We start from the raw sequence: 144,179 nt of genomic DNA on the forward strand, positions 1-144,179 counted from the left end.
TCATTTTGGACCATGGGCTATAGCCCATATCGTACGGCATACTATAGCGCGCCGTTTTTCATCATTTTTGAAGATTTGAAAAAAATGACGAAATGACAAAAACGAAAGGTTATAGCCCATGTTTTTTGAAATTTTGAAAAAAAAAGTTAGCCTCGTTTCTCATCATTTTGGACCATGGGCTATAGCCCATATCGTACGGCATACTATAGCGCGCCGTTTTTCATCATTTTTGAAGATTTGAAAAAAATAACAAAATGACAAAAACGAAAGGTTATAGCCCATGTTTTTTGAAATTTCAAAAAAAAAAGTTAGCCTCGTTTCTCATCATTTTGGACCATGGGCTATAGCCCATATCGTACGGCATTCTATAGCGCGCCGTTTTTCATCATTTTTAAAGATTTGAAAAAATGACGAAATGACAAAAACGAAAGGTTATAGCCCATGTTTTTTGAAATTTTGAAAAAAAAGTTAGCCTCGTTTCTTATCATTTTGGACCATGGGCTATAGCCCATATCGTACGGCATACTATAGCGCGCCGTTTTTCATCATTTTTGAAGATTTGAAAAAAATGACGAAATGACAAAAACGAAAGGTTATAGCCCATGTTTTTTGAAATTTTGAAAAAAAAAGTTATGGGCTATTTTGGACCATGGGCTATAGCCCATATCGTACGGCATTCTATAGCGCGCCGTTTTTCATCATTTTTAAAGATTTGAAAAAATGACGAAATGACAAAAACGAAAGGTTATAGCCCATGTTTTTTGAAATTTTGAAAAAAAAAGTTAGCCTCGTTTCTTATCATTTTGGACCATGGGCTATAGCCCATATCGTACGGCATACTATAGCGCGCCGTTTTTCATCAATTTTGAAGATTTGAAAAAAATGACGAAATGACAAAAACGAAAGGTTATAGCCCATGTTTTTTGAAATTTTGAAAAAAAAAGTTAGCCTCGCTTCTCATCATTTTGGACCATGGGCTATAGCCCATATCGTACGGCATACTATAGCGCGCCGTTTTTCATCATTTTTGAAGATTTGAAAAAAATGACAAAATGACAAAAACGAAAGGTTATAGCCCATGTTTTTTGAAATTTTGAAAAAAAAAGTTAGCCTCGTTTCTCATTATTTTGGACCATGGGCTATAGCCCATATCGTACGGCATTCTATAGCGCGCGGTTTTTCATCATTTTTAAAGATTTGAAAAAAATTACGAAATGACAAAAACGAAAGGTTATAGCCCATGTTTTTTGAAATTTTGAAAAAAAAAGTTAGCCTCGTTTCTCATCATTTTGGACCATGGGCTATAGCCCATATCGTACGGCATACTATAGCGCGCCGTTTTTCATCATTTTTGAAGATTTGAAAAAATGACGAAATGACAAAAACGAAAGGTTATAGCCCATGTTTTTTGAAATTTTGAAAAAAAAAGTTAGCCTCGTTTCTCATCATTTTAGACCATGGGCTATAGCCCATATCGTACGGCATACTATAGCGCGCCGTTTTTCATCATTTTTGAAGATTTGAAAAAAATTACGAAATGACAAAAACGAAAGGTTATAGCCCATGTTTTTTGAAATTTTGAAAAAAAAAGTTAGCCTCGTTTCTCATCATTTTGGACCATGGGCTATAGCCCATATCGTACGGCATACTATAGCGCGCCGTTTTTCATCATTTTTAAAGATTTTAAAAAATTTACGAAATGACAAAAACGATGGGTTATAGCCCATGTTTTTTGAAATTTTGAAAAAAAAAGTTAGCCTCGTTTCTCATCATTTTGGACCATGGGCTATAGCCCATATCGTACGGCATACTATAGCGCGCCGTTTTTCATCATTTTTGAAGATTTGAAAAAAATGACGAAATGACAAAAACGAAAGGTTATAGCCCATGTTTTTTGAAATTTTGAAAAAAAGAGTTAGCCTCGTTTCTCATCATTTTGGACCATGGGCTATAGCCCATATCGTACGGCATACTATAGCGCGCCGTTTTTCATCATTTTTGAAGATTTGAAAAAAATGACAAAATGACAAAAACGAAAGGTTATAGCCCATGTTTTTTGAAATTTTGAAAAAAAAAGTTAGCCTCGTTTCTCATCATTTTGGACCATGGGCTATAGCCCATATCGTACGGCATTCTATAGCGCGCCGTTTTTCATCATTTTTAAAGATTTGAAAAAAATTACGAAATGACAAAAACGAAAGGTTATAGCCCATGTTTTTGGAAATTTTGAAAAAAAAAGTTAGCCTCGTTTCTCATCATTTTGGACCATGGGCTATAGCCCATATCGTACGGCATTCTATAGCGCGCCGTTTTTCGTCATTTTTAAAGATTTGAAAAAAATTACGAAATGACAAAAACGAAAGGTTATAGCCCATGTTTTTTGAAATTTTGAAAAAAAAAGGTTAGCCTCGTTTCTCATCATTTTGGACCATGGGCTATAGCCCATATCGTACGGCATACTATAGCGCGCCGTTTTTCATCATTTTTGAAGATTTGAAAAAATGACAAAATGACAAAAACGAAAGGTTATAGCCCATGTTTTTTGAAATTTTGAAAAAAAAAGTTAGCCTCGTTTCTCATCATTTTGGACCATGGGCTATAGCCCATATCGTACGGCATACTATAGCGCGCCGTTTTTCATCATTTTTGAAGATTTGAAAAAAATGACGAAATGACAAAAACGAAAGGTTATAGCCCATGTTTTTTGAAATTTTGAAAAAAAAAGTTAGCCTCGTTTCTCATCATTTTGGACCATGGGCTATAGCCCATATCGTACGGCATACTATAGCGCGCCGTTTTTCATCATTTTTGAAGATTTGAAAAAAATGACGAAATGACAAAAACGAAAGGTTATAGCCCATGTTTTTTGAAATTTTGAAAAAAAAAGTTAGCCTCGTTTCTCATCATTTTGGACCATGGGCTATAGCCCATATCGTACGGCATTCTATGGCGCGCCGTTTTTCATCATTTTTAAAGATTTGAAAAAATGACGAAATGACAAAAACGAAAGGTTATAGCCCATGTTTTTTGAAATTTTGAAAAAAAAAGTTAGCCTCGTTTCTTATCATTTTGGACCATGGGCTATAGCCCATATCGTACGGCATACTATAGCGCGCCGTTTTTCATCATTTTTGAAGATTTGAAAAAAATGACGAAATGACAAAAACGAAAGGTTATAGCCCATGTTTTTTGAAATTTTGAAAAAAAAAGTTATGGGCTATTTTGGACCATGGGCTATAGCCCATATCGTACGGCATTCTATAGCGCGCCGTTTTTCATCATTTTTAAAGATTTGAAAAAATGACGAAATGACAAAAACGAAAGGTTATAGCCCATGTTTTTTGAAATTTTGAAAAAAAAAGTTAGCCTCGTTTCTTATCATTTTGGACCATGGGCTATAGCCCATATCGTACGGCATACTATAGCGCGCCGTTTTTCATCATTTTTGAAGATTTGAAAAAAATTACGAAATGACAAAAACGAAAGGTTATAGCCCATGTTTTTTGAAATTTTGAAAAAAAAAGTTATGGGCTATTTTGGACCATGGGCTATAGCCCATATCGTACGGCATTCTATAGCGCGCCGTTTTTCATCATTTTTAAAGATTTGAAAAAATGACGAAATGACAAAAACGAAAGGTTATAGCCCATGTTTTTTGAAATTTTGAAAAAAAAAGTTAGCCTCGTTTCTTATCATTTTGGACCATGGGCTATAGCCCATATCGTACGGCATACTATAGCGCGCCGTTTTTCATCATTTTTGAAGATTTGAAAAAAATGACGAAATGACAAAAACGAAAGGTTATAGCCCATGTTTTTTGAAATTTTGAAAAAAAAAGTTATGGGCTATTTTGGACCATGGGCTATAGCCCATATCGTACGGCATTCTATAGCGCGCCGTTTTTCATCATTTTTAAAGATTTGAAAAAATGACGAAATGACAAAAACGAAAGGTTATAGTCCATGTTTTTTGAAATTTTGAAAAAAAAAGTTAGCCTCGTTTCTTATCATTTTGGACCATGGGCTATAGCCCATATCGTACGGCATACTATAGCGCGCCGTTTTTCATCATTTTTGAAGATTTGAAAAAAATGACGAAATGACAAAAACGAAAGGTTATAGCCCATGTTTTTTGAAATTTTGAAAAAAAAAGTTATGGGCTATTTTGGACCATGGGCTATAGCCCATATCGTACGGCATTCTATAGCGCGCCGTTTTTCATCATTTTTAAAGATTTGAAAAAATGACGAAATGACAAAAACGAAAGGTTATAGCCCATGTTTTTTGAAATTTTGAAAAAAAAAGTTAGCCTCGTTTCTTATCATTTTGGACCATGGGCTATAGCCCATATCGTACGGCATACTATAGCGCGCCGTTTTTCATCATTTTTGAAGATTTGAAAAAAATGACGAAATGACAAAAACGAAAGGTTATAGCCCATGTTTTTTGAAATTTTGAAAAAAAAAGTTAGCCTCGCTTCTCATCATTTTGGACCATGGGCTATAGCCCATATCGTACGGCATACTATAGCGCGCCGTTTTTCATCATTTTTGAAGATTTGAAAAAAATGACAAAATGACAAAAACGAAAGGTTATAGCCCATGTTTTTTGAAATTTTGAAAAAAAAAGTTAGCCTCGTTTCTCATCATTTTGGACCATGGGCTATAGCCCATATCGTACGGCATTCTATAGCGCGCGGTTTTTCATAATTTTTAAAGATTTGAAAAAAATTACGAAATGACAAAAACGAAAGGTTATAGCCCATGTTTTTTGAATTTTTTAAAAAAAAAGTTAGCCTCGTTTCTCATCATTTTGGACCAAGGGCTATAGCCCATATCGTACGGCATTCTATAGCGCGCCGTTTTTCGTCATTTTTAAAGATTTGAAAAAAATTACGAAATGACAAAAACGAAAGGTTATAGCCCATGTTTTTTGAAATTTTGAAAAAAAAAGGTTAGCCTCGTTTCTCATCATTTTGGACCATGGGCTATAGCCCATATCGTACGGCATACTATAGCGCGCCGTTTTTCATCATTTTTGAAGATTTGAAAAAATGACGAAATGACAAAAACGAAAGGTTATAGCCCATGTTTTTTGAAATTTTGAAAAAAAAAGTTAGCCTCGTTTCTCATCATTTTGGACCATGGGCTATAGCCCATATCGTACGGCATACTATAGCGCGCCGTTTTTCATCATTTTTGAAGATTTGAAAAAAATGACGAAATGACAAAAACGAAAGGTTATAGCCCATGTTTTTTGAAATTTTGAAAAAAAAAGTTAGCCTCGTTTCTCATCATTTTGGACCATGGGCTATAGCCCATATCGTACGGCATACTAAAGCGCGCCGTTTTTCATCATTTTTGAAGATTTGAAAAAAATGACGAAATGACAAAAACGAAAGGTTATAGCCCATGTTTTTTGAAATTTTGAAAAAAAAAGTTAGCCTCGTTTCTCATCATTTTGGACCATGGGCTATAGCCCATATCGTACGGCATACTATAGCGCGCCGTTTTTCATCATTTTTGAAGATTTGAAAAAAATGACGAAATGACAAAAACGAAAGGTTATAGCCCATGTTTTTTGAAATTTTGAAAAAAAAAGTTAGCCTCGTTTCTCATCATTTTGGACCATGGGCTATAGCCCATATCGTACGGCATACTATAGCGCGCCGTTTTTCATCATTTTTGAAGATTTGAAAAAAATGACGAAATGACAAAAACGAAAGGTTATAGCCCATGTTTTTTGAAATTTTGAAAAAAAAAGTTAGCCTCGTTTCTCATCATTTTGGACCATGGGCTATAGCCCATATCGTACGGCATTCTATAGCGCGCCGTTTTTCATTATTTTTAAAGATTTGAAAAAATGACGAAATGACAAAAACGAAAGGTTATAGCCCATGTTTTTTGAAATTTTGAAAAAAAAAGTTAGCCTCGTTTCTTATCATTTTGGACCATGGGCTATAGCCCATATCGTACGGCATACTATAGCGCGCCGTTTTTCATCATTTTTGAAGATTTGAAAAAAATGACGAAATGACAAAAACGAAAGGTTATAGCCCATGTTTTTTGAAATTTTGAAAAAAAAAGTTATGGGCTATTTTGGACCATGGGCTATAGCCCATATCGTACGGCATTCTATAGCGCGCCGTTTTTCATCATTTTTAAAGATTTGAAAAAATGACGAAATGACAAAAACGAAAGGTTATAGCCCATGTTTTTTGAAATTTTGAAAAAAAAAGTTAGCCTCGTTTCTCATCATTTTGGACCATGGGCTATAGCCCATATCGTACGGCATACTATAGCGCGCCGTTTTTCATCATTTTTGAAGATTTGAAAAAATGACGAAATGACAAAAACGAAAGGTTATAGCCCATGTTTTTTGAAATTTTGAAAAAAAAAGTTAACCTCGTTTCTCATCATTTTGGACCATGGGCTATAGCCCATATCGTACGGCATACTATAGCGCGCCGTTTTTCATCATTTTTGAAGATTTGAAAAAAATGACAAAATGACAAAAATGAAAGGTTATAGCCCATGTTTTTTGAAATTTTGAAAAAAAAAGTTAGCCTCGTTTCTCATCATTTTGGACCATGGGCTATAGCCCATATCGTACGGCATACTATAGCGCGCCGTTTTTCATCATTTTTGAAGATTTGAAAAAATTTACGAAATGACAAAAACGATGGGTTATAGCCCATGTTTTTTGAAATTTTGAAAAAAAAAGGTTAGCCTCGTTTCTCATCATTTTGGACCATGGGCTATAGCCCATATCGTACGGCATACTATAGCGCGCCGTTTTTCATCATTTTTGAAGATTTGAAAAAAATGACAAAATGACAAAAACGAAAGGTTATAGCCCATGTTTTTTGAAATTTTGAAAAAAAGAGTTAGCCTCGTTTCTCATCATTTTGGACCATGGGCTATAGCCCATATCGTACGGCATACTATAGCGCGCCGTTTTTCATCATTTTTGAAGATTTGAAAAAAATGACAAAATGACAAAAACGAAAGGTTATAGCCCATGTTTTTTGAAATTTTGAAAAAAAAAGTTAGCCTCGTTTCTCATCATTTTGGACCATGGGCTATAGCCCATATCGTACGGCATTCTATAGCGCGCCGTTTTCATCATTTTTAAAGATTTGAAAAAAATTACGAAATGACAAAAACGAAAGGTTATAGCCCATGTTTTTTGAAATTTTGAAAAAAAAAGGTTAGCCTCGTTTCTCATCATTTTGGACCATGGGCTTGGACCATATCGTACGGCATACTATAGCGCGCCGTTTTTCATCATTTTTGAAAAAAATGACGAAATGACAAAAACGATGGGTTATAGCCCATGTTTTTTGAAAAAAAAAAGAGTTAGCCTCGTTTCTCATCATTTTGGACCATGGGCTATAGCCCATATCGTACGGCATACTATAGCGCGCCGTTTTTCATCATTTTTGAAAAAAATGACGAAATGACAAAAACAATGGGTTATAGCCCATGTTTTTTGAAATTTTGGAAAAAAAAGTTAGCCTCGTTTCTCATCATTTTGGACCATGGGCTATAGCCCATATCGTACGGCATACTATAGCGCGCCGTTTTTCATTATTTTTGAAGATTTAAAAAAAAATGACGAAATGACAAAAACGATGGGTTATAGCCCATGTTTTTTGAAATTTTGGAAAAAAAAGTTAGCCTCGTTTCTCATCATTTTGGACCATGGGCTATAGCCCATATCGTACGGCATACTATAGCGCGCCGTTTTTCATCATTTTTGAAGATTTGAAAAAAATGACGAAATGACAAAAACGATGGGTTATAGCCCATGTTTTTTGAAATTTTGAAAAAAAAAGTTAGCCTCGTTTCTCATCATTTTGGACCATGGGCTATAGCCCATATCGTACGGCATACTATAGCGCGCCGTTTTTCATCATTTTTGAAAAAAATGACGAAATGACAAAAACGATGGGTTATAGCCCATGTTTTTTGAAAAAAAAAAGAGTTAGCCTCGTTTCTCATCATTTTGGACCATGGGCTATAGCCCATATCGTACGGCATACTATAGCGCGCCGTTTTTCATCATTTTTGAAAAAAATGACGAAATGACAAAAACGATGGGTTATAGCCCATGTTTTTTGAAAAAAAAAAGAGTTAGCCTCGTTTCTCATCATTTTGGACCATGGGCTATAGCCCATATCGTACGGCATACTATAGCGCGCCGTTTTTCATCATTTTTGAGGATTTGAAAAAAATGACGAAATGACAAAAACGAAAGGTTATAGCCCATGTTTTTTGAAATTTTGAAAAAAAAAGTTAGCCTCGTTTCTCATCATTTTGGACCATGGGCTATAGCCCATATCGTACGGCATACTATAGCGCGCCGTTTTTCATCATTTTTGAAGATTTGAAAAAAATGACGAAATGACAAAAACGAAAGGTTATAGCCCATGTTTTTTGAAATTTTGAAAAAAAAAGTTAGCCTCGTTTCTCATCATTTTGGACCATGGGCTATAGCCCATATCGTACGGCATTCTATAGCGCGCCGTTTTTCATCATTTTTAAAGATTTGAAAAAAATTACGAAATGACAAAAACGAAAGGTTATAGCCCATGTTTTTTGAAATTTTGAAAAAAAAAGTTAGCCTCGTTTCTCATCATTTTGGACCATTGGCTATAGCCCATATCGTACGGCATACTATAGCGCGCCGTTTTTCATCATTTTTGAAGATTTGAAAAAAATGACGAAATGACAAAAACGAAAGGTTATAGCCCATGTTTTTTGAAATTTTGAAAAAAAAAGTTAGCCTCGTTTCTCATCATTTTGGACCATGGGCTATAGCCCATATCGTACGGCATACTATAGCGCGCCGTTTTTCATCATTTTTGAAGATTTGAAAAAAATGACGAAATGACAAAAACGAAAGGTTATAGCCCATGTTTTTTGAAATTTCGAAAAAAAAAGTTAGCCTCGTTTCTCATCATTTTGGACCATGGGCTATAGCCCATATCGTACGGCATACTATAGCGCGCCGTTTTTCATCATTTTTGAAGATTTGAAAAAAATGACGAAATGACAAAAACGAAAGGTTATAGCCCATGTTTTTTGAAATTTTGAAAAAAAAAGTTAGCCTCGTTTCTCATCATTTTGGACCATGGGCTATAGCCCATATCGTACGGCATACTATAGCGCGCCGTTTTTCATCATTTTTGAAGATTTGAAAAAAATGACGAAATGACAAAAACGAAAGGTTATAGCCCATGTTTTTTGAAATTTTGAAAAAAAAAGTTAGCCTCGTTTCTCATCATTTTGGACCATGGGCTATAGCCCATATCGTACGGCATACTATAGCGCGCCGTTTTTCATCATTTTTGAAGATTTGAAAAAAATTGACGAAATGACAAAAACGAAAGGTTATAGCCCATGTTTTTTGAAATTTTGAAAAAAAAAGGTTAGCCTCGTTTCTCATCATTTTGGACCATGGGCTAAAGCCCATATCGTACGGCATACTATAGCGCGCCGTTTTTCATCATTTTTGAAGATTTGAAAAAATGACAAAATGACAAAAACGAAAGGTTATAGCCCATGTTTTTTGAAATTTTGAAAAAAAAAGTTAGCCTCGTTTCTCATCATTTTGGACCATGGGCTATAGCCCATATCGTACGGCATTCTATAGCGCGCCGTTTTTCATCATTTTTAAAGATTTGAAAAAAATTACGAAATGACAAAAACGAAAGGTTATAGCCCATGTTTTTTGAAATTTTGAAAAAAAAAGTTAGCCTCGTTTCTCATCATTTTGGACCATGGGCTATAGCCCATATCGTACGGCATACTATAGCGCGCCGTTTTTCATCATTTTTGAAGATTTGAAAAAAATGACGAAATGACAAAAACGAAAGGTTATAGCCCATGTTTTTTGAAATTTTGAAAAAAAAAGTTAGCCTCGTTTCTCATCATTTTGGACCATGGGCTATAGCCCATATCGTACGGCATACTATAGCGCGCCGTATTTCATCATTTTTGAAGATTTGAAAAAAATGACGAAATGACAAAAACGAAAGGTTATAGCCCATGTTTTTTGAAATTTTGAAAAAAAAAGGTTAGCCTCGTTTCTCATCATTTTGGACCATGGGCTAAAGCCCATATCGTACGGCATACTATAGCGCGCCGTTTTTCATCATTTTTGAAGATTTGAAAAAATGACAAAATGACAAAAACGAAAGGTTATAGCCCATGTTTTTTGAAATTTTGAAAAAAAAAGTTAGCCTCGTTTCTCATCATTTTGGACCATGGGCTATAGCCCATATCGTACGGCATTCTATAGCGCGCCGTTTTTCATCATTTTTAAAGATTTGAAAAAAATTACGAAATGACAAAAACGAAAGGTTATAGCCCATGTTTTTTGAAATTTTGAAAAAAAAAGTTAGCCTCGTTTCTCATCATTTTGGACCATGGGCTATAGCCCATATCGTACGGCATACTATAGCGCGCCGTTTTTCATCATTTTTGAAGATTTGAAAAAAATGACAAAATGACAAAAACGAAAGGTTATAGCCCATGTTTTTTGAAATTTTGAAAAAAAAGTTAGCCTCGTTTCTCATCATTTTGGACCATGGGCTATAGCCCATATCGTACGGCATACTATAGCGCGCCGTTTTTCATCATTTTTGAAGATTTGAAAAAAATGACGAAATGACAAAAACGAAAGGTTATAGCCCATGTTTTTTGAAATTTTGAAAAAAAAAGTTAGCCTCGTTTCTCATCATTTTGGACCATGGGCTATAGCCCATATCGTACGGCATACTATAGCGCGCCATTTTTCATCATTTTTGAAGATTTGAAAAAAATGACGAAATGACAAAAACGAAAGGTTATAGCCCATGTTTTTTGAAATTTTGAAAAAAAAAGTTAGCCTCGTTTCTCATCATTTTGGACCATGGGCTATAGCCCATATCGTACGGCATACTATAGCGCGCCGTTTTTCATCATTTTTGAAGATTTGAAAAAAATGACGAAATGACAAAAACGAAAGGTTATAGCCCATGTTTTTTGAAATTTTGAAAAAAAAAGTTAGCCTCGTTTCTCATCATTTTGGACCATGGGCTATAGCCCATATCGTACGGCATTCTATAGCGCGCCGTTTTTCATCATTTTTAAAGATTTGAAAAAAATTACGAAATGACAAAAACGAAAGGTTATAGCCCATGTTTTTTGAAATTTTTAAAAAAAAAGTTAGCCTCGTTTCTCATCATTTTGGACCATGGGCTATAGCCCATATCGTACGGCATACTATAGCGCGCCGTTTTTCATCATTTTCGAAGATTTGAAAAAAATGACGAAATGACAAAAACGAAAGGTTATAGCCCATGTTTTTTGAAATTTTGAAAAAAAAAGTTAGCCTCGTTTCTCATCATTTTGGACCATGGGCTATAGCCCATATCGTACGGCATACTATAGCGCGCCGTTTTTCATCATTTTTGAAGATTTGAAAAAAATGACGAAATGACAAAAACGAAAGGTTATAGCCCATGTTTTTTGAAATTTTGAAAAAAAAAGGTTAGCCTCGTTTCTCATCATTTTGGACCATGGGCTAAAGCCCATATCGTACGGCATACTATAGCGCGCCGTTTTTCATCATTTTTGAAGATTTGAAAAAATGACAAAATGACAAAAACGAAAGGTTATAGCCCATGTTTTTTGAAATTTTGAAAAAAAAAGTTAGCCTCGTTTCTCATCATTTTGGACCATGGGCTATAGCCCATATCGTACGGCATTCTATAGCGCGCCGTTTTTCATCATTTTTAAAGATTTGAAAAAAATTACGAAATGACAAAAACGAAAGGTTATAGCCCATGTTTTTTGAAATTTTGAAAAAAAAAGTTAGCCTCGTTTCTCATCATTTTGGACCATGGGCTATAGCCCATATCGTACGGCATACTATAGCGCGCCGTTTTTCATCATTTTTGAAGATTTGAAAAAATGACAAAATGACAAAAACGAAAGGTTATAGCCCATGTTTTTTGAAATTTTGAAAAAAAAGTTAGCCTCGTTTCTCATCATTTTGGACCATGGGCTATAGCCCATATCGTACGGCATACTATAGCGCGCCGTTTTTCATCATTTTTGAAGATTTGAAAAAAATGACGAAATGACAAAAACGAAAGGTTATAGCCCATGTTTTTTGAAATTTTGAAAAAAAAAGTTAGCCTCGTTTCTCATCATTTTGGACCATGGGCTATAGCCCATATCGTACGGCATACTATAGCGCGCCATTTTTCATCATTTTTGAAGATTTGAAAAAAATGACGAAATGACAAAAACGAAAGGTTATAGCCCATGTTTTTTGAAATTTTGAAAAAAAAAGTTAGCCTCGTTTCTCATCATTTTGGACCATGGGCTATAGCCCATATCGTACGGCATACTATAGCGCGCCGTTTTTCATCATTTTTGAAGATTTGAAAAAAATGACGAAATGACAAAAACGAAAGGTTATAGCCCATGTTTTTTGAAATTTTGAAAAAAAAAGTTAGCCTCGTTTCTCATCATTTTGGACCATGGGCTATAGCCCATATCGTACGGCATACTATAGCGCGCCGTTTTTCATCATTTTTGAAGATTTGAAAAAAATAACAAAATGACAAAAACGAAAGGTTATAGCCCATGTTTTTTTAAATTTCAAAAAAAAAAGTTAGCCTCGTTTCTCATCATTTTGGACCATGGGCTATAGCCCATATCGTACGGCATTCTATAGCGCGCCGTTTTTCATCATTTTTAAAGATTTGAAAAAATGACGAAATGACAAAAACGAAAGGTTATAGCCCATGTTTTTTGAAATTTTGAAAAAAAAGTTAGCCTCGTTTCTTATCATTTTGGACCATGGGCTATAGCCCATATCGTACGGCATACTATAGCGCGCCGTTTTTCATCATTTTTGAAGATTTGAAAAAAATGACGAAATGACAAAAACGAAAGGTTATAGCCCATGTTTTTTGAAATTTTGAAAAAAAAAGTTATGGGCTATTTTGGACCATGGGCTATAGCCCATATCGTACGGCATTCTATAGCGCGCCGTTTTTCATCATTTTTAAAGATTTGAAAAAATGACGAAATGACAAAAACGAAAGGTTATAGCCCATGTTTTTTGAAATTTTGAAAAAAAAAGTTTGCCTCGTTTCTTATCATTTTGGACCATGGGCTATAGCCCATATCGTACGGCATACTATAGCGCGCCGTTTTTCATCAATTTTGAAGATTTGAAAAAAATGACGAAATGACAAAAACGAAAGGTTATAGCCCATGTTTTTTGAAATTTTGAAAAAAAAAGTTAGCCTCGCTTCTCATCATTTTGGACCATGGGCTATAGCCCATATCGTACGGCATACTATAGCGCGCCGTTTTTCATCATTTTTGAAGATTTGAAAAAAATGACAAAATGACAAAAACGAAAGGTTATAGCCCATGTTTTTTGAAATTTTGAAAAAAAAAGTTAGCCTCGTTTCTCATCATTTTGGACCATGGGCTATAGCCCATATCGTACGGCATACTATAGCGCGCCGTTTTTCATCATTTTTGAAGATTTGAAAAAATGACGAAATGACAAAAACGAAAGGTTATAGCCCATGTTTTTTGAAATTTTGAAAAAAAAAGTTAGCCTCGTTTCTCATCATTTTGGACCATGGGCTATAGCCCATATCGTACGGCATACTATAGCGCGCCGTTTTTCATCATTTTTGAAGATTTGAAAAAAATGACAAAATGACAAAAACGAAAGGTTATAGCCCATGTTTTTTGAAATTTTGAAAAAAGAAGTTAGCCTCGTTTCTCATCATTTTGGACCATGGGCTATAGCCCATATCGTACGGCATACTATAGCGCGCCGTTTTTCATCATTTTTGAAGATTTGAAAAAAATGACGAAATGACAAAAACGAAAGGTTATAGCCCATGTTTTTTGAAATTTTGAAAAAAAGAGTTAGCCTCGTTTCTCATCATTTTGGACCATGGGCTATAGCCCATATCGTACGGCATACTATAGCGCGCCGTTTTTCATCATTTTTGAAGATTTGAAAAAAATGACGAAATGACAAAAACGAAAGGTTATAGCCCATGTTTTTGAAATTTTGAAAAAAAAAGTTAGCCTCGTTTCTCATCATTTTGGACCATGGGCTATAGCCCATATCGTACGGCATTCTATAGCGCGCCGTTTTTCATCATTTTTTAAGATTTGAAAAAATTACGAAATGACAAAAACGAAAGGTTATAGCCCATGTTTTTTGAAATTTTGAAAAAAAAAGTTAGCCTCGTTTCTCATCATTTTGGACCATGGGCTATAGCCCATATCGTACGGCATACTATAGCGCGCCGTTTTTCATCATTTTTGAAGATTTGAAAAAAATGACGAAATGACAAAAACGAAAGGTTATAGCCCATGTTTTTTTAAATTTTGAAAAAAAAAGTTAGCCTCGTTTCTCATCATTTTGGACCATGGGCTATAGCCCATATCGTACGGCATACTATAGCGCGCCGTTTTTCATCATTTTTGAAGATTTGAAAAAAATGACGAAATGAAAAAACGAAAGGTTATAGCCCATGTTTTTTGAAATTTTGAAAAAAAAAGTTAGCCTCGTTTCTCATCATTTTGGACCATGGGCTATAGCCCATATCGTACGGCATACTATAGCGCGCCGTTTTTCATCATTTTTAAAGATTTGAAAAAAATTACGAAATGACAAAAACGATGGGTTATAGCCCATGTTTTTTGAAATTTTGAAAAAAAAAGTTAGCCTCGTTTCTCATCATTTTGGACCATGGGCTATAGCCCATATCGTACGGCATACTATAGCGCGCCGTTTTCATCATTTTTAAAGATTTGAAAAAAATTACGAAATGACAAAAACGATGGGTTATAGCCCATGTTTTTTGAAATTTTGAAAAAAAAAGTTAGCCTCGTTTCTCATCATTTTGGACCATGGGCTATAGCCCATATCGTACGGCATACTATAGCGCGCCGTTTTTCATCATTTTTGAAGATTTGAAAAAAATGACGAAATGACAAAAACGAAAGGTTATAGCCCATGTTTTTTCAAATTTTGAAAAAAAAAGTTAGCCTCGTTTCTCATCATTTTGGACCATGGGCTATAGCCCATATCGTACGGCATACTATAGCGCGCCGTTTTTCATCATTTTTGAAGATTTGAAAAAAATGACGAAATGACAAAAACGAAAGGTTATAGCCCATGTTTTTTGAAATTTTGAAAAAAAAAGTTAGCCTCGTTTCTCATCATTTTGGACCATGGGCTATAGCCCATATCGTACGGCATACTATAGCGCGCCGTTTTTCATCATTTTTGAAGATTTGAAAAAAATGACGAAATGACAAAAACGAAAGGTTATAGCCCATGTTTTTTGAAATTTTGAAAAAAAAAGTTAGCCTCGTTTCTCATCATTTTGGACCATGGGCTATAGCCCATATCGTACGGCATACTATAGCGCGCCGTTTTTCATCATTTTTAAAGATTTGAAAAAAAATTACGAAATGACAAAAACGATGGGTTATAGCCCATGTTTTTTGAAATTTTGAAAAAAAAAGTTAGCCTCGTTTCTCATCATTTTGGACCATGGGCTATAGCCCATATCGTACGGCATACTATAGCGCAACGTTTTTCATCATTTTTAAAGATTTGAAAAAAATGACAAAATGACAAAAACGATGGGTTATAGCCCATGTTTTTTGAAATTTTGAAAAAAAAAGTTAGCCTCGTTTCTCATCATTTTGGACCATGGGCTATAGCCCATATCGTACGGCATACTATAGCGCGCCGTTTTTCATCATTTTTGAAGATTTGAAAAAAATGACGAAATGACAAAAACAATGGGTTATAGCCCATGTTTTTTGAAATTTTGAAAAAAAAAGTTAGCCTCGTTTCTCATCATTTTGGACCATGGGCTATAGCCCATATCGTACGGCATACTATAGCGCGCCGTTTTTCATCATTTTTGAAGATTTGAAAAAAATGACGAAATGACAAAAACGATGGGTTATAGCCCATGTTTTTTGAAATTTTGAAAAAAAAAGTTAGCCTCGTTTCTCATCATTTTGGACCATGGGCTATAGCCCATATCGTACGGCATACTATAGCGCGCCGTTTTTCATCATTTTTGAAGATTTGAAAAAAATGACGAAATGACAAAAACTAAAGGTTATAGCCCATGTTTTTTGAAATTTTGAAAAAAAAAGTTAGCCTCGTTTCTCATCATTTTGGACCATGGGCTATAGCCCATATCGTACGGCATACTATAGCGCGCCGTTTTTCATCATTTTTGAAGATTTGAAAAAAATGACGAAATGACAAAAACGATGGGTTATAGCCCATGTTTTTTGAAATTTTGAAAAAAAAAGTTAGCCTCGTTTCTCATCATTTTGGACCATGGGCTATAGCCCATATCGTACGGCATACTATAGCGCGCCGTTTTTCATCATTTTTGAAAAAAATGACGAAATGACAAAAACGATGGGTTATAGCCCATGTTTTTTGAAAAAAAAAAGAGTTAGCCTCGTTTCTCATCATTTTGGACCATGGGCTATAGCCCATATCGTACGGCATACTATAGCGCGCCGTTTTTCATCATTTTTGAAAAAAATGACGAAATGACAAAAACGATGGGTTATAGCCCATGTTTTTTGAAAAAAAAAAGAGTTAGCCTCGTTTCTCATCATTTTGGACCATGGGCTATAGCCCATATCGTACGGCATACTATAGCGCGCCGTTTTTCATCATTTTTGAGGATTTGAAAAAAATGACAAAATGACAAAAACGAAAGGTTATAGCCCATGTTTTTTGAAATTTTGAAAAAAAAAGTTAGCCTCGTTTCTCATCATTTTGGACCATGGGCTATAGCCCATATCGTACGGCATACTATAGCGCGCCGTTTTTCATCATTTTTGAAGATTTGAAAAAAATGACGAAATGACAAAAACGAAAGGTTATAGCCCATGTTTTTTGAAATTTTGAAAAAAAAGTTAGCCTCGTTTCTCATCATTTTGGACCATGGGCTATAGCCCATATCGTACGGCATACTATAGCGCGCCGTTTTTCATCATTTTTGAAGATTTAAAAAAAAATGACAAAATGACAAAAACGAAAGGTTATAGCCCATGTTTTTGAAATTTTGAAAAAAAAAGTTAGCCTCGTTTCTCATCATTTTGGACCATGGGCTATAGCCCATATCGTACGGCATACTATAGCGGGCCGTTTTACATCATTTTTGAAGATTTGAAAAAAATGACGAAATGACAAAAACGAAAGGTTATAGCCCATGTTTTTTGAAATTTTGAAAAAAAAAGTTAGCCTCGTTTCTCATCATTTTGGACCATGGGCTATAGCCCATATCGTACGGCATACTATAGCGCGCCGTTTTTCATCATTTTTGAAGATTTGAAAAAAATGACGAAATGACAAAAACGAAAGGTTATAGCCCATGTTTTTTGAAATTTCGAAAAAAAAAGTTAGCCTCGTTTCTCATCATTTTGGACCATGGGCTAAAGCCCATATCGTACGGCATACTATAGCGCGCCGTTTTTCATCATTTTTGAAGATTTGAAAAAATGACAAAATGACAAAAACGAAAGGTTATAGCCCATGTTTTTTGAAATTTAAAAAAAAAAAGTTAGCCTCGTTTCTCATCATTTTGGACCATGGGCTATAGCCCATATCGTACGGCATTCTATAGCGCGCCGTTTTTCATCATTTTTAAAGATTTGAAAAAAATTACGAAATGACAAAAACGAAAGGTTATAGCCCATGTTTTTTGAAATTTTGAAAAAAAAAGTTAGCCTCGTTTCTCATCATTTTGGACCATGGGCTATAGCCCATATCGTACGGCATACTATAGCGCGCCGTTTTTCATCATTTTTGAAGATTTGAAAAAAATGACGAAATGACAAAAACGAAAGGTTATAGCCCATGTTTTTTGAAATTTTGAAAAAAAAAGTTAGCCTCGTTTCTCATCATTTTGGACCATGGGCTATAGCCCATATCGTACGGCATACTATAGCGCGCCGTTTTTCATCATTTTTGAAGATTTGAAAAAAATGACGAAATGACAAAAACGAAAGGTTATAGCCCATGTTTTTTGAAATTTTGAAAAAAAAAGTTAGCCTCGTTTCTCATCATTTTGGACCATGGGCTATAGCCCATATCGTACGGCATACTATAGCGCGCCGTTTTTCATCATTTTTGAAGATTTGAAAAAAATGACGAAATGACAAAAACGAAAGGTTATAGCCCATGTTTTTTGAAATTTTGAAAAAAAAAGTTAGCCTCGTTTCTCATCATTTTGGACCATGGGCTATAGCCCATATCGTACGGCATACTATAGCGCGCCGTTTTTCATCATTTTTGAAGATTTGAAAAAAATTACGAAATGACAAAAACGAAAGGTTATAGCCCATGTTTTTTGAAATTTTGAAAAAAAAAGTTAGCCTCGTTTCTCATCATTTTGGACCATGGGCTATAGCCCATATCGTACGGCATACTATAGCGCGCCGTTTTTCATCATTTTTAAAGATTTTAAAAAATTTACGAAATGACAAAAACGATGGGTTATAGCCCATGTTTTTTGAAATTTTGAAAAAAAAAGTTAGCCTCGTTTCTCATCATTTTGGACCATGGGCTATAGCCCATATCGTACGGCATACTATAGCGCGCCGTTTTTCATCATTTTTGAAGATTTGAAAAAAATGACGAAATGACAAAAACGAAAGGTTATAGCCCATGTTTTTTGAAATTTTGAAAAAAAGAGTTAGCCTCGTTTCTCATCATTTTGGACCATGGGCTATAGCCCATATCGTACGGCATACTATAGCGCGCCGTTTTTCATCATTTTTGAAGATTTGAAAAAAATGACAAAATGACAAAAACGAAAGGTTATAGCCCATGTTTTTTGAAATTTTGAAAAAAAAAGTTAGCCTCGTTTCTCATCATTTTGGACCATGGGCTATAGCCCATATCGTACGGCATTCTATAGCGCGCCGTTTTTCATCATTTTTAAAGATTTGAAAAAAATTACGAAATGACAAAAACGAAAGGTTATAGCCCATGTTTTTTGAAATTTTGAAAAAAAAAGTTAGCCTCGTTTCTCATCATTTTGGACCATGGGCTATAGCCCATATCGTACGGCATTCTATAGCGCGCCGTTTTTCGTCATTTTTAAAGATTTGAAAAAAATTACGAAATGACAAAAACGAAAGGTTATAGCCCATGTTTTTTGAAATTTTGAAAAAAAAAGGTTAGCCTCGTTTCTCATCATTTTGGACCATGGGCTATAGCCCATATCGTACGGCATACTATAGCGCGCCGTTTTTCATCATTTTTGAAGATTTGAAAAAATGACGAAATGACAAAAACGAAAGGTTATAGCCCATGTTTTTTGAAATTTTGAAAAAAAAAGTTAGCCTCGTTTCTCATCATTTTGGACCATGGGCTATAGCCCATATCGTACGGCATACTATAGCGCGCCGTTTTTCATCATTTTTGAAGATTTGAAAAAAATGACGAAATGACAAAAACGAAAGGTTATAGCCCATGTTTTTTGAAATTTTGAAAAAAAAAGTTAGCCTCGTTTCCCATCATTTTGGACCATGGGCTATAGCCCATATCGTACGGCATACTAAAGCGCGCCGTTTTTCATCATTTTTGAAGATTTGAAAAAAATGACGAAATGACAAAAACGAAAGGTTATAGCCCATGTTTTTTGAAATTTTGAAAAAAAAAGTTAGCCTCGTTTCTCATCATTTTGGACCATGGGCTATAGCCCATATCGTACGGCATACTATAGCGCGCCGTTTTTCATCATTTTTGAAGATTTGAAAAAAATGACGAAATGACAAAAACGAAAGGTTATAGCCCATGTTTTTTGAAATTTTGAAAAAAAAAGTTAGCCTCGTTTCTCATCATTTTGGACCATGGGCTATAGCCCATATCGTACGGCATACTATAGCGCGCCGTTTTTCATCATTTTTGAAGATTTGAAAAAAATGACGAAATGACAAAAACGAAAGGTTATAGCCCATGTTTTTTGAAATTTTGAAAAAAAAAGTTAGCCTCGTTTCTCATCATTTTGGACCATGGGCTATAGCCCATATCGTACGGCATTCTATAGCGCGCCGTTTTTCATCATTTTTAAAGATTTGAAAAAATGACGAAATGACAAAAACGAAAGGTTATAGCCCATGTTTTTTGAAATTTTGAAAAAAAAAGTTAGCCTCGTTTCTTATCATTTTGGACCATGGGCTATAGCCCATATCGTACGGCATACTATAGCGCGCCGTTTTTCATCATTTTTGAAGATTTGAAAAAAATGACGAAATGACAAAAACGAAAGGTTATAGCCCATGTTTTTTGAAATTTTGAAAAAAAAAATTATGGGCTATTTTGGACCATGGGCTATAGCCCATATCGTACGGCATTCTATAGCGCGCCGTTTTTCATCATTTTTAAAGATTTGAAAAAATGACGAAATGACAAAAACGAAAGGTTATAGCCCATGTTTTTTGAAATTTTGAAAAAAAAAGTTAGCCTCGTTTCTTATCATTTTGGACCATGGGCTATAGCCCATATCGTACGGCATACTATAGCGCGCCGTTTTTCATCATTTTTGAAGATTTGAAAAAAATGACGAAATGACAAAAACGAAAGGTTATAGCCCATGTTTTTTGAAATTTTGAAAAAAAAAGTTAGCCTCGCTTCTCATCATTTTGGACCATGGGCTATAGCCCATATCGTACGGCATACTATAGCGCGCCGTTTTTCATCATTTTTGAAGATTTGAAAAAAATGACAAAATGACAAAAACGAAAGGTTATAGCCCATGTTTTTTGAAATTTTGAAAAAAAAAGTTAGCCTCGTTTCTCATCATTTTGGACCATGGGCTATAGCCCATATCGTACGGCATACTATAGCGCGCCGTTTTTCATCATTTTTGAAGATTTGAAAAAAATGACAAAATGACAAAAACGAAAGGTTATAGCCCATGTTTTTTGAAATTTTGAAAAAAAAAGTTAGCCTCGTTTCTCATCATTTTGGACCATGGGCTATAGCCCATATCGTACGGCATACTATAGCGCGCCGTTTTTCATCATTTTTGAAGATTTGAAAAAATGACGAAATGACAAAAACGAAAGGTTATAGCCCATGTTTTTTGAAATTTTGAAAAAAAAAGTTAACCTCGTTTCTCATCATTTTGGACCATGGGCTATAGCCCATATCGTACGGCATACTATAGCGCGCCGTTTTTCATCATTTTTGAAGATTTGAAAAAAATGACAAAATGACAAAAACGAAAGGTTATAGCCCATGTTTTTTGAAATTTTGAAAAAAAAAGTTAGCCTCGTTTCTCATCATTTTGGACCATGGGCTATAGCCCATATCGTACGGCATTCTATAGCGCGCCGTTTTTCATCATTTTTAAAGATTTGAAAAAATGACGAAATGACAAAAACGAAAGGTTATAGCCCATGTTTTTTGAAATTTTGAAAAAAAAAGTTAGCCTCGTTTCTTATCATTTTGGACCATGGGCTATAGCCCATATCGTACGGCATACTATAGCGCGCCGTTTTTCATCATTTTTGAAGATTTGAAAAAAATGACGAAATGACAAAAACGAAAGGTTATAGCCCATGTTTTTTGAAATTTTGAAAAAAAAAGTTATGGGCTATTTTGGACCATGGGCTATAGCCCATATCGTACGGCATTCTATAGCGCGCCGTTTTTCATCATTTTTAAAGATTTGAAAAAATGACGAAATGACAAAAACGAAAGGTTATAGCCCATGTTTTTTGAAATTTTGAAAAAAAAAGTTAGCCTCGTTTCTTATCATTTTGGACCATGGGCTATAGCCCATATCGTACGGCATACTATAGCGCGCCGTTTTTCATCATTTTTGAAGATTTGAAAAAAATGACGAAATGACAAAAACGAAAGGTTATAGCCCATGTTTTTTGAAATTTTGAAAAAAAAAGTTAGCCTCGCTTCTCATCATTTTGGACCATGGGCTATAGCCCATATCGTACGGCATACTATAGCGCGCCGTTTTTCATCATTTTTGAAGATTTGAAAAAAATGACAAAATGACAAAAACGAAAGGTTATAGCCCATGTTTTTTGAAATTTTGAAAAAAAAAGTTAGCCTCGTTTCTCATCATTTTGGACCATGGGCTATAGCCCATATCGTACGGCATACTATAGCGCGCCGTTTTTCATCATTTTTGAAGATTTGAAAAAAATGACAAAATGACAAAAACGAAAGGTTATAGCCCATGTTTTTTGAAATTTTGAAAAAAAAAGTTAGCCTCGTTTCTCATCATTTTGGACCATGGGCTATAGCCCATATCGTACGGCATACTATAGCGCGCCGTTTTTCATCATTTTTGAAGATTTGAAAAAAATGACAAAATGACAAAAACGAAAGGTTATAGCCCATGTTTTTTGAAATTTTGAAAAAAAAAGTTAGCCTCGTTTCTCATCATTTTGGACCATGGGCTATAGCCCATATCGTACGGCATTCTATAGCGCGCCGTTTTTCATCATTTTTAAAGATTTGAAAAAATGACGAAATGACAAAAACGAAAGGTTATAGCCCATGTTTTTTGAAATTTTGAAAAAAAAAGTTAGCCTCGTTTCTTATCATTTTGGACCATGGGCTATAGCCCATATCGTACGGCATACTATAGCGCGCCGTTTTTCATCATTTTTGAAGATTTGAAAAAAATGACGAAATGACAAAAACGAAAGGTTATAGCCCATGTTTTTTGAAATTTTGAAAAAAAAAGTTATGGGCTATTTTGGACCATGGGCTATAGCCCATATCGTACGGCATTCTATAGCGCGCCGTTTTTCATCATTTTTAAAGATTTGAAAAAATGACGAAATGACAAAAACGAAAGGTTATAGCCCATGTTTTTTGAAATTTTGAAAAAAAAAGTTAGCCTCGTTTCTTATCATTTTGGACCATGGGCTATAGCCCATATCGTACGGCATACTATAGCGCGCCGTTTTTCATCATTTTTGAAGATTTGAAAAAAATGACGAAATGACAAAAACGAAAGGTTATAGCCCATGTTTTTTGAAATTTTGAAAAAAAAAGTTAGCCTCGCTTCTCATCATTTTGGACCATGGGCTATAGCCCATATCGTACGGCATACTATAGCGCGCCGTTTTTCATCATTTTTGAAGATTTGAAAAAAATGACAAAATGACAAAAACGAAAGGTTATAGCCCATGTTTTTTGAAATTTTGAAAAAAAAAGTTAGCCTCGTTTCTCATCATTTTGGACCATGGGCTATAGCCCATATCGTACGGCATACTATAGCGCGCCGTTTTTCATCATTTTTGAAGATTTGAAAAAAATGACAAAATGACAAAAACGAGGTTATAGCCCATGTTTTTTGAAATTTTGAAAAAAAAAGTTAGCCTCGTTTCTCATCATTTTGGACCATGGGCTATAGCCCATATCGTACGGCATACTATAGCGCGCCGTTTTTCATCATTTTTGAAGATTTGAAAAAAATGACGAAATGACAAAAACGAAAGGTTATAGCCCATGTTTTTTGAAATTTTGAAAAAAAAAGTTAGCCTCGTTTCCCATCATTTTGGACCATGGGCTATAGCCCATATCGTACGGCATACTAAAGCGCGCCGTTTTTCATCATTTTTGAAGATTTGAAAAAAATGACGAAATGACAAAAACGAAAGGTTATAGCCCATGTTTTTTGAAATTTTGAAAAAAAAAGTTAGCCTCGTTTCTCATCATTTTGGACCATGGGCTATAGCCCATATCGTACGGCATACTATAGCGCGCCGTTTTTCATCATTTTTGAAGATTTGAAAAAAATGACGAAATGACAAAAACGAAAGGTTATAGCCCATGTTTTTTGAAATTTTGAAAAAAAAAGTTAGCCTCGTTTCTCATCATTTTGGACCATGGGCTATAGCCCATATCGTACGGCATACTATAGCGCGCCGTTTTTCATCATTTTTGAAGATTTGAAAAAAATGACGAAATGACAAAAACGAAAGGTTATAGCCCATGTTTTTTGAAATTTTGAAAAAAAAAGTTAGCCTCGTTTCTCATCATTTTGGACCATGGGCTATAGCCCATATCGTACGGCATTCTATAGCGCGCCGTTTTTCATCATTTTTAAAGATTTGAAAAAATGACGAAATGACAAAAACGAAAGGTTATAGCCCATGTTTTTTGAAATTTTGAAAAAAAAAGTTAGCCTCGTTTCTTATCATTTTGGACCATGGGCTATAGCCCATATCGTACGGCATACTATAGCGCGCCGTTTTTCATCATTTTTGAAGATTTGAAAAAAATGACGAAATGACAAAAACGAAAGGTTATAGCCCATGTTTTTTGAAATTTTGAAAAAAAAAGTTATGGGCTATTTTGGACCATGGGCTATAGCCCATATCGTACGGCATTCTATAGCGCGCCGTTTTTCATCATTTTTAAAGATTTGAAAAAATGATGAAATGACAAAAACGAAAGGTTATAGCCCATGTTTTTTGAAATTTTGAAAAAAAAAGTTAGCCTCGTTTCTTATCATTTTGGACCATGGGCTATAGCCCATATCGTACGGCATACTATAGCGCGCCGTTTTTCATCATTTTTGAAGATTTGAAAAAAATGACGAAATGACAAAAACGAAAGGTTATAGCCCATGTTTTTTGAAATTTTGAAAAAAAAAGTTAGCCTCGCTTCTCATCATTTTGGACCATGGGCTATAGCCCATATCGTACGGCATACTATAGCGCGCCGTTTTTCATCATTTTTGAAGATTTGAAAAAAATGACAAAATGACAAAAACGAAAGGTTATAGCCCATGTTTTTTGAAATTTTGAAAAAAAAAGTTAGCCTCGTTTCTCATCATTTTGGACCATGGGCTATAGCCCATATCGTACGGCATACTATAGCGCGCCGTTTTTCATCATTTTTGAAGATTTGAAAAAAATGACAAAATGACAAAAACGAAAGGTTATAGCCCATGTTTTTTGAAATTTTGAAAAAAAAAGTTAGCCTCGTTTCTCATCATTTTGGACCATGGGCTATAGCCCATATCGTACGGCATACTATAGCGCGCCGTTTTTCATCATTTTTGAAGATTTGAAAAAATGACGAAATGACAAAAACGAAAGGTTATAGCCCATGTTTTTTGAAATTTTGAAAAAAAAAGTTAACCTCGTTTCTCATCATTTTGGACCATGGGCTATAGCCCATATCGTACGGCATACTATAGCGCGCCGTTTTTCATCATTTTTGAAGATTTGAAAAAAATGACAAAATGACAAAAACGAAAGGTTATAGCCCATGTTTTTTGAAATTTTGAAAAAAAAAGTTAGCCTCGTTTCTCATCATTTTGGACCATGGGCTATAGCCCATATCGTACGGCATTCTATAGCGCGCCGTTTTTCATCATTTTTAAAGATTTGAAAAAATGACGAAATGACAAAAACGAAAGGTTATAGCCCATGTTTTTTGAAATTTTGAAAAAAAAAGTTAGCCTCGTTTCTTATCATTTTGGACCATGGGCTATAGCCCATATCGTACGGCATACTATAGCGCGCCGTTTTTCATCATTTTTGAAGATTTGAAAAAAATGACGAAATGACAAAAACGAAAGGTTATAGCCCATGTTTTTTGAAATTTTGAAAAAAAAAGTTAGCCTCGCTTCTCATCATTTTGGACCATGGGCTATAGCCCATATCGTACGGCATACTATAGCGCGCCGTTTTTCATCATTTTTGAAGATTTGAAAAAAATGACAAAAACGAAAGGTTATAGCCCATGTTTTTTGAAATTTTGAAAAAAAAAGTTAGCCTCGTTTCTCATCATTTTGGACCATGGGCTATAGCCCATATCGTACGGCATACTATAGCGCGCCGTTTTTCATCATTTTTGAAGATTTGAAAAAAATGACAAAATGACAAAAACGAAAGGTTATAGCCCATGTTTTTTGAAATTTTGGAAAAAAAAAGTTAGCCTCGTTTCTCATCATTTTGGACCATGGGCTATAGCCCATATCGTACGGCATACTATAGCGCGCCGTTTTTCATCATTTTTGAGGATTTGAAAAAAATGACGAAATGACAAAAACGATGGGTTATAGCCCATGTTTTTTGAAATTTTGAAAAAAAAAAGTTAGCCTCGTTTCTCATAATTTTGGACCGTGGGCTATAGCCCATATCGTACGGCATACTATAGCGCGCCGTTTTTCATCATTTTTGAAGATTTGAAAAAAATTACGAAATGACAAAAACGAAAGGTTATAGCCCATGTTTTTTGAAATTTTGAAAAAAAGAGTTAGCCTCGTTTCTCATCATTTTGGACCATGGGCTATAGCCCATATCGTACGGCATACTATAGCGCGCCGTTTTTCATCATTTTTGAAGATTTGAAAAAAATGACAAAATGACAAAAACGAAAGGTTATAGCCCATGTTTTTTGAAATTTTGAAAAAAAAAGTTAGCCTCGTTTCTCATAATTTTGGACCATGGGCTATAGCCCATATCGTACGGCATTCTATAGCGCGCCGTTTTTCATCATTTTTAAAGATTTGAAAAAAATTACGAAATGACAAAAACGAAAGGTTATAGCCCATGTTTTTTGAAATTTTGAAAAAAAAAAGTTAGCCTCGTTTCTCATCATTTTGGACCATGGGCTTGGACCATATCGTACGGCATACTATAGCGCGCCGTTTTTCATCATTTTTGAAAAAAATGACGAAATGACAAAAACGATGGGTTATAGCCCATGTTTTTTGAAAAAAAAAAGAGTTAGCCTCGTTTCTCATCATTTTGGACCATGGGCTATAGCCCATATCGTACGGCATACTATAGCGCGCCGTTTTTCATCATTTTTGAAAAAAATGACGAAATGACAAAAACAATGGGTTATAGCCCATGTTTTTTGAAATTTTGGAAAAAAAAGTTAGCCTCGTTTCTCATCATTTTGGACCATAGCCCATATCGTACGGCATACTATAGCGCGCCGTTTTTCATTATTTTTGAAGATTTAAAAAAAATGACGAAATGACAAAAACGATGGGTTATAGCCCATGTTTTTTGAAATTTTGGAAAAAAAAGTTAGCCTCGTTTCTCATCATTTTGGACCATGGGCTATAGCCCATATCGTACGGCATACTATAGCGCGCCGTTTTTCATCATTTTTGAAAAAAATGACGAAATGACAAAAACGATGGGTTATAGCCCATGTTTTTTGAAATTTTGAAAAAAAAAGTTAGCCTCGTTTCTCATCATTTTGGACCATGGGCTATAGCCCATATCGTACGGCATACTATAGCGCGCCGTTTTTCATCATTTTTGAGGATTTGAAAAAAATGGAAAAAAAAATCCGCAATTTCAATTTGCGCAATTTGACAAAAACGATGGGTTATAGCCCATGTTTTTTGAAAAAAAAAGTTAGCCTCGTTTCTCATCATTTTGGACCATGGGCTATAGCCCATATCGTACGGCATACTATAGCGCGCCGTTTTTCATCATTTTTGAAAAAAATTACGAAATGACAACGATGAGTTATAGCCCATGTTTTTTGAAATTTTGAAAAAAAAAGTTGGCCTCGTTTCTCATCATTTTGGACCATGGGCTATAGCCCATATCGTACAGCATACTATAGCGCGCACAATGAGCAGAAAATGAACCATGTAAATACAACAAATTGAGGGCACCGCAGGGAGTTGAACCCCATTCTGGTAAACCAGGAGTACCACACCAGTGCCATAGTTTTTTGTTTTATAATTTACAGGTCCAAAATCAGTCATTAGTTTAAATTTTGCTAAATATGTTTAACTTACTCTTGCCGACCTCCTGCGGCAAGATAATAAAAAGATAGCCTAAACACTCAATTTGAATGATAGCCATGATTATGTCTTTATACAATTGAAAGAAGACTCACACCACAAATACATTAAGGAAAACTCCTCAGACATAAACTAAGACATTTATTTTGTCATGCTCATAAAGTGCTGCAAAGTGCTACAAGTGAAAAGTGCAGCAGAAAACGTTTGGGTCATAGGCCCATCGTCGATGCCTCGCCTACTGACCGGCATGGATGATGAAGTTTTAGCTGTGCAAATGGAAGCATAAATAAATCACATCAATACACACCACATAATGTGATGTTAACTGACGCGATGAAGCTTCACTCGCACATTATAAAAGACATACATCACATCAACCAACATCACATACCTAGCCCTAACCCTACCCTATGTACATTATGTGATGTAGGAGGACATGATGAAGCCTTACTCACAAATGTGAAATGAGACAAGACATAAACACACATCACATACCGGGCCTGTGTTCATAGGTGATGTGGGCTTACATAATGAAGCTTTACTCACAAATTAGATCTGATAATATAGCACCAACAACGGTCTTATGACCTAGATGTTTGCTGCTGCACTTTTCACTTTAAGAACTTTGAGCACTTTATGAACATGAACAAAATAGATTTTCTTGGTCTCTGCCCAAGCAGTTGGCCTTAAGTTTCCGTGGCACAAGTTTGTCTATCTAGTTGTCCCATGTAGGAAACATGGGGCAAAATGTACAATTTATGCCATTTGTGGACGTTTGACATAAATTATACGAGGTAGCAGCATTCTTTGCGCCCCAGTATTTGTCAGCAATACTACGAACATTAGTACACAACATACAACAGCAATAAACACAATTCGTATGGCGCAATGCCAACAGACGTGAATAACAAGCTATCCGCAATTGCTGTGAAATATCACCTTTAAAAAACACATGAATGCACATCACATATCGGCCTGTGTTCATATCTGATGTGAACTGACGTGTTGACGCTTTACTGGTAAATTACATGAAACAGCTTCAAGTGAGAAACTGTACACGAGACATGACCCGAGTCACACATACACTAGTGAAGAACTAGTGTCATAGATAGGAAAGAAATAAATTAGAAATTACAATACAATAAAGCAAAATGCGATTAAAAACTCTGACCACAAAAAAATAACTTTATTAACCCATTCTGACCTGAGATCAGATTCATACGAGGTTTCCACTGGACACACACTGGTCTGATGAACCCATTCTGACCTGAGATCAGATTCTAAAAATGTCAGTCATTCTTCGATTTTTCAAAAATAGCAGACCTACAAGCTCGTAGCGCGCCACTCGTTGGCGCGCTATGAGCTTGTAGATCTGCTATTTTTCAATAGCTAAAGCATAACATGATGCTAACACCAAAATGGGTGCCCGGTCAGAATGGGTTAAAGCAAAGAATAGAAGAGAGAAAAGATGAAGGTTGGGTAGAAACCTTGTACATCCAAAACAGTTACTTTTCTGGACTAAAAAACTACTGTGATCCAATATTATTAATATAATAATCTGTGTTCCAATGTTATTATTTAGACACAAGCTCTTGCTGATACTTCACTGGTTCAATATATTAGAAAAACAGACTACATAATGTTAAATATTCAATAATGCATTTGCCTCGTGAGATTGGCCATTTGCTACTTGTGTGTGACACTGTAGCATGACCAAGTAAGGGAATTTATTTACTAAAGATTGAACTATGGCGATACAAGGTTTCTGCCCAACAGTCAAGGATAATAAACTACGCTCACTTACCTCCAATATCAGCACTAAACAAAACACACACACCAACCAAGGAAACAAATGACACAGCGGCCATCATTTGCTTCCTCTTGTTAGTTTGCACAGACCTACAGCATAGTAAGCTGTAAACACAGTGTTAAGGGGCTACATGCTACCATAATGACACAAGACATAAATCACATACCTCCACATCACATTTGTACACACATAACACACTAGTGAAGAACTAGGGCAATAGATAGGCAAGAAGAAAGAAATAACCTAAATAAAGCAAAATGCGATTAAAAACTATGACAACAAAAAATAAATAACTTTATTAAATCCAAAGAATAGAGAAGAAAAAGGAGACACAAGAGAACATACATATGTGATGTGGATGTGGACAGACTTTACCCGTAAATTATGTTAAACGATAAATAAATCACATGCCTCAACAAACATCACATAACGGTGATGTGGACTGGCATTATACACACAAATTAAGTGAAACTATACATGGCGCGAAAGACAACCTACGGTATGGTAGCATGTAGCCCACTTAAACAAGCAGCAGGAATCAGACGGTTAACTAACCTTCACTGCTAACAGCAGCCAGCAGTGGCAACAGCATAGAGTTCACCCAGCAGTGGCAACAGCATAGAGTTCACACCTCCAGTCAGCTTCACTTTCTGAAATGGCAGGGGGAAAGAAAATTAGTTGTCGGCCTACAGGATGACATTTTGGAAGTCATAAAAGTCACTGACAGGGCTGTGTCACCTTTATTACACACAGTCTAGAGCTATAATCTGCCTTGTGCAACCATTTATTTTATGAAGACAGCCCTAGTTTCTACTACAGCCACATGTAATCAAGGTACATACCATGTGGGGCCTTCCGTCGCTCGGTTGAAGATGGCCGGTATTAATAGAGCCGCGTAGGTTGTATGGCACAATACGTCCCGAGCACCGTACGCCTCGTAATCTCAGGGAGCGTTCGTTGACACCGTTATTCGTTTCAGCCCAGCCGAGTAGACACTCTATTACCAATACCAGCCATCTCCTGATGACTGCAGCCAAGGTCACCGCATGACACCAAGGTCACATGATCAACCTGTAAGACACAAACATACACCAACATTACTCTTTATCCAGATTTTATACATTGTAGAAAATACGTCTTTAGGAAATTCTTGCATTTTTCTTTTGCAACCAGATCTTATTTTAATGATGTTTGGGAGACAAAAAACACTTTCCTGGGGTTTTTATGCGTTTAGATATTTTAGTATTTCAAAGAGTCCATGATGTCATGGACACTGGGCTCACTTCCTTCCTGGACTGTTGTCTCAGCAAGACAGCCCTCCCCTATCCACAAGGAGGAGCAGTGGACCAAAGCATTGTGGGAATTGTAGTTCAGGAAGGAAGTGAGCCCGGTGTCCATGACATCATGGAGTCCATAGACACTTTGAAATACTAAAATAACTAAAAACACATAAAAACCCCAGGAAAGTGTTTGTCTCAAAAATCATTCAAATAAGATCTGGCTGCAAAAGGGGTGAAGTGGCCCTTTAAAGTTGCTCTGTATGGTAGAAATTGGCATGTAGATCTGCTACTTTTGTATGCATGTGTACGTTTGTACATTTGAGTTTTCCATCCAGCAGAGACATTTAGTTTAGCTTAATCTTATGAATGTGTCTGAGCCACAGTTACAACTTGTGTTACCATGATGTACTAAAGTAAAAGGGTATGGCATCAAAATGCACTAACAAAATGCCAAATGTAGCTCATTATGCAGATATGTCCCATTTCAAATGTTTGAAAGAAAACAAATCTGAAAATAGCAGATCTACAATCTCACAATGCATTGCATCACAATGCATTGTGAGCTTGTAGATAAGCTACTTTCAAATTTCAAAATGTGGTTGTAGCCATAGTGGTAAATAACTGCAATGTAGCTAGGCTGTTTATTTTAATAATCCAAATCGACAAAGTAACTAGCAATTAAAAGTTTCCAAATAATTGTAGTGTAGTATAAAAGTAGCCTACAACATATTTTCCACAGTAGCCCAACTTCAATAAAATGTAGTGATTAACTTCCCACTGGTTTAGTTTAGCTTGTTTGCTTCTCAAAAAGGATCAACTAATTCCTCATAATGTTGTCCATTTAGTGTCACAATAAACAACCAACAGTCCTTCTAACAACTCTAATGTTTACACAATAGAGTTAATGGTGGATAAAAACCTTACCTTGCAGCAGCTACGCCCCAAACACACTGCCACTGCACCGCATGCGTCCATTTTAAACCTAGAGTATCCGGATCTGTTGAAACACGTCATTGGAAAGTCCATCGGTCATTGGTTGGTTGGTTCCGTCAGAGTGAATGGACTCATCTCATCCGCTGCAGCTGTGTGTGGATTTACAAGCAGCACGCACACACACACACACACACACACACACACACACACCGGCGAGTGGAAGTAGGCAGCCTGCATGCACTCACAAACGTGTTATATTAAATTAAATGAACATCATGAATGTTGTGTTCTTATATCCATACTGAATTGAATCATATACATAAGATTGTCTTTCTGGTTTCTTTATTATCATGACCGCTCCTGTCGACTTGCCGGTCTCAATCATAACATCCTGTTACATCACCTTTGGTGTCCCTATACATTTATGTTACCTGTCGTTACCTGCTTGCTTCCTGGTCATGTGACTTCAGTAACCAATACACGACAATGAATATAAATTATAAACGGTTTATTGATTAAAGAACCCTGAAAGAAGAGATATATAAACATAGCCTACTCTGTTGTAAAGTATAGGAAGTAAAACAAGTATAGGAAGTATACATGAATAGATAAATAGACAGACAGACAGACAGACAGACAGACAGACAGACAGACAGATCTAGAATGGTTTGGACATACAGCAAATTAATGATACATGTGATTGTTCTTTATAGCAATTTTATGTTTAATGCATTTTTATTTTATTTATTCATTCATAATTATTTGAATAAATTGTCACCTTTTACTTTGAAATGATTTGTAGTTTTTGAGCATTTTAACTTAAACGCCCAATGCATATATTTTGCCAATGGCAATAGCACAAACTTCAGCACGCTACTAGTCCTATACATACATACACCTATAGAAATATGTTCATCTTACGGTGGACTGCATGTTTGCCTGAAAACGAATCTCTGAAATGTTCCATAGATTTAGAAATATTATAGTGCTTTAACATTTGAGGATTTACAATGGGGGTCATCCCAGTCATGCTTGCAAAATATATGTAAATAATTCAAATAAAATATACACAATATACAAAACATGGGGTCAGTTTCCTTCAGCCCATGAAGGCCTCGGAGTGATTTTCGTCTTTTTTTCAAATCCTCAAAAATGATTAAAAAAAAAGTCATGCATAGTATATGCCGTCCGAGACCATGGGCTGTTTATCTCTAGACGTTTGAATGCTTATAATAATACATTTTATTTATATGGCGCCTTTCAGGTCACTCAAGGTCGCCTAACAAGCAGGAAAGAAATACAATACAATAAAGCAAGTTTAAAATACACACAAAGGCCTGCAGCAGACTTTTACTCAAGGTGGGAGTAAGCTTGTCTGAATAGGTGGGATTTGAAGGTGGGGAGTGAGTCCATGTTTCGAATGTCGGTGGGAAGGCTGTTCCAGAGGCGAGGGGCATTGTTTCCACAATGGAAACAAGTCTCTGGCTCTTCCATCATTATTTATTTTAGCTTTCCGTATACACAGCGAGCACAGTGGCTCACTGGGTACTGTGGTACAGAGCCTGCCTGGGAATCAGGAGGCCACAGGTTCAAGTCCTGGCTCTGACATAGTGTCCCAAAATCATGAAAAAATGACATACTATGCTGTCTGAAACCATGAACTATATAGGCCTGTTTTGTGATTTTCATATTTTTTTCAAATCCTCCAAAAAAACGACATATACTAGTATGCCGTCCGAAACCATGGACTATATTATGTAGTTTTTTCGCGATTTTCATCTTTCTTTCAAATCCTCCAAAAATCAACGGACATTTTTGTTTTAGACACTGGCTGCCTGCGTCTCCCCAAACTGCTCATCTTGGTGGAGGTTTCCCTGCGCGGTCCGTCCCGCCGCACGCCTGCCGCTCCGCTAGGCTCCGCGCGCTCTGGGGGGATTTACGGCCAGGTGATTGGTGCTGACAGAGAAGACTTAAACGGTCTTTAGCCAAAAACATTTGTGCGAATGTGGTGAGTGACGCGCCGTGTTTCTCCTCCTGCTCGTCTGGTTACATTTGGTAATGTCTGTGACATACAGTAGGCCTACATAAGGCTGAAAAAAGGCTGAGTTCATTTATATTAAATATTGAAGATGATGATAGTCAAATAGAATCGCTTAAATCCGAATGTAGATTACGTAGTTGGCCCTTAAGGTGTTCTAATTTTTTTTTTTTTAAGTTTGGACACACCTGGCCTCGACTAAATGGCAGGGACGTGCAGAGTGTGTTCCAGGTGCACTTTTTAGACAAAAATATAGTGAAAATGGCAGATCTACAAGCTCACAATGTGTCACGCTGCGACGCGTTGAGAGCTTGTAGATCAGCTATTTTTCAATAGCTAAAGTATAACATAATGCTTAGTTAAAACACCAAAAGGGGTTCCCGTCCAGAATATGCTATATAAATAAAGCTTAATCTAACATTCTTGAGTGAATAAGAAATGAACTCAGAATGAAGGCAAATGTGCCATGGATTGATATCACATTCTCTTGATATTACATTCTCTGACGCAAGTCATGAGCTGTAATAGTTGAAATATATCTACGATAATGGATGAAATAAAGGTGACAATGCCTTCACTATACGTAATACTGTAGATACAGTGCAGAATCATCTTTATTTTAAGTTTTTTGAAAAAAGGTGTGAAATACAGTACAATACAGTAGGAAGTAGATTTAGCAGCGCCTCTTAGCTGAGAAACTCTCTGCCTGAAATCTCAGGCAAGCAAACTGTCCTCTTTTAAATATCTTCTTAAACTCACTTCTACGATTCAGATTATTCATAATTTATGTATTGTCCTTTATATTATTATCTTGTTTATCCTCTAGTGTAAAGAAATTTGTAACTGAAAGGTGAAAAATTGGCATTCCATGTATACCACATTTGTAATAACTTTACAATTCAGTTGCAATGCTTCATGTTATTTATTTCGAATAACATTTGAAACAACATATTCAGTAATATTAATCTGAAATAACAAAAAAACAAAAAAAAAATTGACAGATTAAGCACACTGAGGAGTACAGTGACAGGCCACATGGGCCTGTGTGGTCTCCCTCACATCCACACTTTTCTGATAGATGTTGGCGATAACATTCATGTTCGAATCTGCAATGAGGAAGAACACAAAGAAATTAGGACATGTGTAATTCTTTGTAGAATACATTTTCATACGTTTTCATTTTTTGCTTTCTAAACTCACCAATTGGTACGCAGTGGTAGTCGACAGTGACAGGAATGGTCTTCACAGGGGCACAACCAGCCATACAACGCAGCACAGGTTCAACAGAGTAGCATTTGGACATCTGACCATGAACGATTATCTGCTTCTCCAGCTTGACAGATTCTTGCTTCAGGAAACATTCTGTAAAAGTGAGATGAGTTTATTGTACCGGATGTATGCACAGCATTTCGTAGGTCAAATCACCTGAAATTACTAGTTGATATGGATATTTTAACGTTCAGATGTCTGTCTGTAATATTTTCACGCCTGAACATTTAGTAGTTGTGGCACTCTAATGCACACTAAATTACCGTGGCTAAGTGCACTTATGAATAAAAGGAGAACTGATTTATTATTATAGTTAAAGACTTAATTCAAGTTGGAATACTTGAATACAGAATGATAGTGTTAAAGAAGCTATAACATGCATTTTAAATTTGTTTTCAATATTTCATATATTCTTTATGCGCCTCAATTTTATTTCTAATGGTTTGAGCCTAAATGACCACTCTGATATAGCCAGTCCAAGTCATTTCTTTCTGACCTCTGAAGCAGTTTTAGCTGCAGTACGACAATGCCCTGAAGGGTTGGGGGCGCTGATATGCAATTTATTTAATCTCAGTCATTATAATACTTATGCTAGATAAACCCAGGCTTGTTTCCATTCCATGCTAGCTTCAAATATCAACAATGGCAGACATTGTAAACAAAGTGGAAATGCAAATTTGGAACTGAAGACTGAAGAGGGGGAGGAATTATACAAAGTAGGGTGATGCTGATGACATCACGCATATGACCAAATCAGTTGAGCTGTTCAGAGCAATTTCCATAAAAGCCCCTATATTGTATTAGGAGAAAACCTGATTGTTCAAAATTGGGTATTTGTGGGGAGTGCAAAAAACACAAAAAAAATGAAAAGTTTAATTTCATGTTGTAGGACCTTTAAGTGAAAAGGTAGCCTACTTTAGATTCTGTTTTGCCAATCATCATATGAAGTAAACTTGCAAAGATGAGGTGTATGTTTTACCAGTAGTGTCACGGCAGCTCTGAGAAGGAAGCACCCATTGATGGGCGAAGCTGACTGGGCTCTTGGTCAGACGTCCGTTGGGGGTGCTGTACTCTTCTCTGACTTCCCCATCAGCCTTACCGCAGATTCCACAGGTCTTTCCCTTCATCCAGTCCACCACTTTAACCTGAGAACAAAGAAAGCCTTTATGGTTTATGGACCTAGAGTTTAGTCTTTTCAGGACAACGCTGTTAAAAATCCTTGTTTTTAAATTAGTGAAATAGGGTGCTAAATTAATATTCAAATGTCTCACCTTCAATGTGTCAACATCAAAGTAGACCTCCTGAAGACCCAGGCTTGGTGCATGGAGAGCGATACCGTCACCTCTCCGTTTGATCTGGATTTTGGCTGTAATGGTTACAAAAACAGACGTGAAGTAGGATATTTGTCTGCTAGAAGTAACAATGTGAATAATTTCAGATTGACACATTCATTTGACATTTTAATATATAGGAGACCTGTGGGATGCTGGTATGGGAGGCTGCTGATGGGAACTTCCATTCCATTCACCATCACAACAATAGCATTGTTCTTGGGGAATAGGGCAACATCGCTGTTGAAAGAGAGTTCAGAAGTGAATGTACCGCCATATCGCCAAAATGGATTTTCTAAGACAAGGTAATTGGTTTCCTTCTTTAGGAATATTAGACATTTGCTACACTTACATATCAGCAATTTTTACATTGATCTCCTTTTGTTGAAGTGCGAGATCTTTCTTCAGTAGAACCAGGAACTTGAGCTCATCTGTGCAATCCTGAGCCAGAACCTGCTGGCAAGAGACGGGCATCTCATTCTTGTAGCTCTTGTTGTTGAACGTGATCAGTTGGTCACCAACCATGGAGCACTCGGCTAGAAAAAAAAGAAACAAAGAATACTTTAGTTAATTGTTTTTACCATTCAGCTATTAAAACAATAAAAGCACTCTACACTGTAAGGAGGCTGCACAATATATCGTTACCGTATTATTATCGCGGTATATGAACATGCACAATATCAGTATCGCAAAAAGGCAACTGTATCGCGATATATAGATATGTCGTCGATATATCGACTTCGACGATATATATACTTCTAAAGGCCGCAACATCCCTCTGTTTTAGCCTGTGCCCCTCGATAAATAAACCACCATTCAGTTTCTCCCTTTTTCATGCTCCTGTTGGTGTGTGTGTGTGTGTGTGTGTGTGTGTGTGTGTGTGTGTGTGTGTGTGTGTGTGTGTGTGTGTGTGTGTGTGCGTGTGTATGTGTGAGGGGAGAGGGGTCTGTGCTATGTTGCTACGGGGAATGTGCTACAGTACGACGTTGCGTTGTTGTTAGCCCTGGTCCAGTGCGTTAGCGAACTCACCAACACATTTTTTTTTATGTTTAGTTTTCAATGTTGCAACACATTAAGATATAGAATATGAAATGTAAATGATAATATTGTATATCGTATCGATATCATCATGCAGCCCTAGTACAATGTATACTCTTACAGTACCTGCATGAGCCTTATTAACCACATAGGAGATCTTGTCAAGCAGGCTGTCCTGATAGGCGTCCAACTCAGCGGCTGTGTGTCCAATGGGCAGATAAATAGGGAGAGCACATCCCAGTTTGTACAAGATCCTCTGTTGAAATTGAAAACACCAGCCATGATTAATACAATGTAAAAGATCAAATGGTACACAAGCAATTTATCTGTAGATCGCTATGAAAGTAAATAGATTGTTAAAAGTGTACCTTTGGTGTCTTCAGCACAACATTCAGGGTTCTCTCAGAGGCAACAGCCACAGTCAGTATGATCTGTTTGTGAGCATTCTTGACCTTTGCAAGGCTTACATCAAGTTCTCTGGCCATTATTATATTATATATGTAATCAGCGATCCTATTGTGTGAAAAAGACAAAGATATTTGATAAACATTGCATGCATACACTTTTTAATTAAGAATCTGAAAGTGATATTGTGATTTGGAGACCTCTTTGCCCATTTTTTCCATTCTTCTGGAATCCTTTCCCATGAAAACTTCATGCGGAAAGCAGGGTCTGGGCCAACAAGACCAGTTTCAGCTATCATCTGAGTCCCATACTGCCTGCACTCCTTACCCCAGGCAATCTTAGCCTAAGAGAATGATATGGGAAACAATTAAGACCATTTGAAACAAATCACAACTAAGTCGAAATCAAATTAAATTAGAGTCTGAGATGCAAGATTCACCATGAGTTTTTGGTAGCTTAGCATCATGCCATCAGCACAGATTCTCCATTTGTCATTTTCATCAAGGTTAGCGAAGACAATCTGCAATCTGGAAGTAGATCTGTCGAAGTAAGCTGCAATCTGGTACCCTTGAACCTTCTGGTCAACTCTCACCGCACGGATGAGGATAGTCACGGCAGGCGTGACATGGTTAGCAAGATATTTGGCCTGAAGATGCAAATCAAGGAGTGAGGTTAATGGCTAAGTTCTTCAGATATATCTTAAAGGGATTGTCACATAATTTATTTATTTTTTATTTTAAGGTTTTCTGAGCTCAATTGCACCCAAAAAACCTGAACTTTTAACATTCAGTAGATTTTCTGTGGTCTGCATGGGGTTTTCTGGCTCGAACAAGTGCTCTGATTTTCCTGTTGTTTGTGATGTCGCAGCCTGCAAAATGGGATTTGCCAGCAGATGTCACTGTTTTCACAGTTTGACCTGTTTTCATTGCAGCTAAAAAGGCTTCCAAACCCCAGAGAAAACTCCATACCACAGAATATACACTGTTCAAAGTTCAGGTTTTTTGGGTGTAGCCTAATTGAGGTCATAAAACCTAAAATAAAAAATAAAAATAAATTTAAATTAATGTCATGAAACCTTTAATGTGTCTTCTTTGAATGGTGTGATAGAAATGTCCTCACCTTATTATAGATGGCCTCGAAGCTGTCGGCGCTGGTTTTAGAAGCCCTTTCAACGGAGGTTGCATACTGCAAATGAAACAGGCACATGTTTGTCAAAACAGAGCATATTATGGAATGATGGCCTGATGATGGAGAATTCTTTAGACAGCCTTTCGATAATTACCTGGTGAATGTGCTTATGGATGAAATCCATGTCAGGCTGTAATGGCAAAGACAACAGATCAACTCACTGTCTGAAATTTAAACAACAGAAAAGAAGAAGATGATTTTGAGCCTCACGCGAAACTCACGGCGAAACTGGATCTGGAAGAGCGACTGCTGGATGAAGACTTGGAGCGGCTGCTGCTAGAGCTGGATGAAGCTTTGCCAATGGCCTGCTTGCTCTGGGCACGGGAAGAGCTTGAGGATGATGAACTGACACTGCTGGAGCTAGAAGAGGATCTGGTACCGTTCTTCAGACCAGGAACCAAGATCTTCTTGAGCTTCAGGAGGACATTCTTGTCCTCTTGGATTTCCTCCTCATCGCTCATGTTGATCACTTTGATAATCTTCTCAGCTGCCTTTTCTCCAATCTGAATCTCAACCTCAATCTTCTCAACGACTGGTCCTTCAGCTGCATCAAAACAGAACAAGAAATTACTTATTATTCTTAACGACCTCTGTTACTCAATAAGATTATGTCATGTGGCCTATTTTACTTGCCTGGAGAAACCTCAACAAACACTTCATGGTTTCCAATCAGGGTGTAGAGGGCGCTGTCTCTGAGGAAGGCAGCATTGTGGGACTCAACATCAGCACAGGCCTTGAATCCAAAGGTCTCAGATGCAGTGCACATTTTCTTCTCAAAGAAGGCCTTCAGGGTTTTCAAGTTGCGGACAATTTTGACTGGCAGATCAGCAGCTATGATTTCGGATGACTTTGACTATAGAAAACAGAAAAATACAATCTCATAATCACATAACCAACATATTACATGTCTTGGTATGATATGGAACTTTATGTGTTAAAGGGGATCAGGCATCAAACACACCAAAGTACCAAACGAGGATGCAGCCCTAGATGAGATTGTAGAGGTGAAAACCTCCATGGATACAGCTGGGGATGCAACTGCAGCTGGGATAATTGGTGTGATTCTTGCAGCTGCAAGATCTGCCACATTTCTTGCAATAGCAACAGTCTCAACACTGCAGTGAAAGGTGAAAACTGTATGAATTTAAATATATAAGATAAATGGTGAATCATACATTGATGAGTGAGTCTCAACACTGGAGTGAAAGGTGAAAAAAAAGGTGAAAGGTGAATGTAGAATGAGAAATGGTGAATCATACAATGTGTTTGGTGAAAAGGATAGTACATACACTGCTGATGCGATCCTATCCACGACCCGAACAGGTGAAACCTGCATCTTGAAGTTTCCCTTAATCATGTCAACTCTTGCTTCTACCTTTGCAGGGAAAATGCTGTGGACTCTGGCTCTTGATACCAAAGCAGCCTGGATTAAATCAGTATTCACTCCCATAACTGCATATGTGTGCACGGCAACACTGAAAGGCAAAGAAAATGTGAACTTAACGTGAATCCCAGATTTCGTTCACTTCAATATATATATATATATATATATAAATCAATCACACCCGTGTGGGGCGCTCTTATCATCATAAATCATCATGCATCATCTCATACTGGCCAATAAGAATGCCTGTTGCCTGTGATTGGTTAGGTGATTTGCTCCTTTACGTAAATCTTCCCATCAATGTCAATGGCGTTTAATGTGTTTTTACGTCATATTTAGCGGAATTTTGACCTAATTTATCCGTTCATTGTCAATGGCAAATCTTGAGACGTGGGGGGACAAAAGCTGTATATAGGAGAGGCTAGTGCCCCTCAAAAATCACACCTGTGTGAAGTGAGGGGCACTCTTATAATCGTACATCATCATGACGTAACATATCTATTTACTCAGACACATGACGTAAATTCTCCATTCATTGTCAATGGGATCACTTTGTGTAGGACAGAAATAGTCGATTTGCTCGTCCACATATGACTTATATTCTACATTTTGTGAAGTTTGTGAAAAGATGAAAATCTACACTAACAGCTGAATATAGGAGGGGCTAGCGCCCCCCAAAAATAATAATAAATAGAAGAATGAGCTGCCATTTGTTTCACCTTGGAGTCATCGCAGCCATCACCTCAAATGTGTCAGCATTAAGAAGCATGGAAGGATGGAAGCCCGCAGCGAGAGGTGGTGTCACAGTTGCACGGACTGCAAAATTGAAAGATTATCTTCAGTCAAGTTTAAAAGGTCAAAACACCTAGGTTTCTATTAGGCTTGAGCTAATATTAACTTACGCTCAACAACAGCAGTAGCCACAGCAGCGGTATAGAAACTCAGCTCCATAGGCAGACCAATGCTAGTGGGGAAGATACGACGTACCTCAGCGGCAAGTATGGGTTTAGTGTAATGGAATTCAATACCAGCCATCAGAGCATCAAATGCCCTCCTTGCCTCAGCCTTAAGCATAGGACCAGTGGCAAGCTGTAGGAAAACATGCATGGTGTATGATGACATGCAGTGTTCAATTCAGAGTAAAATGATTATTAAATATAAAGTTATAACATTAATGTAACTGTACAACATTCAGTACCTCAATAACCTGGTCGACGATGGCTTTGTCCACGTTTGCAAATGCAATTTCCTGTCCGAAGAATTTGACATACACAGAGGCCAGAGGCTGGCTTGAAGGATGAGCTCTCCATTCATTAAGCTGAGGGATGATGACAGTAAACCTGAGTTAGTCCAGCTTTTGTAATGAAATTGTTCTGTGATCACATACGGTTCTTTAAAGAGAGAATGTAATAATTATATGTCCTTATACTTACAGCCCTGATAACGTTCTTCATCTTTGTAATTCTGTCAGCATCTTCAGGAAGCACAGGCATTTTCAGAAAAGCCTCCTGAACTCCTTCAGTTCTTACTCCCACCTAATAAAAGAAAATGAACAGAAGGTGTGAGGAATTATGTAACATGTCTATATATATATACACACACATACATATGTGTGTGCTGGTGGCACACACATATGTATGTGTGTGTATATATATATATATATATATATATATATATATATATATATATACATATATGCTGTATGCATCTGAGCAAAATGTCAACATGCAACTGAAAACGTTTTTAACCTCAAGAACATCAGCATATGCTCCAGCCAGGTAAGTGCGGGCTTTGGCCACAACAGCTCTTGGCAAAAGTGTTGCTGCGTCATTGATGTAGAAAGCAGTGGCAGCAGCACCCATCATCCATGGATCTGAATACAAGAACAAATTCATCAGATGTCTGATATCTGAGTGTAATAACTAATGGTAAATGAATGAACTGTTAATGCTCGTACTGTAATAGGCATCATAATGGATGGCTCTGCTGTAGTGGAAACTCATTCTCTCAAACTTGGAGCTGAGGATCCTGATGGCAACATTACAGGCAGCAGCACTGAAATCGGGAGATAAACATTTATGAGATATACCATCCTTTTAAAATAACAAGGGAAACAAGTGATTGCAGTGATTACTGTTAGGATTCTTACACTTGAGCAAAGTCAGGTGCTGTGCTCCTGGTCATGGCCTTCATGTAAGAGTAGACCAAACTAGCAACTTGCAGGTTCTTTTCATTCACAATGGCATTAGCAAGTGTGTACACCAAGCCCATGGAGAGCTTAGTCTCAAACATGACAATAGCAGCAACCATGCGGACCTCCGGTTGCACAGCCCTGTCCATGAACAGCTGAATAGCCACTTGCTGGACCTAAATCACAAAGATAAAAGCGCAAACACATTTTTTAATTGAATGGGATGGGCATGTTTGTGAACTGTTGGTAAGGTAAGGAGACAGACGGAGGAGCTCTGTTCTTACCATCTTGGGGTCCCTCTTTGCAATATTTCTTAGAGCCAGGACTGCATCAACGTGGACTCTCATTGGCAGAGAGGCAGCAGCTGAGCCAAATCCAGGGAGAAGCTTCATGATTGGTTTAAGACTGGCGGGATGACCGGCATTACCCAGAACTTTAAGGGCAAGTACTAGTTCGTCAATTTTACCCCTGGCGAGTACAGCATCTGCGACAAGGTCATGGATTGGCTATGGAAGGCACAGGAGAACAATAATATTACCATTCAAATGTTACTTACATTAACTGAAGTTAAGGTTTTTATGGAAGTAACAATTACATAAGCCAACCTTAACTAGGGCAGCTGGGCATTGTGGGTTCTCAACACAGAATTTGGCAACCATGGTACCATAGCCCAGCATGGCAATTTCACGCAGAACTGGGACTTTCTTAACCTTGGGGTTAAAAGCCAGGTGCTGAAGAGAGTAAAGAGAAAGAATTGTTATAACATCTTAATTAATAATGTGATGAAATACATAATTAATTTAAATGTACAATCTCATTAAGGATTGACCTATAGTACCTCAATGAGCTTGATGGCCTCCATGTCAGCTGTCACCATGTGCACCGATGCCAGCAGAGCTTGACTGGCCTCAACAATAGTGATGTCATCAGCAATAAACTTCTCCTCGATGAACTTCAAAGCAGCATGAGTTCCAATGGCAGGAACAGCATTCAGGATCCATTGTCTGAAAATGGAGAAACTCTCTTTAGATTTTCTTCCAGACATTTTCGTGATTTATTTTGCTTTATTTTTTAGATGTTGTTGTCGCTACCTGTAAGCTGGCCTGATTTTCTTTTGAGTCCAGATATCCTCAATCATCTCAAATTTGGCCACACGCAGCAGCTGGACAAGTTCAATAAACTTCAGGGGGGCATCTTCATGTACCTTGTCTGCATTATAGGTCACCACATGGTTCAGAATCTCAACAATCTGTCAAGAAGAAAATAGGTGTTATGTTGTGTTTGCCAGAGGAGAAAGTTGAAAATAATCATCAGAAGAGGAAATGGTTCTCAGTACCTGAGCTTCTGGGTTGGTGATCCTCAGCAGCTGGATGGGTGTCTGTAAAAGCTCAGTGCCAAACTCATACTGCAGAGATCCACGGTGGATAAACTCTTCCCTAAGGGGCTCCACCACGGCATCCTCAACATCAAGGTACTTCATAAATTGTCTGTGAAAAGGTTTTTAAGAACTAGTTAATTTAAAAACTCTTCCTTGTACGCTTTAAAAAGAGAAAGAAATCTCAACTACATACTTAGCCTCCATCTGGGCAGCACCATTCAGGATGTTGAAAGGTGAGAACTGAATGATCTCTGTGGAGGATACCTCCATTATCAGAGCACCAGCGTGCATTGGCTTCATAATGTAGGTGGCTGCAGAACCACCCTTCATGTCCATTCCTCTCTGCAAATAGACACAATTCACAATTACCCCCAGCACAAAATAATAATAATAACAAATGTAAGCATAGTTTCAAGAAATGTCCCTTACAGTTTTAGACTCGCACTCAACACAGTGCTTGGTGTAAGCCAAACCGATGTCTTTCATGATTCTCTCCTGGCATTGGTTTAGGTCCTTGGTCTTGGTCACATGGATACGTTCAGCCCTGGTGTCCTCACTAATGACATATTGAGTCTTGCACACACCCTGGGTTCCAACCTGGAGTAATAAAAGAGAACAGAAATTATTTGGGAGTTCAAATATCACCCTGGCCTTTTGGTTTATAATCATATAGAATATAATTAATTTGAACCTCTTGCATCTCGTAAACATTCTGGGTCTTCTTGATGTTGAGATGAAGGATGTTCAGGATACCTCTGTAGGTATTCAGCACAGTAGTGGAGACCCCTTCTGGTGCAAACACCTTGCCCACAACACCATTTGCATACTCAAACTTGATGGGAATCGAGAGCTGAGCAGCCATGGCTGAAAGGAGCTTAGTTGCAGGTACAAATGGGTCTTTCGGCCAGATGCCACTGTACTCAAAGATCTCAGGATCCACAATCTAGAAGGGGGAAAGCCAATTCTCAATTACAAATAATTTACGTAGAGGTCCTGAATTCCTGTCCATAACCCACATGAAATACTTAAATTCATATGCCTACCCACATTTATAAATGCTGAGTTTCATTCAAAGTTATTTGTAGTTTACCTTCAGAATGTAGATCCCTGTGCTCATTTGGCTGATCCGAACTTTGCTTGCGATTTTGATTCCAGCTCTAGCCAGGCCTTCCTCAGGCAGACCTCCCAAGACAACGGCTTCATACTGGTACACATAGGTCTTACCGGGTGCAAACTCAGGTTCTAAAACAAGAAGTTATAACACATGATATCGATGCAGAATTTATCAACAATTAATTTAAACATGAATACATATGTTATTGTAGTCTAAAAACATGATGTAGCTTTTAAAAAACAAGTCATTTCACAAATATATAGCTAAATAGCTTTCACAATGTGCACATTTCCTGGTCATATAAACTTACCATAGTGCCATTGGATATGGGCGGCCGCTGAGCGGGGCGGCTGAGCGGCCGCTGAGTAACAGTTTAAAAATGCATGTTATTTCTGCTTGAACACTGCTATATCAAAATAAACTTGTTGTGATATCAGTTGTACTCATCAAAGCTATACTTACCAAGGGCTACAGTCAGGGCAAGCACAAACCCCCTCATGGCTGGTGGAATGTACGTGTAACATTCAGGGATTGTCTTTTATAGCTAAATGTTGTTGACGTATATCTGCTGAAATCTGTCATTAACTAAACATGACAGTTTGCCATTATAAGCATCATAAAGTAAATCTAAGGAGAAATGTCACAGTCAGTCAAGGTTAGGTTAACCTGGCCCTTGACTTTTCCATGAAGAGCTCAATGTCGCAATGTTGCAAAACGTATTGAACACATTTGAAAACTGTCTTTATCACATGTATTGATTAGATTAATTTGATTTCAAGTATCCATTGCATTAATTGTAGTTAGCCTATGTACAGTATATTAGGAATTGTATACAATTACAAGTATTTCCTTTTTTTAGCAATTGTTTTTATTTGTTCATGATTTGAGTAACTGGATTCTTGAACATGAAATTGCTACTACTCCGATCAGCCAATGAATGTTGTAAAATGTAAATGATCACTTATGCATGTTACAATGAATTGAATGTCTTATGAGTAAAGATAATTGTGATAAATCATGACTGCTGGATAATATGCTGAGAGACTATGTACAATCTATGTAAAGCGCTTTGGATAAAAGCACTATATAAATGCACCATTTGCCATTTTACCATAATACCACAGTCTTTGGGGAGGGGGTCCCAGATATAAATCGCATTAAATGAGGGTCAGTAGCCTATGCATCCTTTTCAAATGGGGTCTTGCCCTGAAAATTAATTTTCAGGGCAAGTTCCGGGGACCCCCACATGGGTGTGATTTTTTTTTAGTACATGACATTACAACATTGGCTGTGCATTCCCTGACTTTCTTATAAGCCGATGTCTTTGTTGATGAGCAAGTTGCTGTTCACAGAAGTAAACTATTACCTAGGCCAGGGTGTTGGAGAAAAAAAGATGGGAATTATTATGCATTTTTGGAAGAAGAAAGTTCATGCAAAAGACATAGTGGCTAAGATATTGTTCTTGTGGGGGTAAAAAGGCACAGTGGCCCATGTGTTCAGCACACAGGCCTTCACCAGGGTGACTGTGACCCTGAAGAATTAAGGCTGGTCAGGACAATGTCATTAAAGTATGGCCTGACCTGTCACTTTCCCAAATTCTGTCAACAGCCCCATTTTTCCCCATAGAGATTTACAAAAATATTTATCAATTATTAAGCCTGGAATCAAGGCATCCAGGATCCTGATGATTCATGACCATAACATCTTTGATTCTGTGATTTTTTTTTGTTGATTTAATTATATAATGATTTATTTTCACAACTAGAGCTCATTGGGCAGTTCTTTGTCAGTAATGCCCAAATATGGAGTCTATGCAAACGTAAGAATGATGTCATAACAGGGCAGCTCCATATATGTACCCTGGGTAGGGGGCCTGTCCAGGTGCATTTGTAGATATAGATATTAAAGGTTTAATGGCCATGATTCACCTCTTGGATGGCTTGATTTTAGGCTTAAAAAATTGAATATTTTTGTAAATCTCTATGAGAAAAATAAAACTTTATTACAAAAATGTATTACATTGGCAAATGTATGGCTTTTTATCATTTAATCCACTTCATGCGAGTGCCATAAATATTTATATTAATATTTCTATATTTATCATCATTAATATAAAGGGTGAATCATGCGATTCACCTACGGAACAATCTGAGAATCCCATCGTCAAATATTCGGGAAAACAGCGCCTCCCCCCTGTTGTTCCTCGAGGCAACAGTCTCGTCTAGATAGAAAAGTCGACTCGTGACGCGAGGTTATAGTTTTCAGTAGCCTAGACCTGTCTGACTTGGCAGTGGTAATAAAGGCTAAAAGTAAAACCGTCGAAATGATACGACACCGGATTTCTTCTGAAATGCTGTGGTTCGTTCTGTGTCTATTGACATCATATCTACGTTCCAACTGGGCAGACGTTTGTCCATGTGAGAGCCAGGAACTCTGCCATCAAATTCGCGACGAACGGGACTTTGAGGTACAGTAGGCACTGGCAGACGAAATGAATGGTTTGTTGGACAGTAGACCGTACACGACAGGGCAAGCACCGCACACAATCCACACATATTTTGCTTGACACTGACAGCACCAAGTATTTGCTGTTTCTTTCGTAGCAGGGTTGGAAAAAGTACTCAACGTTTAAGTAAAAGTATCAATACACCGCAATATAGAACTGCTCCGTATAAATATAAGTCAGGCATTTAAAATGTACAAAAGTATTGGTATCACTCACTCTGCTCTTGTCCAAAAACGAGTCTGCAATCTGCATACTGATGGATTTATTGTGAAGCACACAAACCAACGTCGAACTGATAAACAACAACAAAACATAAACAAATGCTTAGTATAACATGGCATAAACAATACAGCATAAAAGCATGAATGAAATAAAGAAAATACACTCAAATAACATGCAAAATAACAACATTAACATACCTTACTGGCTGCTCTAAGCATAAGGGAATGAGATAGCTGTGCTGAACACAGCGATGCATAAACTTGGGAACTTCTGTCTGCATCTGCATGCATGACTGCATCACGCTGTCAAACAGACGTGTGCAACCTGTCTACCTGTCTCAGTGATACCAGACTGCCCTATAAGGGGTTCCGCATTAGCCAAACAATGGCACTTCAGGCCTGACTTAGACCATAGACTGTAAAAAATATGGACAAAGCGTTCCGCGGGTCTAACATGAACGTAAAATGAAGCCTGTCAGTCCTTGCAATGGAAGTCGCCATCTTTCTAGATCCGTTTGGGCCCAGCTGGCCATTGGCTGGCCCAGACAACGAGGCGGGACTTCCCCCCTTCTTCTTTGTTGGTTTTTATTTTGACTCGAGTGGGTGGGGGTTCCCGTTCATAGACTGTAACGGTAGCCACGCCCCTCAGAACATGCGCGACTTTATGGTCATTTTTTTAATAAATGGGACCATAATTTTCCTAAAAGAATATTATGACATTAGAAATGAGACTTTAAACTAGTGACTGGAAGCAAAAAGTATTCATGACCATGTTTATTAAGGTAATACAGTCTAGGTGAAGTTGGGCCCAAATACATGGACTTCTATGGGGCTATGGGTTTTTTTGAGCCCAATGACAGCGCCACAACAGGCCATTATATGAACTTTCATTTCCTTAGTGGCTTCACAAAATATCTGTCTGACTGCCCCCCTACTTAGACATGCAATGAATAAGACATTATGAGAGCAATAATTAACTTAAATACAAATGAATTGGAATAATTGCAGCAGTTATAAAGTATACTTAAAAGTATCCAAAGTAGAAATGCAGAATGTCTCATTTCAAGTTTTCAAATGTATAATAATAATTTGAAAATAGCAGATCAATAGGCCTAGGCTAGGGCTGAAGTGGGTATTGTATGTTTAATAATAATAGAAATCTACAATGTAACATTGTAACTAGTAGGCTAACTAGGCTATACCTTGTCAAATAATTAAATGTAGTGGAGAGTACCAATTTCATGTTTAATCATTATGTGTAGCAGTGTATGACAGGATTGCTGTGATGAGATTTGACCTCACAATCGTTTGCATTTTTATACAGCTTTAAACTATATGCTCTTGGAATTTTGAAAAGGAACGTTCAGTGATCTGTATACCATCTGTATACCATCTCTGTTCATACTAATAATAGTGTTGGCTGTTTTCAGGTGTTTGTATTTGATGTAGGTGGGGAAACTTGGAAGTCATACAATTGGAGCATGGTGACAACAGTGGCCACATTTGGCAAATATGATGCTGCACTCATGTGTTATGCTCATTCCAAAGGAGCACGAGTAGTACTCAAAGGTACAACATGCATAACCACAAACTCCACTATAGACAGTATACTATTATCAACACATAAACATATAGCAACTCTGTGCGTTATTGTGTTAATGATGTGTTAACTTAACATCATTACATAACAACATTGTGTTGTTCGCTATGGCAGTGGTTCTCAAGCAGTGGTCCAGGGACCAAGTTTAATCATAGAGATTAGCTCAAAATAGACCACAAGTTCCCAGTGCATACTGTACTGTATGTCCATTATGCTTCTCTAACGGTTTGACTATGTTTCCTCCGCTGGGGTTAGGCAAGATTCAGCGCACCTGTCAATGTCTATCCATCGATCAAGGTCGATCAGTGATTAAGCTGTATTAGACTTTATACTGACATAGGCTCATCTCTTTCTCCCACTATGTTGCTGTGACTACTGTAGGCGACGTGCTGCTCTCCTTTATGGTGGACCCTGACAACAGGACGGCATGGATCACAGAGAAGGTCAACTTGGCTAAGAGTCAGTTTATGGATGGGATCAACATAGACATTGAACAAGCAGTGGAAGACAGCTCGCCAGAGTATAATGCACTGACTGCCCTGGTCAAAGAGACCACCGAGGTCTTTCACAGGGAGATCCCAGGTTCCCAGGTGAAAACAACGTTTTGAGAATTGTCATCTGCTAAGTACTTGTTGCACAACAATTAACCTTTAGTTGGTGGAGGAGATCTTTTGTCATTTGAACCTCTAGAGTTGAGTTGATGCCACCTGCAGTATAGAAGTTATTATAGAGGCAGCTACTGTCTGTAGACCAATATACTGTACTACGACTTCAGACTTCAGTCTTTTCCTCATTCCTTTCTGTTGCCAAACCAGTTCTTTTTTAATTACATCTTAATTTAAGTTCCATAGGTTAAACTTTTCCATAATTTTGTATTTGCCTTATCCCGACCATTAGGTCTCATTTGATGTTGCCTGGTCATCAAACTGCATAGACAAGCGCTGCTATGACTATGTTGCTATTGCGGAGTCCTGCGACCTTCTATTTGTGATGTCCTATGATGAGCAGAGTCAGATCTGGGGTGATTGCATTGCCATGGCCAATGCTCCAGTCCCTCAAACACTGAATGGTTGGTTGGAATGAATCACACTGGTTGAAGTCAGATAAATTGGACTACAAATTACCCTCATCTTAAACATGTCTGCAACATATTGTGGTCTTTCTTAACAGGCTATTCCCAATATTTGGATCTTGAGATAGATTCAAAGAAGCTTGTAATGGGAGTACCCTGGTATGGCTATGATTATCCCTGCCTCAACCTAACCCAGGTAAGATATTTTTTTCCAACAAACAGTTCATATTGTGAAGTAGGGGTGTCTCTTCTTATTAGGGACTTTAAGCAACAGTTTTCAGGACGGCTCCGCTAGGCGGAAATACCGTAGCTGTCAAAATTATTAAGCAAACAGCCATCAGCGACATTGGTTCCCATGGTGACGCGTCTATGCAGCATGTGTCAAAAATAAACACTTGATCAGCCTCATGGTGGCGCTACAACAGGCCAAGTCGCGTCACTCACACACACACACACACACACACACAACTCCTAAATATTTTGCCAAACATCACACACACTCCTATCCTCCTGGTGGAGACCTGTGCCCAGAAGGGCACTTTTTCTAATTATTACTGTCTTACTACATTCCATACATTGATTCCACGGATACGCAACATATTTGTTAAATACACTGTCCAGGTGCAGGTACAATGATTCTGACAACATACTAGGTGAACTGTACTGTCCAGCTGTTCTGGACAATATAAACATTGAACCCAAACTCTCTTGCACCCATCAGGGAGGGGTGTGTTCTCTAGCCGAAGTCCCGTTCCGTGATGCCCCGTGCAGCGATGCAGCTGGTAACCAGAAACCATACAGCTGGATCATAAAGCAGCTCAATAACTCCATGTCAGGCAGGCTGTGGGACGAACAGCAGCAAGCACCATATTTTAATTACAAGGTAAGGTTGATCATTTATGAAGTGAGGTAGTCACTTACAGCACACACACATACTTTGGGTCTGATCTTTCTTCTTGTCACCAATTTGTATGGCATTATATATTTTTTTCCCCTCAAATTTCAATATATATAAAACAATCCGCCAAGACACATTTGACAATAAGGAATACAAAAATCAAGACAATGTAACACAAAATAAGCAAACAGACGAACAAATACAACCTTGAGCACAGCATGAACCCGTTCGAGTATATCTGACTGAACTAACTGCAAGCTACATATCATTCATAACAAACAAACTAAAACTAAAATTAAATAGAATAAAAACAATACAGATATGGTCATAATTCTTCTCCCCACATCATGGTGTAACATTTATCTAATACGGCTTCCCATGCCTCTTTCAAGTGGTTGGTGGATAAAGGAATAATAAGAGAGAAAGATTGTTTAGAGTCAGGGGGAGATGTAAGAGCTTATTAAAAGAGTTACTCTCTGGTATGGTTTCAAATTGTGGGATATTCTCCCTAAACATAATGTCTAATTTGACGATTTCTTAACGGTGCAAAGCGAGGACACTGGTCTACCAGGCTCTACCTGTGTTCACACATCTGAACACAGGTAGGCTCAATCCTCCCATCATGTCAGTAGGTGTTTGAAGGAGGGTTTTTGATATGCGACAAGCCTTATATTCCCATACAAATGATTAGTTTCTTAAAACTGTGACTGTCATTTGTTGATGAGAGTTTGTGCCATTTACTCTGAATTTGCACTTGTAAGTCGTTCTGGAAGAGCGTCTGCTGAATGCCTGAATGACAAAACTGTAAATGAATCTGTCCCGTCAGTTTACATTAAATCTAAAAAGAGTACTAGTGCACATGAGTTAGCTCCTTCATTGGCAGGGCAAGTAGGCGCCCATTATATGGTTTATTTGTCTTTTTTGCTGAGTTGGAGCCTTTTCTGTCTGTGTCTCAGGCAAGTTGTAATAAATTACAGTGCAACAAAACCAGCAGTCATTCATGGTAAGGGCTAATTGTCTTGTAGCGATGTCTACCCAAGACACCACACTTTCCAAACAGTAAATTTACCCCTTCTTGGTGCAATAAATTAAAGCACTACTGTCCTGGTTAATTCATTCCCAACAAGTTGGAGAGCCTATACACCAGAAGAGGGTGCCATCGTTGCCATTGTTGGGCAGTAACCGCCTCCCATACACAAAATGGTCTGAGCCCATACGATGGGGGACATTTATAGTAATTCCTGCGCATTCGACGGGTGGATTCATACATATTCAATCGGGAAAATGTATTCATTTATGTTTTTCTCCCCCACCCAGGATAAGACGGGGCAGATTCATCAGGTGTGGTACGATGACCCGGAAAGCATTTGTGCCAAAGCAGGATTGGTCAGTTCTAAAGGGCTGAGAGGCATTGGCATGTGGAACGGCAACATCTTGGACTACAGCGATGACCCGGTTGCTCAGCAACAAACCACAATGATGTGGAATGCTCTCTTAGGATGCTAGCCGGGATACCCTAGCGCTGCCAGAGCGATTTACGCTAAACCTGACCTCACTGCCATTTGTTTCTGAGTCAATAAAATAATTTGCGAGGCTAGGAGTGCCTGTGGTGTGACTTCCTTTTGAATTCAGGGATAAATACTTCAGGCAGTTAAATTGTCACTTTTAGTGCTGTAGTCTTTTATTGCAGTTGTTAGGAAAATGTCTGACATTCCCACTCTATTGAGTTAAATTAATTAAATTGCTTTGAAAAAAGTTAATCATTCTGTTGTTTGTTTTAAGAGTAGTTAACGCATGAATCTCAACACTGGACACTGAGTGGCATTAAAAATGGGGATTTATGCTGAAATAATAAATAAAACAGAAATATGAATTGGTTCACACAGTAAACGGCAACTGCAACATGAGCCTAGCAAACCAAGTCCTATAATTTTAAAGATATAGGTGAGACGCACTGACTGTAATGGACAATATTTGTTTTTACCTTCATCTACCTAACGTTGCTCGGTATTGTTGATGCTTCTTGTTTAGTTTTTTTCTTTTGCCATGTTTTTGCCAACAGTACTTTTTCCTTTTTCATACTCTTACCTGTATGTTGGTAACTTTAACTGCTGTGCTGCCTCTGGGTGACCGATCCCCCCCCCCCCCCCCCGCTGGATAATATCTATGGGGCACACAACATACAGTGTGCACACAAACAGTATTTTTGAGTACAGTAAAATGCTTGCTCTTTGATATTCTTATGAAATAAAATCAACATATTACAGGAAAAAAGATAATCATTGTTGCATTTTCCCCCCCAATGCTTAACCTGGCAATTGCTGCTTACAACTTACAAAAAGCTCTTACCGATGACTTCCGTCATGTGAAAGCCTACTTTCCTTAGTGGCAGCTACTTAACTGTATCACTGAAAAATAATCAAGGACCAACTGTCACACTTTGCCTAGTGTGGATAGTGTTAGGCCGGAAGGCACAGGCACAGGTTGCAAAATAGCCAAAAAGCAGGAAAAATACTGAATAATACTAAAAATAGCAAGTCTTAGTCCAAGTGTTTTATTCACCTTTAACGTGCATAAATCCAGGGATCAAAATTAAACAAAAGTATTTACAACAGAACCGGAAAGATTGGCCTGGGTTTCAAACCCCCACAGTCCTACCTTGACTGATTTATCTGGCAGTGGCAGGTCTCCCAGATAGTTCAATACACTATGTCCACTGTCCAGAGACATTACATTTCTTAATACACATTGTGTCACACATTACTCATAATATGATTAAAGATACGTAAGTGTCTCTATACATAATCAAGTTGGTGTGTTCCACACACACAAACTCAGTTAGTATTCCAACTACCCTGGAGCCAATTAGGAATCACTTCACCAGACACCACACAATATACATAGTCACAATAACAAATATCACTGAAACGCACACAATAATTCAAACTTTAACCATTCAGTCTCAGTGGCAGGCTGAACTGCCACACCAACACTGTTGGAAAAAGAAAGAATCAAGCCATATAAAAGAACATCACTTGTCAACATGACAATGGTTCAAAGAGATAAAGTAGAGATGACTGCAGCACAACACCTATTACTGCATCATGTACAATGCATCCAACCTTTTAACATGATAAATTGATTTAGAGACATGCCAGTCAGATTTGAACATCTGAATGTAAGGCTTCCCACCAAGACCATTGGTGTTAAGCATCAAGACATAACCTATTTTACTATAACCAATCTGTAAGGTTGAGTATACTATAGTTGATAAACTATAACTTAGCCCATCGTCAGTGGTTGGCCTACTCTTCCATTGAAAATTTTAGGCCCTGCTGTCCAGTAGTACTGCCTGAAGCTCAACAAACAACTATATCCCCTGGCCAAGCAGGGATTGCCTCTTGGCAACGAGTGGTATACATTTGGTCTCATGTATGCGGGAGAATTCTGGGTAGGACATCAAAGTTATGGATTGCTTTAATGAAAATATACTTTATAGATTAGAACATAGGCTTCTTTCCTGTGGGGTACCCTGAGTTAGGTGCTGGTGCTTTGAGCTTGCTTCGTGTGGTAGCCGCAAAGCCTGATGGGACCATGGGACCAGAATGAGATGACTGGCTCTTCTTCTGCGCCAACTCAGCCTTCAGGGCTCTCAGCTCTGTTGCAGCTTGTTTCCTCAGCTAAAGAGAGAACTACATTAAATCCTACTATAAATGGTAACCAGAACGGTCGGCACCAATACCTACTATTTTTTATTTAACACATGCTCGCTGGTGCCAAAAGTTCTGAGAACACTCAGCACCAGCGAGGCGGAACACTTGGCCCAGCGAGACGGAACACTGGTGAGAACAGACTAAGTTAGGAACTAGTTAGGCAAGAAACTGTTAAAACGACAGAGGCGTGCTATCTGAGGCAGACTTGAGCCGTTAGGTGAGCGAGTCGCTGTGCCGAACGTTGCGAGGTCTGCATCAGCCGACAGCGGAGTTCGGATTACGTCCCGAAAGGGACAGAATCGTAATTCACTACCCCCCGTTTGGGGGTTTAAACGTGGTGGTGATGAACGGGGTGGTGATGAACGTTTGCCGTCTTGGGAGTGAGAATGTGTTCTATGTTCGGGGGCAGAGTAGGTTCCTGTGCCCTGAAATACCTGATGCCGACCATTCCGTACAAACAGAAATCTAATATTTCAACATACAGTATAATCAGTAACAAATTAAGAAAAGTAAATATGATAGGTGGTTTACTAGATAACAATGGTTTTCTAGTTAGTGTGGTCATAAAAATATTGATCACACTTTGTTTCAAATTGGTGCATATACAGTATGTATATATATATATATATATATATATATATACACACTATATATAAAATATTATTACCTTTATCTCTGTGACAAGTTTCATCTTGGCATCTTCCACCTTCCTCTTAAGGTTGTCAATCTCATGGCTCTCTGTCATAATCTGGATAATGAACTCATTCTGAAATACAGGATTACAGTTTTAGAACACAACTTCTGATTTTAAAGTAAGTTTAAACCATTTTGATATTAGATGAGGACAGATCAAGTACAGCTTTGTTTCAAAACAGGCTCCAGTTACTAAACCTTCATGGAAGATCTCCCTTGGCGTTGGTGTCCTGGCCTGCCTCTGCCATCCCTGGCCTGAAGCTGGTGCAAGAGTTTATTGTAAAATGTCTCCAGTTCCTGGCGCATGTTTCTCAAGGTCTCTTCCAGTGGTACTGTAGCCTTCTTGGTTTCAAAATATTTCTTCTTCCAACTATCCCGTGCTGAGAGATGAAAGAGGAGAAAAGAAAACATACATCAGCACAAAGCAACGCCGTCCTTGACATTACATAACACTGGCACACAAGTATACTGTACATCAGGCGTAGGTTTGTCCTCTGTGAGGTTTGACCCCTCACATACAGCGTTACGGTTCTGACCACCAGTAGTGATTGGGATGAGGAGCGCACTTTTCTAGTTGTTTATGAGAATGGCCAATTATAACATAATTAACACATTATTAGAATTTCCAGGATTTAAAATGATCTGTTGCCTTGCAGAGCCTTTAACAGCCTTTAGGCACCAGTACACATTTTAGTTTGATCTGTAGTGAGAGCAGTGAGCAGGTTGAGGAAAATCTAGAGAGGTAGAGATATGCCCTGGAAAGGAGAGAAATGAAGGTTAGCCGCAGCAAGACAGAATACATGTGTGTGAATGAGAGGAACCCAAGTGGAACATTGAGGTTACATGGAGTAGACATAAGGAAGGCAGAGGACTTTAAGTACTTAGGGTCAACATTTCAGAGCAATGGAGTGTGGAAAAAAGGTGAAGAAACGAGTGCAAGCAGGTTGGAATGCGTGGAGAAAAGTGCCAGGTGTTGATGTGTGATAGGAAAGTATCAGCAAGAATGAAAGGGAAGGTGTACAAGACGGCAGTGAGACCAGCTATGTTGTATGATTAGAGACAGTCACACTGAGGAAAAGACAGGAAGCAAAGCTGGAGGTAGCAGAGACTAAAATGTTGAGGTTCTCTGAGATGAGGTTTGGACACGTACAGAAGAGGGATAGTGAGTATATCGGTAGAAGGATATTGAGGTTGGAACTGCCAGGCAGGAGGCCTAGAGGAAGACCAAAGAGATGATTTATTATGGATGTAGTGAAAGAGGACATGAAGTTAGTTGGAGTGAGAGAAGAGGAGGCAGAGGACAGGGTGAGATGGAGGCAGATGATTCGCTGTGACGACCCCTGAAGGGAAAAGCCGAAAGGAAAGGAAGAGACGTTTTAGTTTGATCCCACCTTGGTTTCTACGATGCCTGTTCTGCGCCAATAAGTCCTTCCCTTTTCTCAGCAGCTCTTGTCTGGTCCACTCAAGTTGCTTCCTCTCCTCTCTCACCAGCTTGATTTCCTCTATTAGTTCGTCTCCTACGTCAGAGAGAGGAGGGAGTCAACCATGGCATGTACATGTCCACGTATATCCCATATGCAATGTCGTACAATGAATAGCGCAAATAGCCAATCTACAAGCTCAAAACATGCCGCATTGCGGGATCTGCTATTTTTTTGCTATTCTCGAAAATGTTTATCTATTTATTTTCACCTATAATGACATATCCAAAATAGGGAACCCAGATTGAAAGTGGTGAATGGAGAACAAGGGGACCTACTGTAATTCAGAGGATGTATTCAAGGCAGCATCTTACGGTTTGTCTGAAAGAAACTTGGAACAGTATTTTGGGGGGTGACTGGATCCAGAATAGACACTGAGGGTGGAGAAGTGTACTGATCCAGTCCAGAAGATACTACAGGATGCTCTGCAGCCTTGGAATGACAAGAAACACAACATACAGTAACAATTGTTTATTTTTGAAGACCTCATCTGCTGAGTTAAGCCAATTGGATTTTGAATGGTGACAAAGCCAAAAGATTGACACGGTTGGCAATGGTAATATACAACCAAATGACACTGGCTGCCCTTTGAAAAAGCGTTGAATAAACATATATCAACCTTATTTGGAATTCACCAATCAATAGACAAGGCTGAAAGGTTTGAGACACTGTAACATAATTATGTAAGGTATATACTATACCATATTATTTGGTTGATTCCTTGTCATCTTCAATGTCTGTGCATCTTTTGATGTCCTGAGCCTGTAAAACATTATTACTATTATTATTATTATTGGTTGAAGAATCAGGGGAAATAATAATTTCTACTGATTTCTTCTGAAACCTGTTGTACAGTACCTGTCATGGGTAAGAGAAAATCCTGAGTCCAGTGACTCTGGTACACCAGAATCCCTGGCCGCTCTGTTTCGTCTACACCACTGTTTCTTCTTGTAAGTGGGGTCACGTTTCACTTGTAACTCTTTCACCTGAGTTGATTCACGTTCTGACATTTGCAAAGGTGTAGATTTAGCATGAACAGTGTGGAATTCCAAAGCAAATATCCACAATTTGAAAAGATGTGACACGATTGCTAATACATTAATTAACCACCTTAACAGTTAACAATCTTTACTGTAAGATCTTACAGAACTTAACCATTTACCTAGTAATGCAACTATTTAAAGAAAGTGACGCAGTGTTTTTGAAAGAAATGCTTTCAATTCTGATTATAATTGGCGGTGCTTTAAATACTTGATGACACAGAATGCTGAGAAAACATTTTGGGAGCATTGACTTTGAGACACTTTTCACAGATGTGAAAACTGTCTGGCATGGCTATAACATTCACCTTTAGTCTGTGATACGAGCTGCTGTTTCTGGGAAACCCTTGGACATGGCTCTTCCTCTGCCCAATTAAGTTTATGGGTGGAGAGGGGCTCCTCTTCGTTCTCTCCCTCCCCCTCTGTGGAGCTATAATTCTCCTCCTCCTCTTCTTCATCCTCCTCCTCCTCCCTCTGCTCCTCCTCATCATCATCAGGGCCAGGGGTAGGAGGTGTCTGCAGGGAACACTGGGGGATATGGGGAAACTTTACAGGCTCCTTTGTCCCCGTTGGCGGGCTGCACGTCTTGGGAGGGTAGTAGGTGTGGGGGTCCAAGGAGCAGCTGTGGGTGTCTGAGGTGAGCGACTGAGAGCTGAGACTACCATTGTTCTCCACCACGGGAAGCAAGTAGAGCTCTGGCTGTGGGGCCTTGCAGAGAGATCAGATGACACACACCATCAAACCATCAGCATTTGTTTTAATTCCGACAGTGTACAAATGGACCCTGGTCCCTACAGGTCCCTACCAATAGTAAGGGGGGTGAAGTTAAAATGATAACCAACTTGACCAACAGTTACAACAGTTACAACTAAATCAGATTAACTTAATAAGAATTTAGCATTCAAGATCAGGCAAATCATTGCACCAACATTTGTTATAGTTAGCGAGTGTATTTTGCTGTCCACTACTACGAAGAAGACTGTTACTATCCGACTCTCCCACTGTCAAATTATGTGTGCTCACAAAACTAATAATGATACAAAACAAACTAAAATCAGTACCTTTGTTTGGTATTATGTATTTTAACACTTTTACACAGGTTCAAGTGAGGGTTACTCTGCTGCAATAAGGTGCAAAACGTTACATGTTTGTTCACAATCCAGTGTGTCAATCAAGTCATTTTTTACAGCAGCCTGAATCTACCAACTATAATGTACTGCATATAAATGTAGGCTATAGCAAAGATCTACTGTACTGTATGCACACAAAAACAAGTGCAGTGTTTTCCCACACAAAGAAACAAGTTAACACCACACATTTATGCCTAGGGACATAATAATATGGTATAATAAAAAGCAAGACCCTATACAAAGAAAGCGCGTAGGAGAATACCGAACAAGTAAACACTGAAAAAGAAAAAGCTCCCGCACACCATTTTTGTTTTTCAATATTGTATAAAAGAAATACAGAAGCTAATATTACATACATACGGTGGAGCAAAGGTTTTCACTTTCAGATCTCTCTCCTGTTTGGTTTTGACCTGTAGATACATGCAATAGAGTAACAATGAAGTAAAATTAGATTAATTAATACTCTTATTATGTACAGCACAACATACCTACAAAAGAGAAAAGACACACACACTTCAATGCCATTACACCACTTTAGTCATAGCCTATCTTTATTTTACATTGTTTGCTATGTAACTTAAACCAACAAGTTTGCAGCCACCCTGAATTGTCAGCTGGACTCACCATGACCAAACTCCGACCCACACATTTCAGGAAGGAGAATTTGTCAATGCTCTTTTCTGTCCCCAGAAGGTTTCCAAGGTCACTTCTCAGAGTGTTTAGGGTTATATCTGGGTATACCCTAATGAACCAGAAGTAGATTTTAGACATAGTGCATAACAAAAACAGACACATATATGCTGGATCGACACAGACAGTGATTGATTCTCACCTGATGAAGCCGGCAGATATAAAGTCCTCTATGGCTTCAGCGGGCATCTTATTGAGCTTTACATTCCACTGGTCATCTGGCACACACAGCACATGGAGCTCTACAAACTGAACAATGGTGCCATTAAATAAATAATATTTAAATAAAAGTGGAAAAAATGCATGGTATCCTAGATCCATGGACTTCTGATTTAGGCCCTTTAAAAAGAAAATCCAAAACACCCTAGACTTTATATAGCAGGTGTTTGTAAGCAACTTCTAGAAAATGTATACACTATAGGCTACAGATGGCCTTATGTTCAAAGAAACATATTTCTTTCAATAAATGCGTTTACACAAAATAGCATGTCTTCAAATGCATGTTTAATTTGACCGTCATATTGTTGTGAGCCTGAAGCCTACCAAACAATTGGTAGGCTATAGCATATAGCAATTTTATCTAAATTAACCCGACTATACCTTGGCACTTGTTGGTCTTCGTTCCGCGTTGTATCTCATAGATTCACAGGACAGTTCCATTCTCGGACAGTTGAACTTGTTCAGTACGAGTTGGAGGAGCCCATGCCCATCCCGATAATCCGCTTGTCCCGGAGAGGAGTGGACTGCTAAGTAACAATCTGTGTAATCAAACACAGCCAGTGGAATGTTTTTTATTGGGAGTGCCAGCACTTGTTGCTCTGGTGCTGCTGCAGTGTGCTGCCGATGGTGACATTTGCTCCTAGTGTTTGCAATTCGTTCTATGCACTTTCCCCTGAATTAACAGCATGTTGTAAAAGTGGAAATTATCCTGGGGGAAGCCTTAATTTAGCAGTTAATTATACTTTATGTGACGTCCCCATATAATAGTCAGTGTTGCTCTTTTCTCTCTGTCTGTGCACGTCCACCACCAGAGGTCGCTGCTGTATTCTATATAAAAAAGACTATCTACTACACTCCCTTTCACAAGACCGGAAACACATTGAGGAAGGAGCAAAGGGAACATTTCCCCCACAAGTTTTTTTTATCCACGCAAACGGTCCATTTGGTTTCAAGAATGTCAGGATCTAATACCATGGCAATGAAGAAAGTCGTCCAACAGTTACGTTTTGAAGCCAGCATAAACAGAGTAAAGGTAAGTTGGACCAAACGTTGGAAAGCAAAGGGCCGATGCTCCGAATGCGATTGTGAGTTCATTAATTATTTTCTACTCGATTATAGCTTATAATAAATAACGTCACGTTTTCCTTTGCTGTGTAGGAATCAAAGGCAATGCGCACACGCATCATACCAGTGTGATGTCTGTGGGCGGTGGCCAAAAATAATTATTAGGCGACATCTGTTGTTTTTCGTTGAGGAACTGAAAATGTTGTTTTTCCCTGTCCCTCACCACAGGTGTCCCAGGCCGCAGCCGACTTGCAACAGTTTTGTCTTCAGAACGCCCATCAGGATCCTCTGCTCACTGGCATGACCTCCGGTACCAACCCCTTCAGAACACAGAAGCTCTGCTCCTTCCTATAGCTGGCCTGGCAAGTGGCAACACACTATGCTTGTGAGTATATACAGTACAGTACACCCAATGTTTCCTCTCCACAACACATTTGTTCAAACATCTTACACCCATTAAGACCTGAGGACTATTCTACAAATTCCTCATATTTTCAAGATTAAAAAAAATAAATAGATTTACAAGCCTGCAGAGCGGCATGAAGTTAACACACTGAGCTTGTATATCTACCGTTTTTGAATAGCCAATGTAAAAAATAAAATTACATTTGCTTTCTGGGTTTAACATAAGTTATCAATATCATAATGCACTTTCTTAAGTTAATGTTTGTCCTTTAATGTAGCCCTTTCTTTTAGGAAAAATGCCATGACTAATTACTACCACAAAGTAATTGGGTCATTTGTGCAGGTTTGACTGAGGTGCCTTGTGGAATCTCTACAAATCCTGCAGTATGGACTGGAATAGTAAACGAGTGCTGGGGACACCAGACCAAACTAACTTTTTTTTGTTTTGTTATTGATTACCTTTTTGACATTATCTCCAGGTGCTTGACACCAATGTCTTAACATTTTTGTTTAATTAAATCGCATACACACATGTGCCTTTTGAATTGTAATGTTACATGTCTGACTGAATAAATGAAGACTTCTTGAAAAATGAATGTTATGTACACATTTATTTTTGATAGCCTGTTTAAAAATCTACCTAGAGGTTGCGCTCCAGCTTTAAAGGGATATTTCACTTTAAAAACAATCATCTTATGTGAACACCCCAGGCAGTTCCTAAGTTGCTTGATTCAGTATTTTGATATAAATTTTAACTGCCCCGCCCCCTCCATATACTAATCCATTATAACAACTCAATTTTAACCATGATAGATTCATCAAAAACCGACCTATTATCTGTTGACTGATGTGTCCTAATACGTGAGGGGGGCCGTGGTTTTACATTTACGGTTTCATTTATTTTGCTGCAGCTGGAGGGGCTGGCAGCAGGTTTTTTCAAAATAATTAATGACAAACCCCCTCACGTATTAGGACAATATCAGTCAACAGAACCAAGTTTAGGTGTTTTTGATGAATCTATCATGGTTAAAATGGGTTTGTATAGAAGGGGCAGTTAGAGTTGAGTTAGAGCAGTTAAAATGAATATCAAAATACTGAATCAAGCAACTTGGGAACTGCACAGATGATGAAATGACAAGTTTTTCTGAAAGTGAAATATCCCCTTTAACAGCCCGATCAAAGCAATTCACTTAATACTAGCATAAACCAAGGATAAATCATTTGTACTTTTACTGTCCTGGTTGGATCAGAGTGGTGGCCTGTGGGGTACAGACATGTGAGTCTGGATCCACAATTATGTTCTGAAAAACACTTTGAACGTGACTTACACATTACACAATTGCCCTGTTCCCAACGATATACAAATACATTTATAGATGTTGGACAGCCCTTAACTTCTTGATCAGCAGGGGTATGTGAGATTCTTGAGTGACGGACAGTGGCAACACTCAAAGGTGGAACTTCCTTCTGCAGGCATCCATTTCATGGCGCTGAAAAGGGGCAAAACAAAGTCAGTCATGCAAGAAAGTAACTTTATGAAGTGACAAATCGGCTGAAAATGAATTGCAGTGAATTCAAGGCAATGATAATGTGACAAATTGAAATTTTCTGTTGGGTTACATATCAACTTATCAAGCAATTTATAATCTCTGAAAGTGATTTTTATACCATACTGAAGTGTATGATATCCAAAGGTTTCCTTGAAAATAAACGCTATGCTTTGGGAAATGTGCCTCCAATGCCTTTGTTGCTGTTCTTGCAGCTCAGACGGCCGGTACAAATTATGCTATTGAAAGTCAAACAGTTTGTTTCACTGTACCCCACAACTGGTGTGCTGGATTTAAATTCATCACAAGTCATCTTCTCTACACAATGCTTCTGACACTGACCTTGTGTACCCACTCATACTCTCCAAATTTGGAGTCAAAGGTGCCTTTCTGAAGGGATCTAAGTTTGAGGGTGAAGCGTGGCCCCAGCTCTTGAATGCCAACTCTCTTCTCATTCTTGAAGATGTACCTTTGGGTAAAAAAAAGCAATACAATATTCAAATGACGATTTTTAAGATTTGGGTGTGCACTGCAGCTGGGGTTTATCTAAAAAATGTACGTTGGCTTTCAACTTAATGGTGATGAATTAGATTACACATTGCCCTGCATTTACTATAGTGAGCTGCAGTGTCTCAGCATAAGCATGGTAGCCTAAAGGCCTATGCATTCATCACTTTAGGTGATAAGGTGACCGACAACACCCAAATATCTGTTACCAACCACCGTTTCGGTGGTCTAAAACTGGAGTATGAAATTAATATGCCTCAACTCGGGGAACAAAATGACCCAAGTCCCACATGAGTGCTTATCCAGAGGGGAATGGGCCATGGGATATATTATAGCCCTGGTTTGACTGTCAGCCATTGTATTAAATGCCAAAAGATTAGAAAATATTAAGAATATGTAATATATGTAAATAGGTAGTTGAGCAACAAATACAATAAATTAATAACATTGCTGCACAGAGAAAAGTCCAGTATAGGCTTCTTATGATCTTAAACGGTCTAATGCTATGGTGCCTAATTGGCTTAGTGTTTTAATCTTATTTTTATTCAAATACCATTTAAACACCGATACCCATACAAATAGACACTGTATTGTGGACACGATAAGAAGAAGACCAACATTACTTAAAATATATATTTAATTTTTTGAGAAGATTTCAATGAGAATATTCACCTGTGGAATCTGAAGAAGATGAAATCTCTCTGGTTGTGGAAGGTGGCGACCTGCCGACCAACAAACTGAGGGTCATGTGGAAAGAGGGTGGCGAACAGACGACCTATAGTGTGACCAAGGCGTGTGGTGAAGTTGTTCAGGATCACCTCTGGAGTGTGCTCTGTCGGCGCCTTGCCACACCGCTACAGTAGAGTCAATTACATATTGGAATTATATTTCAAATGACTAACAAATCTTACAGCTCATCAATCATCAACACAAGGCTACTTTCACTGCAGGTACACCGGCGTAGACATCAACAAAATTACCAATTTCCAACCAAAAGTGCACTTTTAAAACATAACTTTCTTTTTTCTTAAAGTGCTAAACAGTAAATTTAAATAAACAATAGATAACATACAGTATTATAATTGCACACTGGTTACATTTAATCAAATTCACACACATTCTACAGTCAAGAGAGACACAACTAAGGGCCCTATCTTGTGCGCCCCGGCACCTTATAAACTTACTAGCCTCATTTTACTATTTAAAAAAAGTCATTTTAAAATAGTTCAGCTAGCCGATCTGCATCGTCACATTGTGAGCTTGTAAACCTTTTTTTTTTAACTGTTTTTCAAAATAGTAAAATATGGCAGTTTAGGGATAAGGGGTAAAGCAAGATAGGGCCCTTAATGTCTATTCTTACCTTCATCTCCTTGCGTAGACGTGTATTGCTGACCTTGAAGTGTGCTGTAGGCCCATCGGGTAAGTAACAGAGAACCAAACCATCTTTATGTATTGGTGAAGGAATTAGCCACGGTCAGACATAAGAAATGTACATACTGTGAAAAAAGACTTCTCATCCCAACCTGCTAGGATCCCTGAATTTCTTCAAAAATAAATCCTTTCATTCTTCTCTGATCAATTGCCAAGCTTGTGTTCTAATCATGTGCTTGCCTTGTGGTCTAACCTGTTAAAGTGCATGAGTGCTGTTTGTTTGATTTTGGATTTCTCTCTAGATAAAATGCTAATTTACTTTTCATCGATTGCTCGACAAAAAGGATAAATAATCAACTCGGTTGAAAATACACATTATTCTGTCGACCAATGCAATCACCTAACAGTATGAATTAAGCCTCAGAATGAACTAAGTGCCTATAATCTAATATAAATGCATGAACAATGCAGCGTTTTAAAAGGATGCTGACAGATTGACGATCTTGATTGATGACCAAGAGATATGTGAAGCCCCTGGCTATGCACTGTGGAATGATTCTCTTCAGGGCCAAGCCTCTTCTGTAATACACATGGGAGTCTGGGATCACTGTGGACAGCTGTTCACAAAACCGAACCGTCCTCTGAAAGAAATAAGACACAAAGGCTAAATCTTGTGTTTGTTATACACAATATGTCAGAGGGCATGTTTGTATGATTCTGACCACAGAGCTATGGCTGCCATTCACTCACCCCTCTGGGTCTGTCCGATGTCGTTATGAGCACTTTTGGATTAGTTAGTCGGTTGAAGTAGGCAGAGAATTCATCAGTTCCCTCATCAAAGGCTATCTGTAATTGACAGCACACAATGACAAACAAACTATCCATATTGAAGCCTCTCGAAGCAGTCTACCACACAGTGCTTTACGCTTCATTATCGGTGATGGCTTTTTATTACACTTGACACTCCCCGAAAAACGGTGAACAAGGAAAGACTCTTTTATGCCCAGAAAAATGGAATAAACTCCAGAACCTGCTTTGTGTAGCCCCGGATTCAAAGGTAAAACAACATGTAGGTTGCAACAGGTCTAAATGGGTTAAATTGGTTTCCGATTCTTATTGCAGAACGACAAAACATCGTGTGGCATATGGGACACAATTATGAAACGTCTCTGCTGAGCGAGCAGAAACTAACCAATCTCCTACCTCTTCATCCGCTGGATCAACTGTGGTCTCGTCATACACCCTCTGGTTTTCTATCGTCTTTGGGACTGCTTTTGGCGGTGCCTGTGATTTGGAAAGTTTGATGCATTGACAGTGATGTTACATTACAGACCATATTTAGTTATCATTAATTCACACACACATAGTGCAAACAAAAACAGAATACAAAAAATACATCTAATTAGGCCACTCGAAATATATTTTGCCAACTTTTGTTTTTACTGAAACATTCAATATGAGCCCTCGTACAAGGTTTCTTCGACTAGGCATGCACCTCTTGGTACCACAGCACCTCGAAGGCCCTTAAAACAAGGCTCCAGGCTTCCCAAAACAAAGGCTACTACTTGGCCTGACTCCCCGAACCCACGTCACCCCTGCCCACTTTGACAGGCTGGAATGGCTTAGGGTTGACAACAGAGTACAGCATCTTGCAATGGGTCTGTTACTCTGTTCCACAAGATTCGATACACCACCAAGATACCCATGTACCTCAACAAACCATGTGCAACCCAGATTTGGCACAAACAAGGGACTAAATTAATTTCGCTCCTATGCCAACAAAATGTGGAACGCCCTACCAACGGTCATTAAGACATGTGAATCCCTTGACTCTCAAAGAGCTAAATTAAATATTAACTACGGGTATTATAGTTTGAACAAATGAAAACATCTGTGACTCGTTGTGAGCTTCTATTTGATACCATGTTCTATAAAGTATAAATCGTTACCTTGTCACCCAAAGCAGCAGTTTCTTTTTTTCTTTTCTTCTTCAACTGCAACTTTACCTGAAAAAGATAATTAAAAAAACGCTTATTAAGTAGCTCGTGAAGGTTGTACATTTAATTTTCATTGTGTGTATATTCGTGCATTGCTTTTACCCTTCGTTTGTCCTGCTTTAGCTTCATAAACAGGAGGTGTCTGCGTTGTTTATTCTTTATGTCACTCATGCCATAAGCGGGTGGAAACGCGACCAATGGAGCATCTCCGACAACTGCTTTATCATCACCGACCGTAACATCGCCCTTTTCCTTTTTATAGTTTATAGTAGAAGTTGCCTCCTTCTTTGGCTTTGGCTTTTTCATTTTCTTATTCTTTCCTTTATTCTGCTTTTTGGGGACCTCTGTGATGTCCATGTTGTCAGGCTGTGTTTTTGCTTCTGCGTCTTCACGTGTTCCCTGTGTGTGTGTTGTGTTCGCGGAAGCACTTCCTCGGTCAAAGGGTTATAGCAACATTGCTCGCGCCTATTCGACGTTTGCCACCTAGCGACACGGAGGAGAAAGTTTAAAGTTTAACAAACTGAAATTCACATCTAATCTCCAATCTCCTTGTTGTTTCAACATTACATCACCACTGTCAAAAATATTTGGTTGATGCAATCATTTTGTTTAAATTACATTTTCAATCATCATCAATCAGGGGCATTGGAGGGCACACTGCCAGGCCCATAAACACTGTTATAATAAACAAACATTTGCGATTAAGCACACACACACACACACACACACACACACACACACACACACACACACACAACCTACCGGCCGGTATACCCAAAATAGAATGTTATTTGACCAATGATGTAGACCAGGGATACGGATACCTCTTAGGCAATGCTTACATTGGCACAGGGGAGGATGATAACAACACTGGCATACAACATACTGCAGATGTGCTTTGTGTATTAACGGTCTCTCCTCTCCCTACTCTTCCATTGAGAAATATTGAAGGCTGAGATGCAGTGGGTCTTCCCCAGGGCATTACTGTTGCATTATGCACTTTGTTATTAAAGATCATGACCTTTTATGTTCATAAAAACAATACACTCCTCCTGCCTTCTCCACTCTGGAGAACAAGACAGCAAGGATTGTTTTTAGTGGTATCCCATTTGGAATAAGTGTTTCAATGTAGCCTACTCAGTATTTTTTACATTCTAATAAACTATTAAATCAATCAAAACTCATCAGGTACTATGATTATATGAGGAAGATTCTTTTCTCCAAAAGAATTACAGAAAGTGTTATCTTTTTTTGTGTCCACACCCACCAGTTCATATAGTATACCTTTCACCTTAGCACCACCCACCTGAACTTACCGCTATGCAAAACAGAAAAAGTACACAAATCACAGCACTCCATCTATAAAAGTTCACTGTTACACCACTGGTCTTATCCGGCCGGACTAATTAACACACACAAACATAAGACATGAAAGGATATGACTATAGATTTATTTTATTAATATCTATGTGTTTATTTGTCTGGGACAATGCAAAAAAAATACATTGTGGTTACAATAACCAAGGCTAATTTGTGACCTCTGTCCATGGTTAGCATAGGATCTACAAGAAAAAATGTATACAAAATAGCCTACTCTAGTTAAAATAAAGACATGAACAGTGAACACGTAACAAAATATTAACATTAACAACAGATGATCATAAAATATGCCCATAAAATATAATAAGAGTTGATTGTACTGTACATCACATCTTCATATGTCGTGCATATATGTGCACGTGTTCTCATTATATCATGGCAAAAACTATGTGCGTGTGTGTGTGTGTGTGTGTGTGTGTGTGTGTGTGCACAAAAACAAATGCCTGATCAAAATAAGGCCACAGATTTGGATTAGGAGTGATTTGATCTGGAAAACTGAAAGCTTGTTTAATGCACCACTTCACCACTTTTCAACTTATCTTCATATTTAGTCCTCACTAATGTTCATGGTAAAATACCACAAGTTATTTCTAGTCAGTCTGTGTCAATCATCGCTACGCAGAATGCTTTTAAAAAAGATTAAAAAAAATATATATAGCCTATTTAGATTTGTATTACCATGAGAACGATGGCTTCCATTATCACATCTTTTCAGCAATAGAAAGCCTGCACTTTGTTTTTTTTTCTTCTTTTTAATATTTTTTATTAGCTTGGATTCCCCATTGATGACGTCACTGGTGGACCGGTTTCTGAACTGCCGTCTAACAGCCCTCCTATGAGACACAGACCGAGTAGAAAACAATTGTGGCATTTTATCATGAACATTAGTGAGGAGGACCAATCATATGAAGGTATACGGTTGAAAAGTGGTCCTTTAAGCTTATGCCTAAGCTAAGCTATGCCAAAAGAGAGTTTATGTTCTGTAGCATAAACAAATGAAAGCCGTACATGTTCTGTAGCATAAAAAAATGCCACAGAAGAAAAACAGTCTAAGTCCACACTATTGATCCATAATGTATAAATGATAGATAAGGGTTCAGGACAACAAACAACTGTTTTGTAAAGCGACTTTGAGTACTTAGAAAAGTGCTATAAATTGTATGTATGTATTATTATAGTACAGTATATCTCACTACATGAATAGATACAGCATACTGTGTATACCACAATGCAAGGCAGCAATCATGTATGTAATAATTTATGTTGGGTCTATTGAAACATATTGATATAACATATATTGCTTAGTTACACAATTATATCTGAGTGAAATAAATCATTCTCTGCACAATGAAAAATATAAACAGTTATTGAAATTAATTTGAGTCAATAATATTATTATAACAATAGGTCACACAGTAGCCTGCAGAACAACATCTTCATTCCCTCTGTTCCTTGGCCACATCTTCCGAAATGAAAAGGCATAGAGAAATGGGTCAATGACCGCACTGAACAAGGGAAAAACATGAACAATTTTGGCCTTTTCTGTGAAATATTCGAGCTTATACGTCACATCAGGTTGTGAAGTACGTAGTAAAGCTCCCACTATTCCCACAATACCGACGACCTGGTGTGGAACCCAGAGAACGATGAAGGTGATGATAATTCTCCAGATCAGCTGGCTTGTTCGCTTGTTGCTGGACAGAGCAGTCTCTCTCACCTTCCGGGAGAGACAGATGTAGCAAGTTGTCATGACAGAGAAAGGCACAAGGAAAGCAAGAAATAGCTCAAGCACAGTGGCAGTCAGGGCATGCCCTTCCATCTGTGGTGGTCGGCTGCAGACAAAGCGTCCATCCTTCATCCTGCCGTAGGAGGCAACTGATGGCCATGTCATGAGGCAAGACCCCGCCCACAGACCCAATAGCAGAGCCCTCTCACCCTTTTTACCTATTTTTGACCAGCTGTGACGATGAAGTACTTTCACAAAGCGCTGGATGCTCATTAGTGTCATAGTGAAAATGTTGGCAAAGAGGCCCCAGAAGTCCAGGAACGAGATGACCTTGCAAAGCTCGTAGTTTAGGTCCCATTGTCTTAGCGTGTCAACAATCCACACAGGCAGGGTGATCAGACAAAGCACATCACAGATAGCCAAGTTCAGCATCAAGAGATGAGTATAGTTGTTCTGCTCCAATCTGCGAAACAGAAGCACCAGTACAGCCACATTGCCAGGAATACCCAGGACACAACTCAGGCTTAAAAGAACCGCTGCGGTCAGATTTGCTGGGCTTGGGGTAAATTCCACTTGGCTGAAGGGATGCGAGTTGTTGGAGAGGAAAATCTCTTCCATTTTGTTCTGGAACACTGTCACAAACGTGTTAATGCTGCTCATGCTGGTCGCGCCAAAAAGTACGAGGGCCGAGGAGTGTTGTTCTGTCTTGCCTTAAATGGTGTGTGGTTTATAATAGGACAGTAGATGTGTATATTAATGATTCTAAATATAGACACTAGGCAGGAGAGAGTGGAAAGAGGAAGTCTCACAGCAAAGGTCCCCTAAGGACTAGTCAAGTACTAGTTAAAACTATAGTGGATCTGATACAGGAAAAAACCACAAAGCCACGTGTCATGAACCAGATTCAGAAGTGTGAGATCTACAGTAGTTCCCTGGCTGTATACTATGCATGCTGACTAGCCACAGTAGTGTAGTTACAACACAGAGTAGAGTAGATGGATGGAAATGTTTGTAAGTGTGGACATTCAGTAAGCAATTTCCAAGTCTACTTTCATTCAAGTCTACTAGTTTCAAATTGATGGTCAACTTGACATAAAGACTTTACAAACATTCTCACTCCACATAATCTGTGTGGATTCTTACTTTATGCAGACTCCAGACCCAACCCTCGATTCGATTCAAAATGTTTTGCTTCAATGGCTTTTTGCAAACTTTTGCCCACAAAAGGTTACACATTTACAATTTCTATTTAATTTACCAAAAAAACAGCCTTCTAATGGCTATAGAAAAGTTTGAGTGGTAATATATGGGATTTCAAAAATCTGACTGCAAAGTCAATCTTCAATTCTAGCCAACCGTTTCCCCTCTCTATTCTCAGCTTCCTCAGCTTCCTGTCTCATGACCTCTTACAGTATGTGAGAGGTCACTCTTACAGAATGTGAGAGGTTACACTTACAGTATGTGAGAGGTTACACTCTCTGTCTGTCTCTTTGTCCATCAGATCTAACAGGCTATGTACCAGTCCACCACCTGTCGGAAGGCCTTGTATATCAAGGGATGTTGGGAGCACACCAGTCCCCCACCGCGCCAAGCCTGAGCCCTCTCCCTGTTCAGGTCCCCCAGGCAGGCCCACTGGTCCTCAGAAGCCCGGGACACCCGGCACCACTTGGAGTGGTCATGATGAGACTGGAACAGAACCGGCCCAGGGAGCCGCACCCTCCTCACATTCATGACGTGTTTGGGAAGAGTGCAGTTGGAGGGCAGCCCGTGGTTCTGCGTCTGCCATGTCGCGACCAGCAAATCACAACCCAGGGCTTGGGCAACCCAACCCGCATAGATATCTGGGGGAACACGAAAAGTATTTTGACAATGCGGTTCACTGACAAATATGATTAGAAACACTACAGTGCAATGACTTTAATAACAAAACTGAAAACATATTTTTATAACTTATTTCCATTAAGCTATTAGTACTATAAACTATAGAACAGTCCTCCAATAGTGGCTTTACTGAATAAAAGTTAATGAAGTTAATAAACGTTAGTTTGCGCTCATTGTCATTGGTAATTCCTGAGAAGGCACAATCCAGGTGTGTTGATGGCAAAGATAAATTAATGATGGCAAAATGGCAAATTCATCAATCAAACTCAACAAGAATTTTCAAACTGAGATCAAAAAATGCTAATGTCATCATAATATATGAATGATATATGTATAGCACAAATATGACACGAAGAATACTACCAACGAATACTACCAACGCCAGCTTTAGTGAATAACTATGAATTTAATTGCAAATAATAATTCTGCGAAATGGCTACAATTGAAAGACTTTCCTCAAGAAATCACTTACCATCAACAAAATGTTCTGATTTGGCAAAACTGACAAACTTCTCTCCTTGGGCAGAGAGAAGATGTTCAACTCTTTTACTGAAGGGCAGTGGTGGTTTGGAGCCCTTGCATAACTGGGCCAGTGGTGCCAAGTCACTCAGGAATGAAGCAGGCACAGAGCAATTATACACACGTGGGTTGAAATACACCAACTGCTGGGCTGTAGGCAGAGTAGGACACAGCAGAATACAGAAAGATAGAGTAGGAGTCATTTTATTTGTTGTCTGGTTCCCTGCCCCTGTGTGTGTACGTGTGTCTTTATATTAATATATTATATATTAATATATATATTCGTAAAAAGTGTGTGTGTGTGTGTGTGTGTGTGTGTGTGTGTGTGTGTGTGTGTGTGTGTGTGAGAGAGAGAGTAAGGTAAGGATACTATCATCTGTACTACCGCTATAGCCAACATTAGCTTCAGTGTTCATTGCATGTGTGAATTGTGGATTAACCGTGTTCCCAGGTTTTTCCACACTTTGGCCTGCAGTCAGTTTATGAATATTAATGAGAAATAAGCAGTTGCTAAAATATCCTGTAAGCTACACAGTGCAGTAAGTGGCACCTGGGTAAAATGGACTAAAACATATTTTCATGCAGTGTAAATAACTATACAATATCAATCAATTGTATACATACATTTGACTTCAGCACCCTCTGGTGGACAAATTTGTTGAGGGACAGGCAGACAGAACAATAAAAAGACAAATTAAAATATATTTTCAGTCTCAGGTTCGTTGTAGTATATAAACTATAAACTACAGTTTATTTGTTTTTATTTAATGACAGATAATCTGTTCCATCTGTTCCATGCCTCACAACTTCATACACTGTAATAATATTAAACTTCTGGTGATTAATGAAGTCTAAAAGATAATTTAGTATAATCGATCGACTGCCGCAAAACTCAGGAAAAAAGCACAAAAACGGCTACTTCCACATTTTGTGTGCATTTGGCACCCAAGAACCTATATAATAGTAGTCACTGTAAATCTGTTAATAACAAATGTATAGTAAATAATGAGTGGAAGTGAGACATATGTATACATGTACAGAATGGCAGCCAGTAAGGTCTGCCCTGCAGTTGCTTCATGTCCTTTCTCTCACCTATTGTGGAGAACTGTGCATATTTGTAGGTCACGCACAGAGCCGTCTGGCCGTTGACTTTGCCAGAGGATGGGTAAAGGTAACCTCTCTCAGGGAACGAGGGGAAGTGAGGTACACTGTGGGACAGCCAGAAGCCTTGAACGTGGTCACAGAGCAGCACCCCTGCGGGATATAAACAACTATAACACCTCTAGTACCCACAGAATGTGGAACAGGGCACAAACACATGCACGGCAATAGTCTATTTCTTCCAGCAAAGTTCATGTCAGGGTGAATCACCTTGTAATAGTGCCTACTACAACATCAATTAATAATAATAATAATGAATTATATATAACCCAAAGCTATTTGCTGCCATGCCCTTTCACTCTCACGCCATCAAAAATGAAACCCTAACCCTTTTTTTACCTTTAAAAAAATAATGTATTAGGTAAGTCAGTGATCCAGAATAAACACAATCTATCAGACTTTGCACTGCGTCCTCCCCCATGACGCCATTCATAAAGCACACAAGAGTCACAAAAATGAAGATTCTTCTCCTAGTGTATAATGCACTTGTGCATTGTATAATCGTATAAGGCAGGGGTTCTCAACCCGTGGGTCGCGACCCCCATTATTTATAAAAAACAAACAAACAAAAGAAAAGCCTTCATCAGTGTGTCGACACTGATGAAGGCTGGATAGCTTGTCTCCTGTCCGAAATGAAAGAATAAGAATAGATGCAGTCTTGGTGTGTGCGACCCGTTATTTATATGCTCTAGATTAAACAAAACCTCTGTCTTCATGAATTGTATTAATCATCAAAACATGGTTTATAATGTATAATGGAGTCTTGGCTACTGTACCTTTTGTGTGTCCATATTCCTTGATGTATTCCATGTCTGGAGGTCCATCATTGTAGAAGGCGTAGACTGAGATATTGGACTGAGAAAGATATTAGCTGTACACGTAAAGCAAAACATCATAGCATAATATATAAACTTTTTCTGGATTTGTTTCTTTGGACATATAGAATTGTATTTATTCTGTAAGAAACGTGGGACATTAAATAAGATTACATTTGGTTCTTTACACACAACAAGGCATTGATGAACCATACTGATTAATGCACAGTATGACTGGCACCAAGTTTATGTATGGACCATTACATTTTGTTTCAGTAACTTTCAATGACTGGAACTGCATCTTCCCATATTTTTTGGTTAATTGGGGACATTAACTTTGTGGGCATTACACATTTAGGACATAAAAAAAAAGCGTTTTTTTCCCCCACCATGAACAATACAAGCTTCTGTATCCTCAGCATGCATCTACTGTACCTCAACAAAATAAGTAAGCCACTGTGGGCCATGGTCGACGACGCCACAGGGTTGAATTCTCTCCCTGGCTGCAGGGGTTGACTTTTTTGTCAACCCCTTTTCTTCCTGTGTCCCTCTCCATTGCACAAACTCTAAACTAACTCTCTAATGAAGCAAACATAACTTGAAACTACTCAAAGAATAACAAGTCAAATGCTCCCACCTTGTAGGCGTGCCCTTTGTAAAGCTGGTTAAGTGTGCTCCCCAGGGCCCCCTGGCTGCTGTTGACCATGAAATTACTCATCTGCCAGCTTCCCACTGAGGGGTCCAGGTACATGTAGTCAACTCCGCTACCAACCTCTCCAATCTTATACTTGGGCATCTTGTATATAATAAACCTGTTAAAAGTTAGAGAGAATTATTTGAATGCATTAACCACTTAAGTCCTATATACTTCGTTGTATGACAAATAGTGGAAATAGCATCATTCTACAAGCTTGTACTGTAGATCAATTTTCACTATTTTTGAAAGGGGGATTTTTTTTTATTAATTAGTACTATATAGTATTATTTTATTCCAGTCTTCTCTCATGTAAAAATCAGAATCAAACATGCAATGTCTTTGTCCATCTTTCAGGGATTTCAGAGAGTCGGCTCAAATAGGAAACTCCTCAGTCCATTTTGTACAAACTCTCAGAGTACAAGCATAGTACATATGTATAGCATAGTAGTTTATACTGTATGTATAGTTTCATTATATAGATATTCCACTGTTACTTTCTTAGCTTACGCATGTTTCATGATAAATGTTTTTATGTGATGTATTCCCATGCTTTTTTGTTGTTGTTCTTGCTTAATGTAAGTCGCTCTGGATTAAGAGCGTCTGCTAAATGCCTAAATTGTAAATTGTACAGAACTCCACAAGCTGGCTGCATATACTCCATATTTGGGCATGCCTAACTCCATATACAGTATGGGCATAAAAGGGAGACAGACATAATATCTGGGTGGGGCATTCATTTCCAACTTGCATCGTTCCGAGTAGGCCAGTGCCCAAAGGGCACCGCTGTAGAGGCCCCACGGGCACCGTTCTAGTCAATCAAATGAGCTAATAGTCTCGCAATCAGCACAATAACATAACATGAATTGTGTTATGTTATAACACAATTGTAAAATGTAGCCTTACATAAAATTTGTGAAGACTGAAAAGCACACAAAATAAAATTAATCTGTAAAGGGAAGAGAATAAAAGGTAACAAGAAGTATACCCCCTCAAAATAAACACAATCAACTCACCAATCCACAGGCTCCCCAGCTTCATTCCTACAGGAAATGTCTGTTCTACTTGCTGTGAAACATGAAATCAAAACAACAATATGGAACCATGAACCAAACAGAGTGGTCATCTTGATTTAGAGAGAACAAAAAAGGAATTTTAAATCTCTCTTTCAGGTTTCGTGTCAAGATTGAGCAACTTATGAAAATGATCTGACTGGCAATGCAGAACAGAAAGTCATGAGGAGTCGCATGACAGGGAAACACCCCATTTAGCAACAAGGAGCTTTAATACTTAGAATGTTAAATAACTAAGAACCTTGCATAAATCCTTTTTCGAGTAACGTTACAGCCTCGATTTACCTTACCTCGCTGTCACACACTCACATGAAAGATGGGTTTCATTCAAAAGTTATCTTCAAATTTGTTGAGAGATTTACCCCAGGGATGCTGGAATTACAGTGAATGTGTTTCACTGTGATTGTAAAAAATATTTTTTTTACTTTCAGTTTTTTGAGGGGCACTAGCCCCTCCTATGCCCTGCTTTCTGGGTTTGTGTAAACTTCACACGGGTGTTTTTAAGTGGTGCAACCACTTCATTAAGTAGCTTTGTGTGTGCCTGTTACCTGTGTCTGAGCACGGAAATAGCATTTGGTTGGTTTTCAAAACCAAGTGTCACAGTTGTGCAGCCTAACACACACATACATATTAACTGTATATATGATGATTTCAGGTGCATCAGTACAGTACAGTAGAGGGACCCCCTGAGGACTCGTGGTTATTTCCACTAGCTCTATGGGCAAATATGGAATGTAAACGGTGAGGTTCTCGTGTAAGCTCTCCTAGGGTTGCTTACCTCACCGGCACAATATTTCTATCATCTTCCCTAGGAAAGAAGTAGTAAGGAAAGGAAAGGTACTATGTTTACCCAGGGTAACTGGACTAAGCTCAAGAACTTGTTTACAGCCAGGCCCTGCTCATAGAACATTTCATGGTAGAGGTTCAATGCCTTGTCCAAGGGCACTTTAGCGGTGGTAATTTTAACGTGCCGGTCCGGGGATACGAACTAGCGACCTTCCGATATCAAGACCGCTCCGCAAACCGTTCGGCCACCGCTGCCCCTATATACTATATACTATGTATATGATTCCTGTTGTACAAATCAATATATCAAATCAAAAATCACTATTCATTGTACAACAACAACAACAACAACAACAAGTAGCCTACTGTGTACTGTATAAGTGCTTATGATGGCACGCAAGGTGCTCTCAAGTCATCTAACCAAACAACAGACCACTCACAGTGCACAAGGGACCCTGCTGGCTCAGCCCCTTCATTATCTATATGTAAATAGGGTGGCAGTGGCTCAGGAGGTAGAGTCGCCAGTTGGGTTTGATACCCGGTTGCTTGTGTTTTGAGTGGGGGGCATTACCAAGCCTTTAGATTATTTGATAGTGGAAAGAGACACCATCAAATAATAGCAAGAGAGAGAAATGGAGAAGGTCATGAAGCAAAGGATCTCGGGTCAGAATCAAACCCAGGTAAATTTGCTTGCAAATGTACTATTACAGTATACATATTGATTACGTGCAAATTATGCAACTTCTAAAGGAGAGATGTTTATTATTATTAATGATAATCTCTGCCACTGGAAAAGCCAAAGTAGACAGAATGTTAACTGTCAGACGCTATGGCCGAAGTGGCATCACATGAAAAAATATTTGTGTGATGATGCAGCTTTTTTAATATACTGTCTCTACCTTTTAAACCGTCAATAAAACATTCAATCAATCAGTGGTTCTTGACAGGTTTAGTTGTGGACTCAAACCTTATCCTCACCAGCTAGGAAGCAACGACCCATATGTACTATGTTCCAGATTTTTCGGGTCACGACCCTCTGGTTGAGGCCTAAAGAACTGTGTACACAATGCAAAGGTAGGACTGCCCTGTCCACAAAATCCTCCCTCAGGGGAAAAGCCATCTCTCTCTGAGAATTGCATCGGTTGGATAACTAAGAACTACACGACTTCTGGAAAGACACCATGGCTACACAGGTACATAGATTTAATGTTCTTATTGGCAGGGTGAAAAAAAATACTACTACTATAATAATAATAATCAGTTTTTCTTTCTTTTTTTCATGTGCATCATTAAAACATTTCGTTTTGTTCTTTGTTCCAACGTAGCATCATATCCTCAATTAATTTGGAGCAAAATTTAAGAATTGGATTTTGTGTCACCTGTTTAGTTTAGTTTATTTCGATCATCAACAGTATAGCAAATCCTTGCACACATTACAGCAATCATTTCTGTTTTGTTGAACGAAAAGGCATAGGCCGAAGCTTATAGAGCTTATTAATGCCTATTCTTAATACATGTCGGTTAACCTTATAACGTTCACAGTCGTTATAAACAAACGTAATTATTTTTTAACCTTCTAAACTTCCTACATAAACACAGTTCACACGGTATTACATACATACTGTACCTACATGCATGCATACACTTAAGCATGCATACCATATGGTTGCTGCAAAAACAATTATACTGATAAACTGGAAGTCTCCAACCTCTCCATGTTTCAAAAGATGGCTCAATGTGATGCTCTCCATTGCTAAGCTGGAACAAATTCATCATGACAGACAGAATACACAAGCTAAGTTCCCAAAAATGTGGAGGCCATTCCTTGCAGTATTTGACAATAGTTGAGTAGCCTATAGGTTCTGCATATCCATGGCTGCTATGGTGCAACCGTGCATCTTTCACTACTGAACTCATAACGTTCCCTGCTCTATGATGGTCATCAATGCCACCCATTTGTTCTTTTGTTTTTGTGTGCATGTATGTGTCTATTGTATAGTATAGTGTTATGTTTATTTTTCTGTCATTTGATGTGTTGTACTGTTGTGTTTGTTGTGTCTTGTATTTGACTGTATTTCACTTGTCTTTGAAAAATCTAAATATATTTTTGTTAAAAAAAAAACATGCATACCTGCACGTATACATGCATATACTGCATACATTTTACATTAGTTTTCATCTGTATTTCTCAAAAAAACATCCTGTGAGGGTCAATGACCATGGAGTCATAGCATTATCTAAGCAGAACCCATTTCTAAATAGTAAATTATCTACTAGTAAATTGTATTGTATTTCTTTTTAGTACCCAAAATATTTTCACTTCAGATATGTCTTTTCTGATTTCTTATATCCTCCCAAATAAACAAAAAATCTAATCATTATTAGTCAGTTGAGCGTTCTGTTAACAATCATTCAGGGGAGATTTTGCAATACAATGCAAGCATAACCCAATGTCTAAATACATTTTCACATTTGGGGCTTGGTTTATAATATGTGATGAATGTAATATAATAGTATAATATACTGTAATTAATAAAATAATGAATTATATAGAGTCCTAACTCAACATAACTTGTGTTGCGTGTGCACAGAATGTGGACTTTGTGAAGACAGGCTATGGCAAGAATTCAGTCAAGGTGCTGGTTATCAGAAGAGAGGGACCCCATCAATCAATTATCGAACTGAAAGCTGATGTGGAGCTCACACTGAAAACCCATAAGGATTACCTGGATGGAGACAACTCAGACATCATCCCCACAGACACCATCAAGAACACTGTCCATGCCATGGCCAAAATCAAGGGGGTAGGTGTCCATCTGCAATGACAAATGTAGCGAACATAAGGATGCGCCATTGAGTGTGACCCAGTGTCATTTTGAAAGCCATTATCCAGTAGTGTTTTCATGTCAAGGACCCCTAAATCAATACTGGCCACAGACACACATCTGAAAATATTTTGTGCCACCCAGGTACACCATACAAGACGTTAAAATAAATAATAAAAACAAATCACAATTCTATTTGAACTAGCAGATCTACAATTTCAGTGTTCTTAAGAGAGCTTGTAGATTGGCTAATACAGTACACACACACACACACACACACACACACACACACACACACGCTCTACTTTGAGAACCACTGTCTTAGCTCACACTGCACTTTTTGTACATGATGTATACAGGTGAAGACCATTGAGCAGTTGTCTCTGGACATCTGTCACCATTTCCTGACGTCTTTTAACCATGTGCTGAAGGCCAAGGTTTCCATGGAGCAGGCTCCTTGGAGAAGGCTGGAGAAGGTATTGTATGGAAGTCGGTGATCAGTCCACAAGAAGATAATATAAGCTTTTGTATTATTGCTCCATGTAAAGCCTGGTGTAATATTTGCCATTCAAGCTCACACTGATGATTTCCCAGTTAATTTCGGACATTCTGCTCTTTTCCTCGAAATTAAAGCCTGGGCCCTCATTTACTTTGGACCACAACCAAAGGGTGGGTGTAAAAATCATCAGAATGGGTGTGTGTATATCGGTGAGAACCCGAGGCTGTGATGCGCCAAGTGGGAAGTCGCTTGGATCAGCGGGTTTCTCCAAAAAAATCCAAATGGATGATCAATATGATGCCATAGACTGGCCTATAGACTCCATATTTGGGCATGCCTGACTTCATATATGGGCAGTTGGGCATAAACTAAAGGGACACATAAAGACATCTCAATACCGGTATATGGACAGGCAGACGGGTACAACAGGTTTCTGACTAACTAGGCGAGGCGTGCATTTGCAACTTGCATCGTTGCATGCCAATATATATGGGCATATCAGTTGAATCTGTGGTTCTGGACTCATTGGGCACCGACCGGCATACTCAGGTCAGGAATGATGGGCTGACAACTGGTACGACAAGTATTGCATAACTGGGTGAGGATGCATTTCCAACTCCTCTGAACAGGTCTAGTCATTTGAATGACCAGCTTGGCCCTCTGGGCGCAAGACGTCCAGAAGCAGCTGAACAGACCAATTTTACAATTCATTGTGGTCCAAAATCCAAGATCCAAAAATACAGCCCAGGTTTAATTTGTATTATATTAATTATATAATGAAACCCTTTAAGATCAGTTAAGATAATCACTGGCATGAGTCAATTGTCTTAATTATTAACACAGCGCAACAACACTATTGCTCTGGACAACAGCATCTGCCAAATGACGTATAGTAGTAGAAAACATACAGCATTAATGCACTCTATGTTGCTGTTAAGGGATGAATAATTACATCCGACTGTTAATTTAAAAGCCTCGGCCTTCTTGTGCAATGAATCAAGTATTTTAACCAAATATATGTTGTACTACTACTTTACCATTCATCAGTCCTGTGATAAATGAAAGAGTTGCCACTCATTCAAAGTCTCTGTCTCTTCACAGAATGGGGTAGAGCATGCACATGCGTTCATATTCAGCCCAGAAGCATGGCGCTTCTGTGATGTTGAACAGAATCTCAAAGGTGCAGAGAAAACAACAAACACAGTAAAGGCGCAATACCATTGCATAACACTATCTAAAATAGGAATATGGCATCGCAGTTCTATGTTCCCGACAACAAGTTTACATCCCTGTCTATGTAGTGAAGACTTGTGATAAATGTGATAATGTGATAAATTAATTTTATTTAGGTGTAGGTTATGGCCTGTATGAAACATGTTTTGTGAAGTGAACTTGATCTTTACTCTTTTGGTCACTGACCTTGACCTTAAGTTTGACCACCCACCACAGTTCATCCTTGAGTCAAACTGAAGATTTCCACCGAATTGGTTCATGGGAGGGCGGACCACGACAAAACCGATACGCCCATATGTAGGCAAGTCACTATGACTCAGACATAACCATAAACAAATATATCCATATCCATATCCATATATAGGCATATATGGAGATCCAGACATATTTTAACACAAATCGTGTATGGGGGACCCTGGCACAAAATATTTTCAAATGGGGGTCCATGGCCAGATAATTTGGGGTTCCTTCCTTGACATCTGAGAAACACTGATCCAGGGGTAATACACAGTCCGATTCTAAGCAGGTATTCAGCAGTCAGGTTACTTACAATTCAAAAGCAACCTGTCAAATCTCACAGGTGTCCCGGTGGTTCACAGCGGGTTGAAGGACATGACGGTGCTGAAGACGACCCAGTCAGGGTTCGAGGGGTTCCTCCGAGACCGCTTCACCACCCTGCAGGAGGCCAAGGACAGGTGTTTCTGCACGTCCATCTACGCCAGGTGGCGCTACAACAAGGTTGAGAACGTCGACTTTGACGCTGCATGGTAACAACAACACAACTGTGACAGATATAGCACAGTTATAAAAGGTTAACCATTATTTATCTCAGTTTTCATCCATGCTGGTGATTGCGTCACCGAATAAAATGGAAAGCTGTCATTTCAAATCAGGTTGGAATGGAGACTGTGATGTGATCTTCATTAAAGGGAGAACATGTGTAATCTTAATGACATTAATCTTCCAATTACAATTAGAAATGAAGATGACATAATGCTGCATGTCAATTAATACTGCAATCCCACCCTGTTCCATCCTCATCATAGGAATTGTGTCAAGGATACAATCATTGAGAAGTTTGCTGGGCCATATGACCTTGGAGAGTACTCCCCTTCCGTGCAGAAGACCCTCTACGACACGCAGGTTATTGCGCTGGACAGACTCCCTGAGGTACACCTGACTGCACCGCAGAACACCAAGGCAGACACATTCACATCACAGCCATCAGACCTGAGGCCCATTCCCAAAAATTTGTCATATAAATCCTATAACAGTTTTCTGAGAAACGTATGTTGCCATTTCAGGCACACACACACACACACACACACACACACACACACACACAAACACAATTTGTCATAACACGGCACAAAGTGACACGAAATGAGCTTTTTTGAATAGGCAAAGAAATCTAAAATGATAATTGGGTTAATCGTTCCCACAGAGATTTATCTTGAACATGACAGCACTATTGTAAGACCACGTCAACATGGACATAACATGACATTTGCTTGCCAGTCTGCCATAAAGTGTGGAAAAACTATTAGAGGGGAAAATAGTAGAATCATTTTGAGAGTCACTGCCTACAGTATATGTTCTGACATACAGGTGCAGTGGTGCACACATGTGAACTGTATAGGATAATATAATTATATATAAGAAAACTTATAAGAAAACATGGCAAAACTGGCACTTCCCATTTCTCTGGTCCACTGGTTGTAAGGTGTCCGCAGCTGCTTTACCTCTGACAGTAGTCTAAAAATATGAACAAAACCCTCCTGTGTTAGGACAATGACAAAATAGGGACACCAGGTTGAAAGAGGTTAATATTAAAGCACTGAATTAACACAATTAACAACCATTTCTGCAGTACTGTATTGACTATACAGTCTTGCACACAGCCCATTTCTGGGCAGTATGGACGAACCGCTATCCATGCACTGCATCTATATTACCTAACCAAACCTTTGTTAAATTCTAACCTACAACTAGATATTCAGTGTATGCATTGTGTGTTCTCTTCCAGGTGGAGGAAATAGAGATGGTCATGCCTAACAAGCATTACTTCACCATAGACATGACCAAAATGGGTCTCACAAACAAGGATGAAGTAAGTCCATTTATAACAATTATTCCATGAATATTATGTTGTCACACTAGTTTACACATTGTCTTGTGATAAAGTATAAATCAGCTCCATGTACCCTTTCTCAGTTGTTCAGTGACGGCACCAATCAGTTACAGTTAGTTACATAGGGTCATAAGGTCGTAACACAGGCCTCATAGGGTGTCACGTGTTGTTCTCAGGTGCCGAGTAGAGACAAAATAACACTATGTGAAAAAACACTTTAAGCCTGATTTACACGATACATTGAGCCTTGGCCTTTTCACCTATGACATGCCCAAAATAGGGATGTTCGTTATTTAGAGTATTTGTTTATGTGGTTAGAAATTGGCAAATGGGTCTGAGGCATTTCAAAGAGTAGCCCCATCTGTGACTTCCCCGTCCGCTGCCGTTCTAAAGAGTGAAGGGGGGAGGTCAGAGATGGCTCTATTCAGAGGACAGTAAATACATACGGTCATTGTTCTCATCATTGAATTTTCCTTCTGTCTTCCAAGGTTCTCCTGCCACTAGATAACCCCTCGGGGAACATCACAGGCACGGTACGCAGGACAAGAGCCAAGCTGTGAAGAGCCCAGAAACACTGAAACACATCCACAGGTTATACATTTAGAACACAGTGGTACAGATTAGATGTAAAACAGCTTGACCAATCGTTCAATAAAAGACAACTGTGCGTCTGTGTGGGGTTTTCTTCCTGAACGAACAAGGGACCTTGAAGAGTAAAAATAATCTCCATTATCGTTTCAAACTGCCTTGACTCAAACCGTTTGAGGATTGTATGATGATCGATCCAAGCCATGCAATTGACTGTATGATCAAATTAAACCATTACCAATAAATGTTCTTTGGTGGAAAAAAAAGAGCACCATTTATTGCAAATCTCTGGTTCAGATAGTCAAACTCCAGTGTTATGTTGGACATAGACATTGGTCACGCATACACTTCAATGCACTTTGTCTTGAAGACAGTTCTGAAAGCACCACAGGTAAGAACAAAAGAATGATTATCTGTCTTTACACATAAATATCTCCATTTCAGACAGTTACCAGATACAGTAGGTGTGCAGGAAAACAGGGCATTCAAAAGGATCGTTCTGCTTTGTGTGTCCACTAGGAGGAGGACACAATTCTTCATCGTTGCATGCTATGAACAATTTGTGGAATCTGTGCATTTTATAGCATAAAAAGTGACCGCAGATCAAAGTGGGACGCATCAGGTTATTTTTTGCACGTATCAAAGTTTTCACATACAATGGAACATACACAATTTTCTTATCTTATGTACAAATACTTTTTTTTTTAACCAAAATTGGTCTACACACACACACACACACACACACACACACACACACACACACACACACACACAATTCACCTCATATTAAATAATAACAATAACAACAATATAAAATAAACAGAACTTTCAAGCAGCAGAAATAAGAATGGCTGAAAGGGTAAACAGCTGAGTGCAACCCATGTCTCTCAGGGTCAACATTTATATAACATTATTACAGCATTCAAAAGAGAAAGAGAAAAAAAAAGAAGAAAAACGTTCTTGTCTTTCCGCAAAAGGTGCCACTGAGGAGTCTTTGTGAAAGCTTTCTCCTGACATGTTTGATTGTCACTGAGGGGGTCTGTGTGTCACCGGGCTGCTATGAGGCATTGCTCTTCAGGTGCTGAGTCTGCAGCTGCTTCACGTGGTACTCGTAGATCTTCAGTGCCGGGCCCAACTTTATCGACAGTCCCGTCAGGACGTCGTTGCGCGTCATCAGGAGCAGGGACTTCCCATCGATTTCCTGACGGATGCAGTGAGAAATGCCTAGCTCATACTCCGTGGTACGACGGGCACTCCGTGGCTAAAATAGCCGATCTTCAAGCTCACGACATGTTGCACTGTCGATACAATGCATTGTGAGCTTGGAAACTGGCGGATTTTCGCCACGGGACACCATCGTACAACAAAATATAAAACGGGCTTAAAGCTACACTATGTAAACTTTCCTCTTCTACCCCAGGATTTGAACCCATTTCCTGCAGAAGTGTCGAATTGTTTACCATTGACCTAATAGAGCCTGCCTGCTTGCTCTGGGGATAAATTGAATCTTGACCTTCCGGTCAAAATTTGTGTCAGATCCTGTGTGTAGGTGAGAGTGAGACGTGAACCTAACTGTCTCAATAGAAGAGCAGGGAGACCAAATACAACCACCCCAATTGTATAAGTTATATTGTATTAACATACTCTAACATACAGATTGGGCAAAATTTGATTCTATTAATTAATTTTTTTTTTTACATTGATTGACCATAGTGGCCATAGTTATTTTGTACTTTAATATACAACGATGAAAGGCAGGAGGAAGAAGATACCTGATCCTGGAAGGCGGTGGCTTGCTCTTCGAACCCTGTTGCTTTGAAGTAATTGACCACGTCTGCTACTCCCCAGTTAGCAGGGTCCGGCAGCTGACCATTCTCAACAGGGCTGTGGGGTCACACATTGCATGGAACTGTTTTAGCTACTCAATGAAGGTTACTTTAAAATCAACTCCATAAAGTCTTCCTTTCATTCAGGCAGCGCTAGAATATTATTAATTCGGCACAATTTACCTTTTCGTGTCAACTGATCCATTGGCCTTGTCATCCATGCCAGCTGTTAAAATAAGAAAATAACAAATGTAAAATATAAATATACTTCAAATACATAAATACATTAAAAAAAGAAAAAACTAGGAAATCCATCAGTAAGGAAGCATACACTATAATTCTAAAGCTGTCCAACTATGCATGTGCAATGTATACAATATACCAGTGGGCCCCAAACTGGGAATTATAATTTTTGACACGCGACCAAGTCAATAAAGTGTGGACTGATATCCTGACATTTCCAAAAGGACCATTTCGATCAGACATGCACCAATTTTGGATTGGACGAAAAAATTGTGTATTATTTGACCAACTTTAAACAAATAAGGATAAAAAATGAATAAGTTATCAACTTATCATGAATAAGCTGATGTTTCACCAAAAAAATTACAGCTGCACAAATTGCAATCTGCAATGTAAAAAACTAACTTATCTATCACCCAGACAACGCTAATGGTTTAAACGAGTTTAACAGCAAATATAATTAATTTTAACAAGCAGAAATATTGTGTTAAGTTATAAATAACGTTAGGCTAAATAACATTAGCAAATGTAAGTTAGCTATCGCACTTACTTGGTATATATAATACGCTAACAAACAAGGGATAAGTTAGCAACATTAGCTAATACGAATCTTACCTTATTTTAAATGATTCCAGCTTGACAGTGAGAGTTCACCCAAGTCATGAACGCAGTTCAGACATCAAATATAGTTCTGATAACGGCGTTAATTTTCAGGGCCGAAACATCTATATTTCCATGCAATAAAATTAAGGTTTGATGAAGTACCACCAGTTTAGCGTATCTTCCTCGGTTACAGCTTCCTTCGCCCACATGATACATGAGGTTTATGGGAAATGTAGTTGACGTGCTGGGTGTTTACAGACCTGTACAAACTACAACGGGTACATGACAAGGTGAAGACGATTAAACCACACTTGGGACAAATGTATCATATAGTCACTGCAACACTTGCATATAAACCAAGTTTTTCCTCAAATTAAATAAAACGATTATCGTGTTTAATACAAAGAATTTAATTTATTACAGTGACATATATATCCTTTGTTACATAAAATCTGCTACAGCAAAGTATGTTATACTTCCCTTGCAAATACAAGTAAATATGGGTGGGAAAAGTGTCAGCCTTCTAAATGACATTGTGCAAAATATCCAACAAACTAAATACATATATATTTCATATCATGGCCCATACTGGCATGTGAAAGAAGTTAAAAATAAACTGATATTCCTTTGTAAAGAGTGTCAGGTGGCTCAGGAAAAGAAAATTGTCATCATTTACATCAAATAACTTCGACAATCATTACACACATGGGATGGGGGGGATTGGGGGGACAATGACACGGAATTGCTTGTGGATCTACTGCACATTTTCTGGAAAGACTTCACACATAGGCAGTTTCGATTGCAACATGCTAATTTCCCAGCGAGTGGATTTTTCAGACCATTTTCCAGATCACAACGATCATGGATCCTATAAGCTTCACAATGACATTCTGGTCACCTTCCTTTATGCATCTGGGAAAACAAAGATTGAAATGCCCATGAAGCATGGGGCACAATGTGGACTGAGAAGACAAAGGGAGCGAAATTAATGACTTGTGTTAAATGACTTGATTTTGACTGTCTAAAACATGACTGACATATTATGATCCTATTCAGGCATAAGAGAATTGATGTCTATTGACTGGTAAATAATGTTTATTTCCATAAGGGCAAATGGAAAAAATAAAATTGTACAAATAAATAATTATGAAATTTTCACCATTTATAACACTTCTGTAAATAAAACATTTGCACCTTCATACATATTGAGAACTATGCAAGTTTAAACATTTAGATGGTAAAATTAATTAGACGACAGACAGAGTATAAATAAATAGCATAAAAGCAGTTGTGCCTTAATAAAATAAAATAAAATAAAATACAGGGCCAAATTAAATGGCATGTCATGCTCAATTTCTGTGGAAAAAAACGAACCAAAAGAGAAACATATCACAGCTTAAAATTTAGGCTTTGCCAATATATTTTTTACAGTGTCTTGAAGAAGTATTGAACCCTCCAACATTTCCACCACTCGGGGTAAAATTTACAAGCCTCAAAATCACGCGCAGACACTCTTTCCTCCAGTGAAACAAAAAGGAGATGCGAGTCACACACCTTTTCCAGGCACTGTTATCTTGTTGTGACACTGTGGCCAAATGTAACAGATGAAGACTACCATGCAGGGGGAAATGGAAATAAAACAAATATGGCAGTTACATAATGTCTTCTGAAATCTTAGCAGTTAAAAACCAAAAAGTGAGAGATGTCCCAAAGTGGTCAATATACTACCGGCATGTCCATACTCCATAGTATATACACAAACACTGTGTATAACCGCAATTTCGTACCATTTGAGCAAGAGACCTTTCAACAAACTGACCTTTACATTTTAACAATGTGTTAAAAAAAACAATATTATTTTTTGAACATGCCGAAGAAAGATGACCTATTGTATGCAACAAAGCAATATATTTAACCGCCCACTGGTTTCTTTTCTGGCAGATGAGACTGTTGTACCTGAAAAATATATCTCTTATATTCATTTGAATACCATACCTATTCTGAGGTAAAAGGAAATGCCCCATCACTGGATAAGGGATAAAACGATGCTACAATTGATAAAAACTAATACAGCACATACATGTTTCTGCTTAATAATTAGGCTTGCCACAATGTGCTAATCACGCTTTTTAGAGCTGAATGCCCAAGAGCTAAACACTGACAATTTCAAGAGACATCATTCAGTGCTGCTGAACACTTCCTTCACTGCCATTTCGTCAAAGTTTTGGTCATGCTTTACAAACAAAACAAAAAAAAATAAACAAAAATAAAGTGTTGTAAAATCGTATGTCTGATATATGTGTTTCTCTATATGCACAAAGACAAGGTTCTACTTGTTAAGGACAGCAAAATGTTTAGAGTATAGACCGGGCCATTACACTTCATTCAAAACCCTAAAATACACTCAGGCATGTAACAGACAATAACTGGCAAGACTCACTGGCAGGAATTGGAACCTTTCTATTTCCCCCGAAAAACTTAAATCACAAAATGTGCAATACCGGCTAATACAATCAATCACTCTTTGTGCCACTGTGTGAAATGGGGTAGATAATTGGTTTTGTCTTGCTTTATACATAATCACCTGAACTTAAATAAAGAGGAGGGAGGAAATTCTAAAAAGCGGCAAATGTAAAACAAAAAACAAATCAAAAACAAAAAGAACAGAACAGGAAATAAGAGATAAAAACACATGGTCTAGTAATTTTGTGTTGCAGCACGAGGGGTGTCTGCATGATGTGCCTGTGTATAGGTTAGGGTGCTAGGTGCACGCAACAAGGGTCATGGCAAGAAGGACTTCATTCAGCCTTGTGGAATGAAGGAACTAGGCAATTGTTTTGAACATATGATGGTCTCAGCTCCACCTTCACCCTCAAAAGAGTGCAAAAAATATCCAAATGCATGTGAGCCCTGAAGGGGCTTTCCCACTCACTAGAATTCAGCAAACTCTTTTGCACATTTTTCTGTATCTGAGACGCGAACGTCCTCCTCTTCGTAATCGTCAAAGTTGCTCGTGTCCCCTGGTCCTCTGCACTTTGGCATGAAGGGGGCCTCGACCTGTAAATACAGGAGATAACTAAACCGAGGAAACCACTCCAAAGAATATTAAATTATCACACATACTGGAATAGTACACACAGTCACACACACACTTTTTTCACCCCAAAATGGTGGATCTAATTTCAAAGGGAAGCTAAATTTGGAATAAAATAAACAAGCAAATAAATATAATCACGTTCGAGACCTACCTTCCTCTCGTAGATGGCGATCCAGTCTGTTGTGGAGAACCACTTGTGGTTTTTGATGTCGTTCACGCCATTCTTCAAGTTTCCAAATCTCTTTGTCAGGTCTACCTGTAGCAGGTTTCTCAGCAGATCCTTCAAGTCAGAGCTAAAGTGAGAGGGGAATCGTACCTATGGGAGCCAAGAAGATGTAGAGTGCTGGTTATAAAATATGGATGATATGAGACCCTTAACCAGCTTTATTCCACAACCGTGTTGGAATAAAGCCGGGTTTGGAGTAGAGCTCGACCGATTCCAGATCTTTGGAGTCATACACCACATTTTAACGACGATATAACAAGGGGGGGACGGGGACGGGGGACTTTTTTTTGTTTTTTTTGGATAGATTCAAATAAAGCATTCCTTTTAAACTTCGATATACAGACCTGCCAACCATGGGAACATTTTTTGAGTACCACACATGCGCTTTCGCGCCACGTCCGCTCCGCCTCGCATTGAACACGGTAATTTCCCGCTCGCCTCCATATCGCCAAGTTATTCAACGTATGAATCAGCTTCTTATTCTGTTTCTGAGTAATAAAAATGTTGTGTTTGATATCATTATATATCATGTCGATGAGGTATATAAACCATGCACATCACTGACAGTCCCGGGTTTCCAGGAGGTGGCTTGCTCATCTCCTATTCCAGTTCAGCTGCCCATTAGCTTTGATCGACTCAGCAGATTTGAACTGGAGACTCATGTGAAGGCGTCATGTGTTTCTGGTTCAAACCTGCACCCAGCCAATCAAACAAAGCTGGAAACCAGGGACAACAGTAGGCATAGAGCCTACTGATTCAACACACACAATGTAAACGTTTTCACCAGCAATGCATCACCAGCCCTAATGCACATTTATACCCATTGACCAACATGCAAGTACAAGATAAGAAATACAGTCAGACCTCTCACCTGTTCATCAACACTAGACATCCCAAAGTCAAAAGGTAGTCATGTACTCATGCATGCATGCAGACACACAGACACATACACACACACACACACACACACACACACAATTTGAGCTTGTGAGCTACGGCTTGGTTGTGGCCTGCATTTATATTACAATTATATACCATGCTAAACATTCCTTTGTAGCCGATTTATTGGTGTGGCATCATTTTCTCTTTAGCTCTGATAGAATTGCTATCATTTAGGTGTCTGGGGGGGGTCTGAGGTTATCAGCACAGTAGTAACAGCAGGCCACCACCTACACTTTTGCAACAAGGAAACACATCATGACTCATGAGCACTTCATTTCACTCAGAGTTTGGGGTTATACTTGTATCCATTTTTGTTGAGATTCTAACCCCTTTAATTCACAACACTTGCACCTAGACATTGCTCTGAAAATGTATAATGTACCTGCTGAAACTTGATGACTGATATCGGTTAGCTAATAGCTTGCAAATAATTTAGGGTATATAATGTTAGGTTAACATGAACTAAATTCAATTCACAATTTCAACTCCCGCTGGACAAATGCAAATCACAGTATATAATAAGCTATGGGATATGGATTTGCAACAAAATAGCCCATCAGGTCCAAGCAATCCGTCCGGCCTATGAGATCTTCCCTACTAGCAGTTCCCGTCCGATTGACTGCAGACTTGCAACTATGCTGCATCCTAGTTGATAATTTAAGCATGTAAAGCATACATTTTCCAGCAAATCTCTTAGTTTCACAAACACGATATATTTTTTATTGTCATTGGGACGATTTCTAAAGATCGCAACAACTCTTCCACCACCACACTGACAAATGCTCATAGGCCCTCATATATCAACGCGATTTACACCCAAAAATGGGTGTACGGCGAAATCAGCGCCATTTTCGGCATTTATCATTAAAGAATCCAGCATGACTTTGAACTTTGACGTACGCCACGACAAATCTCACGTTTGGTTGGGGGCTGTCGTATATTTTGTCTGCACCCGTTTTTCGGTCGTAGACAAGCGGAGCGGCATTGTCTGACCAGCTGACAGGCATCTAAAAATGTATACCGGTAGCTATAAAACTAATAAATATTTTGGAAAGGGATACATCAACGATATGTTTTGGTAGGATATTTCTAGCTGTACAAGCAATTAAAAACAATATAACATGTTAACAATGTTACAAGTTTAGATGCTTAAACAGTGCTTTACTGTCCTGTTGACCATGGGATCAGACGCCTACAAATAATCTATATACAATATAATATTTAGATTTTGGCATAAATGGACGTGCACACGTATTTTATTTCCAAGTGACAATGACAAGCATATAGCTTGCTGATTTGCAATGTTATAGGCGTTGAGAACAAAATCATTCAGTCATTCAGATAAATGTCAGATCTGGATTAGATATACCGAGCGCTTAATGCGAGATCATTTTCGGGAGATGGGGGGGCGCCGCTGTTTCAATCTTTTCATGGATATCCACCCAGCACACACACAAGCCTTCATCCATATGTTTATGCTTTCATTCATCAATCACTCCAATAAACGTTGATTACAACTGCCTTGTCAGGCTCTCTCTCATTAACGTGGCATCACTCACAGCAGTCCGACTCACGGGGATCGCCTACTGTACATGCCTGCTTTAACATGCACTGGCACTGCAGAATAACTTGCACACTTCCAAACACTACTATTTCTTCTTTCCAGTGTGCGTGTTATTTAAATGACGGTCGGACGCTCCGAACAAAAATACACTGGGATCAGCTCTATAGGATCACTTGACAAATGCCACGTTGAGGTGGGCGTACGCCAAAACCCACACTTGAACTTTCAGGCAGGAGTTTACACTCCATTGATACATGAGGGCCATAGGGCGTGAGGAAGGCACAGAGAGATACAAAGATTTGTATCCCAGTCATCCCACTACTCAAATGTCTGCCTCATCCATCCTCCAGCATGGTGGTGTTATGGTGAAATTGGTGACCTGCTGAAATATGTGTTAATCTTGTGGACCTCATATAATGCACATTGAGGTCATTAAGTGTCCCTTCAATCTTAACTGCCCCTTGAGGGCTGATTAGTTGACTAATAGCGCCAACTGCTCCTAATAGTGAGGATGGCTAAATGCAGAGGAACATGTTCACATACTGTATGTATGCATGTGCAAACATACAATGACAAAAATACCAAATTATATGCATGTGAATAAAGTGAGTGTCAAATCGAGTGGCAAAGTGAGTTTAACGTTGTTTAATGAAATCACATGGGACATTTCTGTTTGGATGTGTAGGCTGTGTGTAGGCCAGAAAGTAGTTTTTTGCCACTCAGTAGGTGTTCCTGCATAACTTTCGGGTATGATGACGATACCCTCTATAAATAAGTGAAGTCCACAAGATTGTCACAGATTTCGGCAGGTTACCAACTTCTCCTCAACAAAGCTGGAGGACTTGGGTTGGAGGAGGCAGAAATTTGAGTATTTGGATCTGGCTAAAGAGAGAAAGAGAGACACGGATCCTGGCAGATGTGTGCTCTGCTCAGCACGTAAACTCGAGTACTGCACAATTAAACTCACGAGGTGTAAAGCGCTTTTTGTGCGTACTTTGGAGGGACAAATCATACCAGCATACTTTGATGTCAAAATGCGTATCAGGTACTCAAAATTCACATAAGTTGGCAGATCTGAATATGAAAAGAACATTTAACTTCAATTATAAAATGAACAAGTAAATATGAAATATACTACATAAAAGTTTACTGCTGTATTAAACACATTTTAAAACCAGACGATCTACCAGCTCACAACCTGTCGGTACACAGCAAGCTTGTAGATCAGCTACTTTTAAAAATCTTTGAAAACATTGTACGTGTATACGGTATATCTATAATGGAATCCCAAAATAGGGATGATGAAAGTGGTTACAAATCAGGACAAATTGACTTGTCGATACCTGTAGGAAAAAAAAGTTAAATATATATCGTTCGGTCTCTAATTTGCAGCATTCCCTTAAGTAATCTAGTACTATCACTAAAGTAGCTATGCTGACAATCATGGACCGAATGCACTTATGGCAAAAATATCTCCGGCTAGTTTTTGTTTCCATTTTGGATTCGGTTTAAAAATGTTATGCTAACAACAGTCCCTCTCTGCTGACCAAGAGTATTTTGTTCGAACTGTTGTTTTGGAAATAACTCAACTTTTAAAACGAGCTCGAGTGAATCGAGATGAAATCACACTACTACTGTGGTTAGACAAAAATGCAGGCTAAAGATACGATCATTTACTAATCGGACGGTGTATCATGTCTTAAATAGATAATCTAAAAACTCACAATGATGCTTGTAGAATAGCTCATCTAAGCTATTCTTTGATTCACATTACATCTACAGCCACTAAGAAGCAAAAAGAACAACAGGCTTTCACCTTCGCTCACTCATAACCTCATCTCATTCGCTACTGTAAATGCCAATCAATAACATGCCTCGGCCTAGCCAATTAGGACCAAATATGATGGCTTCTGGCCATGTCATGGGAACTTTAACAAGTGCATATCCAACCGTGGATGGCATTAACATACGGTACAATATTATTAAGAACCGTTGCATCACTACTGTCTGCACCTTGCCAGATACAATCTTCTCGTAGATCTGGATAGGCTGATCTGCAAAGAAGGGAGGATAACCAGCTGCCATTTCATAGATCAGGACTCCCAGGGCCCACCAGTCCACAGCTTTGTTGTAGCCCTAGAAAATAAAAATCAAGAACATGAAATAATTATTAGAGGGCTTTTTTTCTTGCCTAATCGCATAGTAACACCCCCATTTCCATCCCATCTTCATATGGTGTCCTCACCAATGTTCATATTTAAGATACTTGGTCTGTGTCTCAGAGGAGGGCTGACAGTTCAGAAGCCTGCCTACCAGTAGGCAGGTTTGGCCATTTCAAACTTTATTTGATTTTGATTTTCATGAATAGAAACTGTAGTTTCTATTATTTTGAAATCAACATTTATGACCTGCCCATATCCCACCTCTACTCGTCATAATGTCATCTTATAATGGCCTTAATAAGGACCAATTATAACAAGATAAGGTTGTCAATGAGTGACCCATTTTGGTCGGGAAACCCTTTTGGTGTTAGCATCATGTTATGCTTTAGCTATTGAAAAATAGCAGATCTACAAGCTCATAGCGCGCCACCGAGTGGCGCGCTACGAGCTTGTAGGTCTGCTATTTTTGAAAAATCGAAGAACGACTGACATAGAAACATAGCTTTTTCAGAAAACTGTCAGGATGTAGAAGACATTTTTTTAATCTGATCAAACAAACCAAGAATATCAGTAAATGAAACGGGAACATCTCTGTATGCAGGTTCTGCAGGAACATGGCTGGCTCACCTTGCTGAGGATGATCTCTGGAGCCAAGTACTCAGGGGTTCCACACAATGTCCAGGTCCTGCCTTTTACTCTCTTGGCAAAGCCAAAGTCTGTGACCTGAAGCAGCAGAACAACATCATCATCATCACCTTTTTCGTTAAGAAGGCATTACTGTGGATTTTCATGTTAGTGGCTTCATGATGACATAATCTCTCTTGGAGCTTGGCGATTACAGACCAATGTCTCGATATTATCGTTGGTGTGTCTTGAGACAAATTGCATTTAATTGAACTGCATTCTAATTATTCCATGTCTCTCCTTTGTAGTGACTCTCTCGCTGAACAGTTATTTTGTGGAGCGACCCATTGTTTGGCCGTTTGACTGAGCAACGTGCAAAGACCTGGTTAACACACTGCTCTGGGCAGCGCACCCCCCCCCCCCCCCCACGTGCCTCCACCTCCCAGTTCTTCTGTGTGTGTATAGTGTCAACACACGCAGAGATGACAGAGTAGAATAACACACACACACACACACACAATTGCGCGCACGCGACAGAGTTTTGGTATGGAATCAGAATGAACATAATATAATAATTAGGCCTGCATCGCTTTGCCTAAAACACTGAATTAGGAAAAAGCCTGCCACTGGCTCCCATTTGTTGAAGAGACATCTATATATTTTCAAATTATATTATGCTGCTGTTTAAATTATAGCTTTGGCCAAAACACTGAATCCTGCGGATAAAGTAGGCTATGTACATGATATAACTACAGGCAGTAATAACTCCAGACATTAAATTCCAACACGGCCATACTTTAGTCCAGGGATCTTCTGCTTTTTTCAGGTCAAGGACAAACAAACAAACATCCTGTCACATAAAGATTTGGTGGCCGCGCCACCCTAAAGTGTCCCAGACCCGTTGAAGACTCTTGCTTTAGACAAACAGTGCCAACAAGTTTTGAAGAGACAAAAGCTAAACTGACACAGAACCTCCAAGCCCATCTCCTTAACCATAGGGTGAAGGGTGGAATTCACAAGCTACACAGCTATATTAAGCCAGAGTTATACTTTGTTGCAAAATATATTTAAGTATAAATCAGGCAATATAGACTACATTTCAGTCATATTTCTTTTCCCTTCTAAATATCGTGATGAATATCCTATCGTGGATTTGTTTTTACATTCCTACTGGACATACATTCACTGACAGCGTACCTGAATGTACCCATGTTGATCTATGAGCAGGTTCTCTGGCTTCAGGTCTCTGTAGATGAGGTCTAAAGAGTGGAGGTACTCAAAGGTGAGTACTATCTGAGCTGCATAAAATCGTGCATGGTGTTCACTGGGAAAGTTACACAAAGAGACAGACGCCACATTAAACAAGCAAAGACAACAACGTCATAGCTTGCATAAGCACTTCATGCTCCTTCTAGAAAAACAGTTCAACAATTACATTTTAAAGACTTTGTATGCAAAGATGTAAAGACTATATCAAGCCTTATTAAATATTTTTAGAATTTAAACAACATTTAAGGCATTTTTATTCTAGGGACCTGTCGCCACCTTGGTGACAAAGGCTTTTTGAATAAATGAGTGGATAACTGGATATTCAGCCGTCAGACAGGATTTTTTAAATGAAACGCTATTACGCCCTTGGGGTGCCCTTTGTTTTTTTCTTCTCTGCCTCAACAAACCAATACCTAGACATAACTATACTATTACTAACAGTGCAAAACCTAATCAAACCAATCAAATGGGGTAGATGATAGATCGGAGGGCCGACGGCTGAATATCCCCTACCTTCCACGTGTAGACCAGTACCTGAATCTCCCGATGCGTCTGAGGTGTGAGAACATTTCTCCACCAGGAACATATTCCATCACCATGTATAGATTTGAGTTGTCCTGTTAGACGAAGAGTGAGAGATTTCAATACCTAACATAACAGTATTGCTTTCAGTTTCACGTGTGTCTCTCTTTCATGATGGCAAAATAAACAATAAATAAGAGAGACAAGACTGCCCGAAGCAGAAAACCTGCAACACTCAATTAAATTAAAAGGAGGAATGTGAAGAGAAGGGATGCCAGCACTCATCGATTGTCCTTTTTCACATGTTTATTTACCACGCACGCGTTTCGGCCAGATGGTATCATCAGAGGTAAATAAACATGTGAAAAAGAACATTCAATGAGTGCTGGCATTCCTTCTTTTAATTCCTTCAAACACTGATGTATTGTCTCTGTTGTTGTGATGTTTTTTGCTAAACTGAACACGGTAGATACAGTAAACATGTTGTTCTAATAATACAGTATATAACTGGCTGATAAAACGGAACGTGATCCGCACATCTTGAGTGGTACTGAATACTTTTGAAACAGTTGAAGTTTCATGCACTACTAGGTGACCTTCACAAAACAAATAGGGGCTCTTGGTAAAGTGTTCCATGTTATCAGCTACAGTAGTTAGAACAGAGGCAAGTGTGTACTTTGAAGGAGTACTCCAATCTGACGAGGAAAGGGAAGGAGACGGCCTGCAGTATCCTCTTCTCATTTAGCGTGTGTTCTATTTGCTTCAGCTTCACCACCTGGCAAAATAAAATGCATAAACAACACACAAACATGAACAGAATGCACAGGTCTCATCATATCATTTGGATGTATCTTGGCGATCTGTACATTTGTTCTGCCACATCCGAGTAAAGCTATGCCATTTCCAGCCGAGGGCCTTTTGAAAATAGTGTTGTGTGACTTTTTGAAGTGTGTGTTTGATGGACTGATAAAGGTCAGTTTACAAAATGTCAGAAAACCAAAGGCAGACAGACTTTTTCTGCAACTTACAAATGGGTTAACTTAGACCATATAAGAATTGCACTTCAGTATTTTCATAAACAAGCACGTGTGTGCGAAGCGCCTCTGAGGTTTTCAGTTGTACCACATTTGAAATGTACCGATACATGAGATGAAACTTTCCATTTCCTTCTGTGAGGTGCAGCATTTAGCAACACAATTGTGTTAATGAATCAAACCGATGCAAAAATGTCATGCTTTTGACAGATCAGCAACAAACAGAGTATCACTGCACAGATTCAGCTCAGAATGGTCACAACATTATTTAATTTCAAAACCATCACCCACTTTCTGTTTGTCCAGGATTTTCATGGCAAAGAACTGGTCTGTTGCTTTATGTTTGACGAGCATGACTCGCCCAAACGAGCCAGTGCCAAGGGTCTTGAGCCTTTCAAAGTCATCCAGGCCAGTTGTGCTCTGAGGAAACATGTTGTCATTAAAATCAGACATACTTTATGTTCGTATACAGTATCTGTCTAGCACATTATACCCAATATTTACACAAGTCATATCCACTGAGGTATCAAAAAGTTGGCAGAGAAACTTAGGCTTATGTTGAGAAGAAATGTTTTGATTGGACACCATTGGCATTAGGTATACTGTATTATGTTAAGAAAACAAAACTGAAACAAAGGTACATGCCCTTTTAAGGCACAATAGGCAAAATGGCCACGCATAACTTAATTTTATTTATTTTACCTGTGGTGGACACTCCCATTTTCTTAGAAAATCTTCTTTGGCTTTGGCTAAGAATTCTTTCACTAAAACAAGTGACAAAACAGGAACAATAATTAGGATGATGGTATGGGCTAATATGTCAGAATATCTAACTTGGTAGGTAACATGTTTAAGGGAGGGAAACAGTTCTACTCAAATACCCACATAATTTACAGGGCATACATACTGTACATAAGATTAGGGCAATGTCAAGTACAGATGAAGAAGTACTGTATTTGACAATGAGGGGAAATCCTTTATAAAACAACAAATCCAAACACCAAGGCAGGCAATTCAAAATGATAAAGAGATGCAAAGAGCTCTTGTGGGCTTAACAGAACGGGCCAATTCAAAGAGAATATTCTGCATCCCTTTTCAAACATTTCTAAGGGGAAAACAGCAATATAAAATAAGCCGAGAAAGACCCAAAAGGCAGAGCATAACTGGGTCTGCATAACTGGGTCTGCAGAGCAGGCATTAGAAAGACAGTGCAAAGTGAAAATCACAGCAGACACATGAGCTGTCCATAGTCACAGAGAAACATAATGCATCTTGGTCAAATTGCTGTGGTACAAGGCATGCAGCCTGAATTGTAATTGTATGTGTATCTGTATATCTGTAAGTGTATAAGATGTATTGTATAAGAGCTAACAGGTAGACTAGTAAATAGACCCAAACAAGACTTTGTTGGACAAGATGTTGGCATATTATTTAGGCAAAAATATAAGGCCTAGCTATGATGCTGTGACAAAGTACGGTACACACAAAATGTTCTCTCTGTGATTTAGGAAAGCTTATGGAGAAATAAGCATACCAAAAGTCTCTACAGTTCACCAAGGGTTTGCAGGAACATTCACCCACATGGATGGAAATGATGGAGGAGAAAGAAAGGGAAGAAAGGTTTATGAAGTGCAAAAAACAAGAACATTATAGTCAAGTGAATTAGATGCAACATATAACAAAATGACACTGAAGAAGACGCCAATGTACACCTTCCATGTAAATGAAATAATTATGAATTAGGCCATTATGGATGTTTATATCTTTTTCCTATGTCCATGATGAAAGAATGTAGCAAATTTTAAATATTGTATAAATGTATTATTAAAAAAAAGCTAAATTGTTAGTCAAATCAACATTGTAGTTCTCTCTAGTTAGGCTCAGAATGTCTTAATTCCCAAGCATTTCTTTAAATTAACTATTGTGAATATCTACAGTTCTCATTGGCCTACCCTGGCGAACATTGATACAACAAGAACAGCTGTGACAAAGAACGAAAAAGCAACAAAGATTACAAAACAAAATGTACACGTTAAGACATTTCATACTTAGGAATAGAAATAGCAGAGAAAATGCCAGGACAACATATTATGGCGAGGACAGAAACTGAAGAAAACTGAAGCACCATCACCATTCTGCACTAGTACACAGTAATCTGTCCCACAGAAGGTTTCAGACCAACTTGGGCCCATTGCTCCCGAGCACAGGCCATCAACAGAGTCAAAGTATTGACCGTTTGACACAACTCTCAATTAAGCCCAAGTTCGACTTCTTGGTTGATCCGGAATAACATTTTTTTTTTCTTTTACAAACTCCAATAAAAAAGGTTTGCTGTTATAACAGACTGAATGACTTCTTTGTTCTTTCTTGCATTCTTAACCCATTCTGACCTGAGATCAGATTCATACGAGGTTTCCACTGGACACACACTGGTCTGATTAACCCATTCTGACCTGAAATCAGATTCTAAAAATGTCAGTCGATTTTTCAAAAATAGCAGACCTACAAGCTCATAGCGCGCCACCTATTTTTCAATAGCTAAAGCATAACATGATGCCAACACCAAAATGGGTTCCCGTTCAGAATGGGTTAAAGGCCAGTGAAGTGATCTTACGTAATCTTCATTAGAAAACATTTTGAACGTTAAGAGGAAGTTAAGAGAATCCTGTCTCTGGCAGATTAAAAAAAGAAAGACAAACTATAACAAGACTGTTGCTTGACTTGTAGTTTTGAGACATGATAAAACAATAGAGAACGACTACCAGTAGAAACTGAGACACCAGTGAAAACTGAAAACGTAGAACAATTTCATTATACAATCATAATTTGGGCTTATTTCCAATCCTTCATGCTTTAAAATTAATTTGGTCAAGTGGATGTTTAGAATTTTTTTTGGTATAAACTATCAAACACAAGTTACCAACACAATTCCTATCCTAGCAAGAGAGGAAGACCGACACCTGCATACAAACAGCAAGACACTTACTCGACTTATCCCAAATTATGGTGAACTCAGAGACATAATGCGGGTCACTCTCGTGTCCTTTCTGATCATGGCTGCCCTTGCGATATCGGTGGAACAGTCGGCTGGCGAAGTCGTCCAGCTTAAGAAAGGCGTGATCCTTCCCCTGGGCCATTTCACTCAATTATATCCCAGGCGTGTGACTAACAAAGCAAGCGCACAGCAGCACAGCTACAGTGGTGCTTTTTTTTTTTACTTTAAGTCATGGCCTGACAAACACTTCCTGTATGCAGTGAAGTGCAGTGTGTGATGCTTGTCTTGGCTAACCACATACATTATAGTTTAGCAGCTTCCTGTACGAGTGCTCTGCTTGCAGCGGGCTGAAGAACTTTTTATTTATTTATTTTTGATAATTTGTTGTATCTTTTATACATCAATGAATTGCGTGAAGAACTTGTAATTGATTTTTCTTTTAATTGCAAAAAGACGATCTGCAGCTTGTAAACATATCTTTGCTTTTGTTTAAAAGAATAGATCCTACCGTTTTTCTGTTCTTTCAATAATCTGTTATTTTTCATAATCAATAAAAAAAAGAATGTGTTTGATTAACTGTTGCACCCCTATGTGAACATCCAACTGCACATTTGTTTATTGTGCTAGTTGAATTCATTTAATTTAAAATTAATATATGATTTTTTTTTGTTCATGCACAACCGTGTTTTCTGTAAAATATGCAAAACACACTAAAACCGTAGTAGAACCTTCTAGGCCTGTCAAAAAATGGCACGGCTGTGGTGCCTAAAGTACTGATAAGATATTAGAAGGACAACAACGCCCTCTAATTAGCCTTGAGACGGGTGGTGATAACCAGGATTGGGTAGTAGTAACTGACTACATGCAGTCGGGATTATTACATAAACAGATTATGGAAAAGAAGTAACGATAATCAACCCAGAAAACTTGTTATTAGATTATGCTTACATTTGACAACAAGGACGCTTGACTGTATTTTTTTTATGAATTATAATTATATGCCAATTTTCAACCGCACTGCAAAACTTCAGCAGAACAGTCTGGGCATCCTTTCTCAATCCATCTCAATATATTGTCAATGTTAGATTAGCAATAATGTATGTACGGTAGCCCAGTCTTCTTCATGCTTCATTTATATAATAATAATAATAATGTATGTAGCCCAGTCTTCTTCATGCTTCATTTATATAATAATAATAATAATGTATGTAGCCCAGTCTTCTTCATGCTTCATTTATATAATAATAATAATAATGTATGTAGCCCAGTCTTCTTCATGCTTCATTTATATAATAATAATAATAATGTATGTAGCCCAGTCTTCTTCATGCTTCATTTATATAATAATAATAATAATGTATGTAGCCCAGTCTTCTTCATGCTTCATTTATATAATAATAATAATAATGTATGTAGCCCAGTCTTCTTCATGCTTCATTTATATAATAATAATAATAATGTATGTAGCCCAGTCTTCTTCATGCTTCATTTATATAATAATAATAATAATGTATGTAGCCCAGTCTTCTTCATGCTTCATTTATATAATAATAATAATAATGTATGTAGCCCAGTCTTCTTCATGCTTCATTTATATAATAATAATAATAATGTATGTAGCCCAGTCTTCTTCATGCTTCATTTATATAATAATAATAATAATGTATGTAGCCCAGTCTTCTTCATGCTTCATTTATATAATAATAATAATAATGTATGTAGCCCAGTCTTCTTCATGCTTCATTTATATAATAATAATAATAATGTATGTAGCCCAGTCTTCTTCATGCTTCATTTATATAATAATAATAATAATGTATGTAGCCCAGTCTTCTTCATGCTTCATTTATATAATAATAATAATAATGTATGTAGCCCAGTCTTCTTCATGCTTCATTTATATAATAATAATAATAATGTATGTAGCCCAGTCTTCTTCATGCTTCATTTATATAATAATAATAATAATGTATGTAGCCCAGTCTTCTTCATGCTTCATTTCAATAGCATTTGTAGTCCGTACTACTGGCCACTTGCCACTTGCAGTGTAGTCCGGCAGCCAACACTTTGTTTAACCCATTCTGACCTGAGATCAGATTCATACGAGGTTTCCCACTGGACACACACTGGTCTGATTAACCCATTCTGACCTGAGATCAGATTCTAAAAAATGTCAGTCGTTCTTCGATTTTTCAAAAAATAGCAGACCTACAAGCTCGTAGCGCGCCACTCGGTGGCGCGCTATGAGCTTGTAGATCTGCTGTTTTTCAATAGCAAAAGCATAACATGATGCTGACACCAAAATGCGTTCCCGATCAGAATGGGTTAAAGTGGGATAATTTGGTATGGTTTTTTTTTTATTGGCCTAAAATATTGTCTATATACACATACATTCATTAATCCACTTTCTGACCGGCTGTCAGCATTGAGCAAATGTTTTTATATAGGAGTTTATATTTGACATCCTATACAAGGCAAAAATATCTTTTAAGTAGCATGTGACATGTCAAAATAGGGGGTTTTCATTATTCTGAATCCATTCCAAGCATAAGTTTTGCCGGAAAAAACACTCTTTGGGCAAAAAACGTCCATAGCCGTCATGACAAATGTGATGAGGTCAGCACAAATGTGATGAGGTCAGCACATTTTGGACACATTTGGGCAAGTGGCTATGGCTGTTTTTGGCACAAGGAGTGTTTTTTGTGCAAAACTAATGCTTGGAATGGATTCAGAATCACATGCCACATGTCACATGCTACTTAAAGCATCAGGAAAGTTTGAAATTTATGACATTTTATACTTATATAGGATGCTTGCTATGGTAGGGTCACATGAAAAAATTGCTCAATACCGACCGGTCAGCAAGTGGATTTATGAATGTATGTATATAGTCAATATTTTAAGCCAATAAAAATGACTATATATACCTGTCCCACTCCACAACCCGACTGTGTGTGTGTGTGTGTGTGTGTGTGTGTGTGTGTGTGTGTGTGTGTGTGTGTGTGTGTGCTAGTCAATTACGATTACGCTAATGTGGCACTCAATGTAAATTAGTAAATTGCTCTGAATGCCATTGGCTATAATGTAAATTTACCACCCAAAAAGGGATGACATCTTGTTGTGACGAAAATGAACCTGGGTTCTAGCTCCTTCTAACACACCTTCACCTAGGCTTAACATCTAATCTAAGGCATGTTTTAACTCCACAGTTTCCATCAGAAATGATGTTACTGTACACAAGCACAGCTCCTCCTTGTAAAAACCTAGCCACGGGTCTGTGCAACAACACAGACAACTGCCAATGAGAGAGCAGGTTAAGACCGGGATTCTCTAGACAGGCAACAAGGCACAAGGCAGGTTTAGTGGATTAGCTCGGTCATTACTGACAAAAGCATTCAAAACAACATATTGCCCTCTGGCTATTGCTTTCATTCAGGTAACAGGATGAGAGCAAGAGAGTGCAATCTGGATAATGCAACATTTCTTTTCAATTTGTTCTACAGCTCATTTAAGAGAATCCATCCACAAATACATTTAGTATCATCACAATGAGAACAATGTCAAATAAAGCAGTGACCCTAATATTTTTGATTTACTGTAAAGGGGAGTGGATCTCCAAGAATATGGATTGCCAAATGTAAATGTTGTTTGGCAGTTGCTGCAAGGGTATATGACTATATACACATGTATGGTTGCTTGCTTGACAGCAATTAAGTTTGCTATTGTATCATACAATCCTTAAAATAATTATAAACTAAGAACGGAAATCAATGAATAGCAGCTGCTTCAGCTAAATCAATATCAGCTAACTAGCCTAATCGCTAACTAGCTACCAAATACCTGTTGGTGTTAGGCAGGCCTTTCACTGCAGCTACAACAGACAGAACTGCTGATGTTATCTTGCTGGAAACAACAGCTAACCCCCGTTGGCAACAAGAAACGTAGTGAGTGAGCGACAACATTGTGCCCTTCCTGCAGCCGTTAAATCCTAGATATCCATCTCGTACAGTGGCACGCTAATTTGAAAGCAGATTCTCACCACTGAAGTCTCTTCGAAACCACTGCATGAATAAAACAGCTGACAGTGTGTTGTAACGGTGACACTTGGCTTGACTGTGCTGCCCCAGTGTCACATTATAACACTTCATTATTGATTGATTATTTGATTTAGGACGCGAAAGGCCATTGCCTTTGAGCTAAACCTAGTCGTGGTACAGCCAGGGGGTCCCTTTGCGGCCAACAAGGGGGTCCTGTAACTGTAATACCCAGCTAAACCAGCCTGCTAGCTAGCTGGCTGCTGCCCCACCAAAAGATGATCCTCTCTCTGCAGGCCGTGTTCTTCAACTGTGCCAACAAAACGGCTAAACGACGCTCTTCTTCGGCGCCGCCACCAACTAAAAGCTGGTGCATCTCTACGATCATTGTTTTGTAAAACAACTCACCGCTTTCTTGCTCGTTGCCTTTCTTGGCCGTCGCTGCGTTCCCCATGGCAGGAAGACAGGGCGATGATGCACACAGCTGAGCTGCGCTACTATAGCTACAGGCGACGGACGGTGATGGTGGTGGTGACGATTAGCTAGAGCAGCTAGCTAAACGAGATTTCAGCTGATGTTAGCTGGCTGGCTAACAACAACAACATCAATAATGTATTGTTTTCTCTTGGAACGGGACACCCCACGACGACGTGCTCCCGAAAAATCCCCCTTTTTTTTGCTCGGCGGTTATTTATTCTGCACGACGTACTGTAATATTTCTAAACTAAACAACAGACCACTGGAATGAAAACATTCTCCTCCAGACTTGTCACCGCCTCCTCTCAGCCTCTATGTCGTTGTACCAATGGTGGTGGTGGGGGAGAGGAGGGGAAAAAAATAGAAAAAGTAGCACCGGAAGTTATGTCATCGTCGTAGGGTGTCGCGTGCCAGAAAGAGCTGATCTACAAGCTAACAACGCATCGCTTCGCAGCGCGTTGTTAGCTTGTAGATCAGCTCTTTCTGGCACGCGACAACTTCGTACGACGCACTAAAGGGCTTTTTAGTCATCGTAATATATAATCTTTGGCAGGACTTTTACAGATTTGTCCTTGATCATCGTTTACGGATATTTAGACTATTTTGTATTTTTAACTATACTTGCTTTTTTGTTTTAAAGAAGCAATATTTTTCTTATCCAATTAAACTTCTATCGACATTCGAAATAGGTAGCCTACTATAAAGTGTAGATTTTAACAGAAAAATATGTTTTATGTTTTCAAACTGGTATTCAAAGTGTAATAACATTCAATATTATTTATTTCATTTTTTTGTACTACAAACACCCGTGCAAATTAAGCGGTGCAAATATAGGCTAGGCCTACTTTATATTGTTATTGCGACCGAGGGTCGCATAACTCGCATTTACAATGAAATCCTGCGTCTCGTGTCCGTCACACCACCATATATGATCGCATCCATCTGTCACACCACCTTATGGTCGCTACCAGGTTTCCCCCCGAACCCTCCAAACTGGGGTCCCACAGGGATCTGTACTTGGTCCCCTCCTTTTCTCACTGTACACTAAACTAAATCCCTTGGCACTATCATCTCTGCTCACAATATATCCTATCACTGCTACGCCGATGACACACTGTTTCTGTTTCTATCCTTCCCCCCCTCTGCCACTCAGGTGGAAGAGCGCATCACTGCATGCCTGGCTGACATCTCACAGTGGATGTCCTCCAACCACCTCAAGCTGAACCCAGACGTGCACTTAAGCCTCTCCAACTGATCCAACTGATCCAACTGATCAAGAAGATCACTACACTGACCTCATCTAACCCTGGACAGGCGGTGGCTCAGGGGTAGAGTGCCTGGATGGGAACCGCAAGGTTGCCAGTTCGAACCCGGGCTCCCCCAGAGTTACTGTCGAAGTGTCCTTGAGCAAGACACTGAACCCCTAATTGCTCCCGATGTGCTAGTTGGTGCCTTGCATGGTTTCAGCTGCCATCGGTGTGTGAATGGGTGAATGTAATGCACAATCTATGTAAAGCGCCTTGGATAAAGGCGCTATATAAATGCACCATTTACCATTTACCTGGATAACCATACATGGAGAAGACTGGATCATAACCTATATCTGCATTCTATATGGAGCTGGCCAGCAACTCTTGTTGATCTGACCTCATCAAACCCTGTACACTCAAGACAAGCTCCATATATGGCCAGTACAGAATTCATACCATATGTTGATCTGACCCCCCATGTCAAAGCGCCAGCGCTCGCCCAGCAGTCTGCCGTCACCCAGACGGATGCCCTAACGACACAGACCTCATCTAACCCTGGATAACCATACATGGAGAAGACTGCAGGATCATCAGATCTGCATATATGAAGCCGTTGTTGATCTGACCTCATCAGGTCAGATGAGGTCAGCTTCTCGCCCTCAGGGCGTCTTACTGTTATAGTCAAAGAGTATGAACCTGTTGGCCTTTGTGTGTGTGTGTGTGTGTGTGTGTGTGTGTGTGTGTGTGTGTGTGTGTGTGTGTGTGTGTGTGCACGCCTTGGAGTCAAGCACAGTTGTTGACTTAAGCGCTTGAACCCTCCCGTGACCCAATCAGCATGCTGCAGGGGTCAATAGTAGCCTCGCATATCCAGCCTTCATCTACGTTGCAATGCATATTGCCCCAGGCAGATTAAGTCTGTCCCCTCTCAGGGGAGGGGGGGGGGGGGACTCACTCCACGGCTGAAGTGGTGACGAGGCAACCAGATTCGTCTGGAACCAGGCTATAGAGCGCTGCAGTCCCGCCCCCTTTCATGACGAAGCCAGGCCCAGGAAATGAATTGCAATGCATTTTTCTTCATAGACATTTCAAAAAGTAGTTATTTAAAGACCGTTTAAGCGTCGTACGAAGCCAACTCGAGTCGTGACAAATCATATTTTGGACCAAACAAATAATTACAAAGAAGAAAAACAACAAAAAAGGGTCTCTCGTGGGGGCGGGACTGCGACGCTCTATAACAAACCAGTATTAAAATATGGCGTGTGACATTGCAGAACAAATCTGAGAGGGACGAGACGTCGAGACTACTATCCATGCGTGATATTAGTATTGCTACGTGAGGCTAGGTCAATAGGTGATACTCGGACATAGGGATACATACATACCTACACATATAGCTGTTCATTGGAGATGCGTGCACCGCTCAAAAATAAAGCAATGAAAAGTATCTAAATCTCTTGCACACTCAATACAGGGTCCTCGGATCTAAGTCACATGGGGGATTTTCAGATGTTTACTTTAACATTTCTCAAAGCGTTTTATTTGTACGGTATTTAAAATACATACTTTTCACTTTTAGTTTTCTTTTTCTCGTTGGATATATTGTAGGCTATGTTACTAAATACAATTTGTTGTATTGTTTTGTATTGTACTGTATTGTATTTTGTTTCAAATGTAATAAACATTGAGTTATTAAAAGGTTATTTTATTAAGCCATTATCTCAAATAAATTCATGGAAAGCTCAGTGTTCAGAAATGGTTACACTATTTGGTGTGATTTTCTGTGGAACAAATCTATTTGGGGGTTTCTGTGTGAAAACGTTATAACCTATTATAATTGGTTAGGACTTTTTTGGCTGCATCTCTCCATCAACCTTAACAATTACTGTAGTTCCCTCGGCTTGTGTTTGCCAAGATGCATCAAATGAAACTGAGAAGGATACTGGAACAAGTATGAGAGCGTATACGTACCAATAGGTAGTCACCTATAGACGCCACAGCTGTGTTGTCTTCGAGTGATATAATCCCCCATTGTCTTTAAGCCAAAACCCTATATACGTTATATGGTAAATAACAATTTTTGGAGGGAATTATTTGTCTTCCTTTACACACGTACACACACGCACGCACAAACACTGGCACAGCCTGTGCAGTCTCAGTGCCATTTGGGCTGCTTACAAAAGAAGCACATAAGAAGTATTTACACATAAGCCCCCGCATCCTGCCTGGTCAAATGGCTGGTCAGGTTCTTCACCCATCTCGTATTGTGAAGCAAATTCTCAGACAGTATAGGCAAATACTAATTACAATATCAAGATAGAGGAGGGTTTCAGTTTCACCCTCTGTTTACCAGACTTTTACTTGTAAAAGAGTGTTTCTACATTGCAGTAGTGATACATTTGAGTACCCATTTCCTTTTATGGAGAAATCTGGGGACCACTTGCCAAACAATTTTTTGCAAAATTGACAAACACAATGTGGAAGACACAGAGTCTCATTGTTCTATGTGCCACTTGTTTGAACAATATCATACGGTGCAAAAAGTTGTGTCTCTCTGACACAATTTGGGAAAGTTTGTGACCACCTGGCCGGATGCTTAATTATGCCAATATGCATTCACCACCTCCCTTCTGCTAATTCCTGCCACATCCCCATGCTAATTACTATTAGGAAAGAATGTGAAAAGAACAGAGCTGTGTTTTTGAGCTGATGTCATTGGCAACAACACACGCTTTGCACAATTGATCAACAAATGGAAAAAAAATGCAACAGCAAGCATTCCACAGTTTAATTTGTGATGGTGGCTAGAATCTGATAATATGAGGAATATAGCCAAATCGTTGTCTGCCTGGATGATTCTGTGCCCATCAACAACAACAACATACAACAGTATGACTTTGACATTGTCCAAAGATGTTTCCTTCAGTTTTGGACCTGGAAACTCCAGGGCCAAAGATGTTGTTGAATTCTGTATTTAGACAGAGGGCTAAAATTAAGAGTCTGGAGTGGACTGCCTTAATGACTTTCCAAGCGTATAAGCATTACACTTGTTTACAATAGGGTCCACCATGTTCAATTCATCATAACATTTAGAGACGTACAAATATACACTACTATAAAGACAAAAGCAGGAAATCATCATAGAGGAGGTATAAAGGGGAAAAATCACACCTGTGTGAAGTGAGGGGCGCTAATTATATTAAAGTCTAACTCATGTTGATTAGGTGATGTAATGGTGTAAAACAAACGGTGCCAACACAAACATTAAATGCCATTAACAATAAAGAGACAATATGACGTAATGAGTTACACAATGATGTAAGTTTTCCCTTCATTGTCAATGACGTTTATTAAACAAACATTGAACTAAAGACAAACATTAAACCCATAAAGGAGGGGCTAGTGCCCCTCAGAAAACCCCACAGTGAGCGGAAAAAGGGGTGGGTGGGGGATTCGGATTTTATGGTGGCCAGTATCGAATTGCAGCCGTCCGTAGGTGGCCTTTGAGAGCGGTTTTGAAGGAGTCAAGGGATTCGCATTCCACATTTTGGTGGCATATAGCGAAATTAATTTAGTATGAATTTAGGTGTGCGAGCCTGTGCCTGTGAGCTTGTGCGGAGGAAGGTTAAGGGACCCTACCTGGATAATCGTCTTATCCCCTTCGTTGAACCTCTACTCAGACACAATCAAAACGGATTTAGACGTGGTAGATCCACTTTGAGTCAAATCCTATGCTTACGTAGGGTTATTGAGGAATCACAGCTATGCAACATCGATCTCGCACTAGTCTTTGTTGATTTCTCAAAGGCTTTTGATTCAGTGGACAGAGCCAAAATGTTTGAAATTCTTAAATGATATGGTGTCCCCGACAAAATGATCAATGCCATAAAAGTTCTATACACAAATACCTCAGCGATCATTCTTACTCCTAACGGAGAAACACCATCATTCCCCATCCTTGCTGCCATTCTCCAAGGTGACACACTACTATCAATGATAAGGGCTACCAACTAAACCCTATAGGAGAAGCTCTCATCATGAAGCTAAATACCTAACCGACACTGACTTCACTGATGACATCGCGCTTATCAGTCAATCATTGGAATACGCTCAGGCTCTCCTTCAGTCTCTTGAGCAGGCCTCCAACTGTGTTGGTCTTTATCTCAACGAGACGAAAACTGAATACGTAAATATATGCAAATCCAACAATAACCACATTATAAAAACACTTGACAACACTCCTCTGAAACGGGTCGATGACTACAAGTATTTGGGTTCATATTCATATATATCTTCTTCCCAAAAGGACTTTCAAACTAGGAAGGGCCTGGTCAGCCTGCAATGACATGCCTAAGATGTGGTCATCCCAGCTTAGTAAGATGTTAAAGTAAAAATATTTAGGACGACCGTTGAGACGATTCTACTCTATGGCTCCGAGACATGGACACTTTCAAAGAAACAAGAGAATCGGTTGGATGGCACTTACAACCGCCTTCTAATGAGAGCGCAAAATCTGTCTTGGAAGAGCCACCCATCGACTGATTTAATATACAGCAACCTTCCCTGTGTCTCTTCACTAGTCCAATCCAGAAGAACACAGTTTGCCGGCCACTGCTACAGAGCTGACAATGAGGTTATATCTTCTCTTCTTCTCTGGTGTCCTGCCTAAAAGCAGACCAGATGTAGAAAACTGTCGTTCCCTGATGTCATCGCTAGGGACACAGGCATCAGTAAGCAGGAACTGGGGATGGCAATGAAGGACCGGAAAGTCTGATCATGGCGTGATATTGTGAAATCCACGATCTCGACCACGGTCGAAGAATGATGATGATGACCTGGAAAATGGAGGGTAGAAGTAGAAAAAGAGGGGGGAGAGTTACTGTAAAACAGTATACAATACACAATCTACTCATAAAGTTGTGAGCTTGGCAAGATGGGTTTAAATACCACGCTGATTGGCATGGGGACTCGGGAGGAGTTGTCATCAGCTTGATTGAAGATAGGTGAGTGGTTTGCATGGAGCATGTGGAGTTCAGTCAGATAACTATCTAGATTTAACCAATATTTATTATAGAATGAGAATATAAGTGTGCATATAATATTTTATCTTGGCGTTCGACTCTGCTACATCACATAACAACAACCAGGAACCATATGCAGAAGGAAGGCAGGAAGAAATGCAGTCTAGGGCCCTTTCTGAAACCAGTCCCTTGACTTGAAGTGCTCTCGGGAGGTTCCCTCGTCAGGAAGTGCCCCTCCATCTGAATCAAGTTCCCTTGATTAGGGTGCTGGGTATAAAAAACTGTATGGAAATACACTCGCCCTCCTTGTGCAGAAACAGGAAACAGACACCATTCGTTGCCATGGTTACCATCATGCAATTGTGTTACCTGTTATTTTGTTTGTACAGTTATATTGCATTGCATCATGTATTGTGTGACATGGATTTCATTAATATGGAAAAAGGAAATACAGCGTGACTGTCAAAAATGACATGTCATAGGCCTATACATCCATGGTGTTTATAAATCATTGTTAAAAGTTGTTTTGTTTGTGTGGTTTCATTTATAGTTTTTCACCTTGAGCATAGCATGAAGCCGTATATCTGACTCAACTAACTCCACAAGCTACGTAATACGTATCATTTGTCAACTCCATTTTTGTACTACTAATTTAAGAGAAAAAGAGTATTTGTGGAACTTGTGACTTGTGTCTGCCTCTTTTTTAGAAGCCTATAAAGTGCAATCTTTATCAAAGTAATACAAAAATTATCTGATTAGGTTACAATGTTTTGTAATCCAAGAGATTATATTACTTGAAAAGAGAGGAGCGATGCGAGCACTCCAAATTATGGAAGAGAGAGAGTGTAAAATCATGGTACTTTTTTCCAAAAGGTTAAAACACCAACATTTTGACCAAGCGGTCTTCATCAGGGCATGTATATTACTTACTGTAACAAGTGTAATTTGTATTCGGTAAGTGACAGGTATGAATAATCTAGCCCCGATCTTAAAATCTGTCTTTCTGGGGGTAAAATCATCAAACAATAATGAAACTATAGTAAACAATGTTGATCTCGAGACGAGAGCCACATAAAAACGGCATGGCTCTAATGTGGATCCCAGACATGGCTCAAATAGGGATCCTGGACCTATAGTGACCAGCCTGTGATCACATTGGTCATCTGTTGGTCATATGACGTATGACTCCAATCTGGGAAAGGTTTCAGCATGATCACATGCATATTGACCTCCATGATCACATGCATATTGACCTCCATGATCACATGCATATTGACTTCCATGATCAAAAAAAGTATACAACATTTGTGGAGGTACATTTGCGGCCTACTGGGAGTGTGCACGGATGGACGGACGGACGGACGGACGGAAGGAAGGACAGAAGGACACAATATAGCTGGCCTTTTTTTGAGCCATTCAGTAAAATATTTATCTTGGGACCAGCCATGAAATATTTCAAAATAAAAAGCAGATTAAGATCAACAAATCAAATTACATTTTACAAAGTTGTTAAAAAACTATAGGCTATATAGGTTATAGGCCTAGAAATCATCAAACATACCAGGATATTAATATACCGGTAATACTAGTCATCAAATAGATAGCTCCCTCTTTTCCTTTGACGTTAGTCAAGAGTCGAGACTCGAGAGAGCGGATTAGTATTTTGAATGATCCAGCACCATGGTCAGCGACACAGACAGTTGCTAGGTAGCCTAGTATGTGTTTGTATCAGAGCAGCATTGGAAACCTAAATAATGCCACGTAGGTGGATGGGACATCACTCTCAACCGTGGTAAGACATATTTTATTTTTAGAAACAGCACAGACGCAGGTATTCTGCAATGAGTTACTATAACACACACGCCCTACTGTTTAATACACATGACGTTACATTGTATTCTAGGGAACGCAAACTTCAGCAATTCATCCACCCCCTCTCCTTTCGAAAGAATGGTTTCGCCCATGGATTCTTTTCAGCACTGATGGCACACCACACTACAAGCTAGGGATTTTATTGTCCATGAAAAAAAACACGTCATTTATTGTCTCTTTACATTACGGCGTTGTTTTCCCGAGAATCCTGGACTTTTTTCATATATATACACTCGCCGGCATCAGTCAAGACTCAAGAGGAGTATTACTGTGTTGTTGTGGTGAGATGATAACCCAGCAATGCACTGCCAGTCACTGGCAATAAATGAGGTAGGCTGCCTTCGCTTTTGCCCTCTCTACATCCTTATAAAGAGCTAGTGTGGCTAAACTTCCTTGCTAACTAGACAATAGCGTTATGCATCATTTGCGTTAATGTTTTCTTTTTTAATCGTCCTATAGAAACGGCATTTTCTTCGCCGTATCTTAAAGTAGCTGTGATTACTGCTGCTATCGTATCATGACAGTTGAGTTAGCTCGTCCAGTAGTGAATGGGGTACATGCAGTACAGTGTCACCTGACCTTATAGCCACTGTTTGTTATAGCCGTATAGATCACAGGCAGCGTTGTTGAAACAGATTGATGTGCTGATTTCCTGAACGCACCAGGGATCGCGAGCGGGATTTATGAAATGAAGCCAACGCATAATCCTAAAATGTAAGACATAAACAAGATCTGTGAAATGTGGGATGGATGTGGCCATGGCCTATCTACTATCCTCCAGTGGTCTGGGAGATACCATTGGATGCTTAAGCATGGCAGGTCCCTTTGCTGCTCGCAGCATCTTGGCCCAAGCTTTGCAAGGTTTCCTAATAGTGAATCAATATCGCCTGGCATAATGCTGCTTGTGCTGTTCCACCATGCACAATACAGGGAGGGAGGGAGGGAGTATTGTGCCCATTCTCTCTGAATTTGACCTTACACACGGATACAGTTAATTATATGGAATGGTCCTGAGATAAATACATCTGAAGTCAAGATGACCAATCCAGTGGGGCACACAGATTACAATCACATACAATAAGGACTCCAGATTATGTTGATATCCAGACCATAAGCATATTGGGGGATATAATATCAGTAACCACTGAATTTATCCAGACTACAGATGGGATCTGTATTATGTTTGATTCTTAAAGGGGGAGTGGTGATATATTCAGCACAAATCTAAATGTAAACATTGAAACCACAGTTAGGTTTTGCTGCTGTTGCCCAGAAGACACCAGTTGGTTTGTGGAGATGTAAAGTTAATGGGAAAATACAGTACTAAAGTAAATGCAATGATAAAAAATGAATAAAGTAGGCCTACCAGGAAAAAGCAAGACACCCAGAAGGTTTTATGCGACCTCCACCTATAAAAAATATCAAAATAGAAAAACATATTAAAAATAAATAATCATTCGCTGCATACAGAAGGTTATCTCTCCACGTGTTTGACAATCATTATCAAATTACAACATTTCCAACATTCTATTTCTGTACAAAACGTATCACTTATCACACGCCGCTGCATCTGGGATGTTTCAGTCATGTGTCTTTGTCTGTGTTGTGTTTTTACTGTGTTTTTCTTGCTGTTGCTTTTCTGTGCCTTAGCTAGTGGATTTAGTTTTTATTTACCTGTACAGCACTTTGTTAACCTTGCGTTGTAATATGTGCTATATAAATAAAGTGGATTGGATTGGACTTTTTCAGCACTGACTAGCTAGTTAGTAGAACCTTTGCTATGCTAGTTTACAGTCTGCTGTACGGCGATGTCACACATCGGAAGTAGCAGAGACATGTTCACATTGTGACTGTGAGCTTGATAATTGGCTATTTGCGGAAGGTGTGACACTGATGTACTAAAGCATAAATCAGGCTCTGTGTTCTCACTGCCAGCAACAGGTTCACCTTTCCACATGGATTACTTTACCAGGTAATGCATGCGGGTTCAGGTTTAGGATCGGGCCTTCCTTACAAGTAATTGTAGCCCCTTAAAAGGTTATAGGCCCTTGCTGTGTTGAAGCCCAATATAATCTGGAAATAATCACTCATGGATTAAATAGGTGGTTTGGGCTAAGCACTTGATTAATAGCTTGAGTCCATATTCATAATGCGTTAATAATCCTCCCACGACTCACGAGTGCAAAGTCTGATTATACACTCAGGTTATACTTATAACAGCACAATGCTTTTCAACACAGGTTTGTTCTGTTGGAACATTTTCTGTTCACTCGGATACACTTTTCCCCAATTTTGTCTTGCAGCAAATAAGGTCAGACGAGGGTGTCATGTCACCAGCCTAAATGTGTAATGGTATTTTCTGAAGGCGATGTGTCTCAACTTTGTTTGACCGTTTCTTTTTTGGCATTGGGCTCTGCTGGAGCTGGTAGTACATTTCCTTTCTGTGCCTGTGGGTTGCCAGTTCCCACGCTCTGCTGGTGCTAGTAGTACTGTAGTACATTTATTTTCTGTGCCTGTGGGTTGCCAGTTCCCACGCTTGCTCCTCCACACTTTAGGATTACAGCACGAAGCCAGAGTTGGGCCATCAGTTGGGTCTAATTTTAGATTCACTAGCAATTCCAAAACCAATTTGTTCTCGTGTGTTATGACTCAGGATGTTCAGTAACCCCCCCCCCCCCATAGCCTATGTTTACATAATTGAGTTTCCCTAAACGTGTGTGTTTCTGGCCTTTGTGGTGGGGAGTATAATGTTGGCATCATTGTCCTCTTTAAACAGAAGAAACATCCCAGCATTAAGGCTGTTTGAATGTGCTCTTTATAATCCACACAATAGCTTTATTTTTATTAAGCTTAGGCAGATACAGGCTATGAGAAAAATACATTCAAAGAGCCTATCAATGATCTGCAGCTACTCAGTCAGGCGTACAGCATGTGTAAACTGAATGTTGAATGGATGAATGACAGTCCTTGAGCTTTGTGAAGTGCGGTATTACAGCATGTATGCTTGTGTCTGCTCCTTTTAAATGACTACAAATGGCCAGAGGCCTTACTATACTGCTGAAAAGGCAGGACCAAGGCCAGGGTATACCACGAGAGCAAAAGCCAACCACCCCCACCTCCACCCACAAGTCACTGTAACACAACTTCCTAAGTGGTGTTTCCCCGGGCTCCGTCTATTGATTCAGCGTTTGACAGTTGCTATGAAGATGCACTTTTTCATGTAAGCCTACAGTGAGCATACAACAACACCTCCAGGGACATTCCACTGGGTGTTAATTCAAGGGACTCATCCTCTAGCTGTTTTTTCAACCCTTGTCATGTGTAAATAGAGTTTGGTGCTCTTCTAGAATCTTCCCATTGTCAGGTTACTTGTGAAGCCAATTGTTTTGTCGTTGTGATTTCTTGCAGTTTGTTGCCATGTGACAGTACTACAGTAGGCTACTATCTGTGCGAGGATTGAACTACATTCAATGCCCAACCTTAAAACAGAATATCTGTAATCTGTCACTCCTGATAGAAAATCATTTAAATAGCTTTCAATGGCATACAGGCTGAATATGTTCTTAAAAATACAAGGCCTGAATTAGTATGTGGCATATTATACACATTTACACACCTGCCAACATGTCCAGTGTACAACATTTGTGGTTGAGCAATTAGCAGCACAGCACTTTACCCTGATAGACAAGGTTCCCTTTGTTGTAAATTTGAGGGGATGCTGGATGGAGAGATGCACATGAGCTGCTTAATTAAAGAGCTGACTCCACAATGAGCTCTTTCTTTACTGTGTGGTGAGGATAAAGACATGAGCTCAGCATCCATAGTAAGCTGGACACTGCCATCCCTCCAGTGCTCTCTTGTGGAGATCTGCAAAACTGCAGCAAATTAGACCGACGTTTTGTCTGAAATGGTTTAGCTAACACTTTGACTTTAACCTCATGAAATATGCTATACGTATATTTAACGCATCACTGTGCAAGTAGCTGTGATGGCTTATTCCGATGCTAAAGCAAGGCAATTCACTATCAAAGCTTGTGGGTGCTCTCAACGGCCAGCACACGCAACAACCAAGTAATTTATTGAAGCAGTTCCACAAATGGGCTTCTTGGACATAACTGAATGTACTTTTATTTTAATTACATTTTCTAGTAGTGATTTCCTTATGTAATGGCCGAACTGACTGGATGCTATACTGAAACTTTGAGCACTTTAAAATACCTTGAAGATGATATATTAGAATTATTACTTTTACAAAAGCTTAATTAATATTTGTGTGGTTCTGTAGTTCCGTTTTGTTTAAGTCTTCAAACAAAAAACGTTTTAATAACAGTAAATTCAAGTAATAATAAATACAAAGATTCATGTAAAGGGACAATGAGGTGCTCATTACTCTAAACTAATAATGTAATGACACCAGTAATGACACCAGAGGGTCGCCTTGCAACTCCTTGCAACATGCGACTACTTGCAACCATTATTCCCAATGGCAGTTGCAAAGACTTGCATTGGTGTGGTTTGTTTTGTTGCAAGGAGTTGCATTGGTGTGGTTTGTTTTGTTGCAAGGAGTTGCATTGGTGTGGTTTGGGCCTAACATAAAACCCAGACAGAATGACACCACCACCAAGTGGAGGTCATGCTTATCACCCTGAAGGGATTATACTTTCCAATAACCACTGCTTTAGCCTACTTTACATTGACCCACTTAGTACAACATGGCGATGTGGAAAATCACTAACATGACACGTAATATTGACATAACATGTTTGTTTTTGTGTTTTTTTAAATTAAAATTAAAAAATAAATTAACAATATTTCACTAACGTAAACAGAGGTAGAGTTGCTGTCTGTTATTGAGGAAAAAAAATCACATTTTTGAGGGGCGCTTTTGTCCCCACACGTCTCATATTTGTCATTGACAATGAAAGGAGAAATTGTAGACGTCATATGTAGACGGGCAAATCGGCTAACCAATCATATAAATTCAGTTGTTCATGAGATGATGTACGATGATGTATAATGAATCAGATAAGAGCATGCACCAATCACTTTTCACACGGGTGTGATTTCTCTGAACTGTTTTCTACATGCTTACAGTTGTACTGTTTCTTTCCTTGTCCATCCTGGATTGTTTCTTCTATGAAACAAAAATTATATCATGTATTTATATCAGCCAGATGATATCATCTTACGCTGACATTTACTGCTCTAAACAAACATTAAAGTCCATAGACTATAGGCTGGCAAACAAATTACATTATAACTGCCATACACAAACATTAAAGTCCATAGACTTGTTTAAAAAAAAAAGGAAACATTAAATGTCCATAGACTTGGCTGCCACATGACAGTGAGTGGTGCCCCTCCAATGGCACCGTGATGCGTGATCACGATTGAATATTCAACAAATAGCTATAGAACATACAATGGTCAATTTCACTGTAGCCAATAGCCTGTGCTATTTATGGGAAATGCTTCACCTGTAAGCCTTTAAGGTTATGCTTATGCTCTTTGTAAAAAACAACTTTGAATTAAACTCTTCTTGTTGTTTAGGCAGAACGGTTGAAAAGAGAGGTAATATGGTACAGAGACTAGATTAATTGAGATGGACCCAAATATCAGTCACTCTGTGGTGTTGGTGCAACCCATTACAATCTCATTTTGATTACACTTCCAGCCTGTCTCATTCATATTGGATGACGGTGCAACTGGGACATCTTGTGGTCGAGTAGGGAACTGCTACCACTCAAGACAATACAGAGCCAATACAGAGACCGTGGGAGAGGCTCAGTTTATGTTTGGAATGGATCATTTGTCAGCAGCACACTACCAAGAAATGCAGCTGTGGGACCCAAGTCAAGTGTGTGTGTATGTATACTGTAGCCTATGCAATCTTTGGCTAGCAGACAAGCTCAAGGGAGCACAAAGGAGGATGGGAAAGAACTAAAAAAAAGTAGAGTAATACTCAACCTTATCACTAAAGACTCCAGTGAAGCTGAAAATTGAAAGCAACAGCGATGTAGTTGAGTGGACAGTTCACATCAGAACATCAAAACGTACAGCCATTCTCCTCTCTGCCACTGGGTTCACGGCCACTATTGGCAATGGTCTTCCTTGAGGCCATCTCAATGAATCTAGTCACCCCCTCTCTGCTTGAGAACTAAGCCTTCTGTTAAGAGTGAGTACAGATGAGGAAATGCATGCAATATAAACTTAAAAGGATTTATTAAATAAACTGAGGTTCTTCCAAAACTACGAACCAACAAGAACAGAATGCAAACACAGGACTTACCGGTAAATAGACACAGGATAGCAGGGCACAGGTGGAACCAAAATACAATCAACATTAGGATAGGCTGGGGGACTAAAAGGACACAGGTGGAAACACTGACAAATTACAAGGTAGGTTAGACAAGGTAACTAACAGTAACTAGGAAGACAGGAAACACTAGGAACAATACTACAAAATAAGATACACAAAAGAGATAGATAGAAATGGGGGTCCCATAGCCTAATTCAGGTCAAACCTGGGGTCCTTGAAATTAAACTGGTTAAGAATCACTGCTAGAGCCGTAAACAGCTTCTCGTATGGAGGTCCTTGGCATATATTTTCAAATGGGGGTCCACATGCTAATGGTCAATTTAGGGGCCCTTGATATGAAAAGGTTTGGGTACCACTGCGTTACGTTACAGGACTTTAGAAAGATTATTCATCATGTGCAATACCTTTATTGGCATGAGAAAACATACGTTTACAATACAATCAAAACAAAATGTAATACAATTGAAGGTCAGAATCTCCAATAAATCAATTTCTATATGTACCAAGTGCAAGATCACTCGATGCAGATAGTGCAGGAATACTCACAATGATTATAGTCTTTAGGGTGGTTGTGATATCCTTCTCCTATCACAGCAGCTCACGAATCTTGCTGCTGTGTTTGCACATTGTCGTACCTCGCCCAACAGATATGGGAGTTCTTTTTGTCATTGTAATCTGTGGGAAGTATACGTATGTGTCTCTGATGTCTTGGTACAGTGGATAGATGGTTAGGAAATGGTTTCCACTTAATTCTGTGTGCAATGGAGTGGGTGCAGAGTCTTCTCTAGGGAGACAGGTCTGCCTATAACGGCCTTTCTCGATCGCAGAACTGTGCTCACTGAGTCTGTATGGTAACTATAGTTAAAGGACAACTTTAGTTTTTTTGTTGTTATTAGAGAAAAATTAAAAGATGAGTGTTAATCTTTTTTCATTTGCTGCTTTCTTTCGTTTTAGCGACTTTTGCTATTTTTGACAGGGGGTGGGGGCATTCGAACATGGGGCTAAATATGTATTTATAGAGATTTTTTTTATTTATTATTTACTATAGTCCTACTAGACCCCAGGAAATGACATCTGGCCACACAGGATCTACGGAATGTGAAGGGGGTGGCAAACTGACATGTTGAGCTACTGTATACAACACAGTATGGCAGCCCCCTATAGTACCCCCCTTCACATTCAGTAGATCCTGCCATGTTTTGTGGCCGGATGTAATTTCCTGGGGTCTAGTAGGACTATAGTAAATAATAAAGAATAAATTGCTATAAAATGTGGTAAAAAAATACATATTTAGCCCCATGTTCGAATGCCCCCTTCAAAAAACCTGGGCTATAACCCATCGTTTTTTTCATTTTTTCATTTTTGTCAAGGGGAAAGTATTACAGATTAAACAGAAAATATAAAAAAATAAAACTCAATCCCCTTATCTAATCTATACCCTCCCTCCACCCACAATCTCAAGGATAGTTGGAAAACAGTCTGGATAAAAAAATCTATATACACATAAAAATATACATAATTACGAAAATGTATCATAGCAGAAAGAGCAGATTTAGTTTCTGTTGTGGTTTGGCGCTGGCCCAGGCATAGGTACGGTAGCGTATACACTAGGCAGTTTGTGTCTTTGTGAGTTGTGGTAGAATGTCATAAACGGGCCCCAGCCGGTCTTGTAATTGTTTTTCTCAGAGCCGGCAATTGAAAACCTTAACATCTCCAACCCGAGACAGGACATTATATCACGAAGCCACTGACGGAGCACATTTGAGCAGAATGGCACGCCTAGCGAGCAATAAGGAAAAGTCGACCATACGACGACACTCTGCACGTGTTAAGAGTACAACATTTACATCTGAGATGTAGTGTTGTAGTGAAAGTACTGAAAATTGTGTGTGTGTGTGTGTGTGTGTGTGTGTGTGTGTGTGTGTGTGTGTGCGTGCGTGTGCGTGTGTGTGTGTGTGTGTGTGTGTGCGTGCATGCATGTGTGTGCGTACGTGCACATGTACTGCTCTTTGTGCTGTGTGTCAAGTACTGTATGTGAGCCGACCTGCATTTCTAGTACGGTAAATGGCTAAAGATGTGAGATGGGATGGTTGGTGCCTAACATTCTCACCACTAGATGCTACTCTTGATCTCTTCATGAAAGGCAAGCGAGGCACCGTTGCAGAGCTGATACTGTAGCCTGAATTCCTTGTGGAATTCTCTACCACAGTATCAAAAGATTTTCACTTTGTACTATTTTCTCCATTTCCACTGCAGTATCATTAAGGCCAGTACAGCCAGGCATGAGAAAGTGACCATTACATCTACAGACACTGGCAGCAGGTATAAAGTGGCTGGTATCCTTCCCAAAATTAAACTGTTGCGTTAACTATCATCATAGCCAGCTGTTTTGTTTTATAACAGCTTTTTATTGTCATTTCCGCTTTATTTTGATAGTGACAGTGAGAGAGACAGGAAAGGTGAACAGAGAACATGTGAATGACACACAGCCAGCCAGGAGTCAAACTGGGGAAATGTAGCTATTTGGTCCAAAAAGCGTTAGGCCAAGTTATGCTTACATACTGTACATGATGTATGGCTAACTGCTCCTAACAGCAAATGCACATTTATCCTGGTTCTTGCCAGTTAGTTTTCTAAATACAATGTGACACAGCTCTGTTTGTGTTTACACATATTTTTATTCCCTTTTACTTATTTTATTCTATTTTATTTTAACATTTTAACAATTACATTTACTAGCCTTGATTTGCTTTGTTTCATGTTTGCTTCTGCCATGTAAATGTAGCCTATGTTTCCTTTTTTTATATGTTGAAGAAGGCATCTTGCACACATTATCCTGCTTTATCCTGTAGTATGTTTTAGTTTTATATAATTTTATATTATATAATTATATAAGACGTGTTTTTTTTATTGATACAACATAGTGGAGAGACACACAAACTGTGGAGAGAGAAAGTAGGAGGATCACATTCAGCAAATAGCCCTTCCATCCGAGAATCAGACTGGGGACTTGCTGACCAGAGCATTGAGTCACTCATCTTTTAAATGAAGACGATGATCCGTGGTCATTTTTTAAAGAAGGGACACCCGCACACCGCCACTTGCTATAGGTTCAAGAGCATTCATTTCTTACGAGAGCAACGTTTCGCTCTTGCGACCTTCCAAGCCTGAGTTAAGGTCGCGGGTGTCCCTTCTTTCTCCTACGTTGTATGCCTCGTCACCATCGCACCTGCTCCAAATTGCCTACCGGATGTGCGGAAGTCATCTCTCTATGTGTATTTTTATATCAAAAGTCCATAAAAAGCCCATTTGAATTACTTCCTTTGAGCGACAACGTGATGCGTGTCGAGGCCTGCATGAATAAAATTGAATAAAAGTGAAGCCTGATTTCATTCATCTGTTCTATTCCCATTGCTGCGTGTCCACGGTGGAACGTAACATTTCTTGCTGCTGATGAAACACAGTTGATGATGCATGATTACAGAACTACTCCGTTTTTAACCCATTCTGACCTGAGATCAGATTCATACGAGGTTTCCACTGGACTACACACTGGTCTGATGAACCCATTCTGACCTGAGATCAGATTCTAAAAATGTCAGTCACTCTTCGATTTTTCAAAAATAGCAGACCTACAAGCTCGTAGCGCGCCACTCGGTGGCGCGCTATGAGCTTGTAGATCTGCTATTTTTCAATAGCTAAAGCATAACATGATGCTAACACCAACATGGGTTCCCGTTCAGAATGGGTTAATCTCATTCAAGATGACATCCAGACAGTGTATTACTCATTTTAATGAGTAATACACTTTAGCACGCTAAAATATGTATCTGAAAACATTATAGGTAATAGAAAAAATGAAGCCACACGCTTTGCTGCCTGTGTCTCTGTGACTTTGTAAACAAACAAACGCTGCACGTGTCGCGCATGTAACAGATCTACGTCCCATACCCTGGAGGGATGCGACATTCCGCTTGGTTAGAAAACACAGCTTTCCGTTAGGTCTTTAAAGTATTAAACCAAGTATGAAACCAAGGACAGAGAGAGGAGATACAAGCATGCGATACGAGACAAGACGGGAGCTGGATTCTAAATTGGGTCCACACCCGGCTCCAAGGAAGGAACATATGGTCTGTGCACTAACTGGCTGAGCCACACGTTACCAGATAGCTATATTTTATTGCGTGTAGATATATGATCATTGAGTGTAGAATCTCTTAATGATCTTCAGTCACCTTCAAAGGTTGCTGGCACAGAAGGAAAAACTTGCTTGCCGCAGCCAAAAAAAAAGGAGAAGAAATTCCAGTATTTGGCTGGTGGTGGTGCCCTCCAACCCTTCCCACAGGGCCAGCCTGAAGCATAGTAACCTCTAATAAAAAAAAAAGAGAAAAAGAAAAACGACATCTGTTTGAAACGGATTGAGCACCAGCCATAAAAAGGACGCACAGCTGACACAGGCAGGAGACGCATGAGATTCTGCACACCCTTCTCTTGACATCCACATTAATATTTCACGAAGCCTTCATCGAATACCAATTAGTCCAGCGTACCACCGCCTGGCATTAAATCATTTTCATTAGGATTAGCACAGTGGCAGAGCTCTCGCTGAAGCGGGTACGGTCAGTGTCACATTGACTGATGTAGCATGAGATAGACCTGGTGGTGATGCTGCTGGGGCCGCATCACCATCAGCAAGAAAGCCGCCACCTTATCAACATTGGTGTATATTCCGAGTGTTGATTCAACTTGAGAGTTTACAAATGTAACCATATGTACCAATGTATCAAAGTCCTCTCTAACTAAGCTGCAGGGCTATTAAAAACAAATCTCTTATTCTCTTCCTCCACAGGCTTTGCCAACCATCCCGCCATTCCTCCATCCCTCTCTTTCTCTCTTCTCGTTCTTCTCTCTTTCATCTGTCTGTCTGTCTGTCTCTCTCTCTCTGCCTTTCCATCCGAGAGGCTTAAACAAGCCGGGCCGTGCAGACATTTTCTTGGAAAGGCCCACCCTCCCCTTTCCCTCCCAAACACGGACTCTGCCGCTGCTTGCCGTGATGTGGAGCGCCTCTGGCCACAGGCTCCGATGACCCAGTGGGCTGACCAGATCTGTATCGGGACGGACAGGGAAGACTAGAAGCAGAGAGAGAGAGAGAAAGAGAAATTGCCGCCGGCGGAGCCTGGGAGAGAGTGCGGCGTGCAGCTTTAATCTTCTGCAGGCCTCTGACATGCCCTCTCCCCCCAATGATGGAGGTGAGTGGGACGCATCAGAGTCATACAATATTCCAACAATCCCCCTGGCTGCACCGTGAGCTGACTGGGTTGTTTGGCATCAGTGGTGTAAAGTACATGTACTCCAGTACTGTACTTTCAGTTGTGAGGTTTTACTTTACTGGGATATTTCCAATTTTCTGTGCTTTTGCTTCTACTCCACTACATCTTAGAGGCAAATATTGTACTTGTACTTGTACAAGGCCTACATTAACCACTTCAGCCCTATATACATTTCGGCTATTTGAAAATAGCGATGCATTGGAGCTTGTAGCAATTTTCATTTACATTTTATAATACTTTGTAATACTTTTGTACTCTTTCTCCAGTAAATTCTGAATTCCAGACTTTTTACTTTTTAACAGAGTATTTCTATATTGCAGTATTGACACTTGTGAGTGACCTTTTCCACCACCGTTTGCAAAATCTGCTCCCCCAGAGGATCAAGGAGCACCCCCCGTGAACGGGCCATCTGCAGGCTCCTACCAGAGGAGCATCTGCAGGCTCCTCCCAGAGGAGCTCCTACCATCTGCAGGCTCCTACCAGAGGAGCATCTGCAGGCTCCTCCCAGAGGAGCTCCTACCATCTGCAGGCCCCTACCAGAGGAGCATCTGCAGGCTCCTCCCAGAGGAGCTCCTACCGTCTGCAGGCTCCTACCAGAGCAGCGTGAACGGGCCGTCTGCAGGCTCCTCCTACCAGAGCAGTGGGCCGTCTGCAGGCTCCTCCTACCAGAGCAGTGGGAAGAGGAAGGTGCGCCGCAAGAAGAAGAAGGGAGGCATCACCGCCAACGTGGCTGGCACCAAATACGAGATCGGTACGGCATCTGTCGCCAAAACCATGTATTCATTCAGTACGTAGTACTAGTGCCAATAGGTATGCTCCACTAAACCATGTATTCAGTCAGTACGTAGTACTAGTGATAATAGGTATGGTCCTCTAAACCATGTATTCAGTCAGTACGTAGTACTAGTGATACTAGGTATGCTCCACTAAACCATGTATTCATTCAGTACGTAGTACTAGTGATAATAGGTATGCTCCACTAAACCATGTATTCAGTCAGTACGTAGTACTAGTGATAATAGGTATGCTCCACTAATAAATAGTCAAATCAGTTTGTGAAGCACCATCCAACCAAAAAATTTAAAATGTAAAATTCTCCGCAGACAATGACACACTGATGAATGGTTTAAAATGAGGTTGTCACGGTGTGGACACGGAGGTATAGGACTCAAATGCAGTCTGCAGAACGACCAGGCCAGGCAGAGAAGTGAATGTTCAAGAGGTTTTAGTCTCCAAGAAATCACAAGGAACAATAAACTAGGAAATAACTACGACTTACTAGGACTAAGAATACACACATGGTACTGACCACATCATATGCGACAACGAACAGACAAGGAACTGAAAACACTGGGGCATATATATATATAGACAAGACTAACAGACAACAGAACACAGGTGGCTAGGGTTACACTAATACAGGGAGGTGAGACAAGGCAGGTGACAGAAACCAAGGCAGACAGGAAATCACAGAACACTATTACAAACACAAATACAAGTAATAAGTCCCAAAACACAGACCAGGGCAGAGGAGCGTACCGTGACAGTGGTAAGATAAATGTCTGGCATGACTTTAAACGGGTATGATTAAAACAATGTATTGAACTGGCAAATCAAAATCACAGACGGAACACGATACCACGCCATAAAGGCCTGTCAATAAAGAAGGTAGACATCAGAGATTCAAGATCGACTTTTATGTGCAATCATTATCATTAATCATGACAAAGCCCCTGATTTTAAAGGTTCTTTCAGTTGTTTTGACGTAGCACTAGTAATAAATAAGACAAAACAAGTTGAAGTGAATTTTGTCTTAATCCACTGTTTAGGAAATGGTTCTTGACAGGGGCTCAGTTAGTCCCTCTAACCACTTGATGTCCAATCACAATATTGGCAGTGAAATCTAATTTGCTTTTGATCGTCTCAAAGAGGCATCTGTTCTCTAATATCTTAAACGAGTCTTAATAAAAAAACACAATTCAACCCAGTGAAAACGCTTCACGAGAAAAAGATAAATCTTTACTGAGGTAATTGAAGTTGGCAGCAAGGTTTTAATTTTAATTTATTTACTTTGGTGAACTGCCAAAAGAGTGAAGTAAGCACTCTTTACATGTTCAGTATAGTGTGTCACGGCACTGCTCTCAGGGGCGAGCTACAACCCTTGAGAAGAAGAGAGTCAGCAACAGCCAGAAGGGCTTGTGGGCTGGCGGCGATCCTACTGTTAGCAGGAGGTCTAGCGTTGAATCGCCATTCCTAGCTGTGAGGAGACCCTCATGGCAGCCATTTTGAGAGTAAAATTAACCTGAACGACCAGATGGACGGCACATTACTCTTGTTGCCTCCTCCTCCCCCCAAGTTATAAAGACAAAGAATATATATGCAGGGTAAAGCCTGATTTATTTGTCCTATACTATACAGTATACAGTATACAGTGTCACTCGCTGACAATAGCCAATCTACGATCTTGTAGATCTGGTAAACCAGTCTGGCAGTGAGCCCGCGGCACACTGCCAGACTGGATTACCAGCCAAGGTGCCTGGACCGCTGAGCCACGGCCCAGGCCAGATCGGGCATGGGCCAATGGGAGTGTAGATTAAGCATTAGGTGAAAGGTCGGTAAATATGCTGTTGAAGATTTTCTCTAAACCCACTGAGAAGCTACTACCTCAAGGATGTCTTGAAGGCAGGATTGATTCTAGCCTCGCTCTTGGCCATGGGGCCAAGTGCGTACAGGTAACTGTAACACTGAATTCACATCAGCAGCAGCAATGGAATGTACAGTAAGCAGTCCTGAATTTCGCTAAATGGACATGTCCGGGGTATCAGTTATTACACCCTCCTAAATAAGCAAGTTGTGGTCCAATGAGATTGGCTCCAGTGTCTAGCAGGAGAGCTCACAGGCAGGCAGGAGAGGGACAGGCACTTGGTGCCCATCTCTGGCAGCTTTTTTGCAAACGGTGTGTACATTTTAGGTAAGATATAAAGTTATATAGACCATGCAGTTGCTCAGTCTCAGTCACATGTACAACTGTTAGTTTAAAATTGTGTTATCAATCTTATGTGTATGCCTAATCCAACCAGAAGCACAGTGCTTCTGGTTGGCTGCTGCTCTGTCTCGTCAAACAGCAGCAGCATCAAAGTGGAACATTTCTCCAATTTTCCTTTTGCTGGCTCTGCCTTCTGCGACGGTGGGGAAAGCAGCAGTCTCTCCTCTCCACAGACAAAGCATGTCTCGGTGAGGTGCAAACCGTGAGGTGACCTCGTGGCTTTCATAGAACACAGAAGCTGAATACCACTGCTAGTGTGCATTCAGCGTAAAGCATGGGTCTTTTGCCAACTGAAGACATGTCGCAACACTGAAAATAGCAGATCTAATAAAAGCTCACTGTGAACATGCAGATATGCAATGTTTTGTGCGCCACAAAATACATCTTAAACCCTCTGCCTGCTTCAGTCAGCCAACTGCTATTAGACTTTGCTGACATCGACAGATGAATGCAGTCACGTCGGAAACATCTTTTTCCCATTCAAGCGCCGTCACACAACATTAAGCCTGCCGTCTCCAGGTTGGCAAAGGCTTTCATGAAATTAATTAATACCTCGTTTCGTTAGGCAATATGAATTTTTCATTAGTCACTGAATAATGAATAGTCGTTGGATTAATGTCCAAATGCGCCCGCCACCTATCTCTCATACGTTCAGGGTTTCCATGTGGACTTGAATGCATTACAGCCCATTAATTCATCTTTTTGAAGAAAGGGCATTACGAACGGCTGCTTTGCAGCCATCCAGATCCTTGCTGATGGTAAATATAACTCATGTGAGCTTTTTTTATCCAGACTTTCTAGAACTCATGTCTCTCTTAATGTATAGAAAAACACCACTGGAATCCCAAGAAATATTTAAGCAAAACACTGATGTGGAACACAAGGCAAGACAAAGGCATGTGTATTTGTAAAGCTCATTTCACACGGGCAATTCAAAGTGCATTTAAACACACATAAAGAATAGAAGCAATTACACATAAATAAATAAAGGCCAAAGAGACAAATGTATGTCCTGATGAAGATCTGATTGATCTTTTTCAGCATTTCTTTTCAGACCCTTCTGGACGGGAACCCAGTTACACTTTTATACTGCCGTTTGTATTGCACCGGGGCCACGGAATACCTTCCTCAAACATATTTGGGGTGCCTCATCCAAGGCTTTCCTCTTAACACAGGACTGTCCTTTCTGCCTATACATTACGATACTCAATCAGAATCAACGATTTGCAATTAAAAATCCACCATTGTTGCATCAAAAGAAGAGTTTGAAGTGCTGATTAACTCGCCAACTAAACTAAACGCTGTATTGATTTAACTCTGGGAACAGTTAATAGACCCTGGGTGACCTGAGACTTCTCCAGGGTTCATAATGTAAAAGCAAGTCAAGAGAACTTTGGCCAGGCTTAAACCACTCAGTGGTTTTTTTGTCTATGCTGTACAGTCCACAAATTATGATATGATGATGGATATGAGGCCTATAAAGACCTCTAAATGTAGTATAAATCAGATGCTGTATAAACGATGTGCTCAGTAGAGCACAGACCTCCATCAAGGCGGCAGTTTGTCTATAAAACGTTAGCAGTGTTTCTGGCACCTCATCCCCTTTCGGCCATAGAACTCCATGATGCATTTGCATCGTGAATGGGGCGTGAATGGGGTACACTACACTACACTACACTACACTACACTACACCACACACACACACACACACAGAGACACAGCGACAGCAGCCTCTGGAGGTTAACACTGAAATGGTGACCAGTAAATCAGTTCTCCCTGGCCCATCATAAAGCTTGTGACAGGTCACAGGTTACGCCTCCTTTGACCAAATAATTGGTCAAACAATTATTGTTGTGAAAGGTTAATCAGTTGTTCCTTGGTCCAGACCTGCCAGCCTGCCTGCCAGACAGACAGACAGACAGACATTATGTCCTCGGCAGAGGTAATGACTGTATAATGTAAAGTAACGTTCCCCCCCCCCCCTTCTGTTTTCATCACACCGTTGGCACAGTTCGCATAGTCATCAATGAAATGGCGTTCCTCAAGACCAGGGACGAGGACGAGACGGCCAACCTGATCTGGAACGACTCAGCCGTGCAGCACGAGAAAATCGCTGAGCTCAGGAACTACCAGGTACGCTCCGCTCCACGGCAGCCAGTTCAGTCAGCCAGTCAGTACAAAGGCAGGTCAACATACTGTACTGTATCGGTTAAGTTCACTTCATCACTTTGTGTTTGTCCCCGAAAGGGAAATGTGATTGCAGCGGGGTACAGTATACAGTTACATGCTCACAGCTGCCATAATGGACAGAAAAGCTATAAGCAAAGCATGTTTTAACACATACGAGACAAATGGGCACTGTAAAGGGCTGTGAGGGAATTGCGAAATAGTGCAATATTCTGTATTCATTCATTCTCACTTGAACTGTTTCTGCAACTGAGGGAGGGCTCTGGGAGTCTGGAGACGGGCCTAAGGCTGAGGTGAGGTTTTCCCAGATAAGCAGCGCTCACATCCGTTAACCTCGGACCTGGCTGCGATAGCCTGTGGCTGTAAGATCAACATTTTGAGGGAGATACATGTTTCAGGGGAACTTGGAGTAAATATTCACATCTTGTCAGCTGTTGACCCAGCCTATGGGGGTCTGTGCTAGAGGTCACGTCATCTGTGGCTAGCAGATAGCGGTCCTAATATATAATGCGGGGCAAATCTCTACATCCAGGCGGTGTCTCATGTTTATCTCAAAGTAGCTCCTATTATAAAGTCTAATCATATTATTATTTGGTGCCTGTAGTTTAGTGGGTAGAGAGTTCTGTTATGGACTCTGTTTTGGTAAAGGTGCATTTTCGTGAAGCAAGCAGTGCCGGGTGAACTGACAATTTGCTGAGACACAGTGGTATATTTTTTCCACTGGCAGGCATGTGTCATGTCCTAGACTGCCATCACCAGGTGTTTTGAATTGGATTTAGGGCAACAACCGGAAGCCAGTTAAGGAACGGGAGACATCTGACAATTTAGTGAGGTTGAAGACCAGGCTGTGTACTGTGTAGTAGTAGTATGCAGTCAGACAAGCACAGTCAGAGTTCCAATAGTCAAGCCTGGATAAGGAGCTTTGCAGACTCCTGGGTGAGGAAGGTTCTGATCCTCCAGATTGTGTACAGCACAAACCATATGTGATCGCTGATCGCTTTGTGTGCATTGAAGGACACGCATTATTATCATCAAATGAAAACTATTTCATACGATAAGCACATTCAGTTAGGCCAATTGCGGTGACACACCCAGAACTCCAGTGGTCCGTAGAACAGTTATGGCCTCACACTGTCGTGACTCGTGTCACACCAGAGAAGGCTGTCTCATTGTGAGATGACATTGTGCAATGACTGTGGCTCAAGCAGAGGGAGCTTGAGTCCATCAGACCATAAGATAATAGCTCTGACCTTCTCTGAGACTGGAGTGGCCCTGTTGCTCCTTCCATCAGACCAGCTTCCTTCCACCAATAGCACGACTCCACATTCCTGCATGTCTTTTGCCACCTACCACTAGATATAGAATAGAGGGTGTTAAGAGGAGACAAGGAGAGAAGACAAGCACAACGGAGAGGAAGAGGAGCCAGGCACTGAGTCGGAGACAGAGTTGAGTCGTGAAGGGATAGACGAGCGAGGGGAAAAGGAAGAGGGTTGGAAGGACGCAGTGAGATACATTTACACAGACAGACAGACAGACAGACAGACAGACAGACACTGACATACAGACAAGAGGGATACTGAAATACAGTGGCAATTGACAGTATAGGGAGAAGAATTGGCAGAGACCCCCCGATGAAATATTATATTGATTTGAAGGGTGCTGATTCAGTATGCATTGCAACTCTGTGTCAGTGTGTCAGCCCTATATGGTTCTCAAAGCTGTGTGGAGTGCTCCAACATGTCTACAATATGAGCCTGAGGCTACAGAAAGTCTTGAGTCTATATCCTGTCTTGTCCCCGTACCAAAGAATACACAGCCCAGCAGCTCTAAGGACTACAGACTGCTTATGAAGGCTCTGGTGGAGACCTTTGGCGCAACCTCACCCTTTGGTCAAGCCCTCCTAGACCCCCTCCAATTCATGTACCAGTTCATCCTCCAATTCATGTACCAGTGAACAGATGGATGCGGTGAGTGATGGGGTGGATAGGTGTTGGGGTGATGTTATAAGTGGATAGGTGTTAGGGTGATGTTGTGAGTGGATAGGTGTTAGGGTGATGTTGTGAGTGGATAGGTGTTAGGGTGATGTTGTGAGTGGATAGGTGTTAGGGTGATGTTGTGAGTGGATAGGTGTTAGGGTGATGTTGTGAGTGGATAGGTGTTGGGGTGATGTTATAAGTGGATAGGTGTTTGGGTGATGTTGTGAGTGGATAGGTGTTGGGGTGATGTTATAAGTGGATAGGTGTTTGGGTGATGTTGTGAGTGGATAGGTATTAGGGTGATGTTGTGAGTGGATAGGTGTTAGGGTGATGTTATAAGTGGATAGGTATTAGGGTGATGTTGTGAGTGGATAGGTATTAGGGTGATGTTGTGAGTGGATAGGTGTTAGGGTGATGTTGTGAGTGGATAGGTGTTAGGGTGATGTTATAAGTGGATAGGTGTTGGGGTGATGTTATAAGTGGATAGGTGTTAGGGTGATGTTATAAGTGGATAGGTATTAGGGTGATGTTATAAGTGGATAGGTGTTTGGGTGATGTTGTGACTGGATAGGTGTTAGGGTGATGTTGTGAGTGGATAGGTGTTAGGGTGATGTTGTGAGTGGATAGGTGTTAGGGTGATGTTATAAGTGGATAGGTGTTAGGGTGATGTTGTGAGTGGATAGGTGTTAGGGTGATGTTGTGAGTGGATAGGTGTTAGGGTGATGTTGTGAGTGGATAGGTGTTAGGGTGATGTTATAAGTGGATAGGTGTTAGGGTGATGTTATAAGTGGATAGGTATTAGGGTGATGTTGTGAGTGGAAAGGTGTTAGGCCATATAGGGTGATGTTACTTGCAAGTGGATAGGCGTTTGAGTGGTATTGTGAGTGAGGATGGGTGGATAGGCATTGGGGGTGATGTTGTGAGTCAGCCCCCCTCCCCCCCTTCCAGTGCCTATCCAGACTGGGTGACGTTGATGCGGTGAAGGAGGCTCAACAGCAGACTCCTGTGAAGCGGCCTTACCTCTGTCTGACCTCGCTGTCCCGCTGCGTGAACCTTCTCGTTCTCCGCTCGGGTCCATGTGTTAGTCATCCATCTTGTCGAGCGCCTATTTGATTAGACTGGACACTAATGATCGATTAAATCACAGGCCAGTCAAGGGGAGCGGAGCGTGTCAGTACACGGGCGGTGGGAGGCGGCGGTGGGGGGTTCAGCTAAATAGATTGGACGTTACAAATGCTCAGCGGCTCAAAGCGGCGTGTGCGTGTGGGTATAATGTCTCGACGGGGACTTGTGTTTTGATGTAGCTTGTTCTGCAACTGCTCTCGCTGTTGTGTTCCTTGGGGTTTATTGCTCTAGATGGAAGGAAAAAAACAATTGGTTTTGATTTCTTCTCCTGCTGCCTGCAGCACGGCACGCTGCCTTCCCAGCGTTGCCATAATTGTGCGACCTCCTCCAAATCCCTAATTACGTCTGTCTCGTTTGGATAATAATCGCAGATTCCTTTTACACTCTGCGTTCGTTGCCCCCCCCCCCTCCCCTCCCCTCCCCTCCCCTCCCTCTTCTCCCTTTAATTCTTTTCCGTCTCTTTCCCTCCTTCCAGTGATTTACTCTGAAACTTTCCTGTCAAAATTCTGTTCATACAAGCCTAATTAACGCCCCCTGTTCAGGCTCATTTGGTCAAAGAATACAGAAAACCATGTTATTTTTTTCCTCTTTCTATTGCTCTCTCTCTCCCCTCCCCACAGCTTCCTTGCATGCATTCAAAGCAATTCATTCAACTGTCACTGCGTACAATTGTGGGAGCCCGCGATGCAGAACCAATTACCTCTCTCAGAGTTAAGATTGATAGTATTTTTTCTCTTTTTTTTGGCCTTTTTCTTCCACCTTACTCAACCTTTTAAAACACACAAAATATGACGTGATACCAAATAAGGGTTAAGAAAGGTCTCACTGTCACCTTTTTGTTTTGAGTTCTGTAATTGGGCATAAATGTCAGAACATTGTAAGCTCACTTCAGGTTGCTGCCTTTAATGTGCTCAATTATCAGGAGGGGGAGGGCGGGGGGGGTTGTAGTCGAGTAATGACCCTAACAACATTATTTTGTCTGCTTGTCTGTCCCTCTGCAGAGAATTAACCATTACCCCGGCATGGGGGAAATCTGTCGGAAAGACTGCCTGGCACGAAACATGGGAAAGTAAGTTTGTCCAGTAATCTGAACCCTTTAGCGTTATGGACATGTCATAATAGGTGAGCATTTGGAAAGAAATTAGCAAAACATTGAGCAAAATCACACCCGCGTGAACTGAGTGGTGCAACTATACTTCTATTGTTATAGTTACTGTACTGAGAAGGTACGTAATACTCATCGTCACCACCCAGCTAGTGATATAACATTATTAACAATCAGTACAATTAGTACTATCTAGGAGGTAGTAGATAGGACTTTCAGCAGACATACTGTAGTTCAACCATGTTAGAAAGCAGGCTTACTGTAAGTGTTGTTGGGTGCCTGTCTGCTTCACTGTGGAAAAGGGAACGTGCAGTCCTCCGTATTTCACCCAACTCCGTCGATATTATTTCCACAGCAATTCTTGCAGATTTACAACTGCGGAAATCTGAAAATCAAAGGAGTGTTAAACAAATTTTAGGTCACAGGCAGGATTTGTCAAAAGGGCGATGGCTGTTTGGTTGTTGCGCGCTTGGATTCGTGATAGTTCCCAATGCTGAAATACACTGTATACTTTACTTTACTAGACCTCATTCAGGTATTTACAGGAGCTTTCCACCTGCAGCATCCAACAGCCTTTAAGAATGCTTATGGTGCGTTCTATGACGAAGCATACAACTGCATTATTATGTTTAAATGTATCAATCAATGCTGAGGACTTCACTGTGTCATGTGTGTACAGTATGACTACAATTTACAATTTACAATTTAGGCATTTAGCAGACGCTCTTAATCCAGAGCGACTTACATTAAGCAAGAACAAAAAGCATGGGAATACATCACATAAAGACATTTATCATGAAACATGCGTAGCTAAGAAAGTAACAGTGGAATATCTATAATGAAACTATACATATAAGCTATACATCTATACTACTATGCTACACATATGTACTATGACGTGCTATGACTACATACAATGCACTTATGCTGTCTACATAACATGCTATAAGTCTGTATCAAATGCTATCTAAGTCTACAGAATTGCTATCTAAGTCTGTATCAAATGTCTGTATCAAATGCTATCTAAGTCTACAGAATTGCTATCTATGGGGGTGGGGTAAGTGCTATGGGCCATGATGGAGTCTGAAAAGGTGGGTTTTCAGACTACGGCGGAAGATTGGGAGTGATGCTGCAGTTCTGACTGCAATGGGAAGTGCATTCCACAGTTTTGGAGCCAGACTACAGGCCTGTTCATTCATACACCACATCCATGTCTCTCCCATGTCTTCAAGAATGATCAAGTGCCAGCCTCAGGAGTACAGCTTCACCCCCAAGACGTGGATCTTCCCGGCCGAGTACACCCAGTTCCAGAACTACGTCAAGGAGCTGCGCCGGAAACGCAAGCAGAAGACGTTCATCGTCAAACCCGCCAACGGAGCCATGGGCCACGGGTAAGATCAGCTAGCGCCCGGCGCGGGGTCACAAACACCCCGCAGCATATCATGTTTAACCCATTTTAGACCTGAGATCAGATTCTAAAAATGTCTTCTACATCCTGACAAGTTTTCTGAAAAATCTATGGTTCTGTGTCAGTGGTTCTTCGATTTTTCAAAAATAGCAGACCTACAAGCTCATAGCGCGCCACTCGGTGGCGCGCTATGAGCTTGTAGATCTGCTATTTTTCAATAGCTAAAGCATAACATAATGCTAACACCAGAACGTGTCGCAGCATGACACGTTCGTCGTGCACTTCTAGGTCTGACTGCCTTCGGGCGGCGGGCGCGACACCTGTGCAACAACCAAGTACTAATCAGGCGTCAAGAGGCATTGATGGAGGGATGTGAGAGAGGGAAGGGAAGGGAAGGGAAGGGAAGAGAGGGAGTGATATTGTGAAAAGGCAGCGTCAACAGCAAAGTGAAGTGAGGAAATTAGCATGAGACCCGAGAGGAGACGAGTGCGATCAAAACAAAACAAAAGGGGGCAGGAATGATGCATGTGACCGTGACACGGCTGTCTGTGGCAAACGCATCACGACCGCATCCACATTGACTCAAAGGCTGTGCTGATTCTCATTGCTGTCCCCAATTCACTCCGCTGGTTGCAATCACCATAAATCAGTAGCTATAGCCAGCACAATAGATGACACGCATGCACACACAGTCGCACACACACGCACAGTCGCGCGCACACACGCACAGTCGCGCGCGCGCGCACACACACACACACACACACACACACACACACACACACACACACACACACACACACACACACACACACACACACACACACACACACACACACACACACAGAGGCAGTTACTTCTTCCCTCACAGTCTTGAGTCTGCATACGATTATTGCATGGTCTTATGGGGCACCATCAGTAGAGACCGAGTCAGAATGTAAAATGGAACAAGATGGCTGCTCCAGGATACTTATGGGTCTCTATAATAGTGCCTTTGAGTCAAAAAGACGGGGGTGAGGCTGAGTCCTCTCTGAGTGGCTGAATGTGAATATCATGCCTTTTAACCACATGAACTGCAGAGACCCCATTACAGTATATATATGATGTAAATGGGTCTGCATTTCAATGGCACCCTTTATCCAAAGCGCCTTTACAATGTGATTTACATTCAGCCGTTCAAATACTGTTCACTCACATACCGACGGCGGAGGCAGCCATGAGAGGCACCAGCCTGCTCATTGGGTGGAGTTAAGAGTTCGATGTATTGCTCAAGGACACTTCGACATGACTTTAACTCATTTAGGCCGGACGTCGAAATGTATAAAAATGTCTTCTAAATCCTGACAGTTTTCTGTCAGGATTTGCGCCACATTTTCACGATTAAAAAAAATAAATAGCACACCTACAAGTTCATAGCGTGCCACTCGGTGGCGCGCTATGAGCTTGTATTGTAGATCTGCTATTTTTCAATAGCTAAATTATAACATAATGTATGTAACCACCAAAAGGCTGGGGATTGACAATAGTGGTAATAGGTATACCTCAGTACATTTACACAGTTACTCAGGACACAGAAGTATACGATTTTGAGGTATTTGTATTTCCAATTTCCCAATACTTTTACTTCTACTCCACTACATCTCGGATCCAAATTTTGTACTTTTACTCCGCTACATTTATTTGAAAGGTTTTAGTTACTAGTTACTTTCTAGATTTTTATTATTATTACAAACCATACATTAATGTCTTCAACCCTATTTACATTTCAGCTAATCTACAGACAATCTACAAGCTCACAATTTGTCACATCGCGACACATTGTGAGCTTGTAGATCTTGCTATTTAAAAAAGATTTTGAGGCATTTGAAAGCATTTGTCTCTCACTTTGTGGCTGACTCTAATTGTGTTAGGAGCCTTGCCTTTTAAATCCCTGCTGCACGAAGCCTATATTCATTAAAAAATAAAAGCCTGCAAAGCCTGAATTATTATGACACATTAAGAAAGTGAAAGATAATGAGTTTAGGTCAACCACTCAATGGCGGAGCGGCCTAGCGAGATTGGATTTCTGCTCTTATTCTCTGCGCGGTGTGACGCGGCAGGCAGGAAATTAACTTATATCTACCTCTCCCCGCCTTCCCCCGTAATTTATTTTCCGCCGGCAAACTAAATGAAGTTATTGTTTGTGTCTGAGGTGGAGCTTGTTAGAAAAGAAGGAACAAAAAAAAGTGTGTGTGTGTGTGTGTGTGTGTGTGTGTGTGTGTGTGTGTGTGTGTGTGTGTGTGCATGTGCGGGGCTTAAATAGGCAAGAGACGCCCCTCTGGCGTCAAATTAAATAGGCAGGGGAGAGTGGGCTGTGATTACCTGACACCCCGGCTCATCAATCATGTCGTCCCCTTCTTCTGCTCAGTCCTCCTCGGCTAAACTAATGGCGTTAACCCCCGTCCTCATCATTCAGCTAGCTGCCTGCTTGTTAGCGCCCAGGTTCCCCCTCGCACATCATGGACCAACAGCCCAGGCTCTTATCAACTTCTCCTCTCTTCTCTGCTCTCGCTTCTGCTCTGTCAATGCACTTTGATAAGCAGAGAGCCTTAATGCTCTGTCAATGCACTTTGATAAGCAGAGAGCCTTAACCCATTCTGACCTGAGATCAGATTCATACGAGGTTTCCACTGGACACACACTAGGTCTGATTAACCCATTCTGACCTGAGATCAGATTCTAAAAATGTCAGTCGTTCTTCGATTTTTCAAAAATAGCAGACCTACAAGCTCATAGCGCGCCACTCGGTGGCGCGCTATGAGCTTGTAGATCTGCTATTTTTCAATAGCTAAAGCATGACATGATGCTAACACCAAAATGGGTGCCCGTTCAGAATGGGTTAATGCTCTGTCAATGCACTTAGATAAGCAGAGAGCCTTAATGCTCTGTCAATGCACTTAGATAAGCAGAGAGCCTTAACACATTTAGTACCGGAACTGCATCAAAATAAAGGCGCTGCTTGCGCCAGAGTAATCGCCAGAGTAGTGATCGCTTCTATTTTGAAAGCCATGAACCAGAAATACTTTCTTAAAAAAGTTGACTGACAAAGTGCCATCACAATCTCCGATCATCTTAATATATTTATATACGCTCCAAAAAGAGTTCATATTTTGCGGGAGAGACGGGTGAGGAGCAGAAACGCAGCGCCAGCATATCGATCCATTCATCACCACGGAGAGCGCCCTGGATGAGGAGATACGAGTCATTCTTTCCGCCGCGCTAACATGGGAGTCAATGACAAGCTAATAGTTTCACAGAGCGTTAGCATACGGCAAGCGAAAAGCGAAATGCCAAAAAAAAAAAGAAGTAATTATTCTGAATATTATTATCTCGCCCCGCGTCGTTTGGACGTCGCTAGGACGTCCACAGACGTCTAAGGCACCTCTCGGTTCCAATCCTTATGACGTTTCAGGACGTATTATGTACAAAATGTGTTAATGCTCTGTCAATGCACTTAGATAAGCAGAGAGCCTTAATGCTCTGTCAATGCACTTAGATAAGCAGAGAGCCTTAATGCTCTGTCAATGCACTTAGATAAGCAGAGAGCCTTAATGCTCTGTCAATGCACTTAGATAAGCAGAGAGCCTTAATGCTCTGTCAATGCACTTAGATAAGCAGAGAGCCTTAATGCTCTGTCAATGCACTTAGATAAGCAGAGAGCCTTAATGCTCTGTCAATGCACTTAGATAAGCAGAGAGCCTTAATGCTCTGTCAATGCACTTAGATAAGCAGAGAGCCTTATAATGCTCTGTCAATGCACTTTGATAAGCAGAGAGCCTTAATGCTCTGTCAATGCACTTAGATAAGCAGAGAGCCTTAATGCTCTGTCAATGCACTTAGATAAGCAGAGAGCCTTAATGCTCTGTCAATGCACTTAGATAAGCAGAGAGAGCCTTAATGCTCTGTCAATGCACTTAGATAAGCAGAGAGCCTTAATGCTCTGTCAATGCACTTAGATAAGCAGAGAGCCTTAATGCTCTGTCAATGCACTTAGATAAGCAGAGAGAGCCTTAATGCTCTGTCAATGCACTTAGATAAGCAGAGAGCCTTAATGCTCTGTCAATGCACTTAGATAAGCAGAGAGCCTTAATGCTCTGTCAATGCACTTAGATAAGCAGAGAGCCTTAATGCTCTGTCAATGCACTTAGATAAGCAGAGAGAGCCTTAATGCTCTGTCAATGCACTTAGATAAGCAGAGAGCCTTAATGCTCTGTCAATGCACTTAGATAAGCAGAGAGCCTTAATGCTCTGTCAATGCACTTAGATAAGCAGAGAGCCTTAATGCTCTGTCAATGCACTTAGATAAGCAGAGAGCCTTAATGCTCTGTCAATGCACTTAGATAAGCAGAGAGCCTTAATGCTCTGTCAATGCACTTAGATAAGCAGAGAGCCTTAATGCTCTGTCAATGCACTTAGATAAGCAGAGAGCCTTAATGCTCTGTCAATGCACTTAGATAAGCAGAGAGCCTTAATGCTCTGTCAATGCACTTAGATAAGCAGAGAGCCTTAATGCTCTGTCAATGCACTTAGATAAGCAGAGAGCCTTAATGCTCTGTCAATGCACTTAGATAAGCAGAGAGCCTTAATGCTCTGTCAATGCACTTAGATAAGCAGAGAGCCTTAATGCTCTGTCAATGCACTTAGATAAGCAGAGAGCCTTAATGCTCTGTCAATGCACTTTGATAAGCAGAGAGCCTTAATGCTCTGTCAATGCACTTTGATAAGCAGAGAAGCCTTAATGCGGAGTTAAACTGTGACATGGCGTTCTTGTCGCTGGCAGGGACAAAGCGTGATGAGGGGTGAATGATTAATCCAAAGGGAACGAACGGTAACAGTTCAGCACCTCATTGACGCTGTCACACGCCTGTTTGGGTTGGTTTTTTTTGTTTGTTAAAAGCTCAGGATCTAAGAGTTTATTCCACCGTAATCTTTGAATTTGCTTTCTGCACGTATAGTATACCTCCTCCAAGTTTTGATGAACGAGGCCTAACGTCTCATTATTAGCGTTATGACACTGTTGGTCGATTGGATATAACTGCGCGGGCGAATGCTTGGGTTATATCGTAACAGACTATACGCTCCCTCAGATATGATTTCAGACGGTTCCTAAGGGCCATGAAAATGAATAATGTTTTGCCGTTTTTCCTTTGGTGGCTACAAGCCACGGCACCACCTCAGTACCTCACAACTGCAACTTTTCAGACAATCACCTCTGTACATCTAGGCCAAATATTGAGTGTGCACGTGTGCGCGCGCGTGCCTGTTTGTATGACTATAAGGGGCCCTGCCAGGTTATGCATGTAACCAATTTATCTCCTGTCTGCTGAGCTCTGAGTGATGGTGATATGTTTTAAGTTGGACTAAGGGGTTGCTCATAGTTGCAGACTGTTTTGAAAGCGCCCCCCTCACCCCTGCATTCAGCCCACACATGTGCACGCGCACACACAAACACATATGACCACAGACACTAGCTTTTGAAGAGAGCACCATTAAAACATACACGCACGCATACACCCACACACACACCGAAGTACTATTTCTCTAACTTCTCCAGCCCAGAAAACCCCGGCCTGCGTACTATAAGGCCTGAGTGCCAGTGACATGAGACCAAAGCAAATGAATTAGGAGTGGAGGTCGAAACGGAGTACAACGTCCGTTCCTATTAACCCGCCTGAAGTCAGGAGACCCCTGCAGCAGCATTTGATGTAGTACGCCCGCTCACACAGAGTGGAGTTTGAGTTTCAGAGAAATCTCAATGTTCTCCAGATGCCGGCAATGTGGTGCTGCACAAACAGTTCAAACAAGCCAACAGTTGTATACCGCTATCTGTATTTTGGTTTTATTTAGACTATAAGGCTTAGGTACCAAACGTAACCGGAATGTTTTGGAAAGTTTGAGGCGCCGTGGAGCCAAAAAGCTTGTTCTCCTTGGAAAAGATTTGAGGTGTTGGCTTACTCATCAAAAATGTTCCCAATGAACATAATGCATTCACTGAATGCATGTAGCCTACTTCGTGCTGCGCTATGAGCTTTTAGATCTTTGAAAAGGCTTGAAGATTTGTTAAAACTTTGCTTCTGGAGGTCCCTGGAACAACATATTTTCTAGATGGGGGGTTGGTGGTCATCCTTGAATGAAAAAGTTTGAGTTTAGAAGAGATTTATAGAATCGGTCTTAATGGGTTAAAGTTACAGGGTCTTGAGTGTACAGGGTTTGATGAGGGCCCAGGTAGGGCCGGGCCTTCATTTTCGGGCCTGTTGAGAACTCTAGTATTGCTTCCAAGCGCGGCTGCACTAATAACTTTGGGGCAGGCCCGTCTAGAGTTTAAATGGACAGGTATCAGTCAAAAGGGAGACATCGAAGAGGAAGGATGGATGGGGAAGGATCAACATAATGTCAGAACAGGTCAGGTCAGCTCCATATATGGAGATCTAAGGGTTTGAGGTGAGATGTAGAGTTGCTGGTCAATCTTGATGACATCAGGGATCTCCATATATGGGCTTAATATTGATGACATCACGTGATGTCACGAGACATGACCATATATGGGGCGTGACTGACTGACTGACTGGAAATGCACGATTTCATAGTTCACTGTGACCTGCGGTCGCAAGTCGCAACTAATAATGTTTGAAATGACTTAAGCTGTCTACTAATGTGTTACTGTTAGGCAGGTTTCTGAACGCTCCTCTGACACACAGACCAAGTAGAATGTTATGTTTTTACCATATTATAATGTTGAAAACGGGTGAAGTGATCCTTCAACTGTGGACTGGACACACATAAATACTACATACCGTGTCGTTTTCCAACACCTCGAGAAGCTGACAAGGATCTGCCTCTAAGTCATGTTCATGGTTCCTGCCTCGCCCCGATCCGTCTTATTTTAATTATCCTCTATGTCTTTTCTACGCTATATTTTATTATGCCACTGACAAATGAGCATAAATCAAGCGATCTGTACATAGGTGAGAAATCCCAGGAGCTAGCTATAGGCTGTTAGTCTTTATCTACCTGTCTTTCTGTCTAAAACCGGATTTATACCTTCTTATACTGATTTATGCCAAAGCGCATGTCATACAACGGAAAATTAATTAAGCATTACCTATATGATCTAAACTGTCGTTCGCTTATCTGTGCGAGACACTGTACTGGAGCTCGCTCTTTCTCTCTCTCTCTCTTTTTTCATCTTTATCAGTGGTGTAAAGTAA

At 39.6% G+C, this 144,179-nt stretch overlaps 11 protein-coding genes across 19 annotated transcripts in view; 4 read left to right on the forward strand and 7 right to left on the reverse strand.

Annotated features, from left to right (window-relative positions):
• Positions 1-34,823: 34,823 nt before the first annotated feature.
• On the reverse strand, positions 34,824-48,205 carry LOC308319690 (vitellogenin-like). 3 transcript variants are annotated; one of them, XM_080769835.1, is made up of 36 exons: positions 48,140-48,205; positions 47,937-48,012; positions 45,677-45,715; positions 45,525-45,575; positions 45,191-45,342; positions 44,792-45,043; positions 44,530-44,697; positions 44,294-44,442; positions 44,059-44,209; positions 43,814-43,971; positions 43,561-43,726; positions 43,328-43,453; positions 43,007-43,228; positions 42,681-42,898; positions 42,489-42,586; positions 42,280-42,404; positions 41,965-42,066; positions 41,730-41,849; positions 41,434-41,620; positions 41,251-41,347; positions 40,437-40,622; positions 40,109-40,262; positions 39,781-40,000; positions 39,369-39,691; positions 39,242-39,277; positions 39,079-39,144; positions 38,399-38,605; positions 38,160-38,302; positions 37,923-38,067; positions 37,681-37,810; positions 36,869-37,052; positions 36,662-36,756; positions 36,457-36,551; positions 36,165-36,330; positions 35,117-35,278; positions 34,824-35,022 (listed from the first exon to the last, which is right to left on the reverse strand). In XM_080769835.1, exons 3-36 carry the CDS (start codon positions 45,711-45,713, stop codon positions 34,919-34,921), a joined length of 4,995 nt encoding a protein of 1,664 aa, XP_080625961.1. In that variant the 5' UTR covers positions 45,714-45,715; positions 47,937-48,012; positions 48,140-48,205; the 3' UTR covers positions 34,824-34,918. The 3 variants fall into 3 exon arrangements, with proteins under 3 accessions (XP_080625961.1, XP_080625959.1, XP_080625960.1); XM_080769833.1 differs by having other exon boundaries at positions 45,677-46,580; XM_080769834.1 differs by having other exon boundaries at positions 45,677-45,799; positions 47,937-48,161.
• On the forward strand, positions 47,323-53,790 carry ctbs (chitobiase, di-N-acetyl). The gene is made up of 7 exons (XM_080769837.1): positions 47,323-47,681; positions 49,372-49,510; positions 49,923-50,131; positions 50,439-50,610; positions 50,712-50,809; positions 51,335-51,496; positions 52,829-53,790. Exons 1-7 carry the CDS (start codon positions 47,538-47,540, stop codon positions 53,015-53,017), a joined length of 1,113 nt encoding a protein of 370 aa, XP_080625963.1. The 5' UTR covers positions 47,323-47,537; the 3' UTR covers positions 53,018-53,790.
• Positions 53,791-54,881: 1,091 nt separating this feature from the next.
• Positions 54,882-60,918, reverse strand: spata1 (spermatogenesis associated 1; the record flags this gene model as incomplete). The annotated part of the gene is made up of 10 exons (XM_080769682.1): positions 54,882-55,191; positions 55,892-55,990; positions 56,116-56,297; positions 57,309-57,434; positions 58,243-58,401; positions 58,747-59,146; positions 59,925-59,978; positions 60,193-60,310; positions 60,401-60,507; positions 60,859-60,918. 10 exons carry the CDS (start codon positions 60,916-60,918, stop codon positions 55,012-55,014), a joined length of 1,485 nt encoding a protein of 494 aa, XP_080625808.1. The 3' UTR covers positions 54,882-55,011.
• A 434-nt stretch (positions 60,919-61,352) lies between these two features.
• On the forward strand, positions 61,353-62,543 carry LOC308319816 (guanine nucleotide-binding protein G(I)/G(S)/G(O) subunit gamma-5-like). 3 transcript variants are annotated; one of them, XM_080770009.1, is made up of 3 exons: positions 61,353-61,510; positions 61,771-61,927; positions 62,226-62,543. In XM_080770009.1, the coding sequence occupies exons 1-2, from the start codon at positions 61,433-61,435 to the stop codon at positions 61,894-61,896; spliced, it is 204 nt and encodes a 67-aa protein (XP_080626135.1). In that variant the 5' UTR covers positions 61,353-61,432; the 3' UTR covers positions 61,897-61,927; positions 62,226-62,543. The 3 variants fall into 3 exon arrangements, with proteins under 3 accessions (XP_080626135.1, XP_080626136.1, XP_080626137.1); XM_080770010.1 differs by having other exon boundaries at positions 62,239-62,543; XM_080770011.1 differs by having other exon boundaries at positions 62,291-62,543.
• Positions 62,544-62,566: 23 nt separating this feature from the next.
• rpf1 (ribosome production factor 1 homolog) lies at positions 62,567-67,762 on the reverse strand. The gene is made up of 9 exons (XM_080770012.1): positions 67,472-67,762; positions 67,322-67,378; positions 66,576-66,656; positions 66,123-66,218; positions 65,860-66,013; positions 65,362-65,444; positions 64,674-64,855; positions 63,837-63,963; positions 62,567-63,437 (listed from the first exon to the last, which is right to left on the reverse strand). The coding sequence occupies exons 1-9, from the start codon at positions 67,724-67,726 to the stop codon at positions 63,396-63,398; spliced, it is 1,077 nt and encodes a 358-aa protein (XP_080626138.1). The 5' UTR covers positions 67,727-67,762; the 3' UTR covers positions 62,567-63,395.
• Positions 67,763-68,908: 1,146 nt separating this feature from the next.
• LOC308319820 (neuropeptides B/W receptor type 1-like) lies at positions 68,909-71,135 on the reverse strand (the record flags this gene model as incomplete). Its single annotated transcript, XM_080770016.1, has 1 exon — positions 68,909-71,135. One exon carries the CDS (start codon positions 71,133-71,135, stop codon positions 70,158-70,160), a length of 978 nt encoding a protein of 325 aa, XP_080626142.1. The 3' UTR covers positions 68,909-70,157.
• Positions 71,136-71,975: 840 nt separating this feature from the next.
• dnase2b (deoxyribonuclease II beta) lies at positions 71,976-83,246 on the reverse strand. Of its 2 annotated transcripts, XM_080770014.1 has the most exons (8): positions 82,512-83,246; positions 80,131-80,220; positions 76,562-76,613; positions 75,489-75,663; positions 74,813-74,891; positions 73,968-74,129; positions 72,829-73,026; positions 71,976-72,316 (listed from the first exon to the last, which is right to left on the reverse strand). In XM_080770014.1, exons 4-8 carry the CDS (start codon positions 75,645-75,647, stop codon positions 71,979-71,981), a joined length of 936 nt encoding a protein of 311 aa, XP_080626140.1. In that variant the 5' UTR covers positions 75,648-75,663; positions 76,562-76,613; positions 80,131-80,220; positions 82,512-83,246; the 3' UTR covers positions 71,976-71,978. The 2 variants fall into 2 exon arrangements, with proteins under 2 accessions (XP_080626140.1, XP_080626139.1); XM_080770013.1 differs by lacking the exons at positions 80,131-80,220; positions 82,512-83,246 and having other exon boundaries at positions 76,562-76,710.
• Positions 77,794-84,652, forward strand: uox (urate oxidase; the record flags this gene model as incomplete). Its single annotated transcript, XM_080769683.1, has 8 exons — positions 77,794-77,916; positions 79,996-80,208; positions 80,589-80,705; positions 81,830-81,908; positions 82,542-82,728; positions 83,008-83,131; positions 83,988-84,071; positions 84,581-84,652. The coding sequence occupies 8 exons, from the start codon at positions 77,794-77,796 to the stop codon at positions 84,650-84,652; spliced, it is 999 nt and encodes a 332-aa protein (XP_080625809.1).
• Positions 84,653-84,974: 322 nt separating this feature from the next.
• Positions 84,975-87,536, reverse strand: samd13 (sterile alpha motif domain containing 13). Its single transcript, XM_080770017.1, has 4 exons — positions 87,365-87,536; positions 86,690-86,732; positions 86,453-86,564; positions 84,975-85,881 (listed from the first exon to the last, which is right to left on the reverse strand). Exons 2-4 carry the CDS (start codon positions 86,725-86,727, stop codon positions 85,738-85,740), a joined length of 294 nt encoding a protein of 97 aa, XP_080626143.1. The 5' UTR covers positions 86,728-86,732; positions 87,365-87,536; the 3' UTR covers positions 84,975-85,737.
• A 210-nt stretch (positions 87,537-87,746) lies between these two features.
• Positions 87,747-106,615, reverse strand: prkacba (protein kinase, cAMP-dependent, catalytic, beta a). 4 transcript variants are annotated; one of them, XM_080769832.1, is made up of 10 exons: positions 106,230-106,615; positions 99,495-99,556; positions 99,084-99,212; positions 98,435-98,533; positions 97,771-97,853; positions 97,165-97,291; positions 95,971-96,066; positions 95,195-95,317; positions 90,601-90,765; positions 87,747-90,409 (listed from the first exon to the last, which is right to left on the reverse strand). In XM_080769832.1, exons 1-10 carry the CDS (start codon positions 106,273-106,275, stop codon positions 90,284-90,286), a joined length of 1,056 nt encoding a protein of 351 aa, XP_080625958.1. In that variant the 5' UTR covers positions 106,276-106,615; the 3' UTR covers positions 87,747-90,283. The 4 variants fall into 4 exon arrangements, with proteins under 4 accessions (XP_080625958.1, XP_080625957.1, XP_080625956.1 ...); XM_080769831.1 differs by having other exon boundaries at positions 97,750-97,853; XM_080769830.1 differs by lacking the exon at positions 106,230-106,615 and adding an exon at positions 101,779-101,972.
• A 19,252-nt stretch (positions 106,616-125,867) lies between these two features.
• ttll7 (tubulin tyrosine ligase-like family, member 7) overlaps positions 125,868-144,179 on the forward strand; it is a gene marked incomplete at its 3' end in the record, with an annotated part of 88,008 nt that continues 69,696 nt past the window's right edge. The window contains exons 1-6 of the mRNA XM_080769967.1: positions 125,868-126,006; positions 126,464-126,483; positions 126,724-126,838; positions 131,146-131,267; positions 135,424-135,491; positions 136,760-136,918. Coding sequence (XP_080626093.1) covers positions 125,982-126,006; positions 126,464-126,483; positions 126,724-126,838; positions 131,146-131,267; positions 135,424-135,491; positions 136,760-136,918 — 509 coding nt within the window. The 5' untranslated portion in view covers positions 125,868-125,981. The remainder of the gene's footprint in view (positions 126,007-126,463; positions 126,484-126,723; positions 126,839-131,145; positions 131,268-135,423; positions 135,492-136,759; positions 136,919-144,179) is intronic.

The sequence above is a fragment of the Protomyctophum bolini genome (genome assembly GCF_963924005.1).
Source record: "Protomyctophum bolini genome assembly, chromosome: 8".
In the NCBI taxonomy this organism is placed as follows: domain Eukaryota; kingdom Metazoa; phylum Chordata; class Actinopteri; order Myctophiformes; family Myctophidae; genus Protomyctophum; species Protomyctophum bolini.

Coding starts and splice junctions, on each gene's coding strand:
- LOC308319690 (XM_080769835.1), bottom strand. CDS start 45,713: ATGAGGGGGTTTGTGCTTGCCCTGACTGTAGCCCTTG. Junction 36,331..36,456: donor TTGATGTTGACACATTGAAG/GTGAGACATTTG, acceptor CTTTGTTCTCAG/GTTAAAGTGGTGGACTGGAT. Junction 35,279..36,164: donor GAGCTGCCGTGACACTACTG/GTAAAACATACA, acceptor TCACTTTTACAG/AATGTTTCCTGAAGCAAGAA.
- ctbs (XM_080769837.1), top strand. CDS start 47,538: ATGATACGACACCGGATTTCTTCTGAAATGCTGTGGTTCGTTCTGTGT. Junction 50,611..50,711: donor AGTCCCTCAAACACTGAATG/GTTGGTTGGAAT, acceptor CTTTCTTAACAG/GCTATTCCCAATATTTGGAT. Junction 51,497..52,828: donor CACCATATTTTAATTACAAG/GTAAGGTTGATC, acceptor TCCCCCACCCAG/GATAAGACGGGGCAGATTCA.
- LOC308319816 (XM_080770009.1), top strand. CDS start 61,433: ATGTCAGGATCTAATACCATGGCAATGAAGAAAGTCGTCCAACAGTTA. Junction 61,511..61,770: donor CCAGCATAAACAGAGTAAAG/GTAAGTTGGACC, acceptor CCCTCACCACAG/GTGTCCCAGGCCGCAGCCGA.
- rpf1 (XM_080770012.1), bottom strand. CDS start 67,726: ATGGACATCACAGAGGTCCCCAAAAAGCAGAATAAAGGAAAGAATAAG. Junction 66,657..67,321: donor CTGCTGCTTTGGGTGACAAG/GTAACGATTTAT, acceptor TCCAAATCACAG/GCACCGCCAAAAGCAGTCCC. Junction 66,219..66,575: donor TTGATCCAGCGGATGAAGAG/GTAGGAGATTGG, acceptor TGTCAATTACAG/ATAGCCTTTGATGAGGGAAC.
- dnase2b (XM_080770013.1), bottom strand. CDS start 76,671: ATGACCACTCTGTTTGGTTCATGGTTCCATATTGTTGTTTTGATTTCA. Junction 73,027..73,967: donor TGCACAGTTCTCCACAATAG/GTGAGAGAAAGG, acceptor CTCTGCCTACAG/CCCAGCAGTTGGTGTATTTC. Junction 72,317..72,828: donor ATCAGAACATTTTGTTGATG/GTAAGTGATTTC, acceptor GTGTTCCCCCAG/ATATCTATGCGGGTTGGGTT.
- samd13 (XM_080770017.1), bottom strand. CDS start 86,727: ATGGATGACAAGGCCAATGGATCAGTTGACACGAAAAG. Junction 86,565..86,689: donor GGATCAGTTGACACGAAAAG/GTAAATTGTGCC, acceptor GTGACCCCACAG/CCCTGTTGAGAATGGTCAGC. Junction 85,882..86,452: donor CCACCGCCTTCCAGGATCAG/GTATCTTCTTCC, acceptor TGCATCCGTCAG/GAAATCGATGGGAAGTCCCT.
- prkacba (XM_080769829.1), bottom strand. CDS start 101,929: ATGGCCCAGGGGAAGGATCACGCCTTTCTTAAGCTGGACGACTTCGCC. Junction 99,213..99,494: donor AATGGGAGTGTCCACCACAG/GTAAAATAAATA, acceptor ATGTTTCCTCAG/AGCACAACTGGCCTGGATGA. Junction 98,534..99,083: donor AAATCCTGGACAAACAGAAA/GTGGGTGATGGT, acceptor TTATTTTGCCAG/GTGGTGAAGCTGAAGCAAAT.